General features: G+C 37.3%; 1 protein-coding gene across 2 annotated transcripts; it reads right to left on the bottom strand.

Moving 5' to 3' along the window:
• Window positions 1–32,398: 32,398 nt before the first annotated feature.
• On the bottom strand, window positions 32,399–123,712 carry ZBBX (zinc finger B-box domain containing). 2 transcript variants are annotated; one of them, XM_023753918.1, is made up of 19 exons: window positions 123,645–123,712; window positions 121,171–121,284; window positions 119,487–119,577; window positions 111,799–111,847; window positions 110,672–110,781; window positions 107,524–107,619; window positions 82,185–82,343; window positions 77,248–77,422; window positions 74,866–74,986; window positions 66,963–67,072; window positions 66,502–66,602; window positions 65,042–65,121; window positions 62,850–62,989; window positions 58,045–58,355; window positions 54,577–54,730; window positions 53,648–53,758; window positions 46,539–46,796; window positions 34,330–34,468; window positions 32,399–32,525 (listed from the first exon to the last, which is right to left on the bottom strand). In XM_023753918.1, the coding sequence occupies exons 1-19, from the start codon at window positions 123,710–123,712 to the stop codon at window positions 32,399–32,401; spliced, it is 2,514 nt and encodes an 837-aa protein (XP_023609686.1). The 2 variants fall into 2 exon arrangements, with proteins under 2 accessions (XP_023609686.1, XP_023609687.1); XM_023753919.1 differs by lacking the exon at window positions 53,648–53,758.
• Window positions 123,713–144,179: the final 20,467 nt, after the last annotated feature.

Genomic DNA, 144,179 nt, shown 5'->3' with positions numbered 1-144,179 from the left:
TGAGATATCCATGGCCCATCTGGAGGACTCAGAGCCAACTCTGCTAATTCAGGAGGATGGTGTACACATCCATGCAAAGCTGAGACAATCCTGGCAAAATGGGAACTGATAATTGATGCCTGACATTTCAGGTTTTCAAAGAGGCCAGAATCAAGCAACATCTCCCTTTTTACTATGAATGACAGAGCTATGTATTTCACTGACACTAAATCTCTCTGTGCAGTAGCTTAGCAAAATGAAATCAAACATTATTTGGAACATTTGCTATCAGTCATGCAAAATTCCACAGCTCTAATATGCATTTGAATAATAAATTGAAATGAGCCCAACAAAGACCAAGTCTGCAGCAGACTAATAGTGGAAATTATATACTCAAGGATATTACTATCCAAGGTGGCAAGGGATACAAATGAATGTTGGAATTCACCATAAAACTGTGCAGTAGTTCATTCAACAATATTTATGTACATCTACAACTGATTTATGGTTTCCTCTTCCTTCATTAAATCATACAACAGGAGCTTACCAGAGAAACCAATTAATATTGACAATATATTCCATTGTTATAAGAACCTTTAGCAAACTAGCCCCTAGAATCACAGAGATCTCCATAATGGCATACTTTTCAAGCTTCAAAGACAAAGAAAAACACAATCTGGGATTATAATAAAGAAATCCTAATAAATGAAAAAATTTGACTGAGATTAAAGAGAGTGTGGTTAAACTCTGTGGGATCATTGGAACTATCATAAAAGCAATTATTTAAAGGAGAAACCTTGGGGAAGAGACCAAGGGGTTTTTTGACACAGGAAAGTAGGGAGTATTGGAGAAGATTTAGGTTGTTCATTCATTCGCAGCTTCATTTATCAAAATGTTTACTGACTAGCTAATGCCTCAGAGCCATCTGGTAGGATCTTGCAATAAAAAGATAAATGTAATAAAAATGTATTTTTAAGAGATTTCACAAGTCAGTGGGGAAGATGACATGTAGCGAGATGGTGTAACACAGTGTGGAAGTCCTGTACTAGGATGATATGCAAGGAAAACTTTATAAGGCTTCAAGAGGAGCACTAAAACCCTTCCCAGTTGACTGCAATGTCGAAACTAAATTATAAAGGGTAAATAAATTATACACGTGATCAATTTGTTATCACCATAAGAAAAAAAAATGCACAATGTAACTTTGTGTGCTATTATGATATTGAGAGGCAAGCACACATCTAATATTTATAAGAGGCATGCAGAACACAAATCCTCCCTTGTTCTTCCTTTTGCTGACTCTGAAGACTTGATGACTTTGAGCTTTCATCTACATGATGGCTTTCCTTTGCTTAGCCCCTGTCCCCTATATCCTCAGATTACATTATCCCAAAAGACTGCAAGTCATCTAAAGAACTCATTTCAGAAGAGAAAACAGATTCCTGTGATCCGAACACAATCAGGCATCTAAAAACACTTCTCTCTCCATGTTGGCATCTAGAGATGCTTCCTTATGCTCACCCCAATTAATATGAAAATATGTGCCTTCCAAATTGAAGGATGACAGCAAGCCTGGGAGGATAATGTCATACTCTTCAAAGGTTTCAGAAACAACGCATTTAAAAAAATAAAAATGTCCCAATACTTCACAACAATTTTGAAGTGTGCTAATAAGTCAATGCCAAACACACACACACACACACACACACACACACACACACGCACACCAAATCCCTCTGAAGTCCACACCTCAAAGTAATAATTATAATACTTATGTGCAAATTTTTCTAGAATATTATCCACTTATATACACATACACTTTTTGAAAAATAGACTTTATATTTTAGAGCAGGTTCAGGTTCACAGAAATATTGAGCAAAAGAAATAGAAAGTCCCCATGTACCCTAAAGTCTATGGTTTATATTAGGGTTCACTGCTCGTGTTGCACATTCTATGTTTAAGTTTGGACAAATGTACAATGACATGTGTCCATTGTTATAGCAGACACACACTATTAACAGCTATTTTCTTATTTTAAATAGTATCTGTCTTTTTCACTAAGTATCTGTCTATTTGAGACCATATAGACTTACCTTTCTTTTTAGTAATGTTACAGGATCTCATAAACGTATACTTTAATTTATTTAGAAATTGCTTATTGATATACATTACATTTTTTAGTCTATATATCACAAACAAGACAACAATAAATATTATTGTTCATATATATTGCCATTTTATGTACAAAATTCTGGATATCACATGTAAAAAGTCTAGGTATATAGGTAAAAAGGTCATGATCTTTGGAACCATACAAATTTTTCTTTCAATTACAGTGATATCATTTGCAATTTTTAAGTCATTTTGACCAAGTGGAACCACAGTTCATCATCAATAAGTTGATGGTAATCATAATCTCTTCTAATGATTGTGAAGATGGAATAAAATATATAAAATCCATGTATAAAACTAAAAATAATGTACCTGGTTTTTCTGCCAGAGGTTTTGTGCACTTATGAGATTACCAGCTTGGTCAGTTATCATCACTTCTCTGAAGCAGAGCCATTCATTCAAATTCACCCCAAAAAGAGCACTAAAAAGAGGATGCCAGTGAGATGGACAGCCTTTGAACTGAACATCAGAACATGCTGCTGCAAACAGATGACTGGGGGATCCTAAATTAGTTACAGAGATGAGGGCCTATGCTTCTCTTCAGGCAGGCATGGCTCCATCTGAAAGCAGAGTAGGTACCAGGAAACACTAAACAGCTTTCAGCATTGCCCTGCAGGCAGTGGCTGCCAAGGTAAATGAAGTGCTTCCATTATGACAACCCCTGAAGGGGCAAGAGCCTTCCAGAGATCTGCTAATCTTTTCCTATTTCAACTACAAAGTAGAAAACCCATGCTGGCAATCTCGGAGTGACCTTCCTAAACATAAAGGTTAGGGAAAGTCAAACAGGTTTTGTCACACCCAGAGTTGAAGAATCAAGAGAGAAAGGCTGTCTTTACTGAAAATGCACACCCATACTAGTTCAGGCAAGGTATGTGTGGTTCATTGCCGAGGAGACAGAAAACTCATAAATTAGGACCTTCCATGGGGTAAGCCACCCTAGGGGAATCCTCTCCAACACCACACTCCTACGTTTTCCTTCATCTCAGAAGCATTTGAGAGGAACTTATGATCTTGTTGTGAAAGCCTTCACTTACCTCTCCTCAGGAGACAAATGACGTTCTCATTGATGAAACTGACACATGGAGCGCAGACCCATGAAAGCCCGTTTCTCATGTGCCAACCCTTGGATTCCCGTCTGTTTGTAGGACACATATATTGCTCACTCCTTTACAAAATGTGAATGAGATGCTGCTTGATCCCTGACAACCTCCTTCCTAAAGAATGACCCCAGATGTGGAGGTGATGGTGCTAAGAGATTTACCAGTGACAACAAGGACCTGGATGAGCTGGACCAGATGTAGCATCAGAGGTCATCCCAAGGAAGAGTAAAGGCCTGGAGTTCCCTGAGGGATTTCCCTGGACAAGAAACCTGAGAGCAACCAACCACAGAAGTGACAGGGGTTAACGATGAGAAGATCTGAAAATTGTAATAAACATGTTTTGATTAACCAAACTATTACACGTTTTCTTTTTCTCAATATTGAAAATAATATTTTTTAAATCATATGAAGAGGAAATCATAGAACATACCAAATGGTGTAAAAATGTCTTATAAAGGTGTACCAACTGGTTAATGAATATGTCATTTTACTGGATTTGTGGCACTTATGATATTTGTCAGCTTTTAAAAGTTTGTAATTTGCTTTGATTTTTTATTCTAAACAATAACAATTTTCTTTTACATTTCTGTGGATTTACTGTGCTCAACTGAGTGATTCTCCTGTGCTAAACATTTCTCTCTTGGGGACACTTTTGAGACGTTTGACACCACATTGCAGGAACTACGAACACATGGAGAACCCAAGTGGAAGTGTTCTGGTTGGTTGGCCGGATGGACTGCTCCTTGATGCCAGAGCCGTCAGACAGTTCAGTCATCGGAGGTGGCTCATCTCACAGGCTCTCCAGGTGCCCTGGGTTCTCACAGGGTGGTGTCCAAAGTCTCCGAAGTGTCCCAAGAGTGACAGTCCACGTTTAAGGAATCAGAGACCTCCATCTTCATAAAATCTAGGACTGGAACTGCCACACCACCATATTCTAAGAGGAAATCAAGTCAACCTCTCAATAAAAAGATTGACAAAAAAAATGTATACCCATTTTTAATCCACCATGCAAGAATATAAAGTAGTCAGATCCCCAAAATTTACCATTAAAGTGCCAGACAGTAGTTGTTATATAAACTTAATGACTCTTAGGTTAGTGCTATTTGTTCTCTTTTGTACATTTGTCTTTGAATTCTTCCTGAAATTGTATGAGCTTGGGATGAATGAAATCAGAGAATATTAGACAATTTGACAACTTCTTATCTTCCTAGCATATATTTCTCTGTCTAGCACAGCATTATTTTCATAATGAAAAAGGAAATATGTTAAGAATTTAGTTGATCAATATCATTGAATTTAAATTCATTATTAATTCTCAGTTAACCATTCAAATCGGCTTGGACCCTGGCAATGAGAGACTGATGTTAGTCAATCTGCTTTTGGATAACTATGATCTGAGAGACTTCCTTCCTATCTAGAATAAAATAATATAAATCATTTTCAAAGGAAACACGAATGTTCTTAGTAACATGGAAATAAAACTCATGCCAAACTAATTCTTTTCCAAATTATATTTTACATAGAGATTCAAGATGCATGGCTTTGTCAAAAATATACCTTTAATAAGAGTCAGTCTTAATCAGACTGAAATTTAATAAAACAAAATTTCTTCCTGGTGGATGCTGTCATTCTTATACTGCAGAGTCACACCATCTGTTGTGACAATAAAATGTTGGGATATCATTGAGAACATACTGTATTTACAAAGTGACTGTATATTCTATTAAAATGGAAGCCATAATAGTAATCTTTAAATGCATTAAATTGGATATTTATAATAGCCTAAAGAAAGCCTCAAGCCATCTCTACATGCCAAAGACTCTAGAGCAGTAGTTTCTTTTTTTTTAATTTTTATGGGGGTGTGGTGGGTGTGTGGGGGATGTGTGTGTGGGTGGCGGTGGTGGTGGGGGTGGGGTTCCTAGAGCAGTAGTTTCTAATATGAACTAGTTAAGGGCTGTCACACCGTTCAGCATCACATAAACGCAAGTCTTCACTTAACATTGAAGTTTAGGAGTTTTACCCTCTGTAGATTAACACATTTTGAGATTCTACAGTGGTATGTAAAAAACGATACATATACATTACGACACTTGTATGTCTGAAATCAGTGAGGCCATTCTCAAATATTTTATTACCCAATTGTCAAAGTTACTATGGCTGCTATAAGTCCTTCTGCATGACATTGTTCACATAGTGATGGCTCTAAAATCTGTCATGATGAGTATTGCCTTACCATAGGCAGTTTCTTTAGTCATTTCTGCTGCCCTTTTGTCTATGGTGTGACCGAAAGAACATTTCATTAGAGCAAACTGGGAACTAGTTCACTAAAGTTCTAGACAAGAAACAGGAAACTAACACATGGACTCAATTCTATTTTACACTGATTGTGAAAGTCATAAATGTAATTCCTAGAGCCAGCATAAAATGTAAAACAACTCTAATCATCTTGTAAAAAGTCTTTTTACTGCATAAATTGTTCAACATGTATCTGTTTGTTGGTATTAGAGAGATTACCTATATATGATTCTACCCTAGCTATATTTAAAATCATCTATAAAACTTGTAGTAAAATAGATGCTTGATATGTATATCACCTATGTTTATGATTTTAGCAGGAAATTTTAAGGTAGCTACATAACTCAAGTGGACCCTTATCCACAGCTCAGTCTTAATAATAGATAATCACTAAGGTAGAAATACCGAGGAAAGCAAAGTGACTCACATTCATGCAGTAATGATTCAATGTCAGCATCACCTATTTGCTAATGCAGTTAAGTATAAAAGTTCCTAGAAAATCAGGATTCCAAATATATGCTGGAATATTTTAATTACTAGCTTAAAAGAGAACAAACATTTCAAGATTATTTGAAAGCTTAATGAAGTTGTGATTGGGTACCTGAGTTTTAAAGAAATGGGAAATTGTGCCCTTCAGTATAACTTTCTGAGGCTAACATATCAAAGCCATTGGATTCACTGAAGGAAAAGACTTTTTGATGAAATAACTCCAAAATGAGAAAAGCCATTCCAAGGCTTTCTAAGGTTATGCAATTTCTATCATTATGTTCTTCCTTTGAAGACAACCATAGCAAAGCTATTTCATTGACTATTGACATTATAAGAAAATGCCAAAATGTCAAGCAGGTATGCACAGTGTAAGAGCAGAAACTGCTGGTATATTGAAGTGAATGTACTGGACTATTCCTTACCAGTGATGCTTTTCTTTTGGTGCAAGAAGAGCATTCAGCCAAGATTGTCCGATGGCACTACTTCTGTGGTACTCATGAAAAAGGTATCTTCAGAATAGAATTATACAGAAAATAGACAGCAGTTCTCCTTTGTTAAGGAGTTAAGAATTTCCATAGTCAGAACCACAATTCAACCTTTAAAACCAACATAGAATTCAAGCTTCTTTGTGATTTATTTTCTGAAAACTTAATTATGTCACCACCTACACACTGCAAAAAAATGTACTGTCCTCTATTGATGACCACATGCTTTCTCTTCCTCATACTTGAAAGAAAAGTCTCTAATGTTGAATCTTGATTCTTCTTACCATTTGGTTGTTTCCACATTGTGCCATGGCTACTTCCTTGAAAGTTCTAATTTATTGCTTTGAGTTTATTAAATTATACAGTTAACTGCATGGAAACCCAGATAGACAGGTAACTTTGAGATTATATACAATAGGGACATTTGTTTTTAAATGCTTTTGACAAGCAGTCAAAATAAATTGTATTAAAATATTTTATTTTAAAATTAAGCTGTTACTAAAGATAATGGTCATTGAATCTTCCTATACTATACGCATAACTCTCTAATATTGTCTGCATGGAAATAACAAGAAATAATACTGACATATAAGGACTAGAGTGCATGTCCAGATAACTGATACAACAAGTTATATAGTCCCTGTCTCTACATAGAAAATAAGTAAAAAGGACTCAGTTTAATATCCATATTGATTTTGGAGGACCATTATCAAAGAACATATTTTATGCCATTTTCTTTGACAGCCATATGTTGAACAAGGGAGTCAAGTAATATTAGAATTTTTACATATTTTAATATAAATTACTATTTTCCGTATCCTCTTAGCCCTATTAAATGTTTTTTAATGAATGTATACACAAATACATTTAATCAAAATTAATTTTATTTTCTTGGTTTTAGATCATTATTCCAGCTTAATTAAGTCTGTTTTTCATTTAAATTTTACTATCTTTTTAATTGTTTTAGTTTCATTGAGATATAATTGGCATACAATTGGTATAAAATTAATGACAGCATAATGGCTTACATATATTATGAAATTATTATCACAGTAAGTTTAGTTAACACTCATAATCTCCTAAAGATATGAAAAAAATACTTTTTTTTCTTTGTCATGAGAACTTTTAGGATCACTCTCTTAGCAATTTTCAAATATATCAAAGAGCAGTGTTAACTACACTCAGCATGTTGAGCATTACATCCCATTACAGATTTATATTATTACTGGAAATTTCTATATTTTTTACCACCTTCATGGAACTTCCCAATCCCAACTGCCACCTCTGGTAACCAAAAATCTGATCTCTTTAAGAAAAAAACTTCTTTAGTCTTGTAAATGTTTGATGGTTTTCTATACACCATTATTTCTAACATTGTTTCTACCACAATTAAAATAAGGGCATTTTTAATATAACAAATTTTACCTAGGCTATCATCATCAAGTCTCATTTACCTAAAGCTGTCTACAAAGGCAAGGCACGTTGTTGGCTTAAATAAATGCTTAGCATTATCATTTCTCCATCTCCAGCAGGTCATTCTTTGCTCAATTACCCTAATCAGTCTTACTTAATTACTAATCAAGTGATACCTCAATATTTGCCTCAGTCACCTTTACCCAGACTGTTTGCTTTAGAAGATATATATAAATACACACACCCACACCCACCCCCCCACCCCCCGCCACACACAATCCAAATGTTCCTCTGTCTCTACTTCCTTGTCATAATCATTTTTACCAAAAAAAGTTCATCTTTTCTGGATCTTTAAGACTGATGGAGCTGGACCAAGGTGTTTGTGTCCACGAGACAAGTCTTACAGCCGGATCTGTTGGCACCATGAAAGTACCAGTGTTCTTAGGGGCTATTTTAGAAAAATTTTGTAAATCAACCATAACGGAATTATTCCCAGGATCCATTCATTGCTTGATAAAAACATATCAATGTGAAGGCTCTTTTCTACACGATTGACCTTGATTTTTCTATAATATTATTTGAGAATTATTAAAGACCCAAAAGTAAGAAAACACAAAAACCCTTCTTCAGGCATTTCAGTTACTTGAGAAGGAATGTCCCGATAGTGTTAATATTTAGCATTATAAGAAATATTTCTCAGAATCCTCAGATTTGTCCCTATGCTTTCTCCTTTTGTCTTGCTGTATTTTTTTTCACATGTTTAAATGAATGTGGGTAACGTTGCTATAAAAGCTTTAACCATAAAGAGGCCTCCTGTTCCTTGTCTTATTGTCGCAGACACATGGATATCCTAATATGATCATATAAAATATGTATTTATAATATTATTGAAACATATTTAGGGGGTGAAGAAGAAAATCAAAAGTACTTTTATCTATTAGATTTAAAGATGGCATATCTCTTCTAACGGTGAATTAAAATTGTTAGCATAGATTCTGTGACTATTTCAAAAGAGGAACATTAAAAACATAAAAGTCATAAAATATAAAGGATATATATTAGGAATTGGAAGATTAAATTAAAAGGGTCTTATCTAAATGGTTCCATTGAAATTGTGCCGTATTTCTAGCCAAATTACAGAAGTAAAACACTTATTAGATCTGAATGAATCACAAAGCTTTAGAAACCACTGGGAAAAAGCATAACTACCTCTTGAGTTAGGAATTTTGAGCAATTCATTGAAACTTTAGCTGCTGAATTTGTTAATGACATAATATACCCTCCAAAGAGCTATATACCTGTCAGGAAGAGAGGGGTTATCTTTATCACACAGAAGTTTGGGCAAGTCTTTAATTCATTTTGAAAGAATGAAAGTAAAGGTCATGTAGTAGTAGTATGTGCAGATTTCATCTTTCTGGAAAGCAATTTAACAATTATATTTTGCATTTAAAGCTTTATAAATATGCATTCACTTTGTTTCTGTTTGAGTATTCCAAAAGCAGAGAGAGAAACAAACAAAAACAAACAAACAAATAACACTGAGATAAAATTTTAGACACAAATAGTTGGTTTATGTGTAATGTCAGGGAGTAGGGAAGTGGGAGTAGAAGCAGGAAAGCCAATGACCGGTGGGTTGATGAGCAGATGATCCCCATTGTGGACCACTGAGAGACTGTGAAAAGCATCCTCATGTTTGTACCACTGAGTTGGCAGATTTATCCAGCAACATTCATCTTTTGTTGATTGAGGGTAGCTCCAAGGGCATGAATTATCTGGTTTGTCTAGTTTAGTGATGCCAAGTAGGTTAGCTATAGCATCCAGACAATACACTCAAACAAATAACTTAGTAAACCATCAGGCTGCGTGGGAATTTTATGCAGGTGAAATTCCGAGTAAGCTAAGAGGACATAAATGGGTCCAAGGCCATCTGCTAGGCCCTTTGACGCAGGAAATGTAGACTTATTCTTTTATCTTGCCTCTCACAGTGAGTAGAGGAATGCTACCAACAGAATTTATGAAAGGTTCTGTGATATGCAAATAGTTATCTAAGATTTTTGTTTAATGTTAGATTTTATCAAAAAGCCATCTCTTCCTGCAATCAATTCAAAATTCTATTTAAATTACGGTCTATTGCATAATCTGTTTTATGATATGTAGCTATGATAACAACACATCTTGCTATCATGAGATGCCTGATAGTATGATCAAATAAAAATTAAAAATTGAATAGACCCAGAGGTTTGCCAGATTTGGCAAAACACACACACACACACACACACACACACACACACAAACACAAACACAAACACAAAACACAACAGGACACTCGGTGTACAGTACTCGTTTTCTGGGCTGCCATAGCAAAATGCCACACATTTGGTGCCTTTAAACAACAGAAATTTATTCTCTCACAGTTCTTAAGACTAAAAGTTTGAAATTAAGTTGTCAGCAAGGCCATACTCTCTCTGCCGGCTCTAGGAAAGGGTATTTCCTGATGTCTCTAGCTTGTGCTGGTTGCCTGCGGCGCTTGGTGTTACTTCGTTTGTAGATGCTTCACTCCAATGTCTGCCTCTATATTTACATGGTGCGTCCCCTTTGTGTCTGTGTGTCTGTGTCTACAAAGACCCAATTTCCAAATAAGGTCACATTCACAAATTCCAGGTAGCAAGAATTTTGGAGAGACACAATTTAATCCAGTATACCCCGCCAGTTAAGTTTGACCTTTAGAAAAACAATGTAGATTGCCCACAAATACTGCATGGGGCATACTTAGGATAAAAAGTAATTGTTGTTTACTTAAAATTGAAATCTAATGAGATGTTCTATCTTTTTATGTGGAAAATGTACTCCTATAGACTATTCAGATTCTTTAGCATCACCTCATTTCTACATACCTTTGAAGAGATTCAGTTCTGTAATTGGAACCTGAAGTTAAGGAAAAGTGTCAAAGATTCTCAGATTGTGATCAGGCTTATATTCTGATCCACTTTCTCTAAATAACTGCAAAAGTATAGAGAGCAATCTTTTTCCTCCTTTGCACGATTTTCTCTTGGAGTCTGAAGTCATAATTCCACTTAATAAATATTTACTGAGTTATTCACATATACAAGGATATATGGGAAGAATGAGTATGGGCACTCAGTCTGATGGTAAAGACATAGAAATAAAGTTCTCTGCCCCCAGAGAACCTACAAATTAGTTCTAGTGATGAAAAAGACATCTGCCAAATAACTCCTTCAAGATAGAGTCCATGCCACCAAAGAAGTAAGAGCAAAGTAGAAGGAAACATGAGTAGTTGCTATCTCACAAATTCTGGAAGGTTCAAGTCAGATCGCATAGAAAGGTCCCTTTGGAATTTGGCCTTAGAAGATTAACAGAATGACAATATGAAATTGGGTGGGAGATACTACCCTAGTAAAGAGAGTAACTTGACCAAAGGTAGGAGTCATTAGCCTGATTAAGGGTAAATGAGTCACGTAATTCCCTAGTTCCCAAACGTTGTTGTCTGTTAGAATCCCCTGTACTCTGAATTGCTTGTAGTTCATGCCAAAGGATGTTGATTCAGTCGGTCCAGGATGGTTCAATTTTTTAAAAAGCTTCCTAAGAATTGCAAAATACAATATGGACCCAAATGTGTAATAGCTCAAACACAACCAAAGTTTCTATTTGTAACACATAATAGTACAAGTTAAATGTGATGGGGTAGAGTTGGGTTTTGTAGAAGTGACTGCGGGGGGAAATCTATTTCATATTTCCATAGCACAAGTTATATTTCGGTCTACTTAGTAATCAGATAATTTTATACCCAAGAAGAATTTTCATTAATACAAACCCCTTCTTTCCTTTCGTTCACCAATACTAAAAAAGATTCCCTGTTACTCATTCTTTCTTAAAGTGTTAAAATGGCAAAATATAATTCCAATTCCAAATTAATTTATAAATGCCCATTACTAATGGTTTCCAATTAGCAACATAAAATAAAGACAACCAAATGTTCTTGATTCTAAAACATAAAAAGAAAAACACCTGTACCACCTGATTATTTATTTTAGGTTAATGATATAAATGAGTCAGGAGTATATGAAATAAATTGCACTAAAATAGAGGAACTGCCTTTTTCTTGTAAACCACCAAAAAGTATCTAAAAGTACCAGTTCAAATAACTGAAAATAACAGTGTGAGTCAAAACATAGACTGTTACTTGTTGTATTTCTGCATTTCAAATCATGCTTAGAAGAAAAAAAAAAGATATATATATATATATATATATATATATTTATATATATATATTATATATATATATTCCTCTATACAGACAAAATACGCAATTCTGCATGTAGGGTTATGAACTTTTAGGGAAATGTTTCTTGATGGTGTGGAAAATGCTTAATGTTTTTAGAGATTTTTCTGTTCTTTTTCTTTTAGGAAGGCTTTACTACATTTTCATGCCATGTATCACCTTCACATAAGTAGAGAACCAAGTATGCATTATTTGTTTAAAAGATCAACATAGTTCTCATCTACACACCAGGTAATAATGATAACTAACATTTGCGATTTATGAAGCATGTGTGCCTGCTCAGTCGCATGTGGTCCCTAAAGAGTTGTGGTGGGTGGGGAGGGATGGGGGGCTGCTGTTGCCATGACCTTAACCACACAGGTAATCAAGCTGAGGCTTAATAGTGTCACTGAAGGTCCAAGGGTCCAAGTGCCCAAGGTTACACAGCTTCTTAGTGAGGGAAGCAGGCCTTGAACCCGATTCACAATCCTGATTAACAGCCCAGTGGTCTTCCTATCACACAATGAAGCTCCAAATTGTTTCAGGAAAAGCTTGTCCTCATTAAAGAATGTGCCAAAGAATGCACAATTGTTCTCTTTGCCTCAGATTTCTGAGAAGTATTATCGGATCAAATAGCTGAGAAGCAGCTACTGGAGATATGCAAACTTCATTAGCATTTAATATCTCTGTGGTTTTGTCTTAAAATTACTTAGCAAGCTGAACTAATCAATATGATCAAGTAATGGTCTATGAACTTCTATTTTAAAGCAAAGCTGTTAGATTAAAGGATCCAAAGATAAAATCTGAAACTAGTAAACTCCTGCTAGTAATCTCCTTTATCCTTTTAATGAAATTCAAACCAAGTCACAATGAAAGTTCAGAAATGAAGAGCTTAAAAAAGAAAACATGAAAATTAATTCTGCAGAGTTTCATTTCAAATCAAGTCTTAATAGCCAAGTTCTAAAATCTTGAAAATGGAGGTTCATATGGCAGGCCTTTCACTGTCATTGTAATAATGAGGTACCACTCCTATCAAGCAACCTCATTTGTGGTGGAAAGTGTGATGCCTATTTACCAGTCTTATTTGAAATACACTGCCAGTGGTGTTTTACCTCAGATAACTAACCCCATAGCTTCCTATTCAGACCATCTGAAGGGAACAAGGGTTTCATTTATTCCCAATTTTGAAAGTTTTTAGCAAACAGGAACAAAAGCTAAGTATCTACCTATAGGGAACAGTCAATTTAATATGATATTTCTCTGCAGTGGTATATCATCTCATGAAGAATTTTTATATTGACATGGCAAAATGCCCATCCTATATAATAAAAGCCTACTATGCTAAGTGTCCAGTCATCGGTCGGCCATTCAGCCAATCAAAGTGTAATATGCTAATGATATGCTCAACCGCTCGCTATGACATGCACTGACCACCAGGGGGCAGACGCTCTGACTAGTAGGTTAGTTTGCTGCTGGGGTCCAGTCAATCAGGACTGAAAAAGACAGGCCAGACACTCTCTGGAACCCTCCCTCAGTCCCTCCCTAGCTGGCCAACCTCCCACATTCCTCCCCTGCCCTGATCATGCCCCTGTGGGGTCCCTCAGCCTAGCCTGCACCCTCTCGCAATCCGGGACCCCTTGGGGATGTCGGAGAGCTAGTTTTAGCCCGATCCTGCAGGCCAGGCTGAGGGACCCCACTGGTGCACTAATTCATGCACCAGGCCTCCAGTGACCTAATATTAATTGTTGGGGGGGGGGGGTGGAATACCAAGTGATTTGGTTTTTGAGTGGCTGAAACAACAGACATTAAATTTCTCATAGTTCTGGAGGCTATAAGTCTAATATCAAGATATTGAAAGGTTTAATTTCTTCTGAAGCCTCTCTCTGAGGCTAGTAGATAGCTACCTTCTTACTTTGTCTTCACATGGCCTTTCCCCTATGCTTTCTCACACCTGGTGTCTTTTTCTCAACTTCTAAGGATGCCAGTCATATTAGATTAGGGCTCCAACAGCATCATTTTAACTTAATCATCTCTTTAAGATTTTATCTCCAAATAAGGTTACATTCTGAGGTACTAGGAGTTGGGATTTCACCATATGAATTTTGAGGGGATGCAATTAAATTCATAACACAAATTATGTGTATAAAGATTTTTCTCTGGTTATAGGTGTGTGCATGTTATGACAAAAACTCAAAGGAAATCTAACAAGAAGTTAACAAAAATAAATGAGTAAGATAAAGTTAATTTTATTCTCATCTTTAAATTCTTCTTAATTTTTAAACTATGAACATTTATTGAAAGAGGAATTAATTAAATCACTAATCATGAACTATCAGGCCAGTTAAGGAATATTAAAATGGTGAAGCAAAGCACTTCTACACTAATCTATCTATAGCAATGATTATCTTTCTTATATTTCACTCCCTATCCTTTTCCATTTCTTAACTATAAACTATTTCTTCAGCAAAAGTCTTCAACCATAGCCCATGGTGTAGTATTGGCAAAAGCAGAACTTCTCTTGTTGATGCAAGGTCATTTTCTTTGCAACCTGTAAAATTTTGCTGCCCACAGTAAAAGTTTAGTATTTTGAGGGCATAGACTAAGTCTTATTCATCTTTGAAACTTTGAATCACTACAGTGCTTTCAATTGAACACACACTCAATAAATATGTCAAAAGACAAAACACTCAAGTATCTCTTAGCTATTCCTTAAATAAGAAGACAACAGAAAGTGTACTCAATTTGAGTGGAACAATTCGGTTCAAGTCCTTGTTCTGCGGAATATCACATGGATAATTGATGTCAGTTTACATGAATCTTCTATGCTCTGGTTTCCTCATGTGTTGGCAATGTAGAAGAAAAATGTATTTTCTTAACAGCTGGTCTAGGTACAGGGAGAGAATTGCCTTAGTTTAGAAAAGAACTGCAATAAAACACGTGGGATGGAAGATAAGATCCTTAGGACAGAAGCAGAAACCAAGGTGGGGGGAAAGTATGATTAGTTTCCTTGAACAAGAAAATGAGATAAATATGGTTCTTTCTCTTCAAGGGAGAATGAAAAAAGAAAGATAAATCAAAGAAGAAATAAGAGAGGAAAGAGATGACAGCAAGTTGGCAACAGGGTGGGGCACAGCATGCCATGTCACAGGAATTAGAAATCTCTGTGTCAGGAAAGGAAAAAGGCCTAATATACAATTTTAAATTGTTTCCTGTATAAGGCACAATTTTATCCCTCATCAAAATCCTCAAATTTTATAATATTTCTATTATACTAAAGAACATTGTATTGATGGTTGGTGGTAAATAGTGGGGGATGTGGAGAGAGGAGGGATGACTCAATGAGAAAGGGCAAGTCATTCTCAGGAGTAGAAAGAAGGAGCTAAGGCAGCCATGACAATGCAAGCCATGAAGAATTTGAAAAAAAAAATTAAGAAGGCCTTTGGATTTCCACAATCAATAATCCTATATAATAAAAGGGTAATATGCAAATCAACCAAATGGTGGCATGACCAGTTGCTATGATGCACACTGACCACCAGGGGGCAGATGTTCAACACAGGAGCTGTCCCCAGCCCACAGGCTCGAATCACTCGATCAGGGCCTGCTGGCCAATCTCTTGGTCCCTCCCCCTAGCCAGCAGGTTCTGATTGCCGATGGCAGATGGGGAACTGGGGGTGGGTGGGAGCGGGGGGCAGGGCCAACTGCCAGCTGCTGGGGAAGATGGCCCTGATTGCAGGCCAAGCCTGGGGACCATACCCACGCATGAATTTCATGTGCTGGCCCTCTAGTAAATATTATAAGTTCTTATATGGTTTTGAGATATAGGTGGGTCATATATTAAATGGAAAAATTATGTACCATACTGACATTATAGAATTACTATATCAATCAAATGAGATAATAAGAGCTAACATTTATATAAGACTTACTATATGCCAAACACTTTTTGGAAGCACTCTAAATATTTTTACTTTTTTAGCCCTCACAAGAATGTCATGAGGTTCCTACTGCATTTTTGTCTGCATTTTATAAGACAGGAAAATAACTTGCCCGAGTCCACGTTGCTAATAAGCAATTGGTGGAGCCAGGATTTAAACTTGTAATAACCACACTATTGTAGTCCAGAACAACAGAATCATTTATGCATATTAAAGTGTATTGTGAGCAATGTAAGGTGTCACTCTCTGGCATTTAGACAGATTGAGCAGTTATACACTTAGGAAGAAGAAGAGTGGGAGAAGTATATAAGAATTCTTCCATCTCTCTTAAATTAATAATGACCTCCCAGATGTAAGGTTATGTCGTTTTTCCTATTATGGTTCCTCAATTCAGAATTTCCTTCTGCTTATATTATAGAGCTTGTGCCTGACATAAGAATTCAGACACAGGGAGTGATTGGGGCTGAAATTCAGCCTATTAGTATATTTATTAGTCAAGCCATATGCCCATTAGACTACAGCCATTCAAAGGGAACATTTTTAAAACCCTACACAAGAATGCTTATGGTTCAGTGGGTCCTGTTTTCTCTCATTTTTTAAATAAATACATTTTTTATTGATTTCAGAGAGGAAGGGAGAGGGAGAGAGGGATAGAAACATCCATGAAGAGAGACAATCATTGACCGGAGCCCAGCCTGCATGGCTCAGTGGTTGCGTGTCAACCTATGAATCAGGAAGTCACAGTTTAATTCCCAGTCAGGGCATATGCCAGGGTTGGGGGCTGCCTCTGCACACTCTACACTGGGGATCGAGCCCACAATCTGGGCATATGCCCTGACCAGGAATCCAACCGTGACCTTCTGATTCATAGGTTGACGCTCAACCACTGAGCCACGCAGGCTGGACTCCTCTTCTTCGTGACTTAACAACCATCTACTCATCATTAGGGACTCCCTCTCCATTCCCAACATGGCTTTTCTCTCAGGCTCCTCACCCCATACCCATACCTGACATCCTGTTAGAATTAACCACTGTACTATCCTATCTCTCCTCCCCTTTTGTATATGAAGCCAAGAGCATATTAGTTCCTAACTCCAAAATGCTCAGCAAAGTGCTAAAACCATAGTAAGTTGAAAAAAAATTTTAATAAAAAAATAAAGAACCAAACAGATTTTTCCTGGGAGAGACATGCTAGGAAACCATAGACCACACATCCTGGAAGAGATCCTGCGTGAGAATCCTGAGTTGAAATTTAGTTTTAACTCTGATTCTAACTAGCTCCATGACTTTGGGCAATTCACTTAACCTTCTGGCTCCTTGAAGCCAAGAGCATATCCAGTTTTGTTTTTACAAAATAAAAAAGAGCCCTCAAGTTTTGTTTTGTTTTTTTAATAAATAATTGGTTTGGGTAAAATTGATCTTTTGGGTCTATTCTAGTTCTTAACTTCCTATTAACACTCTCCTTTGTCAGAAGTATGATTAATGAATAAATGCCCCTTATAACCCATTAGTCAACTTGAAATTCTGGCAAAATGGATCGCTTAAATCATTATTTTATGTTTTTCTTGGTCCAAGTTCAAATATTTACAGTCCTCAAGAATTTATAACTTCTGTTATTCTATTGCTAAATGTGTTCTTAACCAGCCCCATGATCCAACTTATCTGTCTTTATTCCTAATGGCTCCACATATAAACTATGGGGCATTAAAAGAGAATGATTTCTCTTTGATAGCTAATTGTCCCATTTTTTCTTTTTGAAATACTTTAAAAAATTAATAAAGCGGCAGATGAGAGTGAGATGGCTGGGGGTTTTAATGCCTTAAGCACTTTAACCTTATCCTACAGCTCAGGTGATCTGCTTGGCAGGCATACCAACGGGAGGGAGCATAGCAGGTGGAAAAGAAGATATTAACAGACTCAGAAGCATGGCAATTAGCAGTCCATTATCTCCACATCAGGACTAGATTGGTTTCCCAATAAGCCTCTGAATTAACCAGGCTTCACATTCCAAAGTAAATCAATTAAAGCACGTTGCTTTTTTTTCACACTTAGAGTAAACGGATATATATTTGCTTAATTCCATGTATTTTTTTATAAACTGTCATATGAAAAGTTTTTTTGTCCCGCAGATATGATTGATGTAATTTCTGGATAATATCCAACCACAGAAGAAAACAGTATGAAACTCAAATTAATATAAATTAATAAGTATAATAGCAAAAGTTTAAAATCATTATTAAATGGTGGGAAGTAGGTAGTTTTACCCTGACAAAAATATACGTGTGTGGGAAATATAGCATAAGCTTAATATGTAATCATATGAAATTTTCCTTTTAAGTTTTGTCACTTGTTATCCCTGTAAATGCCAGGACCTTCTCTCCATTTGATTTAAAGCTTGAAAGCCACCTCTCACTGCTCTTTCTCTTATTTGTGACACCCAAGCTCATTGGAAAGGAAGCACGCAGATCTCCCCTGATGAGGCTGGAATGGCACTTTTGTTAATTGGCATAACCCAGGCTAGAGAGAAGTTTTCAGTAAGGTCAGAATTAGTTACACTTTGCCTACTTTCCTCTACCTCTGCCCAAAGCAGGGCAAACTCTCTTGTTAGGCTTGTTCCTGCATTTATTCTGAGTCCCTTTCTGTCTTTTATTAGGAAGCAATTTGTTGTTCAGCTATCTCTCAGAATCAAGTTCACCTTGGCTTTTAGTCAAATCTAACCTCGGGTCTCATTCAGCAATCCTGAAACTTTTTATATGTAAATGCTTTTAAAACTCTGAAGAAAGCCATGGACTTGTACCGCTCTACAAAATCATGCAAGTTTACAATTTTATGGGACAGTTCTTCAGAGATCCTTTCCTCCGTATTCCAGAGACCCCAAGCTAACAAATGGACTTCAACCTAATTCTCTGACCAAGTTTCCATGTATACCATTGTTAATGTTTTGATGACTGTTCAATACCCACAATTTTATCTTGCTGTGATTCTGACTTTTATACCATTGTAAAAACCTTACTCTATTTACTAGGCAGAAGACAGGGTATCAGCTAATTGCTCCTCCCCTTTATCTGCAGTAAGTCCAGACCACTCTCCTTGCCTACAACTAGGTGATGGCCCCTTCTCTGAGCGCCGATCAAGGGACTATGTCTTCAGTTTAGGTCTATGACCCTCCTGATCTCCACAGGTCCATCCAAAAAATATTTACAAATATATCTACAAATTCTTTAAAACCAGGAAAAAATCCTCTAATATTGAAATAAAAAGACTTTAAAATCTTATTTGCTCAGCTTCTTACAACTATGAATGAATGAAAATAGGTTGTAGAGTCACTTTACACATTAAGAGGGTCTCGTATTACTTTCAGCAGAACTAGAGGCTACAGAGTTAAAATCCTTCTTAAATTGATAAAAGTGCATCATCAGAACAATGACTCAGCTTTTGGGTCAAGCTGAGTTTTTCAAAAACAAAGTGCTCTGTAATTGATCTTCTATGCTTTAGACTACGTTCTATGTATTTGTGCATTATGCTGCACTAACCATGTACACAGTAGCATTCCACTCAAAGCAACAGTCATAAGAAGGACTCATTTCTCATTAGAGTGCACTTAGAATGAGAACAATGCTATTTCAATGTTTAGATGAGAACTCTTTGTGGAGAAAAATCTTATACAAAGAGTAGTAGGGAAGAGAAAGAAGTAGTTTCTGTGACTGAAACTTGGGTAGGGGTCATAAGCTTGCTCCCTGATACCCTCCACCCCAAGGGTTCTTCTTGGAACCACCAATGCTCCACGGAACAGAGTCTAAAGCACATTGACAGAAAATATTTTTCTCTGTGTTGAATCAAATTTGCATATGACAATGCAAGAGATAAGTATCTGAAAGAACAGTGCTGATAATGCTTCCCATCTTACACAAAACCAAAAAGGAAGACAGTCCATGATCCCATCACTCAATTTGCCAGAGGTCCCTGGTGAGGACTGTTTTTCCAGGAACTCAAGAAGGCAAAGAAGCACGTTGCTGTTATACGGAGTGATATACCCCTGTCATGTATGGCTGGCTTCAGCTTGTCCGCACGCATCAGTGGAGGTCCCCCTTGTGCTCTTTCTATCTTGACATCACTACTTAATGCATAACTTGAAAAATAGACACTCTTGCTTCCTGTCCATTTAGGACAGATTGTCAGGTCCCTAGAGCTTAGAAGAATTTACTGATCTCTGATGTCAAACCTTAAGATAACCTTAGCACATAGAAATTCAGAATCTTCCATTTTCAGGCTATAAATTGCCTGAATACGAAACTGAATGATGATTGCTTAACTTATTAATGGGAAACCTCGAAAAACAATGGTTACCCTCTCCATGTGGGCTATTTCTGCCCCATAAGTTTTGCCAAGAATGCTTTTCAACCCTCACCTAACTATAGTAGTTGACATGGCAAGCCTAAATCATTCTCAAGACCCAAATTGAACATAACTTCTTCTGTGAAGCCTTCCTTAGCACACATCTCACAGAGGTGAGTTTGGTCTGCATTCATTAGTGCAATTATCTTGTGTCTATTTATGTGTCTATCAGACCATAAATTCCTTGAGGCAGGATTCATGCTTTATTTATTTATGCCTCGAAGTTTACTTAAAGGACTAGCACATAATGGAATGTCAAAAATGTTTATTAGGTGGTTGATACTGACTATTGATATCAGTGAGGTGTTTCACAGAATTGTTCTGTGGGCAGGCATACTATGAAATCTGATGATCCAAGTGGTACCTGAGCCTACAGCCAGGTGGAAATGGCATATTCCACCTTTGGAAGGAATATGATCACTGAGAAGCTAAGAGTATATATATTATCACATATCTAAATTTTGTTTTTGATATTTTATTCAATCATGACCTATTAAATGTCTACTAGATTTGAGGCAATGTAGCAGATGTTTTAAATTGTTTTCAAAGAAACACATTTTTAAGAATTAAACTGATTTACCTGTAACAAATTTTAACTATCTTTTAACAGTTCACTGTAGTGAGAAACAGCAGTAAGGAAATATTATACATATTGGCAAATGTAGACTCTGGAATCAGAGGCCTATACTTGCAATCCAGCATCCTCAATAACTAGCCCAGTAGCCATTTTTGTGCCTCCATTTTCTCACATGTAAAACAGGGATTAATAATAGTACTTACCATGTTCTGTTATTATGAAGTAATAAAAATACTTGCAATCTATTATAAGAACTCAACATATGCTATGAAGTTATTGTAGAATGTTTCTCCTATCAACTGCCCTCTCTACAGACCTTTGCAAAGAAAAAATATTCCTTATTTGATCAATATTTACTAACCATCTTCTCTGTACCAGACATGTTCATGACTAGTAGCATAGTCATGAACAAGACAGTGCATGCCTTCAGGATGCTTACATTCTAATGAAGACACTAGCTAAGAAGGTAAACAAGTGTTCTCTGCAGTAATATTGGGAGTAGTAATAATGTGCAAGGAGAGAGAGTGAAGAGGTATATGGCTCCTTTACAGTGGCCAGTGAAACTTCTCTGAGATATTTTTAAGTAAAACCTGATTCTGGAGGAGCCTTATGAGGATCTAGGGGGAAAGTGTTAAAGAAGGTAGAGTGGGTACAAAGATATAAAGTTAGAACTTTCTTGAGATCAAACAACAGCAAAAAGGCCAGTGTGCTCAGAGCAGGGTGAGCTTGAGGAAGAGGCGCAGGTGATGAGAGCCTAGAGCTAGGTAGGGCTCTATTCACAGGAGGCTTTGGTGGCCTTTGGGAAATTCTGGCTTTAGTTCTGACTGCAATGTGAGGACAGTGGAAGAGTTTGCACTGTGGAAGCATGTGACTGTTTCTGTGAAGTAGAGACACTGGGTCAAGTGTGAGAGGAGTGAATTTGATTAGGTGGAACTTGTGTAGGTAGTTAGGAGGAAGCAACTTTCAGGGTATATTTTATGATAGAATTAATATGACTTACTGCAGAATGTATATGACCCTGCAAGGAAAATAAGAATCAAAAATGACTATTAGTGTCTTTGGCCTGCACTATCATTTAAAAAATGGGAAGACCAAAAGAGGAGCCAATTTGCAAAAGAAGATCCACGGTTCTGTTTGGGGCATGTCGATATCCTAATCTGGAGTTAAGGGGGTGATGTTTAAAATGAAATTATGTATTTCAGATTGGCTAGGATCATTTAGACTGTAGATATATAAGAGGTTGCAAGAGTGTACCCTGAGCACATCAAAATTCAGAAGCTGGAAAAGGAGAAGAAATTTCAGACAATGCTGTGAAGTCCAGTCAGTAAGATAAAAAGGAAATCATGAGTGTGGTGTTCTCAAGGACATCTGAAGAACAACTTCAAGGACATCAACCACATCCAGTGATGCTGAGAGGCTAATCTGAGGTCTGGGAAATATGGAGATCACTATTGACAAGAGCATTATGGCCAAATGATGAGAACAAGAGCATAATTTCATGGGTCAAAAAAGATACAGGAGGTGAGGAAATGGAAGTGGTGTATAGACATGTTTTATTAGGAATTTTACTATGCAGGAAGCAAACATGATTGTGAATGGAATGGCTAAAGAAGAGGGTTCAAAAAAATCTGTTTTCAATTGAAGGTATAACAGTATGCTGTTCCCTCTCTAAAAGGAACCTTTTGGATTGAGCAACGGGTAAAATTTATATCTCCTTCATAAACAGATCTCCCACTAAATCGGTGGTGGGTATTCTAAAGGGTATTCATTCCAAGAAATTAGATGCTTGACCTGCATTTAAATTTTGTACACTTAGGATTCCATAAAGAAAATGCAAAAACACCTTCCTTTTCTTGAGGTAGCAATTATGTTGCCTGGGGTTGTAGAATCAAGTAAAATAATTTCTCTAAATTTATTTTTTAAATGGAAGCATTTTATTTCTACATTTTAGAACAGAAGTACCAAATAATGAAAAGTTGGCCATTTATGATAAGTACAGTCTATGATTCTTGTTCATAGAAAAAAATTTTTTTGAGCTATTCAGAGATGTCCCAGAAATCAGATACCTTAATTCATAAAAGGTAGAAAATATTTCTTTAGAAATATTGACAATTAAATCTTGACTAGCTTCATGTCAAAATTGTCTTTTCATAACAGTGCAATGAACTGTTTCATTTAATACCAACTAAATGTGTTTTTAATGATGTTATAATAAACCTAAAATCTTGAGAGTGATGCTGTCAAAGTATAATTGTTTCAAACTTGGAAAATAAGCCATTTATCCCCAGTGCAATGTTTATTTGCAAATAAATGGCTTGTTTTCACCTTGGCATTTTCTGATAGCAGGAGGAGACATATCCTTGGAAAAAGTTCTGTTATCTTTATTCCTTATTTTAATCACAAGCATCTGGATGAGGCTTAGTTCTCCCTCGATAAAGAAGAAAATGGAGCCATTTCAAGAACCAATAAAGGGGAATCTGTGTGCGACAAGCGTGAGTCCCCCTCAGAATCATCTGGTTCTGGATACCAGGGGAGCCAAGGGAAGCACATGCCACATTTGTAACATTGCTTTGAAAATCTTCCTGGACCTCTAGAGAATACTCTTCCCCGAGGGAAATTTGGTGTGAAATTTTGCCTCATTGTTGTCAAGTAGATCAGTCCTGGAAATAAAAAAGCGTCTATGATGAGGACATTAGAGAACAAAATGAGAATGGAGCTCCTGGTTACTCATTTCCAGCAATGGCTCTTTGAAAATAGAGTAAAATTTATACTCGAGTCACATGTGAGAAGATGGCCTTGGGGACAGCTAGTAGGAGCACCTGCACTTCAGGTTGATGTTGTTCGAGGCTGACGGCACCACCTACATTGTTCCTGTACAGTCAGGGTGGTCCTGACGTGCCACTAACCCTTAATACGCTTTCTATATTCTAGGAAATAGAATTCCTTTACTGTCCACATCCTCACCTCCCCCCCAACATTTACCACTCGATCCTACAAACCTTATCCCCACATTGAGTTCCTTACCTCATTGTCTTTCAGAGAAGTTGATGGTATAGCAAAACCACTTCACTTTTTAAAAATTGACTTAAATCATTGTCATGGGCTTGCTGAGATGCAGGAGCCACATTTTATAACACGTTGTTCTTTCCCTCGCTCCACACCATGGCCTGGCAATGTTGTTTGAATCTGATTCATCTCTGGGCCCTCCTTAGGCCACCATGGCTCCAGTTTATATTTTCAAGTCAGGCAGATGGTGGCCTAAGGAGAACCCAGAGATGAGTCAGACTCAAACAATGAGCCAAGATCTGAAACAGTCCAAGAAGTGCCCATCAGTAGATGAGTGGATAAAATGCTGTGGCACATTTACACAGTGGAATACTACATGGCTGTTAAAAAGAATGAACTCTTACCTTTTGCGACAGTATGGATGGACTGAAGGTTATAATGCTAAGGGAATTAAGCCAGTCAGAGAAAGACAAGTACCATATGATCTAACTTACATGTAGAATCTAATGAACAAAATAAACTCACAATGAAACCCAGTCATGGATACATGGTACAGACAAACAGATGTCAGAGGAGAAGTGGTGTTGGGGGTGTGGGGGCAGGATGAAAGAAGATGAAGAGAATAGTCAAAAATCATATATGCATACCCCATGGACACAGATAACAATGTGGTCACGGCAATGGGGGACATCTGTAATAATGTCAATAATAAAAATAAATTTAAAAAGAAAATATAAACTGGACCAATCCAACTTTTCTCTTGATATAGAATTGAAAAGCCAATCCAAGTGACTGAAATGTTTAGTGGAGAGGGATGCTATGAGGCAGAGTGAGAGGCCTGATTAAACCATAATAAATTAAATCATTGGCCATAGGCAGAGTGTATGAGTGAATATAACAAGCTATTAGTCAGGGAAGATAGAGCTAACATGCCCCCCCAAAAGCAGGGACCCATGGGTGTCCATACCATCTTGAGAGAGAAGTGCCTCAGGTCTAGGAATTCAAAATTCCTGTGAGGTCAACTCTTCCATAGTTCTTGTTCTTAGATTTCCATACAATTACACTTCTTACTAAAATAAACTCATTGTATTTCATATGTTGTGTGGGTTTCTATACTTGAAGAAAAAAATATCTAACTAAAGTGAGTTACCAATACAGATGGCTGAGTCAAGTTGGATGATTGTTGCTTAGCTTTCAATGAATTGAGAAAGAGAAACTATCTTCTTCCCATGGTTCTGTGGAGTCTGGCCTTACAACAAAGAGATGCATATTCAGTCACATAGCTTGACAACATAGAGCAATTCTGTGACATAAATCCCAGAACACTGGACTGAGATGGGGCCAAGAAATCTAGGACTCGAGGCTACAAATCTTTAACTTTTGTGGTAGATTGTTTTCTTTAATCTTAAAAAAACCCTTTATATAAAACATATCCAAGCATAGATGCTTTTGTTTAGCAACTCAGTCCCCTTTTATACTCCTCCCCTTAATCATGAAACCTTAAAAGTGCCCAGAACTCAATTTAAAGGCAATTGATCTCTTATTTTATATGTGGACTATGAAGTATTTGAGCACTACTATCAATCCTATATAATAAAGAGATAATATGCAAATTGGCCATCACATGTATGGGAACATAACCATGAGGCTTTACCTCTGAGATCATTTGTAATCTCTGGCTCTACCAAACTAATATTCAATATTCCTATAAGAAAGTATTTTATATTTGTTCTCTGTGTAATCTTGTAAAAATTTTCAACATCATCGGTTTCAAATTCCCTAGTATTTTAACATTCATTTGAGACAAATATTTCATATCGCAGTATTTTTAACAGAGCACATTGAACGCCTTTGCCAAAGCAGATTGGATTTGGGCATCAGCCCAAAGACTGAACTTTAAAGAGAAGTTGAATGTGTTTCAAGAAGTTCTAAGGTGAAAACTTGAAGCTGAATAATGATGAGGTCTCTGTTTGTGTAACTTAACTGTGTCTTTCAGACTGAAAAAGAGACATGGTTTGTATTTAGAATTGAGTGGTTTAAGTATAGTAGTGTCTCTTAAATTTGACTTACTTAAATTTCAAAAGGTTGGCTTTCTACCACATATTTCAAACCACATTTACTGCAAAATCTATATACTATATTCTGAAACCAAGCAGCTGTGGATCAGAAATTATAGCATTAGAGCCTGTGACAGAGGTTTCAGTGCCTTCAGGATCCACTCTGCCCATCTTCCCTGGTCACAGAACTGTGATTCTATTCTGAGCAGCCATGTGTTCATTATATTCCCCAATTCCCTTGGATCTAGACATGGCTAAATTTGGCCAGAAAGGCTATATGCAGAAGAGTTGTGTGATACTTCCAGGAAGACTGGTTTACAGGAAGCAACCTCACCTGGGAGGCACCTATCTTGCTCTCCTCACTTTCCTCACTCTGATGCTTCAAGGCGGATTGTGATGGCTAGAGATCTAGGACCATCTTGGATGACAAGGTGACCTCGAGGATGGCAATAACATAGTAGGATGTAGTGGCCCTACCAGCTCTTGAGACACCTGCTCTCAGAACTTCTGTCCACTGCTGTTATTTTGTTGCTGGTGTTTCCAGTAATATAAATTAAGCCAAATTCTAACTGACTCAATAGCCTAACTTCCAAGCTATTTTCCCAGAACTAGGCTATAAGGGGTCAGAGGAGAAAGTAAATGTGATGATTACTTTGAAAAATTAAAGATGCATCTGTTCACCTCCCACTTGTACTTGTAGGTCTCATTTTTAAGTACAAAAGTTAAGAACTGTGCCATGTTTGAAGAAGCAAAATGATCCTTCTATAAAAATATGACGATTACCTTAGAAATGTGAAATTATATTAAACTTTACCCTAAACATCTCTTTCATACTTAACTTCTGTTGAATATATAAGGTTTAGTTAATTTTAAAATAAGGGTGAAGTACATATTCCCCCCTGGGAAATCTTTCTAAGCATTTGTATCTAGAAAATTGTGTATTTGTTTTCTGTATAACTAAGTATATTTATGGCTTCCTTCTTTCAGAAATAAGAGCAAATAGAGAGACCTTTCAGAACTATGTTTCTGTATAGTTACTGTATATTATCTGTATTTGAAAAAAACACACAAGATAACTCCATCAATCAATTATTTTCACTGTAAATGTAACTGTCACTTCACAGAGAACATTAAGAATATCCACTCCTTTTCCTTAACTATGAAAGACATTTGCATTAAAAAAGGAACATCTTTATTTCCTTAGAGTTCATCTATGCATGCTGGTTATTTCCCAGCTAAAGTCATAATCTTGTTTGCAACATCATAATCATTTACCCAGCAAACAATCAGGATGTCACTAACAAAGAATTATGACTTTAGGTGGGGGATAAAATACAGGCAGAGATGAACTCTGAGGAAATAAAGATTGCTCTTATGAAAATGTGGCTAGCAATAAATAACCAGAGATGAAAATTATGCTGAAACAGAATATCCCATAAAAACAGATTTGGAGAGGTATAAATAGTATGTTTTTAAAATTTCTCCTCTCTGAAAAATACCATGCACAGAGTGTTTATAAAGCACAGGTAGAATTTTAACACTTAAAAACTCTGAATTTTTAAAACAGAAGAAATCTATAAACATAGTGAACAATGTTTCAGGAATATTTTTAATGAGATGAATTTAGATATTTAGCTTTAAACATAAGTGCCAGCTTTATACATCATTCAATCTAATCACCCTGCTCATTGAAAGCATTGTTTTCGATATTCAGTGATTTTTGTGAATCATTTATGTCAACTTGATTCTGAATTCAATAACTGACCCATCCATTAATTTGCCTCTTGATTCAACAACTCTACCCTAAATTCATAAAAAGTGATGATAAACATGGCAGAGCATGTTGCAGTGCCTAAAGTGTTTCACATTTTTCTGAGCTAAGTAATGTCAGTATCTTTTTCTCTAATGCATGAGGAAGAAACACTTTTAAATAAGTGATCTGCCAGTTAGTAAACAGTGTTAGCTGATCACCTCTGTTTCTTCCTCTACATACATCATGTTGCCTTCCCCTGGGAAAAGTTAGGGACTGAGATGACTTATCAGTTAGATCCTGATCATTCATTCATTCATTTATCATTGATCACCACCCAGTCTAAATTAGGATTATGCTAAGAGGTTAAGTGTATAATAGTGAACAAAAGAGACATAGCAATGAAATGTGTAGTCTAATGGGAGACATACATTCAATAAATAGACAAATTAATAATTATAGGTACCATGAAGGGAAAATTAGGATGCCATTTAAAAATAACAGAAAAGTACAAAAGAATTTAGATAGAAAGTAGAGAAAGTCTCTATATTTTGAAAGTTTAGAGAAATATATAGCACGTGGCCAAAAACAAGATGAGATAAACATAGCTCAAGATCTTTCCAACAATTGAATCATAGGGACAAAGAGAAGTGTGTTTGTTTTCTTGTTATTGTTTTTTTATGAATCAAGATGTTAGTCAAAGTATCAGAATCATTTTGTAACATTCATTTGTTCAAAAACACTTTTCTGTCTGCCACACAGATAAGGCACAGCATTAAGTGGTATTAAGGGTAGTGTACCCTTGGCCTGTGTTAGGTGACACACCAGATGTGAAGGACTAGATGTGAAGGACTTCAACAAATATCGAACAGATTAAAATTATATATATATATATATATATATATATATATATATATATATATATATCCCTAATATGCAAATAGACTAAACGGCAGGACAACCAAACACCACCAGGAGGTGTGCACTGAACATGGCGTGCGTCGGCCACAGCGGGATGGTGGAGCAGGTGAGTGGGGGCGCCAGACCAAAGTGGGGTGTCAGTCTCTGTCATTGGGGCGAGCCTCTGGTGGTTACTGAAAATTATTTGCTCCTATGCATGGCGGTCCAGCCTGGTGCTCGCACCTGCTGCTGGCGCCCACATCTGCTGCCAGCGTCAGCCCCACTTGCACTTTTTGCCGCACTGGAGCCGCTGCTCGCACCTGCTGCCAGCGCCCGGTGCTGTCAGTGGGTGGGAGTGGTGGCTGCCGTCCCCACTCGCACCTGCTGCTGGCACCAGCCCCAATTGCTCCGCGCCATCAGTGGGTGGGAGCAGGGCTAGCATGTGGGAGTGGTGGCAGTGGGAGCGGGGCTGCCTGTAGACACGGGACCAGGGGCCATGGCAGGAGGGGCCAAGGAGGGGCACGGAGGGTGGGCCGAGACCTGCCCCTGTGCCCACCACAGCCTCGCGACCCACAGTTCCTTTCAAGGTGCACAAATTTGTGCACAGGGCCCCTAGTCAAATATAATTTAATGTCAATTTGTTTCCACCATGTGTATGTCCAGAACTGTAAAATTACAAAATTTAATAAGCCTATTATACCACCAGGCAAATCTGAACATAAACTACTAAATGCCAACATGCATGTAATATCATGTGGTTGTTTGTCTAATAGTTGTGACAGGCACACCCTACTAACTCTAGTAGCAGGAACATGGCTATGATGTACCTGGAATGTCTGTAACTCAATCCCACAGTCAGAACTGGATGCATGCCTTATAAGCAATTTTAAACTTGAGCTTCAAAATGAGAGAACACATCACAGCCGCTTCAGGCACAGGCTCTAATCTTATTTAGTTTTTATTTCCTCATTAGGCTAATGGCAAAGGAATTAAGGAACTTTTCTAAATGTGTGGTTATGGGAAGCAAATAAAGACAGAAGGGAGTCTGATCTGCTCTGCACAGAGGACCCTCATGTTTCACTTCAATGCCATATTGCAAAATAAATGACAAAGGCAATGGTCCACTCTTCATCTCAAATTCTGGCCAGAAATGCACTGATGACAACTAATTATCAGCTTAATTTCTTATTTTAAAATTCTTATGTTGTAAAAGGCAATGTCATCTTATAAAACGTCTTTCTGAGCTAGTTTATAAATGACTCAAGCTATGAGTGAAAACACAGAAAGAATACTGGTGGTCCTCTTCCCTAATGAGAATAGGAAAACATCTTCCACTTTGTCTGAGAAAAACATGAGTTTTATAAATTGCATCCAGAGGAACAATTTTCTTCATCAGAACTATAAGGATGATGTTGTCTCAGAGCACAGGAGTGTAGGGAGAGTCAAGAAACGTTAAACCTGAGCAAGCATGCTAAAAAGAAAAATAATGTATTTGAACAAACAATCCCCATTTTAGCTACAGATAATTCAGAAAGCTAGCAGCCTCAGGACAAGATGCCAGGAGGTTTCTGAGACAAATGATGAAGATTCAAGGGTGACTCACTGTTGTCTCTACAGGATTATGACAGAGGAAGTGCCCAGAAGACAGTAAAAATACTGGAGAGTCACACGCTTATTTTTAAGATATTTCTTTTGTGAAATTTTTTATTCTGATAGTATAATTAACTTTGCTGAGTTCTTATTGTTCATTTATGTTAATCACTTTTAATAAAGGGCATTTTTAGATTTAAAGACACACCAATGGCTATAGGTTTCTTCATCATTTTCTATCCTTTCAGTAAATGATGTGTGTGAATGTCAGTACAATTTATCGATGCCGTGGAAAGAGGATCAAAGATGAATTTACACTCAACAGCCATCTGTCTTGTGTAAGGGTTTACTATCCAGAATCACAAAGAAGACAAAATGATGGCACAACCAACCTGCAGGGATATTTTTCTGATAAATCCACAAACTCCTTAAAGGGAAGCCATCCTAAAAAGTCCGAAAAGTCTCTCTCCACGTATTCTTCTGCTCTTGAGAACCTGAATTCTGTTCCTATAAAACGTTGAACACCCACCAACCCAAGTAACTGCTATTTTCATTGGCTATCATAGCAGTCATTTAAAGTGATTGTAGTAATTAGGGTTCTCCAGAGAAAAAGAATCAATTGTGGAGTCTGGCAAATCCAAAATCTACGTGGCAGCCTGGCAGTCTGGAGACTCAAGAAGAGGTGATGCTGCAACCTGCGTCTGGAGGAAGTCTGAAGGCAAAATTCCCTCTTCCTTGAAGGATCTGAGTCTTTCTTCTCTTAAGGCTTTTAAACTGATTGCATGAGACTGGACAGTAATCTGTTTTATTCAAAAATCTACTGTTTTAATTGGTAATCTCATCTAAAAATACCTTTGCAGAAACAGCTAGAATAATGTTTGACCAAATATCTGGGTACCATTGCCTAGCCAAGATGACACATAAAATTAACCATCACACTGGCCCTCCTAAAATAAGATGCTTTGGGGACCTTTTGTGTGTGTGTGTTTTACTAGAACAGAGAACAAAGTATTATTTCCTCCTTATTTGGGGTCCCTTTTTTGTTTTGTTTTTTTCTAGCAGCAACTTTTGAAGCTATCATAACTTCTATAAATGCCAAAACACTAACAGAAAAAAACAAAAAATACCTATAATTATCAAAGTAAAAAAAGGATTCCAGACACACTTAATGATACTGCCAAGTATTACTTGGCCCTCAAATGTGTACTCTTACTGATGACATAACTACTTAAAATATAATTTGACAATTAAGTATTACTTTAAATGTAATTATGTTGTAGTCTATGGTAAGTTCTATAAACACAGATTTAGCTGTTATCTATAATAATAAAAGCATAATATGCTAATTAGCCCAGGCATCCTTCTAGATGACCTTCTGGATGAAGCCTGGGCTTTGAGGGAAGCCCGGGTCCCAGGTGCCAAAGGGAAGCTGGTGCCAGTAGCCGGGGGTTAAGGAAGGCCTGCTCTTGCATGAATTTCATGCATGGGGCCACTAGTTTATTATACTATGTATTTTATTGATTTCAGAAAGAAAGGGAAAGGGAGAGATAGAAACATCAATGATGAGAGAGAATCATTGATCAGTTGCCTCTTGCATGCCCCTCACTGGGGATCAAGCCCAAAACCCAGGCATGTGCCCTGACCGGGAATCGACCACAACCTCCTGGTTCATAGGTCACGCTCAACCAGAGTCACACCTGCAGGCAACTGTTACTTTTCTAAACTCACCAAATTTTACTAATAGGATCTGCAATATAGATTATTGTTTGACACACAATATATTATTTGGAAGAAAAAGTCCTTAAACTTTTAATTTTATTAACTTTTATTAGTCTGAAAATCTTGAAATACCAGAAACATTAATGAAAATCTCCAGCACTAGAGAAGTAATTGCTTGGTTACTTTTATTAGTTGTTAACTTTTTTTCCAATTACTTTGGGTACAAAAAGTAAAAAGTGATGAAAAAATGACCTTTAGGTGCTCTTCGGCCATGGTAGTATGATGACATGTTGCTTGTCAAGGAAGTCCTTTTCCTCCTCGTCCTTGCTGCTTTCAGAAAGTGTCAGGAAAGACTGAATCTCAGTATCTTTTTCAGAAAAGCTGGAAATACATTAAAAGATCAATACACAATATACAGAACTAGGTTTGAACTCTTCATTTATCTTCTGATCAATATTACATACGTAGAAGTCACTGGAGGCAGGCAGATGGGAGGGGGCCGCCTCAGACAGGGGCCATAATTTTCAACATGCCCAATATACCAAGCCTCCTTTTAATGAGAAATTCTCGTCATTTTCCCTCTCCCAAGAAATAAAGCCACAGTGGTACCAAGGAGAGAAGGTTTTACAGTCTCTGACTGTGTCTTTCACCGATGATTCAGAGGGCACTTTGGAAACTTGCTGAGCCTCGGGGTCAACATTAAGGACATTCATCATTACATTGGCTGTTTAATAGGATCCCAATGAATGTAGACTGCCAGATAAATCAACTCTTTTGTGTACAGTAAATTAGGACTATGTGGATAGCCAGTCAAGATATGCCAAAACCAGAATGAATGACAATAATTATTGAGTTATTTTATTTTTTGTGTTTTATTGTGGAGAGGAAGCTCTGTTGGAGGCTCCAGCGTGTAAGATTCCAGAGTGGGAGAAGAGGTAGAGTGGGGAACAGTGGGGGGCCTGCACCACTCAGATGTTTTGGTTTAAATGATCTCAATTGTCAGTCCATGTATGGCACTAAATATAAAATACTTGCCTAACATTCCATGATGGATATAACTGTTCTTTGGATTTTTTTTTATGTCCAACACTGGCTAAATAGCAGAGCCTACACTCTCGTCTGTGAACCAGTGCAGATCTAACTGTGAATAAAAATGTTCACTGGTAATGACATTTTCATGACATTCTTAGTTTTAAAGCACAGTGTTTTATTCTGTTAATGTGTTCCCCTTACGTGTTTGTACTAATTGTTCTTTATTTTATGAAACGGTGGTGACAGTAAGTGGTAGGTTTCTTTTATCTTTAATTACTTTGGTGGGGGGTTGGGGGAATGGCAACTCTAGATTTACCCCTTTTAAAAATAAACTTTTAGTGTTAGAAATGCAAAAAGCCAAGAACCACAGCTAAATTATCCCCTCCTTCAAAAAACAAACAAACAAACAAACAAACAAAAACTCTTGCTTTCCTTTTACTGCAATATCAGACTTCAAACCAATCAAAGAAATTTACAATAAAGGGGCTTTTATTTACATTTATCACAAACCTATGTGAAACCCTCCTCTTTTTACAAGGAGTTCCAGTATGTCAATAGTAGAGTGACATGGTAAACTACATTTCTTAAGCATTTATTAGTATATTAGTATGTTCCCTATAAACTGGTCACCATTCCTAAAAGCTCTTACCTTATGTGAGGAACGAGTAAAATGGTAACAAACTGAATTATGCTATCATCAACAGCATGGACTTGATTTCAAGAAAGAAACCTCTCAATATTGTATTCTGAAAACTTTATTCACATTGAGTAAGATTCTACTAATGCAAAGTATTAAAATTTATTTAAAATTAAAAGTATTAGGTTAACTAATGAAAGTAAGGCAACTGCTTTTCAATTTAAAAAGTAATGCCGGGTGGTTATTGAATTCCATTTTTTACAGTTTTCTGACATGTTTTATAGCAGAGAATTATATACTTATGTATTATAAGTAATTGTTATACTTCATAATAAAGCAACACCTCCATAAGCCTTTTACTAAATCCCTACAATAGGTCAGCAAAGGACACAAACATTTTACACGAATAGCCATATAAAGTACACACATGGGGACAATCTTTCTTCACATAGCAAAGAGAATTAGTTGGGGCTTGTCCAAATTTGTTACTATGCATTATGTTTACATATAACCTACCTCAGTTCCTTAATTCCACAAGGGTCCCTGGAATGTGAGGTCTTAAAGAAATCTAGGGTAGCCTGACTTATGTTCAGCGAATCATTGTTGAAGGCTGGTGACTCTTCTGAGGTTAGGCTGTAACTTTTTTCCGAAGGATCTGAAATATTTCATTTCATGAATTGTCAACACATAAATTCAAGAAACAAATGCACAGCATATGGCTCTGACATTGTATCCAGAGTAAACTATAAGTAGTATAAAGAGGATCATAGATGTTGTATCATCTCTAAAGTTTCTAATGTTTGTAGGATGGTCACAGAATGAGGTAAATTTGTTTTGAGATTCCAGATTAGGGCATCGGTATCAAGTCACTTTAACCATATTGGTTTTTTGTTTAGCAAATCCCCTGATCTTACTTTTTAGCTTAATTGGGATATATTTGACATGAAACATTTTTTTAAGTTTAAAGTGTACAATGTGTTGATTTGAAACATATATTGTGGAATGATAACCACCATAGTGTCAGCTAAAACCTCAATCACATCACATAAGTGCCATTTCTTTTTTGTGGTGAGAACATTTAAAATCTACTCTCTTAGTAACTTTCAAATATGTAATACAGTAATATTAATTACAATCCCCACCTGTATGTCAGATACTCAGAACTCCTCATCTTGTACTTTTTGATCAACATCTCCCAGTTTTTCCCACCCCGAAGCCCCTGGCAACCACCATTCTAGTCTGTTTCTATGAGTTTGGCTGTTTTAGACCCCCATGTAAGTGATATTACATAGCATTTGTCTTTCTCTGTCTGACTTATTTCCAACAGCGATATTAATTTTACAATATACATTATACCTAAGAAAAGTGTCCAATGCCCTGAGAACTCATAAAATTACAAAGAAAACCAAGTGATCCTCTTAAAGCTAGAATATTGTCAACTCCTCAACTTATCTGAATGTTAAACACTTTATTATCCCTTTTTGTCTTCTAAGAAATAAAAGCTTTACCTCCATAGAGTGGGAGGCAAATGTTAGTCTTGGCAAAGTTGCCCTTTTGTGTTTGTTTTTGCTTCCTGGCTTTGTTTGGGTAGAAAATAACCATTTGTATGTGGAAGGGGAGAAGTCTTAAATCTTCTCCTTTTCTGTAAAGCTAGCCTATGGTTCAGCCTAGGTAAGAAAAAATAGTGCAAGTTATGTGAGCAAAAATATAAGCAAACATATTTATACTAATAAAAGGATAATATGCTAATTAGACCAGATAGACTGGATGTCTTCCGGATGTCCTTCCAGACAAAGCCATGGTGGCGGGGACCAAGGCAGAGGCAGTTAGGGGTGATCAAGCCAGCAGGCAGAGGGGTAAGGGGTGATCAGGCAGGCAGGCAGAGGTGGTTAGGGGCAATCAGGCAGGCAGGCAGTTGAGCCATTAGGAGCCAGCAGTCCTGGATTGTGAGAGGGATATCTGAGAGGGGTCTCAGATTGGAGAGGGTGCAGACCAGGCTGAGGGACCCTCCCCGCCCGCCCCCCGCCAATGCATGAATTTCATGCACTGGGACTCTAGTCTTTATATAAACTACCAAGAAGTAAAGTATAAAAAGAAATGATTACTATGTTATAAAGGCCATAATGCCTTCTCTCTGTCATTGATACAATTCTAAGAGTCATCTAACTTGTACATAAGGTTATGCTGACTTTTAAAATTGTTAAAATTCCTGGGTGCTCCTCTTCCCTTCATTCTGATGACAGTGCCAAGTAAACACCCTCCTGATCAGAATGACCAGACACCAAACTGAAAGGAGTTTTAGGGATAAAATAGGCCGGTTTAGGGAGATTTAGAAATAAAGAGGGTCTATGGGGAGGAAGGCATAGGTGAGGGCTTGGAGCTGCCAAAAGGCAAACATTCACAGAGAGAGAAAAAAAGGTGCCACAGGATAAGGGGAGAGGAAGACATCCTTTCACAGAAGATAAGGAAAAGCCACAGGGTATGGGGAGAAAAAGAAACAAACTTTCACAGAGGATAGAGAAATTCCAACAAATTGGAAAAAGAGGAAAACAGATTTTCACAGGAGATAGAGAATTCTACCACTGAAGCGGGAGAGAAAGGAAGGGGGGTACCATGTGGGGTTTGGGCTTTGAAGCTGATATTCTGCAAAAGAGTGACCAATGAGAAGAGAGTATCAAGAGACAAAGAACTGCAGCCTTTATAAACCTTAGAAAAAAGGAGCTTAGTGGGTCACCCCCTTGGAACCTCCTCCCTAGTGGGAGTCTGTACTTGCTTCCAATAAAATTCCACCCTTTTCATCTACCACCTTTTGTCCATGGCTTCATTCTTTGAATCCATCTGGACAAGGACCTGGGAGAGAAATCACCCTTGCATCCTGCTCCGGAAAAACAACCGGAATCAAAACCACAATGTATCATATACTTGACTGAAGAGATTTTTTTTGGTTTTTTTGGTCATTAGTATTAATTTGAAGTTACTTAGATTATTTCTTCTAAGGTAAGATAGACCTCCAGGCATGTATAACTGGAAGTGCCCTAAAAATTATTTAGCCCACTGACTTTCATATTCTGATACATGGAGAAATTCAGTAGGCTTAAGGATGAAGCTACTGCTAAAGCAATCAGGAGGGCTTTTCTTGGTCTTATTTACATTTGAATAATTTGAATTAATTAAGATTAATTTGGAGGAAAAACAAAAGATTTCTCAGCTAAAATTTTTGTCTCATCCCCACTTGCTGGTAATTAGGAAATTAAGGGCCCATGGAGAATTGGCAACTTGTTGAAATTCTCACAGACACATAGTCGAAGAACTAGAACTAGACCTGAGCTCCTTTAGCTCACCTATGTCATAAAATACAGTGGGGCCTTGACTTACAAGTTTAATTCGTTCAGAGACCGAGCTCATTAAGGAGCTCGTTAAGGAGCTTGTTAACTCAAATTACTCTATCAACTCAATGCAAAAAATCAGCTGAGAGACAGCTGGTATCTCAAAAAACTCGTTAGTCGGGACACTCGTAAGTCAAGGCCCCACTGTACTTTATGTCCCAGAATCTAATTCTCTAGCTTTATGCCACTATCTACTCTCCCAATTTTCCACTAAGTAAAAGAATATGGGTATGCCACGCCCCTTTACATGACCCAATGATAGGCAATATTACTTGTGGGAAAATAGTCAATTCAGGATTTGAATTGGTAGGGTTAGGGTACTAAAACTCAATAATGATGCTTAGAACTGAAGAATACCACCAGGAAGGTATTCAATCTCTGTTATGTATTTGAGTTTTAATTAAATGAACACAGAACTAATTTAAATTGTGCAAATAAAATGGGCCTGGTTTTTTGTATAATTATTAATTCTCAGAATTCTATTTCAGAACATCTTGTCAAGGTAACAGGTGCAAAGGTGACATCACTTGACTTTTCAAGACAGAAAAAATATAAAACTGCTTATAAAGTCCTGTTGCAGGTTAGTTTGTGCTAAACCTAAAAGGTCAATTGTACAAAAACCCAAGTCTCCTGACCTTTTAATAGAGAGCGAGGAAAACTGCATTGATATTTATATTGAAAATTTTACTTTATAACTGTCAGGTCAGCTGATAGTTGAAAAATGGATGTTTTATCCCTAGAGTAAGGGAATATTCTCTGATCATTGAAATATCTCTGAAATACAATAATACGGAGAAGGGAGCATGGACTGCTAGGGTGGAGGTGGAAGAGGTATAGGGGAGATAAATGGTGATGGAAAAAGAATAAATTTAATTTTAAAAAAGAATTAGACAAAAATATTGGTTAAATGTAAACTTCTAGGGTGCATTTCTAAAACTCATGTAATTTAAAACATATTCATATAACTTTATTCCACACAAAAATAATCAAATATGAGTAAAGAAATAAAGGAAAGAATAAAGGAAGGACCACAGAAACATTAAAAGTTTAAAAACATTAAAAAGTTAAAAACTTCAAAGAATGGAAAAATAGCAGATGGTTATTTACATAAAGAACCAAAAACAACAAGCATTTCTAAAGGACTGTGCAGCATAGCTACGAATGACCAGTGTTTAGGAGGATGTGACAACCAGGACATGCGCTCTGCGTCCTGTGAGCCCCTCCCCAGCTCTTCAGCCTCCTGCTCTCCTGTCCCTCCGTTTCCCTTCTGCTCTGCCACTGGATCTCGCCTGTTTATCCCCCTAAACCTTCTTCCCTTTACCTTCATTCTGCCCACACCCTCTCCCACTCTAGTGGTCACAATATTGATTTGAAGTAAGGATTTCAAATCATTTGAGTGGCATTCTGATATGGTGGTAAGACAAAGGCATATAGGACAGACCTACCTGGGTTTGTGCCTGGGCGCTTATGTACAAAGGGGAGACCATGGCAGTTACCATGCCCAGAGCCAGTACCCACAAAGGGGAAATAAAAAATAGCACCTGTCCAATCCCAAAGTAGCTATGAAGAGCAAATGAAGCAATCTATACTAATAAAAGTGTAATATGCTAATTAGACTAGACGTCTTCCAGATGTCCTTCCTGGCAAAGCCGGGCCCGGGCGAAGCTGCCCTCCCACAGTCCTGGGTGCCAGCGCCTGCAGCTGTGGCCTGGGAGAAGAGAAGCCGAAGCAGGCCGCCTGCCCAATATCCTGGGCACCAGCACCTGTGGCTGCGGCCCGGGCGAAGCCGCCCTCCCCTGGTCCTGGGCGCCTGCGGGTGGCCAGAGGGAGGGAAGCCCAGGTGACTGTGGCCAGCCAGGGGAGGGAAGCCTGGGTTCTGGGTGGGGGGCCGAGGCAGAGGTGGTTAGGAGTGATCAGGCCAGCAGGGGAGCAGTTAGGAGTGATCAGGCAGGCAGGCAGAGGTGGTTAGGGGCGATCAGGCAGGCAGGCAGGCAGGCAGGCTAGCAGTTAGGAGCTAGCAGTCCCGGATTGCGAGAGCCATGTCCGACTGCCGGTTTAGGCCCCTGTGGGATCGGGCCTAAACCGGCAGTTGGACATTCCCCAAGGGGTCCCAGATTGGAGAAGGTGCAGGACAGGCTGAGGGACCCCACCCTCCCCAGTGCATGAATTTCGTGCACCGGGCCTCTAGTATTATATAGAAAAACAAATAATGAATATTATTACTCATTGAATGGGTTCATATTCCTTATATCAGAAAATGTTTAATATGTTGACTTTCACTTATATGGAGCATTCCATTTATTCCCTGAAATTCAAAGTTGCTCCAAAGCAAAAAGATTTCCATTCTAGCCCATCATTACTTGGCTGTCTTATCTAGTGAATTTGCTAACTATAAACCCCAAGTAGGCCTTCTACAAGTTAATATCATGCTTGATGGTCAACCAATGAACAGAGGCTCCAATTACATAGGAAGTCACTGACTCACTATTTTACATCACAGACAGCTGGCCACATCTGATAATATCAGGTAGATGTTTAGTCTTTCTTGTTTAAAAGAAGGTGCTTTCCTCTCTTTAATTGCTTGGTTCAGTTAACTATCTATAAACTCACACAACGATTGCATGGGAATTGAAGGACCAACAAGGCTGTTAAACTAAGGCGGTTAAACCACAAGTCAGAATGAGTTTGAAGCAAACAAATCATTTTTAATTATTGAAAAGCACATGCCTTAAAGCACTTCATTACTGCTACTTTCTCATAATGCACCTTTTCTGATACTTTCCAAATTTCTTTAGGTCATAACATCTGAAACCTGTCAAGGTGCCTTAATAAGTAGGTTATACTGATATGTTGAGCTTATTAAGGAAATTACTGTAGTATTATTTACAAAAATATGTGTGGAGAGAAGGCATGAGCTACAGCTAACTATAATCCTCAAAGCAGCCTAGAAGAAAACATAGTTATAGAATAAAAATAGCTTTTAGATATTTTCCCCTGAAATTTAGACTTACCAAGAGTACCTTACCTTACTGTATGTAGAAAGCACCACCCACTGATTCTTTATACAATTGAACATTTTTTTTTCCCCAGGACTTACTACGTAGGCACTGCTGAGTTAGCTTGTGTGTGTTTATGTGTGTGTGTGTCCCTACTTCAAACCCCCAGTGGCTTGGCAAGACTCTTAGAATGACATCCAAACTCCTTATTGTAGACAGAAATAAATGTTTGTAAACATAATATTTAATACACATTTGAATTCAAATCCAATCACTGGACAATTTTATGATAGGGCCTATTACTAAACCCAGCTTTCATACATAGAAACTGATGCAAAGTGAGATTAAGAAAATAATTTGCCCAGTGTCACAAAGCTAGTAAGGGAGTGTTTTATCTCAGAACCAGCTCCCCCCTCTGGTCCCCGCATGCCAACCCCCCCCCAGAGCCTGGAAGCTTTCAACCCCCCTGCTTTGCTGCCCCTTTTCTCCTGATTCAGCAGGAAGCTGTGTCTGAACACAGGCATACCCTGCTGTGCCCACCTCGCCTACTTCTGAAATGGCTCTGATATCAGCCGCAGCAATCTGAATCAGAGGAGAAACACTTTACTTAATATAGTTATTTTCTGTCTTTTCTTCTCCCCGCTCCTTGGCCAAGCTGTTTGCCACTGAACTTAGGGAAGTGGATGCATCCTAGAGCTAACAGGAAATGGGTCAAGGTTAGCTGCTCACAAACACAGCTTTCACAGGGAGGTGAGCACATTTACATTTGTATAAGCATCAAATTGTGTAGCTGTGTCTGCATGAGACCAAATCGCAGAAGTTTTACCAGATTGAATCATAAGTGGCAAAATGTGGGTGGAATTTTTCTGCCCATTGATGCTAAACAGAATACAAAAACCTTGTGCAGAATCAGTGAATTTTCTAGAATAGGGCCTGATTTCACTCCAGCATCTGTCACCTCACTGACTGTGGGGTTGATTCCGCTGATGTGCCATCTTCTTCCATCCTCAGCTCCAGGAGAGTGCCTCAAAGCTGTGAACTCATCCAAAGCTAATCTCCCCAAATGAAAAGAGAGCTGTGCCGGGGTCAAGTGTGTGTAAGCTATGGCCGGCCTCCTGCTCCTGGGCCATAGGCTTGCTTTCATATGTGAAAAGTTATGTATTCCAGTGAAAATGCGGGGGTTGGTGTATGAGAAGATGAGAGACACAGGGCAAAAGGGAAGCATGTAAGAATGAGAGTGATAAAGGCAAATAAAAAGCTCAGTGGGCCCTGACCGGTTTGGCTCAGTGGATAGAGTGTCGGCCTGCGGACTGAAGGGTCCCAGGTTCGATTCCGGTCAAGGGCATGTACCTTGGCTGTGGGCACATCCCCAGTAGGGAGTGTGCAGGAGGCAGCTGATTGATGTTTCTCTCTCATCGATGTTTCTAACTCTCTATCCCTCTCCCTTCTTCTCTGTGAAAAAATCAATAAAATATATTTTAAAAATTTAAAAAAAAATCTCAGTGGTTAGAAAAACACATACAATAAGACTATTGTTTGTAAGTACTGGATTTCATTTGTAAATAATGGAACTTATCAATCTATCAAAAGAAGAAACCCTTTATTTTCTGATTAAAAACTTAACCCTTTAGACCCAGGTCAGACCAGACATGCTTTATATTACAATTTGCCTTCAGTGTATTACCTCCCAGAAGATTTACATTTGATTTTTAGAAATTTAGAGTAAAGCAAATGAAGGACAGATGGGTAAAGATGAATCATAAACTCTCCTCCCTCAACTTATAAGGAAATAGATAGAAAAAGCAGAAAAATTAAAATAAAATCAGAACAGCCCGGCTGGTGTGGTTCAATGGTTGAACACAGAACCATAAACCAGGAGGTTCCAGGTTCCTGTGGTCAGGGCACATGCTGGGGTTTGGGGCTAGATCCCTAGTAAGGGACACGCAGGAGACAGCCGATCAATGTTTCTCTCTCATTGATACTCCATCTCTTTCTCTAAAATCAATAAAAACATATTTTAAAAAACTGTAAGAGGAACCACACAAAGAAAGGGCTACAAGTTGACATAATAAATTTTGACAAGGGGCAAGCAAAGACATAAACAGAAGATTAATTGAGATGTAGCTGAGTGTTACTGCTGTTCACCCCAACCCCCTTCCCACCCAATATGCTAATAATAGGAACATGAGAATATCAAAAGTACTGACAAGTAGAGGCAAGTAAATTGTAAACCTATAGGTGTCCCCACAGGGACAGAATGAACTTGAAACCAGGTTCAATGAAATTTGCCATTTAATACAATTTTTAAAAAAGATAAGAGAACCTAGATCCTCCAACAAAGGCAGCTGAGCTCCCCACCCCTTCATCTATCCTCTCCGGGACTTTGAGCTAGCAGGATACAGAAGACTGCAATAGTCAACCCACAAGTATAGCTCCAAAGAGAAAACTGACAGATCTCAGTGCAGGTATAAAGCACTTTAAGAAAAATGGATTCTCACTATATCAGAAAAGACAGAGGATATGAGCAAAGCTACCCACAATAAGTATGAGCAAGTAAGATACAAAGAAATGATAGCAACTAGCTATGCAAACAAACAAACCAGAATCTACAAATCCATAGCATGCAAAGAATCATTATAATAAAAGGGTACGTGACTGTTACAATAGAACAACCAGAAAGACTGGTCGCTACGATGTGCACTGACCATCAGGGGGCAGACGCTCAATGCAGGAGCTGTCCCCTGGTGGTCAGTGTGCTCCCACAGGGGGAACACTGCTCAGCCAGAAGCCAGGCTCATGGCTGGCGAGCCAGAAGCCAGGCTCATGGCTGGCGAGCACAGTGGCAGTGACGGGAGCCTCTCCCACCTCCGTCACAGTGCTAAGGAGCAGTGAGCAGGCGGGCGGTAAGGAGCGATAGGTCCTGGACTGTGAGAGGGATGTCCACCTGCTGGCTTAGGCCTGATCCCTGGGGGTCCCAGACTGCGAGAGAGCGCAGGCCAGGCTAAGGGACCCCCCGCCCCCCAGTGCATGAATATTGTACACTGTGGTAGAAAACAGATAAAGACCATAAGAAAATTCTCATCAGTCTTTTGGCTACAAAAAGTAAAAATAACACTATTTTTTAAAAATACGTTTTTACTAGTATTGATTTTAGAGAGAGAGAAAGGTAGAGGGATAGAGAGATAGAAAGGAAACATCCATGAGAAAGAAACATCAATTGGCTGCCTCTTGCATGTCCCCTACTGGGAATCGAGCCCAAAACCTGGGCATGTGCCCTGACCTGGAATCTAACCTGGGACCCCTTGGTTCATGGTTTGACATTCAACCATTGAGCAATACCAGCTTGGCAAAAACAATATTTTTAAAAAGAGCAAAACTAGTATCAAAGATCGAACATGGTAGATAGCAAAAAAGGAAAAAATCAAATGATGATCTGTTTCTGGATTAAATTTTGTACCAGGTAAAAAGAAGCTATAAAGAACATCATGACAATTTTTAAAAATTAAATATGCACTATGTATTAGAGACTCTATTACATAAATGTTAAATTTCCGAATTTTTATTATTTTACTATGGCTGTGTAAGAGAATGTCCTTGTTCATGGGAAATGTACCCCCAATTTTTTTTTGTAAAAGGATCATGATGTTTATAACTTCCTCTTTAATGGTTCAGGAAAAAAAAGAGGTGTGTGTGTGTGTGTGTGTGTGTGTGTGTGTGTACCTATGTGCAATGGGGGCAAAAGCCAAACAGGTGGTGACTGGATAAAGTATATACAGAAGTTCCTTGTATGATTTTTGCATTCTTGTAAGTTTTCTGTAAGTTTGAAATTATACCAATGTAAAAAATTACTAAAGCAATTCCTTTAGAGAGCTAATTTATTATGTTGATCAATAAGGAATAGCCAGCCTATAGCGCACTGAAAACTGTAACTCTGACATAGAAGCTACCCTTGAGAGAATCACAGTAAATTCAAAGAAAGTTTAAAAAAATGAATTAAATAGTTGAAGAAAACATAAGTAAATGCATTGTACAAAGAGGATCCAACATAAACAAAATAGGTTTCTCAGCAGGAGAAAACCAAATGGAACAGAAAAGCAATTTAAATATACAATAGCAGAAAATTTCTCTGAAAATAAAGAGGAACTTATTTTGCAGACAGAAAGAGAACCCTCTATTTTAAGAAAGGCTGGATTATTAAAACTAAACAATCCTCGTTCAGTTACTGAGTTTCAAAGATATGATTTTTTTTCAAATATCCAGTGAGAAAATAAGAGAGAGGGTGAAGTAAAGAATCAAGGTGACCTCAAACTACTTCAGAGGGGAATTCAGGCCCAGAAAATGATGAGTCAGTATGTACAAGGTTTAAGATAAAAGTGATTCAGGGAAATTACCCTCAGCCAATTTGCCATTCAAATATAAAGGTAGCAGGCATTCTGAAGCATGAAAAAACTCAAGAAATTGAGCTACCATGAGCCCTACTTAGGGGAAAAGCTACTTGACAATCACATTCAAGCAAACAAAATTTAAAAGGAAAACTGTGCTAAAGGATGAACTAGCACATATTCAGAGACAGAAGACTAGAGAAATGTCCAAGTGCAAGGGGAAAAATTGTGATCCACTAATTTCATACTTTAAACAGGCTGCAGGTTCAATTCCAGGTCAGGGCACATACCTAAATTGCAGGTTCAATCCCTGGTCTGGGCATGTATAGGAGGCAGCCAATCATGTTTTTCACTTTCTCTCTCTCTCTCTCTCTCTCTCTCTTCCTTCCTCTTTCTCCAAAATCAATAAACATTTCCTCAGATGAGGATTAAAAAAGGCACAAAATTGGGAAGTCACAGCAAAAATGCTGGTACTGATCATTTAATCCATAAGAATTTTCATTAAGAAAGAAGAAATAAAAGGATACCTTGAAAAAATGAAAAGTTATAATATCACTATAACAGAGATGTATTCAATGCTATCTATAATCACATGTGGTTAAAAATAAGAAATAAATGAGTTCTTATATTTTATTACTGTCTAAAATAAATCATAAAGAAAAAATGGTCTCAATTGCTTACTGTTTATTTTTACCTTTTTCCTTAATTTTTAAATTTACTGGTTGGACCATAAAAATTGCCAATATTCCAAAATGTTAATTCGAACTACATGAAATTGCCTTTTGTGATTAAACATTTTTGTGATTTAAAAAACTTATTTGAAATGTACAATTTATTTTAGTTTCAGTTCAATTATTTTTATTACTTTGGGTAAATAAATTTATAACTTTAAAAACAATTATGTAGAATATAAGTTTATTTTTATAAAATTATTATTATATTTCCTATAATCTATCCTCCTAACTATAAGTTCTTATATGTATGTTTATGATATAAGCAGAGAAGTTTAAAATGAAGCTCATTAAATATTAATAATAGTTGTTTTCAGAATAGTAAAATTTTGTGGGGATTTAGGCTTTCTTTTGTATTTCTTTGTATTGCTTGAATTTTTCAAAACCAAGATGTATCCTCTTTTAAGAAAACAGCTAAGTCATTATTCTAAGGTAAATATCACTAAAACAACCAAGGGAGGAGCCATGGGTGAAATCCACAGGCCCTGAGAAGTTTCTGGCCTGCCTCTTAGATTTGCAGCGGCTTCCATCAAACTGAGTGAACAACTTTCTGGCGAATATTAAGATTTCCTCCCCTGATGTTTTGTTCCTGAACCAGACCTTTGTGAATTCAAGAATGTGGCTATGACTTACTATTCTCCATCCACGGAGGTTTAGGAAGTAGAATGCACAGACATAATTTCTCTTCAAACTGGTCAGCCAACTACTAGCATCGGTCTCAACTGGGTACTTGTTAGACGTGCAGAATCTCGGGACTGTCCCCAGATAATACAGAGACCCAACCTGCATTTTAACAAGATCCCCGGAGGCTCTCTGTATAAGGTGAAGCTTAAGAAATACTGCTTTAAAACATCTAACAGCTTAATTCTCCAACAGGGATGTTGGACAGCAGCTTTCATACAGCTTACAGAGATTAGCCATTCAGTGGGTTTGCAGAAAGAAGAACAATTTTTTCCCCTGTCCACATGAAGGTTCTTATGCAAGACAATGGAACTAGGTATCATGTGACCTATGGGGACCATCTCTTGTGTGGCTGGCATCCACACACAACATTTTCAGAGTGACCTCAAGTGATATTCAGGAAAACAGACACAGAACTTGGATGGTTAAAGGAGGTAAAGGAAAAGACATTTTGTTTGTTAGCTTGTTTTCTTGGAGCAGGATGTGAAGAATCAGGCAGAGGGCAGAGTTAACATTGTCTACAGTGGGAAAAAAAAAACCCAGCATTACCTGCAAGATTTCTCAGCCCATTCAATTCCTTTTCCAGGCTGTCGAAGGCTTGTTGGTCAGCAGTGTTGTCTGAAAAAGGCTCATCGTGGTCAGTAATATCAATGTGCTCAATTTCTGAAATTTCAAAAGCAGCTCTAGACAATGATTGAGCCGGGGCACTTCTTGGTGGAGGATGGAAGGAGGAATTACAGTTGGAACTGCTTTGAACAGAGGTGGAAAGTGGTAAATTTGCTGTTGAAGGTCTCTGTGACGTCTTGCCTAAAATGAAAAAAAAAAATTTAAATCAACTTCTTTTTAAATTCTGAATGAGTGCTTAAAGATACAAAATACCAGCCCCCTAAACTTAGAGCAGTTCAGTTCATGCAAGAGAGTGTGTGAAAAATTAAATTTTAGATTATCATCCATACTTTGCTAATCCCAAATTACTTTTCCCATGTTATAAAAAATACTTCTCGGTAAATTTTTCATAATTTTTCTATATTGAGAAAAAGATTAAATAATTTTAATATTAACTAAAGCAAAAAATCTGCAAACTAAGTCAATTGCAGACCAGTACAGCACTCAATCTTATATCATCTATCTCCTAGGCAACTGCTGTGCATGTTTCTTAAATTCTAGGACAATACCACACTGTGCCTTGTCAGAGGAAAACAACCCAAGGATAATCATGGTACCACTTCCTAGTGAACCAATTTTACTTGGTGGCATGTAATTTATTTTTATATTAGAACAAACATGGAGCCCGGCCCTAGTGGCTCATTGATTGAGTGTCAACCTATGAACCAGGAGCTCACAGTTCAATTCCTGGTCAGGGCACATGCTGGGGTTGCGGGCTCGATCCCCAGTGGGTTACATGCAGGAGGCAGCCGATCAATGGTTCTCTCTCATCATTGATGTTTCTATTTCTCTCTCCCTCTCCCTTCCTCTCTTAAAACAATAAAGATACATTTTAAAAAAATAGCAAAGATGAAGACAAAATAGATTAGTGTAAATTATTTTAAAAAATGAAAAGTATAGGCTTTAAAGAAAGTGAGAACACATCTCTAATTTCCTAAACACGAGTTCACTCTCTGCTGCCTTACGGGGCACTCAGTGGAAAAGTCCCGGAAGCACAGATCTAAGTCAGGTTATCACTGTGTTCTACCAGGGAAGTCAGGGCTTGATTTATTTCAAAGGTTGGTTCCGTTGGTTTCTTCAACAAGTGTGTCTCTTTCATAGTATGAAGAAAATAATCCCTTCAAATTTTATACTAATACAACATAATTAATTTGTACTTTGGCACCGTTCCAAGATTCTTTAATAAAGGGAATTTTCAAGGTACAAATTTAGAAATGCATAGAACTGGTAAAGTTTTAACCGTACTGAATCACTGTTCTGATTTAGATAAATATATTTATATTAAGTATAAATGATTTATATTAGAAGATAAGCTTGCATTCCCTTAACACAAATTGCCATTGTGTAAAATATTAAAATCTTTAGTGAAGTGCTATTGTCATTATCATAAAAATTATGATTTGACTGAACATATGCCATATAGCATTATGCCCAATCTATTGACTCAAAGGAAAATGTAAAATTCAGAAGAGAGGCTACAGACAGTTGGCATGTATTAAATATTTATGACTATTGAGTTATTTTTTTAAATTTACAGATCTACTCTGAATGTAGCTAGTACCCTAAGAAGAATCTTAATGCAGTGGGTAATTATTTAAGCAATTAAAACTGACTAAGGTAAGTCCCAAAGGGCATCAATTTTAATAAACACTTCAGAAATCAATTTTGAAAACACTTTTTGTTGGAATAAAATTATGAATAAATTAAAATAAGATCTTGACCTTTTGTGTCTATTTGTGTTTGGAGACTATTCTGGAAAAAAAATATCTGACAAAAATTTGCCTATGTTTTAAGAAAAATAAATGTACATATCCCTAAGAATTATTTTAATGGCAAGAATTTAAAAATGATTTACCCTTTTACCTATAATATGTAACCAATCAATATTTTATCCATAGCCATTTATAAAAGCAAATTTGCCATTCATTCCTGCATAATGAAGCAGTGATAGGAACAACAATAGAAGCACAGGTCAGTGCATGTAACAACAATTCACCTACATAAATCAAAAGTTCTAGGTCTATTGGTGCTCTTGTTCCAGCATCAAGAAGGGTTCAGCAATCTGGAGAAGGGGGCCGTGTATAACTTAAAGAGTCCAGAAACGAAATATAATTTTGAAAGTCATTTGGGGGTCAGAGGAGCTTAGCTAAAAGGAATTGTCTCAGGACCCCATGCTTTTTATTAACACAAATTGTCCTGAGGCGAGGCAGAGATATACACTTCAAAGGGTCAGGGTTTTGTATACAGTGGCCATTGTCAGATGGGAGGAATTAGCCTAGGGCTGTTCAGGTGTTTGGCCAGTAGGAGGCAATAACATGTAGATTAAGATGCCCTGAGCTGTCTGGTAGCAAGCAATCATCACTTTTCAGGTTTGGGGAAATGCCATCAGCCATTCCCAACAGGTGACAACATATGTGACTCAGCCCTTGTTGAGTCCCCCAGTTCCATCAGCCTTTCAATGAAACTCTTGCCATTATGACATGCTGGAATTGGCTTCCGGCATAGGTCTATGGAGAAAACCACACCCATCTATCTGTATTGTGCTAGGTTTCAGTCAAATAAAATTTAAAGGGGTTTAGAATGCTTATGAAAATAAAACAAACAAAAGATTTATTAGCAAGAACTGGACTTCTGCCAACACAGATAGATACGAGGTGAAAACATTTTGACATAATGTTGATGTCCTTCAGAAAATTCAGGAGAGTACAAATACTTTCCGAACTCTTATAACAACATCTGGCTGCCACAATACTTGAGGGTAATTGAACCCAATTGAGAAAAAAATAAAAGTATACCAGAAATGAATCAGACTTATGCTTAGCACACAGCAAGGAGACAGACCGTCTTTCTTAATGAAAATACATTCAAAATGCAATTTAGAGTAACCAACATGCAGACACAGAAGATGCTCTAATTTGGTCCTTGACTTTAGTCATTTATTTTATTCATGTAGGTGGGTATGTCATTCTCTTTCATGTTTATTGTATAAGCTTATTAATGTTATTGGTAGGGTTAAGATTTGAGACACAGTTAAGGCTGGCATTAATGAAAAATGCCACTATTGCAGGGATCATTCCATACTTTTTTACCGTCCAGTTGGTAGATTATAAATATAAGAAATTACTTTAGGAGTAATTTGTGCCATCACTGGCAATGTAATCTTGGGAAATTATAGATTAACACTGATCACAGTTAGACTCTAAATATAACACATGAAATCGCCCTTGGTATTAGCTGAAGAATATATGCTCTATGATTACTAATGAGACCATGCCAAATATTGGAAAGATAAAATTGAAGGATGCCTTTGGGTTATATTAATGGGCACATAGGAATATGAAAATATGAATCACTCACTGAATATTTTCATAGGAATATGAAAATATGAATCACTCACTGAATAACAACAATAGTCATGGTTGCTATTCTAATTACAAATTAAAATTGATGAAGCATCATCAGGGCAACATGGTTTTTGCACAGTGTTTCAGTAACAATTTTTATTCTGGTCATAAGACCCAATATTTCATTCTTGAACAAAGGTTGCAAAACATTATTGTCTATTGATATTCTTGCTCAACTGTGTAAATTACTGAGAATTTGTACATAAAACATAGAAATGTGTTTTCCAGCAGTTCTTGAAACACATATGGATATTTTATTCAGCAGCATGGTTTAGTGGAAAAATGCTAAACTGGGAAGCAAGAACCTGTCTCGTCTCCCAGAATTAGAAATCAGCTTCTGACCTGAGACATGAAAATTCATATCTTGCCAGTAAAATTAAGGAGTTGGACAGAATAATGTCTTAAATCCCTTCCAACTCTGAGAACTTATAAAATTCACACCCCTATCCCATTCAATTACAAAATCATGTGTCAAAATCCTAAAACTGCTAGGTACTGTGTCAGGATCCAGGTTATTCATAAGTGAATCAGACATTGCCCCACCCTCGAGTTGCCCTCCAGACTAACACACAGTCCTACGCTCCAGCTTCCCTCAGTCAGAAGCACTGCCTACGTGCTTACAATGACCCAGGGCCTGTTCCATCACTAAAGATGCACCAATGAACGGGACAGGCTAGGTTCTTGCTTTTTTTCCAACTATGGGTGGGATCAGCAGAAAATATACAAGTAAATGAAAATAATTTCATTTAGTGATAGGTTCTATGAGGAAGGTAAATGTGATTAAGGGACTCAAGTGACCAGGATGAAATAGATGGGGTGGTCTGAGAAGGCCTCTCTCTAAGGAGGCAGCCCCTGGGCTGAGACTGAATAATGGAAAAGAATCAATCATATGAATGAGGATATGAAGATGGAGATGAAGGCTTCAGAGCATCCTGGGTCAGAGGGAAGAGCACCGTTTAAAGCTAAGACATAAGGTAAAAGTGTGGCTTGTCTAAGAAAAGAAAGGAAGCCAGTGGGGCTGCAATGGGGGAAAAGCTGCAGTTAGAAAAGACGGGCAGGGCCAACACAGCTGCTGCTGTGTGAGGCACAGTAAGGAATATGATTTTTCTCAATCTTCTCTAAGAGGATATGGGATGCTTTTAAGCAGAAAGATTGACATGATACAATCCAAGGCTTAAATTTATGGGAAATACGATCCACTCCCTATAAATTATAAATAATTTTATGACAACAAATATGAATAATTCATTCACTGACTATAAGTAGTAGAATTTGATGGAAATTAATCATAGCTTTATGAAGAGGCAAAAGTGAATTTGGGGGAGACAAGTAAGAGGTGATGAACAACTGGCTTGGGTTCATCTTGAGCAGATAGAAGTGGTTAGATTTGAGCTGAAAACAGCAGAATCTACAGATAAATAGGATGTGATGAGAAAGAGAGTCAAGATGATTCTCTGGGCTCAGACTTAGCAATGTTTGGAAGGCGGTGCCATTTACAGAGACGGACAGATGGGTTGGGGGAGGACTAGGAGTAGGTTTTAGGAGGAGGTGGGTAGAATCAATGGACTTGCTGGTAAATACACATATCTCTCATAACTATCGTGTTTTACATTCACAAATCTAAAAAATCTTACAGAAATAGGAATTCCTTTATATACTGGCATCAGTTCAGAATGTAAGACTTCCACAAGTTATGGCACAGCCAGGAAAATTTTGTTTTACCTAAGGCCATTGATAAAGCCATTTTTGTCCCTATAAAGCCATTTCTCTATGCTCCTAACTGGTGAATCTTATGAATTCTTCAAGCTTTGGCTGAAATGTCATTTAGTCTCGAATACTTTGTATATCTACACTTTTCAGTGGCAAAACAATTATTTTACCATCGCCACGCCTAAAAGACTGCACAGGTACCTACCTCTATTATAACTATTATTAATTACACTTCAATCCCCAAAAGTATGTCTCTCACAGTCTTTTTATAAAACTTAGAGATGATGTAATTGATGCTTATATATCTATATAGCAGTTTTCTCAATATATGATTTTGGACAACTATATTAGTATAACTTGGAGTTGTCGATAAAATAAATGCGAATTCCTGGAGCTTATTTAAACCAAAATGAATCGGAATCACTAGGAGTGAGGTGAGGACAGTCATATTACAATAGGTCTCCTCCATGATTCTGCTCCCACTGACATCTGAGAACCTCTGTGCTAGACTCAGCTCTGGGCCACCGGAAGGAGGGCTACTTCACATCACCTGTGCCTGGTAGTGCCTGGCCTGAAGTCGGTGCTCTCACAGATGTTTTAATAGTAAATTATTGATTTCAACTGACAATTCCAAATGGATATTTAAAGGCATTTGGGTAATTATGTATGAAGATTTGTCTTAGTAACAAGTTTCTCAGAGCATGCTGCATGTGAATTTGTATTCATTAATATACCGTGACTTAAAACATTTCCTTTGACTCAGAAGGAAGCAACCAGAATTTTTGAAGATGATCTAGATTCTGATATGAGTATGGGTACCTAACAATAGAGCCAAAAAACATTTGTCATAAATGGATGATTTTTGCACTCAAAATAGTTCATGTCTGACGGTTTCATAACGTAAATGCATATGGAAAATATCTAATCTAGCCAAGGAGCTTTCATCATAGGATTAGGGTAAGGGAGACATGTAAGGCTTACATATCTGTACAAATTATATGTAATTAAATTTCTGGTTTTAAGATGGCTTTCAGACAAAGGCAAAAGGCCCCTTTTTCAAGTGACCCTCCTAAATTGTTCAGGGAACCTTACTGATGCATCCTTTATCCCCTAGTCCAGCCCAGTGCTAACATAGTCAACACGTCTGTGTTGAATTGCCTTAATTCATCAGTTATCTACTGCAAATTCACATAAAATTCGGCATAAATCAAACTTATTTTAGCAGGTATTATTGGATAACAAAAATGAACTAATAATACTATTGATTGGAATAATGTCAAAATTCTCTGCATATACTCACTACGAAAATATTGCAACACACATTCAACATGTCAAAAGAAAATCTTGCAATTATTTAGGGTAGAGAATAGAGTAAGTGAACTAAATCAAGAGCCCCAGGTTAACACCCTCAACATTAGGTTTAGAATCGAGGTATCTCAGCAGTAATCTTAGCCTAAGCCTTTCATTACGTAAATGGCTATATCTGACCATCATATAAAGCAAGTGGAGAAGTACACAAAACCCAGTATGAATACAGTTTTCCTCAGAGCGTAATGAAACTGAGTAGGTAAGGATTGCTCAAAGTATACACCATATCCTGAGCTATATTTTTAGAACATTATGCTCCAATACATTGCTACAGCAAATAACTAAGGTTGCAACTCAGTTTGTTTGTGTGTGTATGTGTTTGACAGGAATAATGACAACTCTAGGTTTTTTTGGTTTGGGGAGAAAAGTATAGGACAGTTAGTTAAAATGACTAAGTTTAAATTATAACACTGCAAAAATTAATTTTCAGGTGGCTGGTAAACTGCTAAAGACAAACTAATAGTGTGAATCACCAACATGTCACTGTCCAGTATGTACAGTCCATCTCACCCATCTTTTGCTGTGTTCTACTTGGTGATGGGTTCTGGTCACTTGGTGCAGCACCCGAAGCAACTGCACTGTTAGGACTTATGCTCTGGTCTGGGATCCAGTCTCTGTCTCCTTAAATAGAAAAATGGTACAATTATATACATTGTAAAGGAGAAAAATTCATTGTCGCTTTATTTATTTTTCTTTGTTATTAGGATTGAATTTATTGGGGTGACATTGGTTAATAAAACTATATTATCTTACTGGTTAATATTTAGCTAAAGAAGGAACATTTATAACAGTTTAGTATATATTATGAAAGACAAAATCTCATAATTACACAATAAAAACCATTAGGTTCACATAGCTTAATAAGGAGAAAAAAATAAACTCTAAATTGCAAAGATATTATACATGTTTGAAGAGAAACAAATATTTTAAGTATTTAACAATATTACATAAAGCATAATTGTTTGTATGTGAAAAAACACATTTGAATACAGAGGAATCTTAAGAACTCACGTGAAACCAAAATCTAGTTTTAAAAGAAAATTATAGATATGTCTCAGAAATCTCACAGATCCTGAGATTTTGGGATTTTTCTTTAAGCTGACATTTAAGAATCATCATATAATGCTCGCTAGTTAATAAATTGATTCAAAAGATTTATATTTCATAGTTTATTAAGGGACACATTTCTAAATTCTAAAAATAATCTCTCCCCAGTCTCATAATAGTCGTGTTATCTCTCATTCTGATAGCTGTCTTCAATATAAATATGTGGCAACTCACACGGGACTAATAATTTCAGCTAGAGAAGAATATAATGATTGTATTCGCTGAACAGAATTGTCCAATATTTCCTAAGATGAGGATGGACTGCTTTAAAAAATGTGTCAGAAAATTGTTAGGTTGGTCAACAGGCCAACTGATCTCATGTCTGAATTTACCTGCAATTGTTACCTTAGTACCGGAAGATCTGCGTTCTAAACTATGAGAAGGCAGCAAGTTGAGTCTTTTGTTTTTATCAGGAACAAAGAATCTTTCAAGTCCTTGATATTTTTCAGTAATAGGCTTATTTCTGAGGGCTATTTCTTGTAGCAACTAGGAAAAAAATATTCAACAAAATTAAGTTTATTTATCTCATCAACACAAAGCAGCATATTCATTCATTGAGTACCTACTATGTTCTTGGGATGGATTCTGCCCACCTCAAGTTTAATTTCTAGTAAAGGAGACATAAATAATAGCATTTATATATAATAAGTTTTGAGAAATGTATAAACCACAATTACAGTAATTATCTGAAAGTTGCCATCCAACCAAGGAGTACAGAAGTTCATGAAACAAAATTTTCCTTTCTCCTTTCTTTCCTTTATTTTTTCCCCTCAATGTCATTGCACACACATTATATGGAAAACAGGATCTCTCTCATATGCTGTGCTTTTTGAACTAGTGTCTTTTTCTATACATAATATTATCTCAAAGATGAAATGTCAAAGGGAATAAATCTGATCAGACTATGGTCATAGACAAAGTCCAAGTTAACAAAATATTCATCATGAAGCAATTAGGAAACTGAGGCAGGAACAAGCTATGTAATTTGAGTTTATATAGCTTGAAAGTAGCACACCTAGGTTTTGAATATAAGTCTATCTCATTTGATGCCTAGACTTACTCTATCACTCTATGAACTCATTTTTTATATGCTTTCATCCTAAGGAAGAGTACAAAAGAGATTAAACAGTACATGAGCCCTAACCAGTTTGGCTCCGTGGATAGAGTGTCGGCCTGCAGACTGAAGGGTCCCAGGTTTGATTCTGGTCAAGGGCATGTACCTTGGTTGCGGGCATATCTCCAGCCGGGGTTGTGCAGGAGGCAGCTGATCGATGTTGCTCTCTCATCGATGTTTCTAACTATCTATCCCTCTCTCTTCCTCTCTGTAAAAAAAAATCAATAAAATATATATATTTTTTAAAAAGTACATGAGTCTAGTAGGAAACAGATTAGAGATTTGAAGTGAGAGCTCCAGATGGGCTTACAATATATCAGAGTAGCTATCAGTATTTTAAAAGTTCCCTAATGGATCTAATGAATGCCCTAATGTGGTCTGTTCAAGCTGGTAACCAACACAAAAGAAATTATTATAACTTGTTTCAAATTTATAAATCATATAAATGCTAAAATGTACAAAACCAAGTAGTTACCAATAAATCATCTCATTCAAAGATAAGTCCAAGTCCACTCTACTCATATCTTCACTGGTTCCCCCAGACACTGAAACCAGTTTACAGAACCCCTTCAGCCGTAGTGGAGTTCATGTTTGGATTAGACAATTACAAATCTGGAAAGTTTTTAAAAGCCTTGGTCGGCAGAACAATGAAAGTGAGTTTGTTCTTCCCAAACTCACAAAGTTAACTTGGTTGTTTCAGAACCAGACCAAGAGCCCCTGACTAGACCACGTTCTTCCCGGCACCTGACTTTATCTCACTGCTGCTGCTCTACAACTTAGTACTTAATCTCATAGGTGGTCCCAGCTTTATGAAGAACTCAATTTCTGAAAACTGAAGTGCAAAATGAACTGCCATAGAGTCAATTTCAAAGTCCAGTAATGCCACTACTAAAAATTGTCACAATTGCTCACGCTTGAATTTTGGTCAGCAGAACAATGTCTGTGTCTATGGGTTATGTCTGTATGTTCTTTGGATAATCCCCTTCACCTTCTTTCATCCAGTCCCTTTATTCTCCCTCCCTCTGACAGCTGTCAGTCTGTTCCATGTATTCATGCCTCTGTTTCTATTTTGTCCATCAGTTTATTTTATTCACTTGATTCCACCTCTAAGAAATTTCTATACCACAATATATATTAATCTTTATAAATTAATTGTATTATTTCATTGAAGTTGACATTCTTTTCTAATTATATTTTAATATTATTAGATTTGAGTGTATCCATAAAAAGTTACATATTGTAAATGTTTCCAAAAGTGCTATCAAACTCTATGTACCTTTTTACATTTCAACTTTTACATCATATTCTTGAGATGTATCCATGTTAATAAAAATAGTTCTATTTTATTTATTTTAACAGAAGACCATGTCTCCTGCTAGGGCAAAGGTCAGCCGGGCCTATGCCCAGTGTAAGAGAACTGGGTGTCTTTGCTCAGGACTCCTCTCCTCTAACACAGCACACTGCATGTGCAGGTGCCACCAGCCCTCTTCATGATGCCCTGTGGAAACTGGCCAGTTAGAGTTCTTGTTTGTTCTGTTTGCACAAATTCAATCTATGATCAATTGTTTTCTTCATTGGAAGAAGGGAGAGTCTCCTGGCAAAGCCCTTCAGAGACTGAGCAGACTTTTAGGGATCTAAGGCTTTGCAGAGGTCTCAGTTCCAATTTGCCACATTAAAAAGGAACAAAGTGGGCACAGAAATCCAATCTCCAAACAGAAATAGCAGCAGCTCAATATTCAGTCCGAATTTTTGGTACCACCTTCAGTTTAGGCACCAGCCAATTACTTTAAAGCAGGGGTCCTCAAACTACAGCCCACGGGCCACATGCAAATACAAATATTGTATTTGTTCCCGTTTTGTTTTTTTTACTTCAAAATAAGATATGTGCAGTATGCATAGGAATTTGTTCATAGTTGTTTTTTTTTTAAACTATAGTCCGGCCCTCCAACGGTCTGAGGGACAGTGAACTGGCCCCCTGTTTAAAAAGTTTGAGGACCCCTGCAGTTTAAAGGGTTGTTAAAATGCTGGACTTGCCCATTTCCAAAGAATTTAACATTTGTCTTGCTCAATTTTCCAAGAGTTTATCATTAATAATCACTATTACCTAACATTTTTAGTATGTAGAACAGAGATTTAAATATAGTTTTAAAATTTGGTAGTAATGCAATAATTATTGCCAATAGCTACTTTACCATTTTTCCTAAGAAGAAACACAAACTTCACCCCTATTTCTTTATTAACCATGTTCCTGACAGATACCTTTAACTCCTATACTTACATTAAGCCACAAAAACTGACTTTATCTACATATATGCCTTTATTTCATTTTAGCCAGTGACTATACAGTAAAAATCTAGAAAGGATTTATTATACTAAAATATTCATAACAAAAAATTTCATTTAGAAAGGTAACAGCACTATAAATACGGTGCATGAGATAGGCCTTAAAGTTTTATTTGTTATAGAAGCCATTTATTATTATGGCATTTACCATATTAGAGATGTCCTGTAAGTCATTAACATTCTTTCCCATATAACTCAATCTTCAACTACCTTGTGATAATATACGGTAGTACATTTTAACTTCAATTGGAGGAAACATTTAAGAATGTATTGTGTGAGTATAAAATTTTCTTATGATGTTTCTTATAAAAATTTTAATATAACAAACATAATAGAAATTTACCAGTGGTGACTCTGTAGTTTTTGAATCTTCCAAGTTTGGCCTCTCCAGAAAGTTGCTAAATTCCAAGGATTCTTTGATGTCTTGAGACAATTTCTCCTTAATGGAAGGTGTTTCTAAATCTACCGTTGGAAAAGAATCCTTGTTCGCAAATGATATGCAGGAATTATTCAGAGTTTGATTACATTCCATATCAATTATACTTTTCTCTTTGAAATGTCTTTCAGAAAAGCTGCTTTCCCCTAATTTTTCAACAGCAGAAGAATATACATCAGGATCCACATTGTTGCCAAATTTTTTATTTGAAGTTCCTGCTGTTGAAAACACACATTTATAAAAGTTAAATAAATAAATTTAAACAAATACATTGATTAATCTGTTCATAAACCAAATGTTCTGTGATGTAAACCTGTATCAATAAACCCTATTTTATCAATGTTTCTTTACTGAGTTCTCAGTGTTAAGATACTATTATGCTGTTTTTGTTCCTAAATGATAATCATGATTTACTTAGACATTCAAACCTTAATGAGCTAGAGACTAATGGAGTGAGGCAAGATTTTATTTTGTAATGAAATCTTGAAATTGATGCAAATTTTTATTCAGCCTTTGGTTCAATTCCCACTTGCCTACCTCCTCTCCCACTCGACTTTTACAACAGCAATTTATGAGAAATAATGCGGAGGGAATCTTATTTCCACATTTCACCTCTTTTCCACAGCATGCTAGTGATGAGGAGAAGGCAAAAAGAAATCTGCCAGATGAATGAGCAGCAGTTAGAGGCATAGAAAATGTTTAATCTGGGACACCTGCTTCTGGAAAGCTACAAAATGAGCAAGATTTTATGAGTCACCACCTCATCATGTCTGCTTTTACCATATCACTTGGTTTAGATCATTGGTTTCAACCTGGTCGCACAATGGATTCGTCTGAAGGTGCTCTTTAAAATTGTTAGTGTGGGGGCCTGACCCCAAACCAACTGAATCAAACACTGGGAGTGGGACCCGAGCACTGCACTGTCTTTGTTGGTTTATTTTCCTCCACAAGTTCTCCAGGTGATTATAATGTGCAACTCGGGTTGTGAACATTGGTCTTAGATTTTCTAAGGAATTAAAATCATTTAACAATTTTTGCACCACATTGCTTTCATTTTACATATATTTTCCAGAATGAATACAGCTTCATCTGATTATCCCTTATTAGCTTTCTAATGTAAATAGCTTATCTCTATAAATATACCGTGTAAAACAGTAGAGGCTATGACTAAAATAATCTCCAGTGATGTAAATTCTGTCTTGCTGCCCAAAGGAATTGTTGCAATCAAATGTTGCTATAGCTCAGCTATTACATGTAGTATTTACTTAGAACTTTCACATCCAACAATTATCACCTCAAATTGCACAAATACTATCAGAAATCCAATAATGTGTATGTCATAGAAATGCTTTACTAAGAAAAACTTTATAAAGGCTATTCAATTTAATGAAACTTCCACAATAATGCTCTATTTTCCTTCTACACTTAAATAGAAGTTATCTGATTTTTTCCAGTAGAAACACATGCAATTTGTTATATGGAAATGTCTGCAATTAATCTCTATGATATTCACTTAAGGTGGCAAAATTTCATTATTAGGATCTTCTGTTGTTGAAAATGAGACAAAACATCCATTTATTAATGTTTAAAATGTGATACAGAATGTACAGGTATGGTTTAATTTACTCTATTCATTGGAAGCCCTGTTAAGTCATAAAAATTAGATATCTTGGTTCAATATTCATAAATCAATTTAATTAATCACATCAATAGGTTAAAGAAGAAAAATCAAAGGATCATGTCAATAGATGCAGAAAACATGACAAAATCCAACACCCACTTATGATAAAAACACTCAGCAAACTTGGAATAAAGGGAAATTCTCAATCTGATAAAGACTACAGAAAAAAACCACAAATGCACACACACACACATACACACACACACAAAACTATAGTTCACATCATACTTAATGATGAGAAACTAAAAGCTTTACTCATAAGATGAGAAATAAGGCTAGGTTTTACCCTCTTACCACTCCTTTTTCAACATTGAGCTGCAAAACCTAGCTACCCAGTAAAACAAGGAAAGGGAATAAAAGAAATGCAGATTCAGAAGAAATGAATTTGATATTGTTCACAGATAATATGATTGTCTACGTACAAATTCCAAAAGAATTTTAAAAAACCCCTCCTATAACTAGTTATTGAAAGATTGCAGGATGCAAACTAAACATACAAGTCAATCACTTTTCTATATACCAATATAAACAAGTAAAATTTGAAATTAACATAATAGCATTTACATTAGAAAACAAAAATGAAATACTTAGGTATAAATCTAACAAACTATGTACAGATCTATATGAGTAACACTAGAAATACCTGATTAAATAACTCAAAGACTAAATAAATATATAGTCCGTGTTCATGGATAGGAAGCTTCAATATCATCAAGATGTCAGGTTTTCCCAACTTGATCCATAGACACCATGAAATCTCAATCAAAATATCAGCAAATTATTTTGTGGCTATAGATAAATTGATTCTAAAATTTATATTAAGAGGCAAAAGACCCAGAATAAGCAACACAATATTGATGGAGTAGAAAAAGTCAGAAAACTGACACTATCCAACTTCAATAATTATGGTACAACTATGCAATAAAGACAACGTGGTATTAGCAAAAGTATAAAAAAAATTGATCAATGGAGCAGAATAGAGAATCCATAAATAGACCCACATAAATATAGTCAGATGATATTTGACAAAAGAGCAAAGACAATACAATGGAGAAAAGACTGTCTTTTCAACAAACAGGGCTGGAACAACTAGACCTCTGCATGCCCCCAAAGTCAATCTGAACATAGATCTTACACCCTTCACAAAAGTTTACTCAGAATAAGTGATAGACCTAAATGTAAAATGCAAAATTATAAAACTCCTAGACCACTGGAGAAAATGTAGGTTATATTGGGTATCACGATGACTTCTTCAAACACAATACCAAGCAGATTCCCTGAAAGAAATCATTGATAAGCTGGACTTTATTAAAATTAAAAATGTCTGTTGTGTGAAAGACACTACCAGGAGAGTAAGAAGACTTGGAGAAAATATGTATCTATTAAAGTACTGTTATCCAAAATAACAAAAGAAATCTTAAGAAAATATGAAACCCAACTAAAAAAATGGGTTAACACCTTAGCAGACACTTCATCAAAGAAGATATATTGATGGAAAATAAGTATTGATGAAAAGATGTTCAACATCATAAGCCATTAGAAAATTGAAAATACAAACAATAATGAAATACCACTACACAATTATTAGAATGGCAAAAATTTGAAACACTGGCAACACCAAATGCTGATGAGGATGTGGAGAACAGGAACTGGCATTCATTGCAGGTGGGAATGCAAAATGGTACAGCCACTTTGGAAGACAGTTTGGTGATTTCTTACAAAACAAAATATACACTTAACATGTGATTCAACAATCAAACCCCTTGAGTATTACCCAAATGAGCTGAAAATGTAGGTCCAAACAAAAACCCACACATAGATATATATAACAACTTTACTCATAATTGCCAAAACATGGAAGTGATCAAGCTATTTTTCAATAAGTGAATGTATAAATAAATTGTGGTACATTCAGACAATGGAACTTCAGCACTAAAAAGAAATGAGCTATCAAGGCATGTAAAAACATAGAGGCACCTTTAAATGCATAATACTAAGTGAAAGAAGCCAATTTGAAAAGACTGCATATGATATGATTCCAGCTCTATGACATTCTAGAAAAGGCAAAACTATGGAGACAGTAAAAAGATTAGTGGTACCCAAGGGTTAGGAAGAAGGGAGATATAAGAAATCAGAGCACAGAGGATTTTCAGAGCAGGAAAACTATTTTGAATGAAATATAATACTGGACACATGTCATTATACATTTGTCCAAACCCATAGAATGTACAACCAAGAGTGAACCCTAACATAAACAATGAATTTGGGGTGGTAACAATGTGTCCATCTATGGTTGTTGACTGACAATGTACTATTCTGGTTTGAGATGTTAATAGTGGGAGAAGTTATGAGTTTGTGGTGACAGAGGGTACATGGAAACTCTGTACTTCCTGTTCAGTTTTGCTGCAAACCTAAAACTGCTCTAAAAAATAAAGCCTAGCTCCGGCCGGTTTGGCTCAGTGGATAGAGCGTTGGCCTGTGGACTGAGGGGTCCCAGGTTCGATTCCAGCCAAGGGCACATGCCTGGGTTGCAGGCTCAATCCCCAGTAGGGGGCATGAAAAAGGCAGCTGATTAATGATTCTCTCTGATCATTGATGTTTCTCTCTCTCTCTTTCTCTCTCTCTCTCTCTCTCTCTCTCTCTCTCTCTCTCTCCTCTCCCTTCCTCTCTGAAATCAATAAAGAAATATATATATTTTTAAAAATAAAAAATAAAGCCTATTTAAATAAATTAAGTATCTTTAAAGTAACACTTAATGAACATTTATATTCAGCATTTTCACTCAGGTAACTGGAACACTATGCTACAGTTAAGTCAAAAAATACCCTCTGGACTAGATCTGGAGCTCTGTAAAAGTCCTAAGCCCCCATGTGGATATACTTTCAACCAATTTTCTTCTGAGAACTAAAATTTCTGGGGTTAAAATAAACAGCAAAATAGTCAAAGCTTGTGTATACTGTACTACCAGTTGGTTCTATTTAATTACCAACATTTATTGTTAATAATAGTAATCAACAAGGAAAAAAGTTACCTTTCGAGTTATCTTCACAATAAGAAGGGCTGTTGCTTAGATGAAGATGTAAGAGGTCTATTTTTCCCTTGGTGAAAACATGATGCTGATGGATATCATTTTTATACGGAAAAGTATTCTGATAATCATAAAATGCGCAACTTCCATGTTTATGGAAAAGCAAAAGAATAGCATTGAAAGAAATAATATTAAAAAGTAAAAAGTCCCAACTTATTAAAAGAAATATAATAAAACCTTAAAGAAATAGGGGTATTCACATTGATTTAATGTTTATTTCAGCCTTGCTGTGGACACATTCTAAGCTACAAGTAACTAAGTAGTATTATGGAATTAAAAGAAATAGGCAATTGGGCCAACACTGGTTTTACTACAAAATTTTAATTGAAAGTTGTTTTTCTTTTTAAATTCTCAAATAAATGTGGTTCCTTATATTCTTTCTTCAAAAGATCAAGTGTTAATCTTTTAAGCTCATTAAAATGTGATGAAATCAAAGGTGTTTTCTTTAAATTAATTGAATTTATTAAGATGGCATTGGTTAATAAAATTATATAGGTTTCAGATATACAATTCTATAATACATCATCTGTATATTATATGATGTGTTCACCACCCCAGGTCATTCTCCTCCCATCAAATCAAGGTTTTATACTTAAATAAACTTTTAGTTGTTCATAAATGAACTATTTTAGTTAAAATACCATATGTGGTATTTGTTTCATTTTTAATTATGCTTACCATATATATAAGCATAGTTATAATTTAAATAACATTTCAATGTATTGAATAATATATTTAATAACACCTAAAATTTATGTAAACTCTATATAGTACCATTGTAAAAACATATGCATTATGCTTCATCAAAAAGATCCTCTTGAATCACCTTGATTCTTTATGATTTTTCAAAGAAAATAGGAAGCTCGATGGGCACTTCAAAACCCAAGATGCAAAACTGTTGGTAAACAATGATCAGTAACTTTTTCTGCCTTCTCTAATACCATACAGGGAGGTCAAAGCAAAGATTTGTGATAACATATATAAAATAATCAAATTAAAGGGCAGAAATAGCATTCATTTCCCTGGGGATATATTAGTGGATATAAACCTCTTATCTACTGACCAGAGGTTGTCTACTGCCTTCTGTCAAAATGTCAAATGGCAAAAGCACATTTGCTACTAGAGATCTGGGTCTCTGTGTCAAAACATGGGGCTTTTCACATCTGAGTGCATCACATAGGCCCATTGCTATTCCTAAATGCTGACAAGGGCCTAAGTTTATCTGAACATATAAACAAAGAATTGGCCGAAGGGTTACTTGATGGAAACTTCATTCTGCTGTTTAACCAATTTAATACTTTGTAGTCAAAACACCTTGAAATCCTAGTTAAAGTGAAGGGGAATTGGAGTAAAATTTATTAACAAATAGAGCTAGAGCCCTAGCCAATTTGGCTCAGTGGATAGAGCATCAGCCTGCAGACTGAAGAGTCCTGGGTTCAATTCCAGTGAAGGGCATGTATCTGGGTTTCAGGCTTAAACCCTGGCCCTGGTTGGGCAACCAATCAGCAACCAATCAATGTGTCTCTCTCACATTAATGTTTCTCTCTCTCTTTGTATACCTTCCACTCTTTCTAAAAATCAATGGAAAAATATCCTAGGGTAAGGATTAACAATAACAAAAAATACTGCTAGATATTATTTTTCATTTGAAATGACAAAATTCTACCAAAAGAAAGTTGCAAAGTGAACCATTATACTTAATTTATCACACAATAAAATCTATCTAGGATGTAATCCATAGTTTGGGAGTTCTTTTTGTCTCTCAAACTAATTATTCATATACCTGTTTTTATTAATGGTTCATAGCAAACTGAAGTGAGAAAAATCCAGAGTTATCTTTGGAGAAAAGAACAAGGCTCAGATAAAATATATTGGCCTTGGTCAGTCATTTCAAATAATAGTAATTCCTAAATTCAGAGGCATCTATTAAGTAATCCACATATTAGATAAGAGTATAAATATATAATTATGGATACTTTTCTAATTATTGATTGTTGACTAATATTAGCAATATTGTACACAAATTTAAACATGGATTTACTTGGTTTTTTACATTATGTATGTCTCATTTAAATAAAGAGTTGATTTTTGGTGGGTTTTTTAATAGCATCAAAAGTGAATTAGAAAGACCTTACCTTTGTTGACTAACTGCTTCAGCTAATTCGACTTTGTAAGGCACGATCTTTCCTTGTTCTTCACATTCTTCTTCATAATTCTTATTAAATGCATGTTGTATAATATTAGTATATTTAATAAATGGGTCATTATATGTTAACCAGCTAACTTGTAGGTGATATTTAGAGAATTTTCTTTCACTAATAATGTCATGAATTCTCTGACTATATGTCATAGAACATGAGTTTCTAGAAGAACCCAACAAATTCAAAATATATTTGCTGAGCTGAGGGCACTTGCTTTGTCAGTCATTTTATCATTACTGTCACGCCCAGAAACAATAATACCAACTCATGTTTTATACTGTAACTACTAAGTGCCAAGTAGGTTAGTTCTCTGGCATAAGCTTACTGTATACATCAAGAATTTAGTAACATGTGTGTGTATGTGTGTGTGTGTATTTATTTGTTCAATAGCTTAAATTTATCCAGAGGAGAAATAAAAATGTTGCTAGGTGCATGTGCATGCATGTGCGCACACACACGCGCACACACACACACACACACACACAAACCAGGGGCTATTAAACTAAAGAAAAAAGTAGTATTTAAAGGAGTACTTCCTACATTCTAGTATTTTTCGTTCACAATCACAGTAATATAAATATCAAGGATATGTGCTATCTTCAGCTACTTGATTAGAAAGTCAGAAAGATACGGTTTGCCACAATTTAGACTCTCAGCCCAGAACTCTAGCTCTGACTAGCTCTAGCTTTAGCTGGTTCTACGTGTTGTCTTCTAGAGGTCTGTATTCAAGTTATGATACACTAAACCCCTTAAATCTTCACAATATTTTTCCCTTAAATAGAAAGAAATATTAAATGACATTAATAAAAACTAACTGTACAGATTTTATTAAAGAAATACCACACTAATCTTTGTTTAAAAGCCTGATAACATAAAGAACTAAATAAAGCCCTAACCGCTTTGGCTCAGTGGATAGAGCGTTGGCCTGTGGACTAAAGGGTCCCAGGTTCGATTTCGGTCAAGGGCATGTAACCTTGGTCGTGGGCACATCCCCAGTAGGGGGTGTGCAGGAAGCAGCTGATTGATGTTTCTCTTTCACCAATGTTTCTTATTCTCTATCTTTCTCCCTTCCTCTCTGTAAGAAAACCAATAAAATATAATTTTTTTAAAAAAAGAACAGTAAACTACATGTCTATAAGTTAAAAAATAAAATGTCTTTTTATCTTCCATACCATATGCTTCCAAAAAAATGACACTTTATCAATTCAGAAATTTACTGTCAACACTAAAATAATACAGTTTTATTACTAAAAGCATGTTTAAATTCAAACACTTATAAATTTCATATTAAACTATGTTGAATTATAAAAGATTCTTGTTGAAAATAATATGTAGTTGTAACTATATATTATGAATTTCCTGTTTGTTAAATAAACTGGTCATTAAGCACTCACATCATCCAGTTCAACTATTTCTACAGATGTTTCAGGTCTCTCTGTTCTTAATTCTTCCACTGGCAGAAAAAGAGCTGGGCATTGTACTTCAGTCTCCTCAACTAGGGAATAAAATTGGAAAATAATATCATCAAAGCATATACTTTCCCTGATAATTTCCTATCTTTAAATAACATAGCCAAAAATAAAAGGATAATGTTCTCCTGTATGTCCACACAAATATATAAATGTTGTCAATTTTCCTAGTTCAAGTAAAATATACATTTCCTTAATATTCAATTTTTAAATGAAAGTGAATCTAAAAAATGGAAGAAAGTATGCATTTTGATCAGGAGATAAAGGGTACATGGTCCAGTTGAGAATCATACAGTAAAGAAAAACAAAAGCAGATGCTGATTAATGCTTAGGGTATATAATTTGAAATAATAAATTTGAAAATGTCTAATCAAGACTAAACTAACCATCATTATCTTCATCACTTTCACTTTGAGAACACTGTGCCTCATTAATGGTTGTACACTGAGGTATGAACATATCTGGTGGCATATTTTGAAGTTGCTCCCGTGGAGTTCTACAAAACAAGAAGGAAGCAATTAAAAGACTAAACTACATTATCTAAAACTTCCCTGACAAGATCTTGATTTATTTCACAGAGGAGTGAGTCTACAAAATTAATAATGAAATCATAGCTGTACCTCTAATTCATGGAAGAAAAATATGATTGCATAACAGAATCTTAATTCACTAAAATAATTTTGTAAATCAAATTAACAGCACATAAGATTTTTAAATTGCATATCCCACTGTTTTTTGTTTAGAGTGAAAAGTAAAGTTATGATAGAAGTCAGTGTTCTTGCAGAAGCCACATGAAGCCCATTAAACATACCACCCTATTTAAAAAGCTAATTTATGAATGTGTGTTGTTTCCCACAGCTTTGTGCATTATGTTGATACATTCTAAGAGAACCTGAAGACATTCTTTTAAGCTTCCACCAAGCCAGGAGGGTGAGAACATAGGGCCCCACTATATGAATATGAAGTGTTCTGGCTATGGCATATGTCACCCAATTAACAATGAGGTTTGGTGTGGCCAACCCCATCTCATAAGGAAGGCAATGAAGCACAGGGATTCTCAGAGGTCAAGAGTGCCCCAGAGGTCATTCCCAACTTATTGGGGAGCTGGTCACTTTTTAACAAAGAATAAAAGTAACTATAGCCCTTGAAAACCATACAGGCTCATGAAGTCTACATAGAAAAAGTCAAAGCATTTTTAGTGATATTAATAGGTAACATTAATGCATAACTTAAAATGTACCAGGCTCTTTTCCAACTAATTTGGGGGTATTAAATCTTAATAGATGCATTAAATGGGCACTAGTATTATTTTAATTTTACAGATGAAGATATTGAGGCACAAAGAAGTAAACCAACTTGTTCAAAGTCATTCAGGTAATAAATGCAGAAAAGGAATTTGAACCCAAGGCTTCTGCTTCCCCAAGCCCATGTTCATAGCAATTACTCTATATTGCCTTTCTTTCAATTTGCAAAGGCACTAAAAATTTTATAATTTCATGGAAATCTATGGCTATGTGTATTTTCTGAATACAGGTAATCAATATATAAGAATATTTCAAAATATTTATATTATTCAGCTTTTTGTCAAAAAAAATAATGAACGTGTCATTTTATATCCATAATTGAACTAAGTGATAGAAATATTAAAGAGTAAATGTCAAAGACAAATTGGCATTTGGCAACCAGAAATCTCTTTCCAGTTTGACATGGATATGCTATATTAAAATTCAATCACAGATACACATAAATGTACTATTATCCAGATACTTCTTCATGAAGTAAAAACATCTAATTTTATGAATAAAGCCCTGAACCAAAGACTGACAGAGTCTATATAGTAAAGCGTTGGAGCTAAGGAGCCCTACGAATGTTTATTATAAACTCAATATTTTCCAGATGGAAAAGCGTGGGCCAAGAGAATTTGTGATTTGCCCATAAACAAGCAACCATTTAGTCAATAAACAAGTCTGCATTCTGGATATTGAAACCCTGGCACCCATGCTTTATTAAAGATCATGCTATATAAATAAAGGATAAAATATATTTTAGAATAGAATTACCTCAAAATTTAAATAAATATGTATTGAACATTGACCAATTCATTTGAGGAAACTTTTGATGAGCAGTTCTAAATGTATTCTGTCAATCTGTCAGGCTTTTTGCATCGGAATCACCAAGGAAGATATTTTTTAAATGTAGTCTCATATTCATCCTTAAAAACACTGATTTTTAGATGTGCCTGAGGTTAGGTAGATAAATCAATATTCTAAAACTTGCCCCAGTACTTCTGATGATTAAACTTGACACTTAAATGTAATGAAAAGAGTAGGGGAATTTGAGTGGGAAAACCAGCTAATTCCTAATATCCACCTTTAAAATACTCTAAATCCAAATCTCATGCTCTATTTCATGAAACTCTCCTAGCATTTAATAGATCTACTAGAGATATTAAAATAGTTCTTAAAACACATGTATTGGTTGCACATAAAATACAAATGTTATTATCCAATTTAAAATAGAAAAACAAAACAAAATGCAATGGAACCTCTCTATATATAAAAAGCCAGCGACTGGAACGCCATAATGACCGGAATGACAGGTCACTATGATGCCCACTGTGGCCAGAGAATAGGCCTGATCGAGGTGCCACCGGCTGGCCAACCTCCCGTGGTCCCTCCCTCTGTCTGTCCCCGCCTTTGATCGGCCCACCCCACCCCAATCAGCCCACAGCCCTTCTCCCCAGCCAGCCTTGCCCCTGATCGCACCCCCTACCCAAATAGGGAGTGGGGCCGGCCAGCCAACCTCCTGCAGCCCCTCCCCCCGGCCGGCCTTACCTCTGATGGGCCCCCATCACCCCTATTGGCCCACAGCCCCTCCCTCTGGCCGGCCCTGCCCCTAATTGACCCCCCTACTCCAATAGAGGGTGGGGACAGCTGGCCAACCTGCTGCAGTCCTCTCTTCTATTACAGTACCGCCCCAGATTTGCCCCCCGACCTCATCAGGGGCAGGGCTGGCCGGCCAATCACCACAGCCCTTCCCAAGTCTTCCCCACCCGATCATCCCTACAGCCCTATCGGCCCACATACCCTCCCCCAGCCACCTCCGCCCCCAATTGCCCCCCACTCCGATCAGGGGCAAGGCCGGTGATTGGCCCCCCAACACCACCCACAGTTTTGCCTCCAGTTAGCGCCCCAACACCAATCGGGGGCAGGGCCGGCCAGCCCACCACCCACAGACTCTCCCCACTGCTGGCCCTGCCCCCAATTAGCCGCTCCAGCCCAATCAGGATCAAGGCCCACTGGCCAATCGCCCACAGCCTCTCCCCCTAGCCAGCCTGGCCCTGATCACCTCAATCGGGGTGGGCCGGTTAGCCAAACTCCCACCGGCTCCTCCTCCCCACAGACCTGGCCCTGATCCACCCTGATTGTGGCCAAGCTGGCTGGACCCCACCCATGCACGAATTTGTGCACTTAGCCTCTAGTATATTTATAAAAACCTATTATAAAACATGACAAATATAGGCAAAGATAAAGTCTTAACCATGATCATCATTATCAACAAGGGAAACTTTTCAGAAGTACAGCATCAGAAATGTTGTAATCAATTTACAATCACAAACTTGTAAATTGCAAATAGATTGCCCCACACTAGCATCTATAATTAAAACATAAATCAATAACTAAAAAAAATCACTGTTAAAAAAATAACTGTAAATAAGACCCTAGTGAATATATTCACTAATCATTATTTTCTAACAAGGAAATTTGCCAACATTTAGTAGTCAGCATAGCTCAGGATTTGATGTGCCCATGATTAAAGCTTTTTGTATGTATCCAAGCAAATGATGGCACTCATTTAATAACAAAATTGTACTTTTATTGGATAACAAACTGAATGTGAAAGGCATCAAAAGGCAACCACAATAAAAGATAAGTGAATTTGATATTACTATTATGTACTAATTCTTAAATTAGAATTTTTGAGTTTCACAGGTGAAGAATTGTTAAGGCATCACACTTTAAAGGAGACATAGAAAACTTAAACAATAGTTACATAGGAATAACCAGAATTTGATATGAAGAACTTAAAACCCTGCCACATAAACCACAGTGGGATACACTACACACCTATTAAAGTGACCACCAAAAGAAAAGAATCTGAAAATACCAGGCACTGGCAAGAGTGGAGAGCAATTAGAACTCCCACAGATTGAAGGAAGGTATGCAAAACTATTCAGTCTTATAGAAAAGTTTTTAATCCTATATATTAAAAGCCTAATATGCTAAGTGTCTGGTCGTCTGGTCAACCATTCAACCAATCAAAGCATAATATGCTAATAATATGCTAAGGCAGCTCAACTGTTCTCTATGACATGCACTGACCACCAGGGTTCAGACAGTCAACTGGTTGACCAGTCACTATGACATGCACTGACCACCAGGGGGCAGATGCTCCAACCAGTAGGTAAGCTTGCTGCTGGGGTCCAGCTGAATGGGACTAAGCGAGACTGGCTAGACACGCCCGGGAGCCCTCCCATGGTCCCTCCTGGGCCCCAATCATGCACCAGTGGGGTCTCTTGGCCTGGCCTGTGCCCTCTCATAATCCGAGACTCCTCAGGGATGTTGGAGAGCCAGTTTCGACCTGATCCTGCAGGCCACTCCCCTCAGGAAGCTGCCAGATGCAGGGCTCATGGCTGGCAAGCACTGCTGCAGCAGCGCGAGCCTCTCCGGATAGGGACTGATTGGCCGCATGCCCACAGCTGGCACAGTGGGGCTGGGATGAGTGGGAGCTGCAGGTAGGAGCTGCAGGTGGTGTTGGACTGCGGGTTTCAGCCAGATCCCCACAGGCCACCCTGAGATACCCCTTCCATGCACTGGGCCTCTAGTTTTCTCATAAAGATAAACATACACTTCAACCATACAATTTAGCCATCCTAGTCCCAGGTATTTACCCAGAAAATTTAAAACCTATATTCAAACAAAAACATATATATAAATATTTATAACAGCTTTACCCATAATTACAAAAATACTAGAAATCAGCACCCTATTTTTCAACAGTTGAATAGATGAACTATACACCACAATGATGAACTAATACTCCACAATAAAAACAAATGGATTTTGATTCACTCAAGAATATAGATGAATCTCAAATGTATTTTGCTAAATGAAGGACACAAGGTCTACATATTATATGACTTCATTTACATGACATTCAGAAAAAGTAAATGTATAAAGAGGGAAATAGACCAACGGTTGCCACAGGTCAGGGAAGAAGACCTGACTATAAAGGGGAAGCATGAAGGAATGTTGAAGTGAACAAACTGTGCTATTTGGTACAATGGCAAACACATGACTTGAGGTATTAATAAAAATTCATAGAACTGTACAGGAGTTTATGCTAGTCAAATTTTAAAAAGTAATCAAGGAATGGTAAAGCCATTCCAACGAAGGTGGGAAAGAAATGGGTGTCATGTCCTGAGCAACTTTGGAAAACAAGGTTTAGACTAGACACTGTGGGCTAACGATAAAAGCACTATACACATGTACTTCAGTTGAGGAATCTGTTTCTCACAGTGATTTAAGTCATGTGATACTACTTTATACATATCCTGAAGTTGATAAATTAGTAAATATATCACAGACCATGAGAGCCAGTATTCTCACTGTAGGCAAAAGAAACTACAAATAAGCTACATTGCTATGAATGGACCTTTAAAGACAATTCTGGTGATCTATATCAGTAGAAATAAGGGTGGTAAATGCCATTCTGATCAGGTATTGAAACAGGAATTTGGGGAGTTGAAAAAGGCAGGTTTACATTTTAGAAATTAAGGGGACTATGGAGGAAGCACAGGGCTGCAGCGCAGCAGAAGGTATATTTCCATAGAATAACGGAGCTGAAAAGCTGCAACAGGTACATTTCCATAGAATGAGGGAGCTGGGAACAGCAAAAGGTCTATCTTTACAAAAGAGAAGGAAGCCCTTTATCCAGAAGGAGAAGAAGAAAACCCAAAGGGAATAGGAAAACAATAAGGAAGGGGGTGGGGGGGAACATTACATGTCCCATGTGAGGTTGGACCTTTGAGCTCAGGAGCTACTAAAGTAACCAGTCTAAGGGAATAGTGACCAATCAGAGGGGATATCAAGGCACCAGAATCTGTAGCCTTTATAAGCCATAGGGAAAAGGAACTCAGTGGGACCCTTTCCCCCTCCCACATGGGAATCCATTCTGTGGGACTCTTCCGCCTCCCTACTTGGGGGTCTGTACTTATTCTTCAATAAATTTCCACCTTTGCTATACCATCTTCTGTCTGTGGATTCATTCTTCAACTCTGGTGGATGAAGAATCCGGGTTCCAGTCCAGGGGAACACCACATGTTCCAGTCCAAAAATTCTGTTTCAGTATCAGATGGAAGTAAGAAACATGCTACTACACAATGGAGAAAAGGCAATCTATATTCATAAACCAGCACAGAACTTTCCTGACTTTCCTGACTTTTGTTTCTGTCATAGGGTTTTATGAAAGGTAGAACTTGCGAGTTTATATGGCTGAGGCAATTTCTAAGCAGTGTTGGAGAGACCTGGTTCTCATGGCTGCTCATAATAAAGTGCAAGAAGAGAGAAATGACTTAAAGACAGAATTATTAATCAAAAGAGAAGCAAAACTCAGTAATTTGGAACATTCTCAGACTATCCATACTGAAAATAATGAAAGCCTATTCAGGAGAAAACAGGAAGTAAATGGCCAAAGGATCATCTGATAGGGAGATTAGCCATCAGTCTAAACAGAAGCCAGGGCCTATTATCCAAGACAAAGGAATGACGACCCTGAAGGCGATTCAGAAATCGATCCCTCCCATCACAGAACAAGAAAGGCCCAGGCTACTGCAGAGAGCAATGCCCAGAGAAACTGTAGGGATAAGGCCACCTGTGTGACCCTAGACTACAAGTGCCACCAGATTCCATGCTGGAGAGTCATTGGGATGCAATACCGCATTCAGCCACCATAGAAATGAGACTGCCCAAAGCCATGGGGGCAGAGCCAACCAGAAACTTGGAAGCCCAACCTCTGTCCAGCAAAGCTATAGGGAAGGTCTGCTGTCTCAGTGTGTTCAGAAGGCTGGAGCCCTACTCTAGTGTATCGAGAAGGCGGGACCTCCATCCCAGTGGGCCTGGAGGGCAGAGCATCAACAAAGGGGATGTGGGAATATCTACTGTATGCCCGTCCCACCTTTGTATTTGGAAGCATATATCATGTTTGATTTCACAGGTTCACAGTTAGAAAGCAATTTGCCTCCAAATGAATCATACACTGAATCTCACCCATATCTGAATTAGATAATATTTATATAACAATGTGAACTTTAGACTACTGAATTGGTGTTGGAATGAGTTAAGAATTTTAGGGCAATTGAAATGGAATGAATATATTTTGCATGAAAGTAGGACATGACCTTGGAGGGATCAGGAGCAGAAAGCTCCGTTCTGAATGTCTGTGTTCCCACAAAATTCATATGATGAAATCCCAGCTCCCAAGGTAATAGTATTAGGAGATGAGGCCTTTGGGAGGAGAGTAGATCATGAGGGTAGAGACTTCATAAATGGAATTAGCGCCCTTATAAAAGAGACCAAAGACCCCTCCCATCTGTATGTGAGGACACAATGAGAAGATGGGCATCTCTGAACCAGGAAGCAGGCTCTATCCAGACACTGAATCTGTTGGCACCTTTATCTTGGACTTCCCAGCCTTAAGAACTGTGAAAAATAAATGCTGTTTATTAATATTTAATGTTAAATTTTAAACAATTTATGAAATGGTGAATGTACTGTAATAGTCTTTGTATAAAATATATTTGAATACTCTTGATAAAATTATAAAATTAAAGGTCTAAGTAAACTTAAAAGTAGATTCTGAAAAATATAGCCTCAAAAGTTTATGCTAATTTCAAATGTCTGAGAGCAATATCTTCTCAAAGTAGTCTTTCATTAATCACATTATTTTGCTATTATTCTAAAAATTGTATATTGTTTTATGCCTTTTCCCCACCTTTACATTTACATTTCTCAAGGGAAACCCTAAATGAATGATGCATCATATATATAAATAGAATTAAAATTCTTATTAGAACAGTAGAAGCTTTGTGTGGATTTAATATTGCTTTAAAATTATTTATGCAAATATAAAGCAGACATATAAAATTGCTACAAAAAAGCATGCCACACAAGCAAAAATATAAATAGCATTTTATATTACTTATTAATAATACAAAAATTTAGAAAATACCTTCTGTGTTTTTTAAGCCATAATTTTTCCATATAGGATATACTGTCTTCTTTAAATTCAATATGAAGTGGTTCTCTCCAAATTTTCAGATTGGTTTGTACCTCACATTCTTCCAATGAGTCTATAACAATAAATATAACATACATAGTTAATATAACCTAGCCTATAAATTGTAACTTCTCCCAAGATACAGAACTTGTCAAATATGCTTTGATATTCATCTATAATCAATAGTTCTGGGCTTAAATAATGCAAAAGTTTTAAATATTGATGATTTATCAAATAACTGTGTAGACAGTTTTCTTCCATAATCACTTGAAATGAAAGAATCTTATGATTGCCCGGCCAGAGTGCCTCAGTTGTTGAACATCGACATATGAACCAGGAGGTCACAGTTTGATTCCCAGTCAGGGCACATGCCTACCCAGGTTGCAGGCTTGATCCCCAGTGTGGGGCATGCAGGAGGCAGCCTATCAATGATTCTCTCTCATCTTTGATGTTTCTATCTCTCTCTCCTCTCCCTTCCTCTCTAAAATCAATAAAAATATATTTTTTAAAAATCTTATGATTCACACGGTTTTTAAAAGCAACTAATTCTTTTAAATGCTAACAGATAAAAACAAATAGATTCATTATATATTCCATAAACACACACAAACATAAAGGTATGTATTATAGTCACTGACAATAATATTTACAGAAGATGGGAAACAGAAAGGAAATAACTCAGAAGGTAGAACCTGGAGGAGACAACTTCTTCATGAATTGATGTCGACATGGCAATTTATTTCCAGATGCTTCAGACGTTTCTGAAGTACTACCAAATTAAAACCACTATTCAGAGATATTTAAAACTGATGGAGATTTCTGGGAAATAAAAAACTAGAAAACTTGGAAATTCAAAGCACATTACTAAACGAAATGGGACCAAAAAACATTTGGAAAGATACTCATGTCATTTGAAATGAGATGCAAAATTAGATATACCATTTTATCTCTATCAGTCCAGCAAAACTTTAAAAATCTGATTATTTAAGTGTTGGTCATGGGAAGCAACCCAACCTTTCACACTCTGCAGGTGAGAATGTAAACTGATACAAACACTTAGGTAAATAATTCAGCTTTATCTAGTGTAGTTGAGTACATGCACAGCCATATGACCTAGCTCTTCCACTCCCAGGAATAGACACCCTAGAAATGTGTGCACATGTGTTCCAGGAGACCTGTACAAGAATATTCACAACAGCATCATCCATTTGTATAGCAAAAATGAGAATCAATCCAAATAACCATCTACATTCAAATAGGCAGATTGTACTATCCTATATAATAAAGGGGTAATATGCAAATTAACCCTCACACCCTCACAAGATGGTTGCCTACGACCAGGCCGGCAGGGAGGGTAGTGAGGGACAACCAAACGACTGAAAAAGCAGGCTGTGTGGGGCGACCAGGCCAGCAGGGGGGTTAGTAAGGGACGACCAAAAGACTGAACAGCAGGCTGCATGCAGTGACCAGTCCAGTGGGGGGGGGGCGTGAGGGGTGACCAGGCTGGAGGGGGACGGGGGGAGTTGGGGGCGACCAGGCCAGCAGTGTGGGGGGGGGAAGTTGGGGGTATCCAGGCTGGCATGGGGGCAGTGAGGGGCAACTAGGCCAGCAAGGGGGGCAGTCGGGGGTGACCAGGCCAGCAGAGGGGGGCAGGTGGGGGCAACCAGGCTGGCAGAGGGGGACAGTGAGGGGCGACTAGGCCAGCAGGGGGGGAAGTTGGGGTGACCAAGCCAGCAGAGGGGGGCAACAGGGGTGACCAGGCCGCCGGGTGAGGGCAGTTAGGAGCAACCAGGACAGCAGGGATGGAGGGGTTGGGGGAGACCTGGGCGGCAGCAGGAGGTAGTTAGGGGCAACCAGGCCAGCAGGGGGGGAAGTTAGGGGTTACCAGGCAGGCAGGCAGGTGAGTGATTAGGAGCCAGCAGTCCAGGATTGTGAGAGGGATGTCCGACTGCTGGTTTAGGCCCGATCCTCAGAAACCGGCATGGGAAGCAGTTGGACATCCCCCAAAGGGTCCCGGATTGGAGAGGGTGCAGGCTGGGCTGAGGGGAACCCCCATCCATGCACAAATTTTGTGCACCAGGCCTCTAGTATTCATATAACAGAAGACTCTTAAGCAGTGAAAATGAATGAAATACAGCTATGCACATCTTCATGGATAAATATCATGGGTTCTCTAAACATTAAACCACTAATCATACAGTGAATATTTTTTTGAGGAGTTATATCAAACTGCTATCCCAATGTTAATAGTTTTGAATATTGCATTTATATTCACAGATAAAAAAGTTAAGTTCAGCTTTATTTACAGCATTCATTTTATAAAAATAGCTATACCTGGCTTTGCTGCAGGCAAGTTCTGCTCCCCATTGTCATTCTGATGTCCAGTTCTCCATTCATTTAAAACTTCCTGAAAGGACTGGGCAGAAGCTTCTTCATCGAATGACCCTTCACACAAGAGCCTATCTCTCGGGTTTATACACTCTCCTTTTTGTGTGGTTGAAACTTCCATCTAAACCAATTAAAAAATGTATCTAAGTATGCTTTTCTAAATTTTCCGGATCATAAAATGAAGATAGCATTAATTGTTAGGCATTAAAAGTCACACGTTTTTTAAACTTACAAGTAGAATGTTTTAAAGGTTTACTTATGTATATGCTCTACTGGTTTCTTTCAAACTGTGTCCACAATTATAAATGGTCTCTTTAGAAATTATTAAAACTGGAGCCTACAAGACTGACGATTTATCATTATTATGCACCAGTGTTCTCCCTGGAAAGTGACAACAGTCTTGTATGTGTTGTCACTTCTACTTCTCCAATCTCCTGCTCCTGCCATCTCCCCACAGCAGAAAGAGCAGTTTCATAACTTGCAAATTTGATCAAGGCAGGCCTCTGCTCAAAACCCTGCAATGACTCTGTATGAAGCCCCCAGACCCTACTAGCATTTACCAGTGCCTACACAACCTTGTACTCCCTGCCTTTCAGTCAATTTCCTTCAATTTCCCCCTTCTCTTACCTTGCTCCAGACAAACCTATATTCTTAGTTCTGGGAACTCACCCAGCACCTTCCCACTTAAGGGCTTTGCACTATCTTTACCCAATGCCTGGAGTGAGCCTTCTCCACACTCCACACAGTCATTCCACTCATTTCAGTCAGTCTCTGCTCAAACGTCACCTACTCAGAGAGGAGATAATGAACCTGCTGATGACCTAAAAATATAGACCCCCCAAACACTTTCTAATTCCTTATCAGCTTTACTTTTCGCAAAATAACGTATCTGTGTGAATTTACTCTACATGTTTAATTGTTTATTGTCTCTCTTCCCCCATTAGAATTCAATGAATCAGGGGATATTTTCCTGCCTCAGTGCCAAGATCCAGGCTCAAAGTGATGCTCATTAAAAGTTGGTTGAATGAATGAAGAAATAAATGCATGTGAAACATTGCATGGTGCTTAGCGTAAAGATGGGAGAAACGATGAATTCAGTATAAAATATAAATCCACTGTGAACACACTGAAAAAATAAAGGTTGGCATTGGCAGTTATCCATTGAATCAGAGAAATCCAAATTATGAAGCCAAAGCAAAATAAATTCCACACCAATGTTAAATCACCAAGTGTGGATTACCTATACTAATATCAAATTGCTAAGTCGGCATTGTGTATCTCCTAGATACACAAGTAGGATCTTCTATGTTCAGTCCTTAATTGCAAAATAAACAGGCAGATTGTTAGAGTACAATTGCGAGAAGATGATTAAATAGTGCATAAAAAATTTAAATATAAAGAAAAACCACCTGGGAGCCTGCCAGACACTGTGCTAGCTGCTGGCCATAGAACACAGGTTAATAAGTCCCCAACAGAGACAGGTGCAAGAGCAGGTATTTAACTCAGATAAACAAGAATTCCGTGGGCAAGAAGTGGCACGGGCAGGATTCCAGAGAGAGGGAATGATACATAGACGGAGACATGGAGCCAAACAGCAGTATGGCATGAAACTGGAAGTAGTTTATATTGTGATAGCACAGAGTGGGATATGAAAAAATATAAAGGGTGGAAAGACAAAGAGGGGGCAGATCATGAAGAATCCTGCCTGCCACACAGAAAATTAGACAAACTTATTGAAAACACAAAGCCACTGAAGAGTCACACACAGAAAGAGAGAAATGGGGGGTGGGATGAGATAGTGAGCTTGAATGCAAGGAAAATGTTATGGCCATTTGACAATATCATTACAAATGCATAACCCTCTGCAGTTAGGAATGTCAGGAATTTATTATGTAAATATACATATGTATGCAAAACAACATTTTTCAAAAACATTCTTTATACTATAGTTTGTATTGGCAAAAGACTGAAACAGGTTAAATGTTGATCAGTGGAAAATAGATCTTAAAAAGTCTAATAAATGGAGTACTTTTTACCCATTATATAGAATGAAAAGGTTCTAGAATGCACTTAAATTGATATGGAAATATTTTGTTAAGTGTAAAAAGCATGTTTTCAGAGCAGTTTGCAAAGTATACTAATATTGGTTTCAAAAAATACCTACATACAAAATTGGAAATATTATTGATTCCTAGAAGGAGAGAGAATAAAATGAAATTTACAGCCTATAAACATTTTTCACTTTAAGAAAGAGCTAATTTCAGGATTAAGAATAACAATAAGAATAGAAATGACCCAACAGTCAAGAGAGGCTTTAGATGGTCAACTGCATGGGACATGGTAGCTGATTGGATGTGCAGAGGCAGGAGAGACAGGACTATTGAAAATAACTGTTCTTGCCAGCTTGGGAAGCTGGGAAGCTGGGAGATGGGCTGACACCAATAGTAACATCTATTGGAAGAGAAATAATGAATTTGATTGGAAAATATTGAGTTCCAGAAATATGTGGGAAGGTAATTACAGGCATCCAGTACGCAATGTGTGTGTGTGTGTGTGTGTGTGTGTGTGTGTTGCACTAATGAAGAAGCATTGAAAACTCAGTGCAATGGTTTCAGTGTGTGGTGATTGCAGCAACTCCCCAGGGAGGCTCCTTTCCAAGCAACAAATCAGACATTTGTATTTTATAGCTATGCCTTTGGAACACTTGGCTTCCACATAGTAGTGACAGAATAGGAAAAAGCCAGCAGATTGTACATTGGTTCTTAAATGTTTCAGCCCAGACTGACTTCCACTCAGAGCCCATGACCCTGCCCATTGCTAAAAGGGCTAGAAAGTTTGATGAATCGGTGCTGTACGCTCATTACCCCCCTGGGCCGCGTGATATCCCTGCAAGACATGTTTATTCCCGTTTTCATATATACGTGCCACTTTCCAGAAGAAGAAACAGAGCATCAAAAAGGCTAAGTAAAATGCTGGATGTTATAAAAGCTCTAAGAAAATCCAGGTTTCAGTCTCTAAAATGAAAGCTCTTCCATGAACTATATCCCTTTCCAAGGATATCCGGTGCCCTGAATCCATAAGAAAAGCCCTAAGACAGATATTAGGCATTAGCACCATTTTGACTCTTCCAGGCTTTGGAATTGCTTGGTATGGTAATTAAAAATCAGATTCCTGTACTCTAACCCAGATGTGAAAAAAATATATCAAAATTTGAGTGACAGACCAGGAATGCACATCCCATACTTCTGATGCTTATCACAGTTGGAGAACCACTGCTCTTCAGAACAGAAGACTACCAAGCATGCACTACAGACCGGTGCACACCTGAGGGTCCATAGCAGTGACTCCCAACCAGGAATACTCACCAGAATCACTGAGCAGTTGCTAAGTGGACCCCACACATAGAGATGCTGAACTCAGTGCTGTGTGTTTCTCTAAGGTTTCTCCAGTTGAAGAAATGTATATACTCCTGGATGAAACCACTGAATTAAAGGTTCTTAAGTTGCCGAAACCGGTTTGGCTCAGTGGATAGAGCGTCGGCCTGCGGACTGGAAGGTCCCAGGTTTGATTCCGGTCAAGGGCATGTACCTGGGTTGCGGGCACATCCCCAGTGGGAGATGTGCAGGAGGCGGCTGATCGATGTTTCTCTCTCATCGATGTTTCTGACTCTCTATCTCTATCCCTTCCTCTCTGTAAAAAATCAATAAAAAATATATATATATAAAAAAAGGTTCTTAAGTTAAGGCAAGAGGTGAGGGTCTATACAGCAGTTACCTATGTGGATAAGAGACAGCACTAATTCTAGGGATTAGAAGCGCAGGCAAAGAAATAAGCTCTATAGCTTTTTCATAGGTTACTTACTTAGGCCCCCATTGTCCTCATCTGTTAAATGGGGTAATAATAATGCAAAACTCATATGTTACTATGATTCTTGAATAAGATAAGGCAGGTAAGTAACTAAGCACAATGCCTAGCATCAAGTGTTTAATAAATGTTGGTTGTTGACATATCATTATTATTGATAGGGTAAATTAGATAAAATGGCTGGCATGAAGGAAAAACCTTAAAATCATAGTGTCTGGGTAGTGGTTAAAAGCAAGTAATTTGGAATCAAAAGGTCTGGGTTCATATATAAGTTCCACTATCAATAATACCTAATAATAATACCTAATAGTATCTCGGGCAATATAAAAAACTGTTTTTTGCCACTATTTTCTTATTTGGAAAGAAAAAGAAGTAATTAATAAAGGACAATACTCTTTGTAATACTTTAAGCAATAAAACAAAATTTAAAAAAGGACAAAAATGGATGTTACAGGTAAAATATTTAAGACAGTATCTGGCACACAGATTATATTAAAATCTGAGGAAGTTTGTCTTTTGTTAAAAAGTCAATACAGCAATTCTATTATAAAAATATGGACATGAGCTGATGAAACTTATCTAGCACATCATGGGATCAGTAATCAATCTCAATAACTACCAGCATTTGGTATAAATCCGATTATAAAAAGCTGTGAGAGTCACTGTCACCTAAAACACTTGGCAAGGTTTTGTACTCAGCCTCTGAAGTCCTGATTCGTATAAAGTCATTATATTGCGTTGTGTTATCTATTTTTATGTTCCTCCCAAATACTCATTCATTTCCTGAAATGGTGGAAATGCCCAGAAAGCCAGAGTCAAAGGATCATTCATTAAGAAATCAGCACCCAGTGCAATCAAAGCAATCTCCTTATAGTCAAGATGTTTTTTGATTAATAAAAAAATTCATATTAAATAACAATGTGATAAAATAATCTGCAAAACTCTACCGCTCTCGCTAAGTATATGCATGACCACGACTGTATATGACAGAAATGTCTCCTACATTTCCCACAGCTTACCTGAGAGCTGCTCCCCTGCAGCGGAGGAGGTTTGGGTAGATGCTGACTCTTACTAATTTCTTTTGGAGAGCGATTCTCCCCTTTGGGTTTATCTGGATTAACTTCCTTTATAAACCCATGGGCAACATCCAATACACTGGATAATATTTGAGATTTTGCCTGTTAATAAAGGAACAAAATATGATTAAAAAGCCAAATACATAAGCCTCAGTAATTTAGATACATCAAATTATATTTTCATTATTCCATTCCTACTAAATTCAATGTATTTTACTTAATATTTAAAAATACAAATTGACATTTATATCAACCCATATAATAGTGACAGCTACCAATGTTTAGAGGGGCTAGTTTGGGCTCATTATGCCTAAACATCTTAAAAACATGTTATTTAATCCTAAGGTCAACTCTGAAGCATACCTAATTTTATCTGTTTCAGGGATAAAGAAACAAAAGCTCTGAGTGTTTAACTAACTTGCCCTTGGTCACATGGTGAGTGGGTGGCAGAGCTGGGAAGTGACCCAGGTGTATATAATTCTAATGACTCATAGCCTTTCCAACCCCAAATAACTAGATGGGCAATTTTATGCACACCAGGGCTAAAGAACTAAATATAGCTTATATGGTAGGAGCCCGGATAAGCAGTAATAAGTATTCCTTGGTGATAAAACATCTTTAGAAACTATTAACTGTTTAAAAGTGGAAACACAGGAAGTGCGTCTACCTGTAGTTCCTGAGTGCACTTCAAGTTTCTCCGCATGTTGCACCTTCACTCATGAGTTTCAGTTACCAGGAAGGCCCTCCATCCTCTACTATTTTCTTTGCCTGTCAGACTTCTCCTTCTCCTGGATTTGTCCCCAGTTATTCTCACATCAGGAACCTTTCCTGGCCTTCCTTCTCCAGCTGTGTGCAGTGCCCATTCTCTGTACCCTCTTCCTACCAACAACTACAATAGTAATTTTACATCATCTTTTGGTGTCTATCTATCCCATGATACCATACAAGCTCCATGAGGTCCGAGAGTTGGCAACCGCTGATCTGGAGAGTATTATGCTGAGCAAAATAAGCCAGTCAGAGAAAGACAAGTACCACATGATCTCACTCACATGTGGAATCTAATGAACAAAATAAACTGTTGAACAAAATGGATCCAGAGACATAGAAGCATGGAACAGACTGTTAATCTCAGAGGGAAGGGGGTGTGGGTGAGTGGGTGGGCAGGAAGAGATCAACCAAAGAACTTGTATGCATACATGCATAACCCACGGACACAGACAATAGAGTGGTGGAGGCCTGGGGTGGAGGAAAGGGGTGGGCCTGAAGGGGCCAATGGGAGAAAAATGGGACATATGTTATACTTTCAACAATAAAGATTAATAAAAGTAAATGATTGAGAAAAATAATTCAAAAAAAGCTTTCCAAGAGCCTTCTTCAGAGTGAAAAGGAACAGGCAAATCTCGGGAAGGCCCTATTCTGAGGAGTCTCCTATCAGAACTCCCTGGGTTTGCCCAGGACACTGCAGAATGCTGAATGCCCTCTGAGCTTAAACCCAACAAACTCCAGGGGCAGACTCAGGCCTTTCCGAGGCTCTCTGACAGCCTGGCATTGGGAGCAAAAGCAACAGGTCTTACTTCTTAGCAAATGTCCTCAAGACAGGGGAAAACTCTGGCAGGGATCAGAAATAATTCATTCGGACTCTCCCATGGAAATATTCCTATTTTTAAATTTTCAACTACTTACCTATTTAAATAGCTAAAATTACATGGAAACTTTCCAGTATGACCTTTTGAAAATTTGTTAAGATTCTATCTGATTCTTGAATAAATCAGTGAACATCAAATTAACTGGTGTTATTTCACACTGAATTAATGTTATATATGAAAAAATGACTAAGGAGATCTATGCACGCAATTGCTATGCTTATACAGGTCTATAGTATCTAGTCCAAATTTCACAACGATCATTCAAAAGCCCATTTACACCCATGCAGCCCTTTTTAAAAAAAAATACATTCATAAATATAGTACAATATTATTGTGCATATTCATTATACTGTGCACCAGATCTCTATGGCTTATTTACTACTCATTGCACTTAACACTGCTGAACTGTACACTTAAAAATGTTTAAGATGAAAACATTTATGTTATTTGTTTTTTACCACAAATTTTAAGCAATGAGTGCATGTTATTGTTTACATGAGAAATGTTGAGTGCATGTTATTGTTTATAAATTGAAGCTGAATACAGTTGATTTAACAAGGAAAAACATGAAAGGAAGACAAAAGAAAATATTCAAGCCAATGATACTACTTTATTCTTCCAGAAATAACTGCATTTTAGCAAATATTTTCTAAACATAATCCTATCTAAGCCTGATTTTATATTTCCTAGAATAAAGGTCTGTTGATTTCAAAAGTGGTTAAAATATCTAGTTTTCATCTTATCAAATATCAAAATAAAAAACAATGGTATTAATTTTATATAAAAGTATCACAATAGAATCATCATTCAAGTATATATGTTTATTTAAATAGCACAAAAGAAAGATTATTCCTGTCCTAAAATGAAGCTTGCTATCAATGTTACAATAATTTTTGTAACATTTTTAGGGAGCATTTTAAAAGACTATGAAATAGCCAAAAAATGATTTTATTCCTGTATTAAATTTACTATTAAAAATATGATAAACATCGTGGATAACTGATCAAATGGAATGTTGTTTATCTGGATGTCTAAAAGTTCTGTTAATCCAGGATAAATAAAATGCCAATAAACTAGAATTTTCTTTCTCAGAAAATTGAATATTTAAATATTATTTTCCTCAGTTCTAAAAGTGTACATGTATACTCTATTTTTCTTATTCTTAAAGTAATCATTCCAATACAGGAACAGATATTTTGAGCCCCATTACCTGGACAAGGAAACCCAAGCTCATAAAGCTTAGGTCAAAGCCAATGGGTACAAAATGATTTAGGGCCAAGGTTTTTCTCCTCTAGCCTAACCCTGTTTCCTACTGAATTAACACAGAAAATATGCTTTACTTATGCTTTCTTGAAAATAAAATTACTTTTTGTTTGTTTTTAATTTATTTGCTTGTTTATTTCAGGTTTGAGCAAGCACCAGCAAATTGGAGGGATGACCCAGGATTCTCCTTTTACTCATCGTCTCTGTTATCCACGTGTATGGGGAGGGTTGGGGGCAACATACACTTTGAAAAGAGTAGGATTGTAGGACAAACTTAAACCATCTACCTCTGAACTAAGAGGTGTATATTTAACAGGATCAGTAAGCCTAGAAATTCACCATAGTACAGTAACATACTATTTTACAATACTTAAAAGTTCCCAGATATGTGAAAAATATATCACAGATATTAATAACTTACAGCTTTCTGTTCTCCAGACCCAATCACCATACTCAGTCCAGAGAAGAATTGACAACTAGTTGCTGGACACTTTTACCTCCCCACCTAGGGAAGTTCTCTCTTTGAATCTAATGGAGCTCTGTGATAGTTACTGAATGTGAGAAACAGTAATACGTTTCCAATAGCAAGGTGATAAGAAAGGAATGTGCCTTCTCTCTCCTTGTCACTGCATGGTGTATAGTGACTTTGGAAGTAACATTGAATACGGTGAATGTTACAGGTAAAAGTCACCAAATCATTGCTTAAGAGGGAAGATGTCTTAGGAACATGCATGTTAAACTCTTAGGTGAGTGAAAAAATAACTTTTACTATAGCAAGCATATTTGGAAACTACCCCTAACTGGGTATTGTTTGAGCTAACAAAAAGAAAATGTTTTAAAAAGGTGTTTCCCTTTAATAATGTACGTAAATACGCTACTTCCATGCCTTGCCGAAGTTTTCCTCCCTACTTGGAAACGTGAGTGCTCCTATTATAATTCTCTTTATCACTTTAGGCCCAGATCAAATGTTATCCAGTTCCAATGTATATCCATTGGCATTATTAAAAGTCAATTAAAAGGGCAACTGTTTAATCTCTCTGAGACAAAGTTTTCTTCCTCAACTAATTGGAGCAAAATGGACATATTTTCTGTGTGCTCTTATACGCCTTGCTTACATCCACAGAGCTTTCCAGCTCAATGTGTGACCCATACATCAGCAGCATCTCCATCCCTGGAAACTTTCTGAAAACACAAACTGTCAGGTCCCATTCAGACTCACTGACTCAGAATCTGCAGTTTCACAGGTAACTTGAATGCACATTCAGTTTTGAGCATCTCTGTGTCAAAACACTTATCAGTCAGTGGTGTTACAATTGGTTGAATACAGCTGTCTTCCCTTTTGTGAATTCTTGAGAGAGGGAACCATGTCTCATTCTGCCTGATACACAATGTTTTACATCGCCTTCTTTCAATTCTCCTCCCGGAAGCCCTGTCCTTCACACTTTGCAACTAGAACATTGCTGGTTGAATCAAATTTAACTAATTTACTGAGATAAAAATGACTGAAAATTCCATTTGAATATTTGTCGCTTATACTCAAGCTAAGTCAATGTTGACACAGATAAAATAAATAGCACTATCAATAAGAGTACAAAAGGGGAAATTATGTACCTCACTAAGCCTAAGTGTTTGTACCCGTAAAATGAAGACAATAGTTACCTTGAGGAGCTGTTGTGAAGAATATACATTCTGAATGAAAAACACCTTGCAGAGTGATATAGGGCATTTGAACGATTGCTACCATTTTATTTAGATCACTATATACTACTTCTCTGTAAAATAAATTGTTAAAATACCCAGAAAAAAGAATTTCTCCCTAATTATTAGACAGAAGTGGGATTTCAGACTAGGGTATAATAGAGAGGTCAGTAAATAATTGTACCTTCATAAAACAAATATTATATTGGGTACATTTGTTAAAAGCTATTTCAGGAAATCAACCAAAAGCAAACAACAAGAAGTAGTCAGTCAAGAAAAACACTGTGCCATTAGTGAAGTGTCCAGCTGCCTTGCATGGGGCTGCTCCTATTTTATATTTCCCTTCCCAACTCTATCAGTGTAACTAGGGCAAGACTGGCCTTGCTCAATAGGGAGTGTGCTTGATTCTCAGCAGAAAGCAGAATCTTGAAGTTTCTGTGGCATTAACAACAATCTAGTGAATTTGGTTACAAGTGAATGGGAAAAACCTATAGCTCTGAAAGCCTGAGGTTTTGGTCCCAGTTGGGGTAAGCAGTAGGCCAGCCAAACATTTAATGGGTTGATCCTGAAAATGAGAGTGCTATAGAAAGGCTGATTAAGAAATGAAAATCATCAAGGAGAACAAAATGAAAGTTATTGAGTATGACTTACATAGGTTAAGAAGAGATATAAAATGGAAGAAGGATTGCCAGGACTGACCAGCAGACCCTGAAAGTCGGATGAGTGGATTACTCTGACACACATTTCTGTGAAAGAGAGGGCTAAGGGGCTGCTTGGTAGGAGGCACCAAAACAGCCCCAATTGCCTGCCTCCTTCGGCTTTTATTGTAACAACAGCTTGAACAAAAATTAACCTCCAGATACAATCAGCAGGGTAAGTATCCTTAAGACATTACATGCTTCTACAAGGTCAGGTCTAAAGACTAAACATAGAGATTCCAGCAAAACACACGGGGGCTCAGACTTGTTTGGAAAAAACAAGGCAGGGGTTGCTGCCTTTGGCAAGGTCCCCATAGAAGTCCTGACCTTTTGGAGATTCCTCCTTACAGACTTTCCAACCAAGTACCGTGCTTCCCACAAAGGATGACTTAGTGAACTTGATGATAGATCGAGATACATTATCCAATTTGAAAACCAAAGAGGAAAAGATTGAAGAAAATGAATATAGTCTTAGAGACCTAGGGAACAGCATCAAGCATCCAACATACATTTAGTGGGAGTATCAGAGGAGAGAAAAGAACAAAAAATATATGAAGAAATGAATGTCTCCAAATTCTCATATTTGATGAAAAGTATTACTTTAAAAATCTAAGAAACTCACCAAACCTGAAGATAAACATAAGGAGATTCATACCAAGACATATTATAAACAAACTACTGAAAGCCAAAGACAACCAGAAAAACTTGAAAGCAACAAAAGAAAAATGACTCATCAGATATAAGCATGAATTAATATGAGTAACAGCTGATTTTGCATCTGAAAAAAATAAAGACCAGGCAGCAGTGGAATGATACCAAGTGCTGAAAGAAAAAAAAATGCCAAAAATAATTGTATATTCAGCAAACCATTCTTCTAAAATAAAGGCAAAAATTAAGACATTCCCAAGTAGACAAGTAAGATATAATTCATTATTAGCATTATTATTTCTGCCTTAAAAGAAATACTAAAAAAAAAGATTTTAAGGCTAAAAGGTATTAAATTGACCAGAAGAAAAGTAGAACTCCAGGAATATTAATATATGGATAAATGTAAAACATGCTTAAATATTTAGTTTATCTTTTCTTCTCTTAATTTCTTTTAAAGGCACAAAATTATATATAGCATTAACACTGCTGTGGGTTTACAACATTGATATAAATCAGTATTGTGTATAACAATATCACAAAGAACTGGAGAAAAATAGAACTAAGTTATGCCATTTACACAATATTTTACCACAATAAGTCAGTGTTAATGTGAAGTAAATTGTTACAAGATGTATATTATAATACTAGTACAACCACTGAATAAATATATGTATATCCATTCATGCACACACCCTTACACACATCAAAAGGTAATTTCAAAAGTACAATAAAAAATTTGCTTAATACAAAATAAAGCATTAAGGAGGAACAAAATAACAAAAACACATAGACATATGAAAAACATATAGCAACACAGAAGATGTAAACCCAAATACATCAATAATTACATTAAGTGTAAATGAACTAAATACTACCATTAAGAGTCAGACTTGATTTTTTTAAAAAAAGCAAGACCCAACTATGTGCCATTTATGAACTAACTTTAAATTCAAAGACAAATAGTTTAAAGCAAAAGGATGAAAATATATATACCTTGAAAGTAATAACAATAAAAAAACTGGAGTGGTTATATTAGTAAAAAATATAACAAGACAAGGAGGGATATTTTATAGTAATAACAGTCAATGAAACAGGAAGTTCTAACAATTACATATGCAATTAACAACAGAGCCCTAAAGTACATAAAGCAACAGACATGCTAGTAACTAAAAAGATAGTAAGTCCATTAAAAAATTACAGTTAGAAATTTTAAAACCCCCTATCAGAAATTAATAAAATAGCTAGGCAGAAAATCAGTAAGGATATAGAAAACTTGAACACCACCATCAAGTAAATTAACCTAAATCACATTTAAAGAACCCTCAACCTCACATCAGAATATAAATTATTTACAAGCGCACATGACACATTCTTCAAGACAGACCATATTTTCCACATAAAATAAGTGGTAATAAATTCATAAGAATTGAAATCATAGAAAGCATGATCTCTGACCTCCATAAAAAATTAAAATTAAAAATCAGCAACAAATTATTTTGTAAAACAAAATATTTAGAAGTTGAACAAACTACTTCTAAATAACCTTTGGATTAAAAAAAATAAACCACACAACAAAAATTAGAAAACATCTTCAATTGACTGATCATGAAAACATAATATATGTGATGTCAATGAATAGAAAAAAATGAATAAATCAATGAAATAAAAAATGGTTTTGTTAAGTACACTTGAAAAATTATAAAGCTGTGGCTAGACTGACTGAGAAAAATAAAGAGTAAAATACAAGTTAACAAAAATAAATAATGAAATAAGGAACATCACTATTCTGTAGAAATTAAAAAAATTATAGAAGAATAAAAAAAATGATGCCAACATTTTGACAACATCCAGTGAAAGACACAAGTTACCAAAACTGACTCTAGAAAATTGGAATAGAATAAGGAAATTTTTTGAATTAGTAATTCAAAATCTTCCTATGAGAAACAAAAATCCCAGACTCATACTGTTTCACTAAAAAATTATAACCAATATTTAAGAAAAAAATTATACCAATCCAACACAAACACATTCAGAAAACAGAAGAAAAATATTTCTAAACTCATTTTATGAGGCTAATACAACCCTGATAGCAAAGTAGATAACCACATTACAAAAAAATAAAACTACATAAAAATAAACTCAAAATGGATAAAGGACTTAAACGTAAGACGAGAAATCATAAAAATCTTAGAAGAAGCTATAGGCAGCAAAATAGCAGACATTTGTCGTAGCAAAATCTTTACCGATACAGCTCCTGGGGCAATGGAAACTAAGGAGAAAATAAACAAATGGGACTTCATCAAAATAAAAAGCTTCTGCACAGCAAAAGAAACGATCAACAAAACAAGAAAGCCACTACATGGGAGAACATACTTGCCAGTGTGATCTCTGATAAGGGTTTATTTAATCTCCAAAATTTATAGGGAACTCACACAACTTAACAAAGGGAAGATAAACAATCCAATTTAAAAAATGAGCAAATGCCCTAACCAGTTTGGCTCAGTGGATAGAGTGTCAGCCTGCGGACTCAAGGGTCCCAGGTTCAATTCTGGTCAAGGGCATGTACCTTGGTTGCGGGCACATCCCCAGTAGGGAGTGTGCAGGAGGCAGCTGATGGATGTTTCTCTCTCATCAATGTTTCTGACTCTCTATCCCTCTCCCTTCCTCTCTGTAAAAAATCAATAAAAATATATTTTTTAAAAAATGAGGACATAAATAGATACTTTTTGAAAGAGGACATACAGAAGTCCAAGAAACATGAAAACATGCTCAAACTCACTAATTATCTGAGAGATGCAAGTCAACACAACAATGAGGTACCATCTCACACCTGTCAGAATGGCTATCATCAACAAATCAACAAACGACAAGTGCTGGAGAGGATGTGGAGAAAAAGGAATCCTTGTGCACTGCTGGTGGGAATGCAGACTGGTGCAGCCACTATGGAAGGCAGTATGGAATTTCCTCAAAAAATTAAAAAGGGAACTCCCATTTGACCGAGTGATCTCACTTCTAAGACTATATCCCAAGAAAACAGAAATACCAATCAGAAAGGCTATATGCACCCCTATGTTCATAGCAGCACAATTTACAATAGCTAAGATTTGGAAACAGCCTAAGTGCCCATCAGCAGATGAGTGGATTAGAAAACTGTGGTGCATCTACACAACGGAATACTATGTTGCTGTAAAAAAGAAGGAATTCTTACCATTTGCAGCAGCATGGATGGAACTGAAGAGCATTATGCTAAGCAAAATATGTCAGTCAGAGAAAGATAGATACCACATGATCTCACTCATTTGTAAAATATAATGAGCAACATAAACTGACAAACAAAAATAGAACCAGAGTCATAGAAGTCATAGAAGCATTGAACAGACTGTCCAACCTATGGAGGAAGTGGGGGAGGGGGGGCGGGGATAAGAGATCAGCCAAAGGACTTGTATGCATGCATATGAGCATAACCAATGGACACAGACAGGTGGGGGATAAGGGCATGTGCTGAGGGGTGGGGGCGATCAGGGAGAGGTCAATGGGGGGAAAAGGAAGACTTATGTAATATTTTAAACAATAAAGAATTTAAATTAAAAATAAATAAATAAATAATCAAACTACAGTCCAATATGCCATATGAAAATAAATGCAAAGTCACTCCACCAAATATTAGCAAATCAAGCATCCACATGTCAAGTATCCATCATGAGCAAGTAAAATTGTATCACAGTAATGCAATGTTAACTGAACATCTCAACATCAAATATTGTAATAAGTCATTTTAATAAAAGACAAAACAACATAATCATCCCAATAAGAGCAGGCAAAAAATCACAATAGGGAATCCGAAGGGACTTCCTCCCTTGGTATTCTGATAAGAGCACCTACCAAAAAACTATGACTAATATCACAATTAATGATGAAAGACTAAGCGGTTAGCAATGAACAACCCAAAAATAAAATTAAGAAAATAATTATATCCACAGTAACATTAGCAAGAATAAAATACTTAGAAAAACATTTAACAAAAACTTGTAAGAGCTTACCACTAAAAACTAAAAATGATAAGAGAAATTAAATAAGTACGAAATAAATGGAATTAAAATCATGTTTATAGAATGAAATACTCAATATTTTTATGATGGACTCCACAAAATTTTTAGATAGCTATTATCAAGGAAACAGAAGCTAACAAGTGTTGGTGAGGATGTGGAGTAATTGGAACCCTTGCACACCATTAATGGGAATTTAAAATGGTTCAGCTGCTGTAAAAAAATCTTGAAGGCTCCTCAAAAAATTAAAGATTAAATTACCATTCTGGTAATTCCACTTCTGACTGTATGGTAAAAACAATTGAGATATTTGCACACCCATGTTCATAGTGGCATTATTATAATAGCTAAGAGGAAAAAGCAACCCAAGTGTCATCAATGGGTGAATAGATAAACAAAATGTGCTATACAGATACAATGAAATATTATTCAACCTTAAAAAAACTGACATATGCCACAATATAAATGAACCATGAGGAAATTATGCCAAATACAATAAGCCAGTTGCCAAAGACAAAGACTGTATAATTCCACTTGTATTAGGCATATACTCAATTCGTAGAAACAAAGTAGAATGCTATTTATTAGGTATAGAGTTTCAGTTTTGCAAGATAAAATTCTGGAGATAAATTGGAAAGAGTGTGAACATACTCAACTATACACTTTAAAATTCTTGTTGCAAACATTTGTAAATTTACTTTTAAAAATGTCTGCCTTCACAGGCATGGTTCACTGGACAGAAAGTGAGCATCTAGTCCAGGTTGATTTTATGAGAATTTAGATGTGGAATCAAGAAGGTGACATTTGGTCTGTCTGTTAGGTAAATTCATAATTTGTTCATTATAAGAAAAGAATAAAGTAGATACATACACACACATACAAAGTTCAAAGAGAAGGAGTCTCCCTGGGCTCTCAACAGCTTTCCAATCTCCAGTCCTGGTTCTTACCATGACTCGGCCACATCCTCCATACTCCCTCACAAGACATCTGTGAGGCCATCCGCAACAAGAAAAAAATTATTCTTTTTGATCAAGCTAGTGTAAGAGATCTGATTAATACAAAGATTGCTACTTCCCAACTAGAGCAAGAAGATTTGAAAATGTGGGGAGGTGTTTTTGGTTTTCACAATCATTGGAGAGCACTACTGACATTTAATGGGTGATAACCAGCAAGTTTAATAAATATTCTGAAATGTGAGGGATGGAGAGTTTAAGAATAAAAGTTCCTGCCCAAAATACTCAAGAGCATTCCTGCAGAGAAATACATAGATGTAGCCTTATATTAGCAACATCTTTAAAATGATAGAAACACATGAAAATAAATCATAACACCACCATATTAAAAAGTAAGAAATCGAGGTCTCTTCTAATTCATGAGTGGCACTTTCCAAAGGTAACCATTATTAACAGTTTGGTTTATATCTCTGCAGCCTTTTCTCTCTGCTTAGAAGGACTCATCTGGATTTGTAACACAAAACAAATTATCTTTTACTTGATAATACAAAAACTATCGTTTTAAGTAATAAGTAGTCTGTGAACAAGAATGTGAAGGTTATTGTTATGAAATATTTAAAATAGATAACTATGCATATTAAGTACCATAACACTGTAGCACATCTATTAAAAAGATATTTTCCAATTTTAAAACTCAAAGATATTCGTATTTCCATCTTCTAAACATGAAAGTTTATATATAGCAGTACTAAAAGGTATTTACAGGAGGCAGAGGGGACTGCAAAGGATTGAAATTACCTGTGCAACTTCTCCACATGCTAAAAATGCTTACAAACAAAAACAAAACAGCCTCCGGGGCACACCGTACATGGTGCTGCAGAACAGAAGCTCAAACTGAAGCCCCAGGATGGGATTTACTGCCAGCATCCCCAGGTCCCCCCACATCCTTCACTACACCGAGTGCTGGTAGGATTTCATCCGGTCACTGTTCTAAATTCTCACCTGAACTTTCTTTTTTTTCTCCCTGGAATGATATTATCTCTCAAATTACACTCTAGAAGAATTCATCACTCTGACAATGGATCATTAATCAAAGTAAAGAGAGTTGATATTTTATAGCATTTTGGAATGGATGGCACTTTGCAGAAGTTAAGGTCCAAGAGCAAAAGTTTTAGTTTAGTTAGGAAAAGGATAGACTTTATGACGGTGTCGGTGCTTCAGAACACAACTACCGTCATCACCCCACACCATGGCTGCCCGGCCATGAACATTAATGCCCACATTGACAAAGCCGTACCTCCTCATGTGATCCAGAAGTTCCGGCTCACAGAGTTCCCCACATAATTTAGACCTGTGTTACTTCCTAATTGTGAACAAAGAAAATGCTGCAATGTCTCTTTTCATGGTGTTAACTTTCATTGATTTTCCAATTACAGAGTTTTAGAAGAGATTTATTGCAACCATAGCCTTGCATTAGAAACTAAAAACTAATTTCTGTGGGAGAGTTCTGCTATCTCATTTGTATATGCTAAGCAAAAAGGTAGAGAGGGAGGAAAAGAGATACATATACACACAGAAAAAGAAATGGTGTTACAGCAGAAGAAACGTTACGAATTCATCAGTTGCAGTGAGTGGTAGGGTTGAATATGGGCAGACTCGGATAACTTTAATAGATAAAGTCATTTCAGGAATAGCAAATGCACTAATGGAATTTTTAAATTATATATATATATATATATATATATATATTCATTATTTATTTATTTTGGCCTTCTTTTTGAGCCTTCTTTTTGAGAAAAACACTTCCCCTCACATATCATTTGGGAACATTTTCCCAAGAACAGTTTGTTCTGTTTTCTTTGCTAAGCAATGGGTAAACAGAAGTATGATAACAGAAAAACTGTGGAGTTTATTGATTCTTAGGTTGTTGTTGTTTTTTCTCTCTCCAGCACATTACTGTAAGAAGGCAATTAAGGGCAGGCTGTCTCACAATTAAAGCCAAAACCTTAGCAATGTATGAAGACCTTAAAAAAAAAAAAAGTTGAGCCCTAGCAGTTTGGCTCAGTGGTTAGAGTGTCAGCCTGCAGACTGAAGGATCTGGGGTTCAACTCCAGTCAAGGATACATATCTCAGTTGCAGGTTCTTGATCCCTGGCCCAGAGACATGGATGTTTGTCTCTCCCGCTCCCCCTCCATTCTCTCTAAAAAATGAATGGGAAAAATATCCTTGGGTGGGAAGAAAAAGAAAGAAAGAAAGAAAGAAAGAAAGAAAGAAAGAAAGAAAGAAAGAAAGAAAGAAAGAAAGAAAGAAGGAAGGAAGGAAGGAAGGAAGGAAGGAAGGAAGGAAGGAAGGAAGGAAGGAAGGAAGGAAGGAAGGAAGGAAGGAAGGAAAGGAAAGGAGGGACGGAGGGAGGGAGGGAGGGAGGGAGGGAGGGAAGGAAGGGAAAGAACAAAAGGAGAGAGGGGAGAGGGAGGGAGGGAAGGGAAGGGAAGGGAAGGGAAGGGAAGGGAAGGGAAGGGAAGGGCAAACCAGCTGGCCCCCACCCGTGCACCAGGCCTCTATTCTATATAATAAAAGGGTAATATGCAAATTGACCCTAACAGCAGAACGACAGGGAATGACTGGTCACTATGACACACACTGACCACCAGGGGGCAGACGCTCAATGCAGGAGCTGCCCCCTGGTGCTCAGTGCGCTCCCACAGGGGGAGCTCTGCTCAGCCACAAGCCAGTGGTGGTGGCGGGAGCCTTTCCCACCTCCTCAGCAGCACTAAGGATGTCCAACTGCAGCTTAGGCCTGCTCCCCGCTGGCAAGTGGACATCCCCCAGGGCTCCCGGGTTGCCAGAGGGATGTCTGACTGCCAGCTTAGGTCTGATTCCCTGAGGAGCGGGCCTAAGCCAGCAGGTGGACATCCCCCAAGGGGTCCCAGACTGCAAGAGGGCACAGGCAGGGCTGAGGGACCCCCCCTCCCCTGAGTGCACAAATTTTTGTGCACCGGGCCTCTAGTTTAATTATAAAATACATAATTTTAAACATCTTAATTCATTAAACAAGAATGAAAATGAGCTTTATCTTTTAATTATTTTATAGTATTAAACTATATCTTCTATTCTTAGACCATATTATCATTTGCTTTTCTGATGAATCCATCTTTAAAGATAATCTTAGTATAAATTTGTTCCCTATGATTTACCACAGAGTCAAATCTGCACTTTCCATGAAAGTTAAAGAAAAAGATATTTATAAATTATTTGACCAAAGGCTGCATCTACTGTTAGGATCAAAAGAAAATGAGAAAGAAAAAGTTAAGTTCAGGCCAGCTGGAAAGGTAGAGAAAAAGAGGACAGGAATTTCCACATGGCAGAAACTAAAAAAGAAAAACAGAATTTGAGTAAATTCCTCATACAAATAAATGAATAACAGAAGCAAACAATATTTATGGGATGAAAGAAAATTGCAACAAGTGCCAACTGAAGCTTCATAGATATCACAGACCGTAAGGTAATTTGGGAAACAGAACACTCTGTCCCCAATGGCAGAGCAACCTGAACCCCTTGGAGCTCTATGCTCACCCTAGACTGGCTGCTCCTAGGCTTTGATTTGAGAAATTCATGTGTGTCACTGCTATTGAGCACTGAGGTCACATGTACTGACCTTAAATCTAATTAATACACACTGAGCTATTCTGAAGCCATCTATATATATAAAAGCCTAAGCGACCGGCCAACCAGCCAACCAGCTGACCGGCCTACCAGCTGACCAGCTGACCGGCTGACCAGTCGGTAGCTATGATGTGCACTGACCACCAGGGGCAGACGCTCAACACAGGAGCTGCCGAGCGACAGCAACTTTGCAAAGTGCCCTCTTCCACTCTGGGACCCCACAGGGGATGTTGGACTGCTGGTTTCGGCCCGATCCCCACAGGCAAGGCCGAGGGACCCCACCTGCTGGAGGGACCCTGCTCACACTGCAGGCGCCCTTCAAGCCCCAGCCCTGCCCCAGGTGAGGCTGGCCGGGGAGGGACCACTGGAGTTTGGCTCCAGGGAGTGTCCGGCCCATCTCACCCAGTCCTGCCCTGCTGGCCACCTTCTAATTGATTTACTTGCAGTGTGCACGAATCCATGCAGTGAGCCTCTAGTATATATATATTAAACTTTATATATAATGTATAAAAAACAAAATTGCAACAGGAGAACTCACAACAAAACTGTATTTTACATCCACTTCTGCTCATCAAAGTTCTGAAAAAAGATATGGAATGTGCATGAGGAGTTCAAAAATATCAATGGTATAAGAAACTTCTTATTGCAAGCCAGACAAGAATGTGTGAAATTCATATGGCTGGTTTATTGCTTACTCCAGTATCATTTAAGTATAACTTTAAGTAGAACTTAAAGGACCCTCAGATTTACCTTTCTTATAAAGGTCTAATGGAAACCACAGGACTTATGTATTATTATTCCCCCTTGACACATAAAGAGATAATAAAAATAAACAGGGACCTGGACACATGTCCCTGATATAAATGCAGCTTGATATTCAACAGATAGTAAATGCCAAGTGAAACTAACCTGGACTCGATATTTAGTATTATCTTAAAGTAGCATGTAAAAATAATGAAATAAAACACTGTAGTTAAAATATTTTATATGAGGCAATATAGCATAAAATGTAATAGCTCAAAAGGTAATATTTGTCAAAAAAAATTTAAATCTCTTGGTATCAAGAAAAAAACAGAATGCAATCTCAGTATAAATAATTGTGTCTTCAACTTTTATTACAACATTAAAAATTTCTATTTAGAGAGCAATCATAAAAGTGAGCCAGAATAGCAACAAGAAAATAATGCAGGAAACTCACGCCTGCAACCTGCTTTCTATTTGCACTTTTGATGCCATGTAATTATGCACAATATTTTTGCAAGTATTCACTATTGTTTTAAACAAATATAACATGTAAAATGCATCCAGATAAGTTAGCTACTGTCAACAATTACTCATAGTTGAGCTACATGAGGAACAAGAGATTTTATATGCAATTCTTTGAATGATAGATTTTTAGGCAGAGCAGAATAAACTAACAATAAATAATTTGTCATATTTGATTTTTATATTTAGCAATGCTGTTACATCATAATTAGATGGTTTTTATCCCATAGAGTCCAATGAACATAAAATAGAGTCAATAAAACTACTCTAAAATTTGTCAGATTCCATGATAAATCTATAAGAAAACATAAGTAGCACCTGAAAATTATAAAGTTTCCATCGATGATGGATATTTGCAATATTATTGATGAAAGGTTCAGACATGTGATTAATCTAATGATCTGAATGGTCCCCTCCAAAATTGAGATTCTATTTTTCTCAATTTGGACAAGGAGAAAATCTGTATTTTTAAATATACTCTGACAGACTGAGCTCTAATACCTTACTTCACTGTTGTTTTTTAACAAAGCATTTCCATATATATATATAAAATTTGGAAAACAGCCCTAAAACCAAAAGTAACCATTGCATTAATATTTTAGACTCATTATTATTAATATTACATTATTTTCTAATTTCTAAATTTAGATGGTGTAAGACTTGACTGAATTTCTGCTAGCAATGCATCCTAATAAAACCTAATGTACGGAGCACCTGCTATGAGTAAAATACTTTTACACTTGCTGTCATTGAATCTGACCCACACAAGCACCCTGGGAGTTTCTGAGCTTGCATATATGAGCTTTATCTTAAAGATGCCCTCAGCATAAATTTCACAGAAGCACCTTCTTTTCCCTTTGACATTGATTCGGGCCCTCTCTGCACTAAACCCTTGCACTGCCGCTACCCTCTCCACTGTACCTGTCACTTGCTTCTGTAATATGCTCCCTAAACCACTATGTTCTTCCAACTATCCACTGATGGTAACAGACAACACCTACTCTCCCTTTCCCATACCCCTGTCAAAGGTGGTCTTTTCCCTTCCCCTAGCTTTTCTTAGTATTCACATCTAAAAGATCATCACACACATGGAGTTTCACTGAAGTGCAGGCTAATAAACAGCCCCATACTTAAGTCTTATCAAAAATTCTTGCCACCATTTCTCCAAGAAAGATACACAAATGGCCAATAAGCAATGAAAAGCTGTGTGGCATCATTAGTCATTGGAGAAAGGCAAATCAAAACTACCAGGAGATACTACTTTTTGCCCACAAAGGTGCCAGAATCAAAAAGACAGAGAACACGTGTTCGCTAGGACACAGAGAAAGCAGAAATCTCGCACACTGCTGGTGGAAGTGCAAAATGGAGCAGTCATTCTGGAAAACAGTGGGCAGTTCCTCCAACAAGTAAAGACAGTCACCATAGGACCCACTGCTAGAGATACAGCTAAGAGAAAAAAGACACATGTCCCCACAAAACCCTGTACACAGATGTTCATAGCAACATTATCATAATAGTCAAACGGTGGGAACCCAAATGTCCATCCAACAATGAGTGCATAAACAAAATGTGGTATAACCATACAATGAAATAAAGTACTGATACATGCTACAATATAGATGAACCTTGAAAATATTACACTTAGTAAAAAAAAAAGCCAGACATGAAAGACCACATGTTATATGATCCAATTTACATTAAATGTCCAGATAAGCTCACCTACAATGGCAAAAATAGATTAGTGGTTGCCAGGGAATTAGGAAAGAGGGATATAGGGGATGGAAGTAGTAGCAAAAGGTTTCTTTTTGAGGGGACGAAAATGTTCTAAACAATTAATTGTGCTGGGAGTTGCACATATCTGTGAATATACTAAAACCCATTGAATTGTGCAACTTGAATGAATGAATTGCATGGTATATAAATTATATATCAAGAAAGTTGTTTTTTTTTTAAATTCTTGTCAGTGATGCCTATACAAGTGTTCTTCACTTACCTTTCGGGTATCCTATCATTCTGGTTTTTGACATTCTGGTTAATGAAAGACTTAACTGCAATGTCCACCAACGAGTCCTCCTGGATTAACTAAACTTTCAGACTACCAGGGCTGCCCGCAAAGCAGTCTTGGCATCAGTGTACTCAGAACGATAAGAAGAGGAATTCGATTGCCACCAGGACAGTATCTTTTTGGGTTGGATTCTGGCAGCAGTTCATGAGGAAGCACAGCTCTGATAGCTGAGGGATACACCTCGCTTAGAAACCCCATTCTCCATGGAGTTAACCTTCTGCACATCTTCCAGAACCTCACAGCAGACAGGCCAGTTGTACAGCTCACCACACTCAGGTGTCTCACTCCAAGTATTTATGGTTCTCCCAGTTAGAGGCAACTGACCAATCAGGAGTCATATTTACCATAAGTCTAGGAAAACAGTAGACATCACTACCTTTATCTGTATCCTGGGGAAAGAGCTAGAAAGTTAAGGGTCAAATTCTCATACTAAAGAGAAAAGGCTTTTGCTAACCCTCCTCTAACATAGCACCTTAACATATCATAATTCTTTTAATTATCCAATCTTTGGTTTTCAAAATTCAGAGAAAAAATTGACTTCACTACTTAAAATATAGTTTTAAATTATTTTGGGAGTTTGAACATCTCATTAGGGATTCATTCACGTTTTCATTTGTTCAAAAATTGATTTATATGTGCCAGGTACAATATTAAGCACTGAAAATACTGTAATGAACAAGACAGAAATAGTACCTATCCTCACAGAATTTAAAATTTATCAGAAAAGCCTGGTCATACTGGCTCAGTGGTTGAGCATTAACCTATGAGCCAGGAGGTCATGGTTTGATTCCCAGTCAGGGCACTTGCCCAGGTTTTGGGCTTGATCCCCAGTAGGGGGCATGCAGGAGGCAGCCAGTCAAAGATTCTCTCTCATCATTGATGTTTTTATCTCTCTCTCCCTCTCCCTTCTTCTCTGGAAAAAAAAATTTCAGAAGATATCAAAGAGGGACTAGTTAATAACTATATAATTTTTTTTAAAAACCTGATAAAGTGCAAAGTAATAATCATATTGAAGGACAATGAACACAGACTTGTGGCACAAGAAATAAGCATGATTCCCATTGAAAAAATAGGTAAAACATGCCGGTACTCAGTGGTTTATATGTATTTTAAATGATTTATTTTTTTCTTAAGTGTAATATGAACTAGTAGTTATAAATAGCAAATGTAAGCATTTTAGTATATTTACATCACCTGGATTCTAAAATCATGTGAATTATAATAATTTCTTTTGAAGGAACATTTACTTCCCATCCTTCTATTTCTATAGTGAGACTTTGGGAGAAGAAAGTGAGCCTTCTGCCCTTCTAGGTTCTCTCGAGAACTGCCATCCCATAGAGGGATGGTTCCAATCTAGACCCCCATTAAGGAGTTTTACCGGTTAGGCTCTGCTCTGCCAAAGGTACACAAATGTCTACAATTTGGTGAAGCGGATGGGAAAAAAAAAGAAGCAGAAGTTTCAATTTAAGGAAGCACCAGGAAGTTGATTTGTCTGCACAGTCATGCTACAACCACCGATTTTGATTATATCAATAATAAAATTGATATTTTGATTTCTACCTTCTGGATCTAATATCTATTTCTCAATTCAGAATTTGGAAAGTAAAGAAAAAGATGTTATATATTAACCTTCAAAATAGCAGCACTAAATTACTCTAAATTTAGGGCAACAATTATCTGTAATTTCACTCTGAATAGCATAATGTCATGTTTGTTCCCCAGAAAACAAATGCTGAGCTTTGCCTGCATGGCTTTTCCTGCTCTGAGAACAACACCTGGACAAGTGAAGGGAGGAGAATTGGGTAGAGAGAACAGCTGACTTCAATGCAACTGCCAATCCCAAGGCGGGGAGCTTTGAAAGCCCATCAGAGTTGACAATGGAGGTAAGTGGGCTGCTGGCAATGTACCCTCACATAGACCAGAAATTGGACCAGAAAACAGGCTGCCTCCAGAGATGGAGTTTAAGCTTGGAAATAGCCATTCCCTTTGAGCAAAATAATTTATGAGAGAGGCTCAACTATGGCTCATCCACAGGCAACACTCTAGTAAGTTAGGGAATGAGTGTCTCAGTCCTAAAGAGGAGGATCTGGGGGTACACCACAGCATCAACAATATGTGTATGCACAACATTTACAATGGGCCGCCAGCCCTGGCCAGAGTGGCTCAGTTGGTTGGAGCGTCGTTTCCTACACTATAAGGTTACAGGTTTGATCCTGGTCAGGGTGCATACCCAGGTTGCAGGTTCGTGCATGAGGCAACCAATCAATGTTTCTCTCTCTCTCTCTCTCTCTCTCTCTCTCTCTCTCTCTCTCTCTCTTTCTCTCCCTCTCTCTTTCTCTATAATGAATTTTTAAAAATTAAAAATCTATATATATAAAGAGCCAGGGACCATCGCAACTGAACGGAAGACCAAACAGGCTGAGTGGGGCGACAAGGCTAGCAGGGGGGTTAGTGAGGGATGACCAAACAACTGAGCAGGAAGCTGGGGGGCGACCGGGCCAGCATGGGGTTGTGGGGGGGAGGGGCGGGGGGGCAGTGAGGGGCAACCAAACAACTGACCAGCAGGCTGCATGGGGCAACCAGGCCAGCAGTGGGGTTAGTGAGGGATGACCAAACGACTGAACAGCAGGCTGTGAGGGGTAACCAGGCCAGCGGAGAGGGGGCAGTTGGAGGTGACCAGGTTGGCAGGGGGTTGCAGTTAAGGACAACCATGTTGACAGGGGAGCAGTTTGGGGTGACCAGGCCTGCAGGGGGGAAGTTAGGGGCGACCAGGCCAGCAGAGGGGGGCTGTTGGGGGCAACCAGGCCAGATTGGCGGGGGGGGAGGGCAGTTGGGGGTGACTAGGCTGGCAGGCAGAGGCAGTTAGGGGTGATCAGGCTGGCAGGGGTCCAGTAGGGGCGATCAGGCAGGCAGGCAGGTGAGCAGTTAGAAGCCAGCAGTCCCAAATTGTGAGAGGGATGTCAGGCCTGAACCAGCAGTCAGACATCCCCTGAGGGGTCTTGGATTGGAGAGGGTGCAGGCTGGGCTGAGGGCCCCCACCCCCATGCATAAATTTCGTGCACCAGGCCTCTTGTAAATAAGTAGTAAAATGGGCTACTATAAGGTCATCCAATTAAGTAACCATATTATCCAAAATGACTAGCTATGATTCGAAAATATAACAAATAAGTCATGGCAATATAATGCACAGCGTGGTGACTATAGTTAATAGTACTGTATTGTCTATTTGAAAGTTGCTAAGAGAGTAGATCGTAAAAGTCCTCATCGCAACAGAAATATTTTTTGGAATTGTATAATGACAAATGTTAACTAGATAGTCATTTGCAATAGATACAAATATTAAATTATTATGCTGTACAGCTCAAACTAATATATTATGTAAATTATACCTAAATAAAAATAAATAAAATGAAAATATAGTATTATTCTAAACGGTAACAGAATAATGATAATAATGTGAGTCCATAAGCTAATATTGGTTATTGTCAACTAAAAGAAAAAACTCTACCATAAAGTCAGTAAGCATAAATTGTACTGTAATAACTGAGGTTCTTCCTGATAATTACTTTCCTGTAGGTATGTTCAAGCAAGCAGATATTCCCACTGATAGCCATATTTACATAGGCATACCTTTATTTGAAAATAAAAACGTAAAGAGGCTGAATATAAATGTTTCACAGCAGGAAAACATAGAAGTTCTACCTCAGTTATTTATTCTTATTCACCTCTCCACTTCCCAAGATCGCTCCTTTCCATTTAAGGAAATCTCCATTCCAATTAAGAAAATATACATACCAGAATATATTAATGATTTGTTTAATCCAACCTCCCTTTGTATATGTCATACTTCACATCAAAATGCCTTTTGTTTTTCTCCTATCTTCCATTATCTCTGATTAACCTTGTTTCTTCTGTTTGATTATATATTGTTTAAAGAAAATAGACATTCCTGTTATATTAAGAACTATTTTCTATCAATAATAGGCTCACCCACTACAATCATCTTTTTTAAACCATTAGTGTTGAAAATCATTCTAAATATAGAAGTAGAATTTTCATCCTTAGTAATTCCCATTGCACATTTACACTTTATATTTCAGATAAGTAATTATTTAACAGTCTGAGAGGTAAAAATAAACTTGTGTCAAGCTCACTGCCAAGTCTAAATCAATCATAAGTCAAAAGAAAGGCCCTGTGAAATTATCATGTTAGTCAATATGGAAATGGTAATAGTTTGCTTTCAGTTTTTCAGAGATTTTTCTTGTAAGTAAAACAAGATATGACAGAACAAAATGGTACTTATTGACGGTGAACTTCATACAGACTCACTGGGCTAGAAGATGGAGGTCAAATGATTTACAATACTCAAATTTGGCTATGCTTTATAATAACTAGGTTCAAAAGATAAAGTATAGCAGCCATTAGCCTAGAATGCTTGCTTTTTATATAGTAATGCTTTTTTTCCCCTCATATAGTAATTTTATTTTTATTTTTTTGGGAACTGCTATATTGTTTTCCATAATGGCTACACCGTGTTTTCTTTCTTTTATTTTAATTTTCAATGCCAGTTTACATCCTATTTTGTATTAGTTTCAGGTGTGCAGCATATTTGTTAGACAATCAAATACTTTCCCACCAAATGTATTCACATCCTCACCAACACTTGTTACTTTGTTTTTGTTTCTACTCTTTAAAAAAATTGAATTTATTGGGGTGACAATTGTTAATAAAATTATACAGGTTTCAGGTATACAGTTTTACAATACACCATCAGTATCTTGTAGGGTGTGTTTACCACCTCAGTTCAAGTATTCTTCCATCACCATTTTCCCCCCTTTACCTTTTTGTGCTTTCCCCCATCCCCCTCCCCTCTGGCAATCACCATACTGTTGTCTGTGTCTGAGTTTTTCTTTTTTTTCTTTGCTTAATCCCTTAAAATGTCCACCCTAAAGTCTCAGATTAGGTATGAATTCAGCACTCAATAAAAAATCTCTTATGGCTTTGATGGTACCAAAAGGGCGAAAACCAAAAACACTCTATGACTGGTTAATAATAACTGATAGACAGAAAGAGATATCCGCTCATCGCTGAGCCATGGTCATCAGGCCAAGGCACAAGAGCATCCTGACGCTGAACGCATAGAGAAAGACAGGGGAGAGGATGGAAACAAGGAGAGAAAGCAGGATAATTTAGTAATTTCACTCGTGCATTTTACTTGGCAGAAAATTATTTAACAAAGGTTAAAATCTATTCAAATGTATATTCCCTCTCCTTCCTCCTCCCTCTCCCCATGTGTGTATGTGTGTGTGTGCATGGGGGGGGGGGGAAGAGGGAGAGAGAGAGAGAGAGAGAGAGAGAGAGAGAGAGAGAGAGAGAGAGGAGAGAAGGGAAGGGAGGGAGGGAGGGAGAGAAAAGAGAGAAGAGAATCAGATTTAAATTGGGAGGGCCAGTTCCTGAAGTTGAGGGGGAAACCATGTCTCATTGCTCTCTGTATCTTCCATACCAAGTACTGAATAAATCATTGAATGGAAAGTTCCTAACATAAACGCATAGTGGGGTAATTATACTTTTTCCCCTTAAAGTGGAGTGTCTTTAGTTAAATTCTATACTACTTCCATGTTAGCGATTACACTCACTTTTATATATATCAACCTTTATTTCTTATGACAGTTCAATTGCACCAACCTGAGGGGTGAGAATAACAGGGAGTTGGGTGGGTTTGTTTTTTGTTTCTTTGTCCTGTTCCCTCCATCATTTCTGCATTTCTACCTGGATGACCCAAACATGGAGTAGCCATTTGAAAGTAATTGACATTGACAAATATTAATATGAGTAATATGAGTAAGATCAATTTTAGGTTTTGCAGTTATCATGACTTGGGTTTTTAGAGCTACCGATATTTATATTCAAGAAACATGTAAAGCCCAGCTGGCGTGGCTCAGTGGTTGGGCGTCGACCTATGAACCTGGAGGTCACGGTTTGAGTCCCAGTCAGGGCACATACCCGGGTTGTGGGCTCCATTCCCAGTAGGGGTCATGCAGGAGGCATCTGATCAATGATTCTCATCATTGATGTTTCTATCTCTCTCTCCCTCTCTCTTCCTCTCTGAAATCAATAAAAATATATATTTCTTAAATGTAAAGATTTAAATCTACCAGTGATCTTTCAAAATATGAATCCAATCATCCCCATCCCTTTGCCTCTAAGAAATAATAAAATCCTTAACCCAGTGGTTCTCAACCTTCCTAATGCCGCAACCCTTTAATACAGTTCCTCATGTTGTGGTGACCCCCAACCATAAAATTATTTTTGTTGCTACTTCATAACTGTAATTTTGCTACGGTTATGAATCATAATGTAAATATCTGATATGCAGGATGTATTTAGGCGACCCCTGTGAAAGGGTTGTTTGACCCCCAAAGGTGTCGAGACCCACAGGTTGAGAACCACTGCAAGTTCCTTGATTCTCAGTTTTATCTCCAGGTCCAAGAGCAGGATCCTAGTGATATTCATCTGTGCAAGGTCACTGCCTACCACAGACACTGCTTCCTAAAGGTACTCAATGAATATTTGTTGTCAAAGGAATGAAATTTATGGCAAATCAAGGCATCATTAAATATCTATAATAATAAAAGCATAATATGCTAATTAGACCAGACAGCCGAACAAACTTCAGGACGTCCTTCCAGACGACCTTCTGGACGAAGCCAGGGCTGCAAGGGCCGAGCTCCTTGCATGAATTTCATGCACTGGGCCTCTAGTAAATCATATAATGTCATATCTACATTTAACCATATTTGTTGCTTAATTATGAGAATTTTAAGACCAGCTCACATGGTTTGAATTTAGGCATTTCAAAAAACAATGACTATATGAAAATAAATAAGAGCTTCTAATATATAGGGGGAAACCTGAGGGATAAGCTTATTTACATAATAATGAGGACAAATAAAAGAATAATTTTTAAACTAAACATAAAAAGTTAAACATAAATTAGATAGAAATAATACTTAAATCATGTGTTCAATTAAAACAATATTTAAAAATATGGTCTAATTTTTAAATGTCAAATTCACAGATAGAATGCATAATATAAAAATTCTAATCAAGGTAAGTGTTTTAGGAACTATATTAAAACACAGTTTAAATAGCAAAATAGAATTCAGATTAGTGTTCAGTAAAATAATTTCAAGTATGTAAAGACTGTCTGTTCATAATATAATTTTAGAAATTAGTGTAAATCATCCTAAATTCTCGATAATTAAGCATGTTTTAAATGTCTTTGTGTAGAAATGTTCTATAAATACACTACCAGTAAAGCATTTTAAAGTCATACCTGCAAAAGAGTTGTTCTATGGAACTTCAGTGCCCCCTTCTGGTGAATTTTAGCGAAGCATCCTGAACAGTAATCTTCTCCACACTCAAGACATACCTTAAAGATATTTAATTAGAAAAAAACAAAACAAACAAAAACACAATCTTATAATATGACTTTGTTAAAATGTTTGTGTAAAGATGTTATTGTTATTATATTTATTTCTTCCATTATATACCTATAGTGAAGTCCAAGGAAACTGGGAAAACCATTTGTCCCAGTTAAGATTTAACTCAGAAAAACTAATTTGTAAACAAATTACTCTCATATCAAAATAACTATACTAGCTAGAATGTTTTATATGTGTGTTAGATGAATGTATGTATGTAACATTTTTTTAATAAATCATAAAACAGTAGGCAGCATCAGGTCAAACTTCTTAACCTGGTAAAAACTACACAGCACTATCTCTGGGTGAAGACTACTCCAATGTTAGTTCTTTTATTTTTCTCTATGGATTAACAGGGTACACTTAGTTTCAAACGGTATGCATACAATTTGCCTCTAAAAGGCCCCATGCACTTCCTTGAATGTACTCTTTCACTGATGCTTCTCCAAATATGGTTTTAAAAGTATTTTTAGAAGATTCCCCAAACAAAATTATTTTTAAAAATATGGATAGAACTGCCTCAAAATGTCAGCAACGTGTATGATTGGTGAAATGATTATGGACAAGTATACATTTATCTTTCAAATTCTTTATGTGTTAAAATGTAATTTTTAAGTTTAGGGATAAACTGTAAAATGTGAGGTACTTGTATCTATAATGGTACCAAGCAAGACTGAAAGTGAAGAGAAAAGAAAATGGAATTTTTACTGCAATTGAAAGTACTACCATGCAGTTGTACAGTCATTTCAACACTCTTACCACTATGACAAAAGCAGTGAAAATGGCTAGAATCCCTCATGTCCTTGAGTCGGCCCACTTTAAGAACTACTCGTTGTGCAAATAAGAAATCATGACAAGATGGTTCCAGAAATTATGTCAAGGAGCTCACTGTCCCTTTGACTCTCTTTCATTTCCTCCCTTTATGGTGCCCTCCACCATTCTCCCCCTCCTTGCTCTTTCCCTTATCAGGGAACTGTAAGCCTAAAGCATTTGGGGCAGATTGGGGAGAGGTGGACCAATCTCTTCTGCCTTGTACTGGCCGATGGTGGGCTGAAATGTGCAATATAGTGATGCTTCTCAAACTGTAACGGGCACATGGATGACCTGGGAATTTGTTGCAATGCAGACTCTGGTTCAAGAATTCTGAAATGCCACCTGAGATGCTGTATTCTAACAGGCTCCCAGGTGATACCAAGCTCTCCGCTGCATGCACTGAGTAATAAGGCACTAGAATGTATAAAACATAGGAAAGTAGACTAAGCTCTTATTAAAAATTCAATAGACATTTTATGTCCATTTTTTAAAAATTGTATTATAAGTCCCCATATGATGACATAGTTACCTACAATAATGTAGACAGATTTATCAGATATAAAATGACTAGGCCAACACTACAAAAAGGTTGAGAGAGTAAGAAATATGTAACTATAATGAAACTAAAAAGAAAGGCTAGAATCAAGAACAATATTCACAATGTTTAGTGAGCATTTGCCCACTGTTCTAAGGGCTTTACATGTTTCATCTCATTTAATCCTCACAACAACTCTCTAATGTGACAATGACCATTGTATCTCCAATGTGAAGGTGATTAAGAACACAACGATTAAGAATTTGTCAAGTAACATAATTAATAGAGCCAGAATTTCAACCCCACATTCTGGCTCAAAGCTTAAGCTTTTAAGCACAGCCCACCTTACTAATCATTAAGTCAATTATTATCATTGATTGCAATACTACTCATTTATTTAAAAAATGATAAAACCTGCAATCAAATAAAAGCCAATATTTTTAAATGTCTGCATGTTCAGACAATGTGAATACTTAATGCCACAGATCTGAGCATTTAAAATAGCTAAGATGGGAACTTTTAAATTATGATAATTTTTTTAAAGTTCATGAAATTGACACCAATGAAAAGTTAGAGAGCTGTCAGAAAGCATTATTTGGGGGGCTTTTTTAAAGTTTGCTTTAGAACTTTTAAGGAAAGAAAGAATAAATATCATCGGGGGGAGGAAGGAAGACTTGCACATAAATGTACACAGCAGCCATAGACGTAATGGGGGAAAAAACAGAAACAACCGAAATGTCATTCAACACGGGAACAAACAAATAAATCTTGGTATCTCTATACTATGGAATACTAGTCAGCAATACAAATGAACAAACTACTGATAAATGTAACATGAATGAATCTCCACATGGAGCAAAACTTACACACACAAAAAATATTTATATACACAGGGGTAAGCAAAAGTAGGTTAATAATAAATAAATATATAATAATACAAGAATAAACTCTGTGTGTTGTTTACTCACACCTGTAAACCTCCTTAGCCCACCCCTGTGTATATACCTTCTAATTCCATTTACATGAAGTTCAAGAACAGGCACTACTAAGTATAAGGTGCTAAAAATCACAACAGTGGTTGCCTTTGCGGTGGGGATGAGTTGGAAAAGGCAAAGGAAACCTGCGAGGGCATTCTGTTATCTTGCTGGGATTGCAGGCCTTTATCGGAAGGTATCTAGTTACACATTTAAGATCTTTCCACTTCACAGTAAGTAAAATATGCCTCAATTAAAAGAGAGGAAGAGAAGAGAGAACGAGAGGAGAGAGTATGATGACAGCAAGTTAACAAACTCTTCAAGTGTTACCAAAAGGGGCACAGGGGGAGATGTGGGGGTCAAAGGAGGATGTCTGCTGCAGTTTTGGTTTGGGTTGTAAGTGGAAGATGTTGTTGTGTGTGTGTGTGTGTGTGTGTGTGTGTGTGTGTGTGCACCAAGGCAGAGAGGGCAGGTTCAAGTAGTGCCTCACCCGGAGTGAGAGGCGTCGTCTCAGTGCCCTGTGGGCCTTCCCCGGCAGCAGGCACACTCATCCTAAGGTGCACAGCGTGCACACTTACAGTAAGAGTCACAGAGGAAAAGTACGTCGCTACCAAAGCAGGGCAAGTATCTGAGACCACGTGTAAGTTCTATTCCCGTATCTCAGTAGAGTGTACGTACCAGCAGAGCGGCTTTGTTCTCACACTGCCCACAAACCTTCCCTCTTATCTTGGGCTTCTCTCTTTCAGAAAAATTTGCCATTTGATAATTAAGAGCTTGTCTCACTGGCTCTGGAAGGGGAAAAAAAGTCAGACTAATCACTCCCAGTAGGCTGAGGAGCCCACAGTCCCCTTCCTGTGACCATAGGGCCACACATATTCACCCATATCCACTCTGCTTAAAATTCACTTAAACTGGGCATGTACAATTATAGAATGTAGTAAGTGTTAAAAACTATGTTCTTGCCTGACCGGTGTGGCTCAGTGGTTGAGCATAGACCTATGAACCAGGAGGGCACGGTTCAATTCCAGGTCAGGGCACATGCCTGGGTTGCAGGCTTGATCCCCGTGTGGGGCGTGCAGGAGGCAGCCAATCAATGATTTTCTCTCATCATTGATTGTTTCTCTCTCTCTCTCCCTCTCCTTTCCTCTCTGAAATCAATAAAAATATATATATTTTAAAAACACACACTAAAAAACTATGCTCTTGATAGAATACCTGTGGCATTCTGTCACAGCTCCAGATCAAACTGAAGCCCACACAGAACATCTTCTATACTAAACGTTATACATTTCTAGAACTTGTTCTGCCAAATCATCTTAGCCATTCAAATCAAATGTGTTTGTCCTCTATTAAAAAGTCTTATTTTATTTGGAATTATTATATATTCAATATTGATTTAGGTTTTTGTTGTCAAAATATATTAAAATATAAATGAATTTTTCAATATTACCTTAATTTCCTAGAGTAAATTTTAATTTATAATTTATACTGCCAAATTATTATCCTAGTTAAAAGATTACATTAATAAACTTTAAGGACCAGTGCTATGAAAGTCCTCACTATGAAAAATACTATATTATAATCATATTCTAAGTTGCTATTCTTTATAGATAAACTAATCCCCCCTCCACTACAAACAAGCATATGTAAAATTTATTTTGAGTATCAAAGATAGAGAGTCATCATTTGAGGGTTTTGAATCTTTATATTGCATAAACAATTCTAGCACTTTTATTTTCTATGTAATTCAAATGTAAAAGAAATTATATCTGTAGCAACTAATAATACAATGGTAAACTATTTACCTTGAAACTTCTCCTTCAGTAATTTTAATCTCACTTTTCCAGGAGAAAGCTATATCAATGAAATAGATACTATTTGTTAGGTATACATTCTCTTATTCAAAGAAAGTTTAAGTCATTACCAAAAATACCAGAAAGTTATAAAATTTTGGTGCATCTTGAACAAAACAGATGTTTTGAAAGAATAATATAAAATTAATAGACCCTCATTATAGCATAAGTAGACCTTGTAATTAAGTTGATACAAATTTATAAAAAAGAAAATAAATTTTGGAAATACATAAAAACAGTCTTTTAAAACACCATATATTATTAATGAGACTAAATTATCTTATGTTAGACAAATATCATTATATATCATCAAATGATTTTAGGAAAGCACTGCTATTCAAATATTATAAAAGCTTTTCTAGCTCTGATCTTTCTAAAAGACACAAAGTCTAATATTTGCATAGACTGGATCTAAGTTGAATTATGACTGAGCTACTCTGCTTATATACTGTAGGAGCCAATATTATTATCTTATTTGACCAATTTAGAGAACCACATATTTAAGCATCATAGACTTAACCTCCAAATGTATTATTTGTGATCCTTGACTTTCCCAATTGTAGGGGGGAAAAAAGGGTAAATAAGACTAACTGCTAGGTATTTCAGATGAATATTCTCTTAAAATCCTGGGATCTTATGACTTAACTATATAACACAGACTGGCCAATTGCACATACTTGCCTTGGTCATTAAAACAAACATTGGCAGTACACAGGAAAACATGGAGGAGCGTGCACAGCTACACAGACAGTGTCAGTTCATGCCTACTCTTCAATTTGCAATTTGCAAACTCAATTGCCCAATTTGTACATGAGAACATGGGAACAATGGTTGCCTCTATGTCGATGGCTGTACCAACCAACCACAGTCATGTGAAAATTTAGGCCTAATTATTCTCAATGAAGCTAGTGGTTTTGCTTCAAAAGGGCATTTGTTATTCACGTTCTTTAAGTAGCTACTCAGATGCTATGTACCAACACAGCAAAAAAGAAAATGGGATTGAAATAATCAATTCTTAGTGAATACAACTTTTATTTTTAAACTTGTAATATTGTAAAAGTTACAGATAAATTAATCTCATGTTTATAACCAAAGTATCCAATATTTCTACCTTAATGATATGTCTGAATTGTAACATGATAAATGTGGTTACAGGCTACCTGGGCAGAGGATTTGCTAAAGCAAACCGAAGCTATTATTAGGGATATTTTATCCTTTGTTTTTAGTATGGTAAAGAATATTTTTCTGCTCTATAATATGGTCATACTAATTTCAAATGACTCAAACTGAATAAAAAATATTTCAATGAAATATTTTTCTAGCTGCTATTTTCAGGCAAATAGAATTTCCTCCTAAGATTGATTTTTTAAAATATATTTTTATTGATTTTAGAGAGAGAGGGAGAGAAACATTGATGTGGGAGAGAAATGTCAATCGTTTGCCTCCTGTATGCACCCCAACTGGGGATGGAACCCACAACCTGGGCATTTCCCCTGACTGGGAATCAAATTGGTGACCTTTTTGTGCATGGGGTGATGCTCTACCAACTGAGCCACATTGGCCAGGGCTTCCTAAGTCTGGTTTTTATCTGTTTGAGGAAGCATTGAGGGTGGAGTAGGGCTGGACTAGCGATACCCCCCCCCCCACACACACACACATGCATATATGCACATGCATGTACAAATATATAACTATATGTATATGCATATATATATGTATATCTAAATAACTGAAATTCAATACAATAAAGCCTATGCCTTATTAACCCACTTACCTTCCACCAGCAGATGTTGAAGAGGTGCCGTCAGGGATCAGGGCAGTTTAGTGGCTCTACCACACAGACATGCCAGGTGGACAACTGGGGTCAGACTGTGCTGTCATCAATGGCCTCCCTGGCATTCGCAGATTCCTCCAAACTCCCTTCAATGCCCTCATCTGCCATGCTGGGCCCACAATCCTCCCACGAGCCACCTTTACACATATTCTTAATCCAATTAGCTATTTGACCTTTGCCATTCTCTACTGTTTGTCCTTCTAGGCTCCTCTGCTATTCCATGGAGCCCTTATGAGAGAGTCACTTAACTATCTTATGCTTTAAATCTTTCAAAAAATCTCTCTTCCAAAAGTTCACATTATCTGGACTCACCTTTCCTCTGACACAACCTCCTCCACAGAACTTTCCGGAGGAACTAGGTACATTTCTACTCCCTTTCACTCACCAGAAGAAAAGTGTTTTTTTCCCTGTTTGCTCCTTAGTGCTGTCATCATTCTGCCTCTACTAAAAGTTCTCCCCACCCACTTACTGCCTTTATTAATATCTAGGATCTCTGTCCACCAGAATATCAGCAATCTACCCAGTATTTCTCTCCATCATATTTCTGGGTAATGATCGAGGAGACTACAATATCCATGTTCAACTGACATCCTAAAGCTGAAACCCTCCAACATACTGACAAGTATGAGCATCTAAATGTCTCTTTGACCATTATGACCAAACCTTGAACTTAAGTGGCAATCCATATGGCTGATCCTTCAAACTCAGAGTTCCGCAGTGCTAACCACGATCACCTTACTTCCTTCCTCTTAACCCCCATACCTGCCTACCTCTGTGATGACATAATACTAATCAGGTCCCTTATAAATCCATGCTGAACAACCCCAGTGAGCTCTTACGGCTCTTCAGCAATCCATGTATTCATTTGCTGCTAACCCTCAATCAAGATTCCCACAGTGGATACGCCAAACCTTCTCCATTCCAAAAAATTAAATTCACCCCATTTCCCTTCCTTAATCTGGGCAGATGACTTTACCTTCAAAGTTACTAAGAATGCTGAGGTCTTCCCAGGCAGTGTTCCACAGCTTCCTCTGCCTCACCCCCTTGTCAAACAAAACCTCTAAAATGTTACCTTTACCTCCACCTGTTTGCCCTTCCATCTTTCTGGTCTCAGAAAAAATGCATTCTTCTTCCCTTACTGCGCTGCCTCTTCAAAGATGACACCCCCCAGAAACTGGCACTTTCCTCATTTGCATCTTTAATCTTTACTCCATTTTGCGAATTTATCTCTCAACTACAAACTGACTCATCTCTACATCTAATAATGACCCAATCATCAAACCAAATTCAGTGTTTCTAGAAATTTTCATTCCCCATAAATAGACATTTCAATGTGATTTTCAGTCGATGTTACAATTGGTTTCACACCTAGTATCTCACACATTGCTAAAGACTCTGCGAAGTAATTAACAAGTATCATTATGCATGTTTACAAACATAGTGACAAAAACTCAGAAAGGTCAAATGACTTGCCGGAAAATCACAAAGCTAATGAAATGAGTGAGGAATTGAGTCTAAACAGGGTTTCTTGATGTTGGCCAAAATAATTCTTTGCTAAGAGAGCTGTCCTATTCTGTAGTATGTATAACAGCATTCCTGGCCTGTAGCCATTACATACCATTAGCAAAACAAACAAATAAACAAACAAACCAAGAACTCTCATTGGCGAATGAGAGTTCAAATGTCTCCAAACATTGTGTCTTTTGGGTGAGGGGGAGAAACACTGGTCTAAAAGTAGACTCAAAACTTTTCCATTACACAATGTATCAGACAAGGTGGATTTCTCCATATTTTCTAAAACCACCCTCCTTCACTTTCCCCTTCTATGAAATTACATTACTTTGATTCTACTCCCAATGTTCTTTCTCTTCTCAGGCTCCCTTCACTGCAGAGCTGGCGAATTATCTTAGAGCCAGCCTGCAAGCCTGCCTTTCAAATCCTGGCCCTGATGCTTGACCTTGAGCAAGTTACTCATTTGATGTTAAATTACTTCATCTGTGGAACTAGAAAAATAACCAGTGCCTTTTAAGAGTGATATAAGCACTTAATGAGATAAAACAGACAAAGCAACTGTTGACTGGTGTAAAACAGATAGCGAGTAAATATTAAAGTTCCCTTTGCCTCCATATACCTGGAGCTTTACCCTTCACACCTGCCCCTCCTGAGCTTTATCCTTTATACCTTTGTTCTGCTTTTTATAGATTCTTAGGAACCACATTTACTCTCTCAGCTCAGCTTCTACGAACACATGAGAATTCAAATAAAAACTCTAAATCTTGCCCTAGCCGGTTTTGCTCAGTGTTTAGAGCATCAGCCCATGGACTGAAGGGTCAAGGGTTTGATTCTGGTCAAGCCCCAGTTGGGGCGGGAAGCAACCAATCAGTGTGTCTCTCTCACATCAATGTTTCCCTCTCTCTCTGTGTCTTTCCCCCTCCCTTCCACTCTCTCTAAAAATCAATGGAAAAAATATCCTAAATCAAATAAAAACTCTAAATCTCTGAAATTTGTTAAAAGAGTTGAACTTAAATGTTCTGACCAAAAAGAAAAAGAGAGAGAGAAATATGTGAGGTGATAGATTATTAATTAATTCAGCATGGCAGGGGGTACTTTTACAACATATATGTATATTGAATAATCATATTGTACACTTAAAATATGTTACAATTTTGTTATTATACCTAAATAAAGCTGGGCGAAAGGAAGGAAGGGGGAGAGAGAGGGAGAGAAGAAGTTCTAAGTCAATACCCCAGAACTCTTTTTCTAACTCCTTTCTTTATTCTATCTCCTAAGGCTGCAATATCAATTATATATTTGATTTATTCCTTTCCTTTCTCACTGCTTTTTTAGTTCCATATATCCTTTGTAATTTTTCTGCTACATTTTAAGTTAGACTCTTCTCATTAGAATCTCTAGATTCTTTTAAAGATTTCTCTGCCTCTATACCATTGGCTTCCAAAGTAGCATGTATGCACATCTGAGGGAGCTCAGGAAGAGAGCAGAGAAAACCAAAGAAACATCTATTTATGTTCATATTATCCTTGATTAATATCCATATTTTTCTTTATAATATACATGATATATTAATAAACAAATATATATATACATATATGCACATATATACATATATGCAATTGAATTCTATTTATAAATAAAGAGTTCATGGGCACAAAGCTGTGCTCAAAATATATTCTTTATTAATGTAATGCATGATCAAAACAGTTTGGATATCATTCGCTCTATATTTATAAACTTAAAATGCACTGGATATCTGAACAAAATCAACCATCAGAAAGCATCACCTTAATCTTGCTATCCTCCTGCTCCAAAGCTGTCAGGGAATTCCATTCATCCAATGAAAAAAATCAAGAAGCCTGAGTCTGTTATTTAAGACTTTACCTCCTGTCCTAGCTCACCTGATATACCCACCTTCTACAGCACCCAACCCCCCAGGCTTTCATCCTTCGACTCAATTATGAAGATTATGGGGACTAGCATTATGATTTATTCATCACTGTTTTCTTACAAACACATCTAGTAGACTTTCAAATATTTGCAGAACTAAACTATTATTTCTCAAGCACAGATGGCTATACACTAAATAGTTATGGCAAAAATTACATACTGATGTTTTCTATAAATATTTTATATGTCATTATCTTCCACATTAGATGAGGATCTCCTGGAGAACAAGGATAATTCACTACATGACAAAGAAGGCACTTAATAAATACTAAAGAATAGCCTGGCTGGTGTGACTCCGTGGTTGAGCATTGACCTATGAACCAGGAGGTAACAGTTCGATTCCTGGCCAGGGCACATGCCTGGTTTCAGGCTCGATCCCAGTAGGGGGCATGCAAGAGGCAACCAATCAATGAATCTCTCTCATCATTGATGTTTCTATCTCTCTCTCCCTCTCCCTTCCTCTCTGAAATCAATAAAATATATTTTAAGAATAAAAATAAATACTAAAGAATGAATTAGATAAGAATCACAGAGTCAGCATTTTTAATACATTATATTTGCAATAGCATCCAAAACATGGAACACTATATCTCAGAAAGATAATAAAAAATAGAAGGTGGGTTATTAACTATTAATCCAAAAATTAAAGATACATATTTCAGTAATATAAAATGCTTTTTCAAAGCCAAAAAGTTTAGAAGCACCAAGCAACATGTTTGTAGATGCCAACAGCCCAATGAAAGTTTAATAACAAGTATATCAAAATAAAAGCTATATAAGTTAAAACTCACAAAGTCATGGATCTTGTACTAAAGAATTCAGAAGCAAAACAGTTTTCTTTATAGAAAGGCACTCATCTGGCTTTAATCATACATCTAATGCAATGTTATATTATAATACACTAGAGGCCCAGTGCATGAAATCCATGTGTAGGTACGGTCCCTAGGCCTGGCCTGCGATCAAGAACATCTTCCCTGGCTGCCGGCAGCTGGCCCGCCACCTGCCACCACCCACCTCCAGTTCCACATTCACCATCTTGTACCTGAGGTGGGCCCGGCCTAGGATATACTTCGAGCCCGTGTAGGAGGCTGTGATCCCCCCAGTGGAGACCTGTTCACAGGAGGTGCTTTTGTGTGGAATTTCTTTCATGATAAGGGATGGGGTGTGGGCCCCATGCCCGAGAGAGTTCTAGGGGACCAATGGCACTATCAGCGTCATTCTGGTCACACCTGAAGGTTCACTGCATTTATTCGCTGGAGGATTCTACTTGCAGGGTCCTGGGGTATGACAACCTATCCCACAAAAAGGTCCCATTAGCTTTCAGGTTGCATCACCACTGAGGAGGGTAAGATCAGGTGCTTTAAGCAGAGAACATGGTATTAGAATTGGGGTTAGAATTCAGCAGCATCAGGAGACAGGTTCCTCAACAACCCACCTAACCAACGCCTGCTACCTTGCTGAAGGCTTCTCCCTCCCCTTCAGGGAACAGGTGGGGAGGAGTGAGGAGCAACTGTCTGCAGCTGTGGGCAAACCTATGTCTCGGCTGCAGGAAAGAATACCAGCTGGCCAGGGAAAGAATGCCAGCTGGCCGTGGGGAGGGACCAAGAGGTTGGCCAGTCCCACCAGCTTGCTGGTCCTGCCCCCACGCCACCACCCATTCCCGGGCGATTGGAGCCTGCCAGCCAGGGGAAGGGACTGAGGTTGGCCAGCAGACCCAGATAGGACAATTGAGGCCTGCAGGCTGGGGGGCAGCTCCTGCGTTGAGCGTCTGCCCCCTGGTGGTCAGTGTGCATCATAGCGACTGGTCATACCACTGTTCAGTAGATTTGCATATTACCTTTTTATTATATAGGATAGTAAAGATCAAGTAATTCTATAGCTGGGAAACCTGTAAGTAGTTTTCCCTTGGGTATCTTCACATATACAATCAACAGGATATGGATAATTATTATTTAAGCAGAACATCAACATATTAAGCAAATGCAATATAATGAAAAGGCAGAAAAAAACTGTCCCTTTGTTACATCAAATAACCTGCATATAGAACCACATTGTTCTATTTCACATACTTGAAACCAGAACTGAACTGAATGAGAAAAATTAGTTTAAAAAAATTGAACTCAAAGTGACTTTCTAAAAATCAACTTGCAGATGGAAAACAAAAACATATCTGAATATGAAAGTTCTATGTAACCTATAAAAAATTAATCAAAATCCAATAACATGCAGTTGTTAAAACAAGAACAGTAAGTTCTTAAGTATGGAGAGGAATGCAAAACCCGAAAACATAATTTATATATTATTGCTTAGCAAACTGCTTGAGAATCAAATAGTATTTTCTTACCTTAATAACATTTCTTCTATTTTGTGACAGTATATGTGACTGATTACCCAATTTTCCCACTTTTCCAGATTTCCAGTGATAGTCACTTGACCTTCAATACATATAAAGAGAAAATAAAATGTAATAACCAAACACATTTCTCCTTTTAATGAAAACAAATATATTTGTCCTATTTCAGGAAATGGAAATTCAGTTTTTAGCATGTAACAGACCACCACAAAATGAAAATGAAATATCAATAATGCCACAGCATCCTCGGTAATTCTGAAATATAGCTCTACCATATTTGGAACTTTTGAGATAAAATGAATAAAAGTGAAATGTCCAGAGAGATGAAGTATTCCATTTTTTTGGACATTATAATGACTATAGATAGCTTGACTGATTTATAGGAAGTTTTACAGATTGTCATGCAATTTTAAAAGCTAAGGGTTCACACATGTAAAGAGGAAAAGGAAGTAAAACAATAATAAAAAATATTCAGCAGATCTACTAAGTGATTAATTCCTTATTAAAACTTAAAATTAGCTCCCACAGTGAAAGGTAACAGATAGTACAAAGAAGGCAAACTGTTTGCTCTACAGTTTAGTTTTCAAAGTACCTTTGAGACTCACATTTTTTTTAAGTCAACAGAGCAGGGAGTTCAATTCCCACTTAAAAAGTAATGAGACAAAAGCTTGTGCAAGGTCACAGATAATGAATAAGAAAGCCAAGATGAGAACACTGGGCTTCTAACTTCCTAACCAGTAAGTGGCACATTCTCATTCTGGTGACAACATTTACTATCCATGTAACCTCAGTAAGGCATTTAACTCTTCTGAAAACTCGGTCAAGCTTCAGAACAATTTTAAAAATATCTAAAAAAGGTTCCTCGGCTAAATAAAACTGACTCTTGGGGGCTGATTACAGAAGCTTTCATTCACAGACACATTTGTGAACCACTGAGAAGTCCAAAGCAGTGAAGTGTCAAAAAATAAAACTGGTAATTGGATCATTAAGAGAAGAGCAGCAAGATACACAATAAACTTTGTCAGCTGGGGTGACATACACTATTGAGATGCCTTGTTTAAACCAATGTTCTGGTCATTAGAAAGGGTGTGTGCAGGTGTCATCAATATTTTTCAAAGAGATAGACATAAAGATAAATTCTACTGAAACTATAATAAACATTTGAATTTTCTTTTAATAAAATTTCAGCTAAAGCATACTGGTTTAAAATATTTCAAACATACTCATGGTCTTGAATAATTCTTATATGTGTATGTACATGTAAACACCTGCCCCCTAAAGTTTTTTAATAAATAATAATGACTCTAAACATAAACTAGCAATCTCCTATTGATGGCAATTTTAGGGGAGCAAAGGGAAAGTTCTGTATTAATGTCCTGAAAATTCTAGACTATAAATGATTCAGAAGAAAAATAGAAGAAGAGAAATAAGAACATGTGAGAGTAAATAAGGTCCAGAAGATACAAAAGTAATGGTGATTTCAAAAAGCAACATGTCTTATATAAGAAACACAAATAGAAAAAAAAACAGGGGAAATTCAATATTGTTTGATCATCAGGAAAAGCCAGAAATTATTCATTCAGGACAGATCTTTATTGGAATGACAAAAGTACATAAAATAGTTCTTCACATAATTCAGTTTATTCCTCTGAAATTATCTAAAAACGTCACCTACTCTCTTTCTTCTCTGTCTTTGCTCCTTGTTGATTGGAACTCTTGTAGTTTCTTTTCCATCTCATGGTTCTCCAACTCTAACTGTACTTTCTCCATCTTCAGTTCTCGGAAATTTCTGAATAAGATTTAAAGGCAGAATGTTCATTTGGGATAAACCAACAAAATCAAAGCTAAGTAATTTTATATCAACTTTTCCTTTTAAGCAAAATTATGAGTAATAAATAGTGACAAAGCATGTTAACTACTTTCTTTGTTCTTTAAAATATGGTTTCTAAAGTTAGCATTTACTTTCTATTTAAGCAGGTATCTCTGCAAATCTTAGACTTTTATGTTTCCCATTGCATTGCTTGAGGTTTTAAATCATAATTCACTTTATATGTGAGCTATGCCTTTATATATGAACAAATATCTATGGCACACAATAGAAAACAAAGGAAAATTATTTTTAAATTTTATACTCTCTTTTCTCTAAGGATTCAAGTGTTTTTGAATCACAGTGTTTAAAATAACCACTTTTTCTATGTAAGCAGAATACATACTTTTGCTAAATCTTCAGTAAATTTCTATCTTTATGTCATATATATCTAATAAAAAAATTAAATATGAAAAAAAAAAGAACAGAGCCTGCTTGGAGAAAGCACCTATTAGGGTTTTGGTACAGGACCCATCGAAAAGGTTAAATGGGAACTGAGACAAGCACCACCAATTGTTTCCTCTGAAGAAAAACAAAAAGAAGATAACTTTTTAAACAAGAGCCCCCTTATAGATTTGATAATGATATCTGAAGCCCACCAAGCTTTTGACATAGCTATTTCCTTCATTTTACATTCTATTCTCTAGTCAGCATATCATTGACTCTTCCATGGGTGCTAACCTTGTTGTCTATCTTTTATTACCTATGATGAGTTTAAATCTCTACTTTCTGTATTACATGAGTGGTTTACTATAATCATGTAGCATGGGCACCCACACATGCTATCACAAGAAACCAAAATAAGAATAATGAAAATCAGAAAGAGAACTAATTTATAGAGATGGTGAGGAGTCACCAAGGAGCAAGGGAGCCAAAGGTGTGTCCCCAAATGAACACAATCCAGGGAGATATATAAAAAGTGACAAGAGGAAAAGGCTGTCCAGAGGGTTTAGGGAAGCTGGCAAGGATACTGAGGGAAAGGCTTGTTTTCATTATATCTGCTCTACAAGCGTAATTCAGCCCCTACTACATACCATACACTCACTAAATTAGGTAATAGAATATGAGACCCAATGGAGCTTCTAGTATAGAGAGGAACACAGACAAGCATGAGTGTAGTTGAGATACAGTATGATGGTGAGCTCACTGGAGGTGTACAGGGAGGTACCTGAGCATACCAAAAGGGCACATATCCAACCCCTGGAACTGTAGGAACAATTTTGTTTACTAACATCCTCTACAAGGTACCTGAGGACAGATTATGACTTCCTACTTTTGTTTCCACCATTCCTAGAACTCTGAATAAATGTTTGTTGGATGAATGTTTATAGGTATGTACACACAGACTTGGAACATATCACTAAAATCAAATGCATATCCCCTTTTCTTTTAGCAGAATAAAGGGAAACTGGTAATACCAGCAATTGCATATCTCCCCTCCCCCCAAAAAACAATGTGAATCCTTATCATGATAACGCCATAAATTTGTATCACATTTTCTAGTTACACAATGCTTTTACAGTAAAGGGAGAATTAGGAAAGCTCTGAAGACATTGAATACCATAGGACCATTGATCTGGATTAGGGAACTCAGAAATTAAAATTAAAAACCCACAGTCTGTTCCCAACCTATGCTAGCTGGCTCTTAGTGAAATTGTAGAGGAAGATTTTGGGAATTTTCAGGGACTCTACATGCTCTCAAAGGCAAACAGGATACTGAACTTCTAGCATCCCCGCCATGTCATGAAATTCCCAGGATACCCAGAGCTGCTTGGCTCTGGCTGAATGCATCTACCAGGCAATCTAGGACAGAAGGTATTCTTTCTGAGAAAGGTGAATTCAACATAGCATCTTTTAACCATACAAAGTGCTCAATTAGTGAGGACTTCCTTTTTCCTGTTAAAAGGTCACTCACCCTAATAGTCTCCTTAATTTTTAGTTTCTTTCAGTTTTCTCAGAGAAATATCTTTTTTATTTTACTTTATATAAGTGTCACAAAAATATTTGTAACTTTCTGCTATAGTTTTAATAGTTAGTAAGCACAACCTTCATTTATAACGTTTCCCTTCTATTCCTGGGGCATAAATATTTTATTCATTACTTTTTAAACTATTATCAGGCCAACTCTCTTATAGATGAACATACAAGCTGTGAAAAAAATAGAGATAAGAATTCACAAATTTAGAGTTCAACTCTAAACAGCCTTATGTAAAAATGTTTTCAGTTACAATATACAAAAACTTTAGAATTATTTCTCCCTAAGTAAATATGTATGCACTTACTTATATTTTAGCTTCACAGAATGTCCAGGTTTTCCCCATGGAAGAACTACAAAGTCTTTGCTGTTCATGATTATTGTCTTAATATTTTCTAGAAAGTATTGTTATTTGTGGAAACTTCTGAAAAAGCAACAAAGACAAAAGCATTATGTCAGCGGTAAAGAGGTTAACTTACAAATTTGAAACTACATATAACTCAGAAACTGTTAGGAGGGAAAAGGCTAAATCAAAGGTTAAACAACAAAAAAATATTATATGTGGTAAATTATTATAATTTATATACATTTACATACCAATAAAGTTATAAATACAACATTTCTGATGGAAATAAAATTTTACCAATAATTATGTAGCAAAAGATTATGCCAATATTCAACTGAAAGTGACGAAAGCATTCATAAACACAAGTAGAGTACATATTCTGGCTCTTTCTATGTTAAGGTTATAAAAATATATATCATGTATTTGTTCTCATCCAAAAATAACATCCAAGGCTAAATATAGTGAAAAGAGATACAATCCAAACTTAAAACTTCTTTTTTTTTGCATATATGGTCATGTAAGATGAGAATTAAGGTATATAATGATTACCCAAAGGCATTTTAATATTCTAATTTATCAAAGAAAATTTTAATGATGCTCTTAGCCTAAGGTCATAAATTAGCATATTTAGAAAGAATTTTCAACAAGAAATGAAACAAAATAGATTTTCTGCCTAACTCTAAGTTAACCAGAAAATTAAATTATTCAGAACACCCTATTTCCTGAGTATCCCAATTATTCATGGTCCTATAATAATTTACTCTGCAATGCTGAATTACTGAATCACATGCAAAACTATTAGATTTTTATATGAATAAAAATTTCCAAATTCCAATACCCTTTAGAAATATGAGGCAATATCATAAAGTCCTTACTCTTAAGTGCTCAAACCATTTGGTACTATCAGTTTATATATGTGTTCTTATATGCTCATACCCCTATAAATATTTGTTAAGGCTGTGCTATATGCAAAGCACTGGGCTGAAAGGCATGAAGGAGTCAAGGCCCAAGAATATTTGTTGTTTGGGCTCAAATGGCATAGAGTCAAATACGGTATTTAATATGTAAAAGCTATAAAACAAGGTGGAAATGATAAGGGCCATAAAACTTATACATTTAATAATATAAGTGAGAGAAAAGAGAGAATTCTAGCTGGCAAAGTATAGCTTTAAGTAGAAACAGGGCTTATATATGATGATATGGATTGAATGATCATTCTACACTGTAAGAAAGTACAGCTCTTAAATGGGGACTGACTGCTTCCATTTGATTGATGTATAGGTTACATGAAGGGGGAAAAGTAGGCATAAGTTTGGAAATATAGACTGAGGCCAAATAATGGGTGGCTTTATATGCCAACATAAAGCTTTTGGAATTTATTCTGTAGCTAAGGAGAGTCACTGAAAGTTTTAGAGAAAAGAATAGAAAATAACACTAGAAGCTTTGCACAGACTTAAGAGTAGGCATCAGAATATGAATGACCAAATGGAAGGTTATTGTGACTTCAAAGCCTACACAACCAATTTTAAGCAATAAAACAAAATTTAAAAAAAAAAGTCTACACAACCAAATGACTATTCATTGTTGTTCTTTAGGGAAACATAATTTCAATGATGCAACCACTGATCAAAACATTTTTGGAATGTCTCTTTTGAAACCGTTTTCAGAATCCATCATACCCTCAAAAAGACACACAAATCTATTTTGTTGTGCTTCATTTAAAATAAAAATGCCCAGCAGAAGCAACTACTTTGTTCACTCAAATCTAGTTTCAAATAACCCTACCTCCAAAAATCAAATCTACCATGAAAGGGTAGACTTCTACAACCTTGGAGGAAAGTCTGAAGGAATTTATTCTTTGAAGATAATTACAAAATGGAATTTCACAAAATAATTTTAAATTGTAAGCAATGTAGTGAGTGGTTGCATCATAGCAGTATGTATATTTCTGCCTTTGATCAACATTTATGTAGCTGCTCCTTTGTGATCCCAGTTACTGGTACTGAAGTCACAATGGTAAATAACGTGGTATCTTCCCTCAAAGAACTCACAATCAAAGAGAAGGCCACACAAGCAATAGCAATACCATGGGACTTTCCAACAGAAGGACTTAGGAGGAACACCCAACTCAGATTCGTTTCTCAACCACCACCTCCTGTATCTCAAAGCTAAAATCAGTGTCAAAAAGAACTAAAGCTACCACAGGAACAGAAACCTAGGATTTTGTTTGCTTTTGGGGAGGATGCATCTTCTTTGTAGGAAAAATCTATCCTTTTTATCAAACAGAGGCTACAAAAGCTACCTTTAATAAAACCTCCAGGAATAATCCTGCTTCTATATCCCTTTTTTTATTATAATCAAGAAATCCAACTATTGGACCCTAGTCTACTGTTGGTAAGTTTTGCAAGAAAAGTAATACTTCATCATTATCATTAAAAAAATAAAAGAATCCACAGTTAATGTGTCTAATTAATTAAAATAATTTACAGTGCCCTGACTTTATTTATGCATTGAGTTATACAATTTTTTGTGTATGTACATATGCATAAAGCTGATCTGATACGGAAAGACTGAAAAGAATGAAAGAAAAGTCAGTGAATTACATTAACACGAGATGATTCAGATTTATATCTCTGCTGATAATGTGATTTAACCAATAAATGGTCTTATTCAGAGGGCATTTCACTTCGCTGAATGCAATTAGTAAGGTTTCTTCTCAATTGAATGTTTTATCGAGTCACACACATAAGCCAATTTTCTTGTCTGAAAAAAAAGAAAGACTGTAATTGTGAGTCATTCTGTTCTGCATGTTTCCTTTCGTAAAACCAACAGAGAATTAGTCACCTTTCTTGGGAGAGCAAGGATATAACAATGTCATCAAGAAGAATCGCAAAGCACAAAACTTCAGTTGCCTAATCAGGGGGATACAGATAAAATCCCTGTGATGCAAACCTCCGCCTGTCCTCTGGTCACTCATTTTTTGTCTTATCATTAAATCCAAAAAGTTTAGTAGTTATTTGGAACATTTCCTAGTAACCCGATTGATTAGGCTGCATCATTTTTCTGTCCCCAACCTTGTTCTTGCCCACACATTTACAAACAATATGACCCAAAATTGTCCATGATGGTTTGATGATCCTTCTACCTAGTTCTCATTCTGAATGCAACCCAAGCACCAAGGCCTGCTGCCACCAGATGGAAACAAGGAAATTAGGATGAGCTATACATCTAAAAACTCAGAGCATTCATCAAGAGTTGCCCTAGTGGCCCAACAGGCATGGCTCAGTGGTTGAGAATAAGGCCTATGAACCAGAGGTCACGATTTGATTCTGGTCAGGGCACATGTCCAGGTTGAGGACTCGATTCCCAGTGTGGGTCGTGCAGGAGGCAGCCAATCAAAGATTATCTCATTGCTGCTGTTTCTCTCTCTCTCCCTCCTTCTCTGAAATCAACAAAAATACATTTCACTAGGGGGGTGAGGGCATGTGCTGGGGGGGTGGGAGTGGCCAGGAAGAGGTCAATAGGGGAAAAAGGAGACATATGTAATACTTTAATCAATAAAGAATAATAATAATAATAATAATAATAATAATAATAGAGTTGCCCTAGTCTCCAAGAATTTACCATCAGGACACTGGTAGAATGGGAGGTTTAGGAAAACATTGTTTTCAAGGTGGGCCATTTTGCATAACTGAAAACTTATATAAGATTAGTTGCTTTTTCTAAAGATTCAGATAATCTTAAACCTGACAAGTTAAAAGCCAATAAATCAGGATTTTTTAATATTAGCACATATTCTAAAAGGGTCTAATAAGCAAGCTCTTTTGGATGGATTAACATGTTTAGCATGTACTTAGAAATCAGAGACCTAAGCAAGAAATGTTAAATGAAAATACATATTAAAAATAGTAGCTTTAAACTCTTAAAAGAGTTGAAATTTTAATATTTTCTCTGATACCATTATTCCAAATATATATATTTGTAAATATTTTCTTAAAAATCTAAAGAAAAAGCTGATAATATGTAATCCCTAGCATAATAACTTGTGCTTGCGTGAACTGCTAAATGAATGCATGGCACTTCCTTCTAGCACAGGCCCTGAAAGCAAATCAGACCTTGACTTTCACGCTGCACTCACTCCTTCCGCCAACCCACCCAGCTGAGCATTAAGCTTGGCTCAGGGCTTCATGTTACCCAGGTCACCCATGGTTCACATTCTATGTGCAGGCTCCCTTGAGAACAACTAAGAAAGTTTCTTTAGATAGCAAGGGGCAAGATATCATTTTAAAATACTTTCCAACTAAAAATGAAAATATTAAAAGATACTGTGCTTAAGTTCAGAAGACTTTGTGTCAGAGTGATCTCTGAGCTTTGCTTTATCCACATGATGAAAATGGTGAGGATCCCACCCTCAGCCCCCAATTTTCAGGATATCTGTGGCCTGTAAAACAGTGGGCTCCTAAAGAACCTCCAGGGAGCTTGGGGTACAGAGAGGGGTAACCTCAGAAACTACCTTGCAAAGGGAATGGGGGGATCACTAAAGGCTCTGCTTTACCCACAACTTCTTTGATTTTATCTATGTTACATAATGAACCTCTGGGTCAGATTTAATATAAAGAAACTCTTTTATAGCTTAAAAACATTTTGAAAGGCATGACAGTAAAGTAATATACAATTATTATTAATCCTGTATTAACTAGAAATATCTGATTATAAATAGCAATAAAAATATTAAATTTATAAACCATAACTTTCAGAAAAAAAAGCTTTCATATATAGAGTATCCCAGAAATATATATACACATGTTGAATGATTATAAAGTCAGTGTACATTAACATATAGTTCATCTTCAAAATTTAAAAAAATCTACAGAAATGATTTTTTATTTTTGCCAACGCCTTTTTTTCAAACTGATGACCATTCTGGTCAGGCATTGCTGATAACATGAAGTAATAGAATCACAAACATCAAGAATCATTTCATTAGGTTTTTGTGCCCCTCGATTCATTAACTGATGATGGTTTTGTGCTGTAAACTTTATCTTTTATGTTTCCCCTTAAAAAAAGTGTAGTGTCTAGTATGTCTTCACTCATTATTTCAAATCAGTTAAACCTGAAAAGAGTGAAAATTAAATGAGTTATCAGCTGTTAAAATGTGTGTACTTTTTTTTCTTTGGAGGGAACACTGTAAGTAATTATAAAGGCAGTGTTTGTACTTTGGCTGCGTTTTCAAACTTCCAGTAGCATTTTAGGATCAATTTCCTTTGTTCAAAGCTTAGTCTGGCTGAAGAGAAAGAAACATCAGCTGTTAAAGTGTGTATACATGTTTTTGGGACACCCTGTATTTATATTTTATATCTCCTACTCATACTCTTACAATCCACTGATACTCTAGGTGCTCTCCAAATATTTTAGGAATGAGCAAGTTATGGCATCTGTCCAAGGTTGGTAATAAAGCCAGGAATTACAATTTTATTCCCAGTCCTACTGGCTCCTCTTAAGACTCAAAATCAAAATATGGTTCTATTTACTTAAAATGATTCATTCATATCGTTCAGATTCTTGCCCTTTTCATACTCTCAATCTGCCATAAAAAGAACATTTAGAAAAAGAACTGTTTGACATCAAATATTTTACAGCAATATATTCAAACAGCATTGAAAATGTATTGAGTGTCAGGTTGCTCCCATGTAGTCTGGGGTCCCAAATGTTTGCCTCTAAACAGTTCTCAATCGCCCTAGGAAAACAACAAATACCCAGTTTCTCCTCTTGGAATTTACTAGTAAGATCCTCCATTATGCATCCCAATCTTCCTAACCCTTATGCTTAATTTTCCACTACTCTGTTCTCCAAGTTTTATTCTATTCAATGCCCAGTTCGGAGGCCACCTCTACCATGAAGATTTCTTCCATCAAAAATGAGATTCTCAAACTGTGAGGATATCGTGTTATTACATTCATTTGCTATTATACACTGTCTCCTGTTATTTGTTTGCTGCTTCCCTTATATAGGTGTTGTTTCCCAAGTATCTCAAATATTTAGTCTTTGAATCCCCAGCAATTAGTAGAAGGCTTGCATAGAGTGTACTGCCAATAATAATGTGCTACGTTTTAATTTTTCTCTACTGCTTTGAATTTATTGCACAATCAGCCTGATAGGAAAAAAAATTAAATGAACACACCACCCTCTTTCCCACTTCAACAAATATTTGGGTTTTCTCCCCCAGTATCCTACCAGACTGTGATAAGCTTTCAGCAAATACACATTAAACACCTCTTCTGTGCCAGGTATCAGGTTCAACACTGTTGAACAAGGTGGACCAGACAGGTATGGTACCCAATCCTCATTAGACTTACACTCTGCGGAAGGAATTAAGAAAAATTTAAAAACAAATAAAATAATTGTGGAAAGTATTGGGTTTTGAAGGAAATAAACCAAGGACCGAGGTACTTTCAAATAATTAATTTGTGATACAACTGGCATATTTTATGGTAGGTCAGGGTGGACCTCTATGTAACCTCTAAGAGAAGATGCCAGAGGGAGCTGGAGTCTTCCGTTTTGTTTTTGTTGTGTGTGGGTTTTTTGTGGGTTTTTTTTTAATTTCCCATTAGCATACAGTTTGCATATTTTTATCCTGTGAAGTTTCAACTCTATATGACTTTCTTTTTTGAGACTTGCTCTCTCTGGATTTTAAATATCAGGATATAAAAAAAAATACATAACTAGACCGATATATTGAGCCCCTCAAATGCTGGTTTGGGGAAGGAGGGGGAAAGTTCCACAGCTTCAGATTCATCAGGAATCTGGCATCCCTCTCTGTGGCCTCTACTTGGGAGGAATGAAGTGGGCGCATGAGGCCGCCCAGGCAGAAAGAAGACTAAGAGAGGGAAGGTGATCGTTTCTCAGGCACCAGATTTTTCCTAAGGCGCCAATAACTTCAAACGATGAAAGATGCTGGCACTTCAAAAGGTCCGGCTGTGGAAGGGGTACCATAGCTGAAGGCCCGGTTTCCTGCCTGGGGCTCTCCAGGGTTCAGGTCTCCATGAACATCCTGAGCTGAGAAGTCGTTTGCCTGCAGAAAAGAGGACTTTCCACTCCTGAGGTCAAGGCCTCCTCGCGCAGCCTGCGGGGCTGACACAGGGTCCGGTACTCGGCAGGGGCTCAGCAAATACCTTCTGGCCCAGCACCACTCTCCTTGCCCGCCGTCCCACCCCGCTCCCCTCACCGCCCAGACCCGCCGCGCTCCCTCGCTCCCCAGACCCCCAGCCCCGGCCGCCGCCGGCCCACCCACCTGCAGACCCCAGCCTTACGCGTCACAGCCGCCGGCCCAAGCTAGCCGCCCACAGCTTCCGCCTTGGTCTCCTTGGTTACCGCGTTGCCTCCGTACCCATAGCAACCGGAATGCTGGGTCCTGCCGCTGTCGGCCGGCAGAGGGAGCTAAGGAGCCATGCCGGCTGGGGACAGGGGAGGGGATATGTGAAGGCGAAAAGGGAGAAGAGGAAGGAAAGGAGAGGGAGGGGATAAAGGGCTGGGAAACTCTGCAGGTCAGGAGACTTTCGGCTGGAGTGAGTAACCCTTGGCTAACCCTGAGCCCCCACCGTATTCCAAGCACTATTTTAAGAGTTTTATTTGTGATATTTAATTTACCCTCACAGCAGCCTAAGGTATAGCTAAGAAAATTAAGGCACAGAGAGTTTGAATAACAACCCAAAATTACAAAGCCAGCAAAGGGCAGACCCTAGAGGAATTAATCCAAACAAGTTCAGAACTCCCACATATATGCCCTGTTCAGTTGCTTATCCATGGTCACAATAGGCAAAGTCAAGACTAGAACCCAGGTCTCTTGGCAAACTCAGAACTCTCTTTTCTTTACACCAAATATATGGGGGGGGGGATAGGTATAATGAGAGAGAAAAAGAGAGAATATAAACCCACACTTCCCAGAATCACCTGAGGTGAACTTACTTTTTGGCTTCCGAAATATGCTGTAGTTTTTCATCGCTGTTTTTATATTCTGCAAGTAGGATGCATGGCTGATTCTGCAGGCAGTTGTCAAAAAATCTTTTATGCTTATCCACACAAATCCTCCTTTATTTCTGGACTAATAATCTCAATGTCTGTGGTTACAATGCTACCCCCCTTCCACATTAATGCGCCTGCCAATACTCATTTAAGAACACAATGCTTTGCCTTGGCAGATTCAATTGTATAAGATTATAACCAGAATAGATAAGAAAGAACAATAATAGCCTGTGGTCATGACTCTGGGCTTTGAAATTAAGGCAGACCTGAGTTTGACTTCTAGTGCTGCCACAATTCACCTGCTGTGTGACCTTGAACATGCTACAAAACCCAGTTTAATCCATAACGTTACACTTAGTTCATACATGATCTGCATGGAAGAGTAAATGAAATAATCCCCATGAAGTCTTTAAGCACTAAGCCAGCCCCATAGTAGGTACTTAATAAATGCTTAAAAATGATGGTGGTGGTATGGCTGTGGCTTTTGTTATCTTAGTGCTCAAAGTATAAATTCGCCGAGTCTTTCCTTTAAATCTTATACAGTGACAAGTTTTAAATGGATATGACACTCGTAGAAGTTTCTTGTTCGGGGCTGCATTTCCCTGATAGCTGTGCCCTTCAAATTACCAGGAAAGGTTTTCATCATGATCCATCCACTCATTCATTCAACAAATTTTTATTAGGGGTCCACCATTCTAGGTTCTAAAACAATGATGGCGAACCTTTTGAGCTCGGCGTGTCAGCATTTTGAAAAACCCTAACTTAACTCTGGTGCCGTGTCACATATAGAAATTTTTTGATATTTGCAACCATAGTAAAACAAAGACTTATATTTTTATATTTATTTTATATATTTCAATGCCATTTAACAAAGAAAAATCAAACAAAAAATGAGTTCGCGTGTCATAGGTTCGCCATCACTGTTCTAAAATATGGCAGTGGGGAAAAAACATAGCCCCTCCTGTGGTCAAATTTATATTTTAATGGAGGCAGAAAGTCAGTAAATAAACATATAAATATGCCAGGTGTTTTAAAGACAGAGCAGAATAAAGAAACAAAATATCCTGGCCGGCATGGCTCAGTGGTTGAGTGTTGACCTATAAACCAGGAGGTCATGGTTCAATTCCCAGTCAGGGCACTATGCCTTGGTTGTGGGCTTGATCCCCAGTGTGGGCATGCAGGAGGCAGCTAATTAACGATTGATGGGAAGCCTCTGAATTCGGGGAGAGAGTAAGACATGGGGTAATCAGGACAAGGAATATTCCACACAGGGAACAGTAAACTCACTTCATTTCTGACCTCATCAAGAGCAGAATTTTACATAAAACCTCCGATCACTTCTGTACAGCACTTTTTTTTACTGCAGAGAAGAATTGTTAAAAGCATTTACTGGTAAAATTAAACTCATAAAAATAATCAATAAAATACTCTGGCACTTTTCAAAAACATTAAAAGAACATTATCTTATATTTTGGAAAATACTTTAATTCATGCACAGCTATGCAAAACAAAGCAGAGAAAAAAAAAAAAGCAACTAAGCCCATGCCACATTATGCAATAAAATGAAAAAATATGAAGTGTTTGCCTTTCAGAACCATGATTAGTGACAACATGAAATGAAACATCTAAAACCAGAGACACCTCTAGAGAGCCAATATCCTGAAGCAGAGTGCATTTAACTGACACACCAGCGATTCTGCAAATAGTTTACCACATCTGTACCAGGGGCACAATATTCCTGAGGGTTTTTGCAAAGTCATGCTTTATTGTGCCAGGGTGAAGACGAGATTTGAACACAAGTTTTCTGAACTAGGGATATTCCATTTAAAGACATAAAACTTATCCACAAGGAAGAAATTGAGAGCACAGACATTGAATGTAAAGGGTAACTGCAAGGTCATGCTTAAATCTCTCTCTCTTGCTCTCTCTCTCTCTCTCTCTCTCTCTCTCTCTCTCACACACACACACACACACACACACCCATTAAGCCAGCCAACTCATTAAATAACCTTATTTTGTACTTGGTTGGCTGCTGCCCAGAGGACAATTGTGGCAGGCCTCAAGACTTTTTCTGGTCACTCACAGGTAATAAAAGTAGATGGATAAGAAAAATGTCCAGTCCCACACAATTGTCAAAACCTTGCAAATGAGTTAGCTTTAAGGTTTTCTTCCTTCCACGGTTATCAGGCCTGCTGATGACAGGCAAGCATGAAAAGGACCTGTTAAGAAAGACTTAGGGTTCTTGACTTTTTCTGACTTATTTCACTCAGCATGATATTCTCCAGATCCATCCATGTTGTCACAAACAGCAGTACATTATCTTTTCTCATGGCTGAGTAGTATTCATATGTGTATATATGCATATATATATTCCAAAAGTGTATATACTTTGAATAATTATAAAGGCAGTATTTATTAAAATACATTTCACTTTCAAAATTGAGCTATCAGTTGACACCCAGTATACATACCACATCCTCTTTATCCAAACATCTACCGAAGGACATTTTACTTGTTTCCATGTCTTGGCCACCATGAATAATGCTGCAATGAACATAGGGGTGCATATATCTTTGTGAATACAGTTTTTGGGTAAGTACCCAGAAAAGGTCATATGGTAGCTCTATTCTTAATTTTTTGAGGAACCTCCATATATGATATCACTCACATATGAGATATAAAACTGAAAGCAACAAGTGAACAAAAAGGAAAACAAACAAAAATTCATAAATATGGACAATAATATGGTGGTGGTTACCATTGGGAAGGGCTTAGGGGTAGTAAAGGATAAAGGGGTTCAACTATGTGGTGACAGAAGATTTGACTTTGGGTGGTTAACACACAATGCAATGTACAGATGATGTATCATAGAATTGGACATTGACACCCATACAATTTTATTAACCAATGTCACTCGAATAAATTTAATTTTAAAAAAGGCTTATGTTACTATTCTGCATTATGCATTCTGGCTTCTGTCTTATTTATTGCCTATATTAAGATCACGGGAAAGGATACGGCTTAAAGCAGAAAAGTCCTATCTTGGCTGGTACTGTGCCTGATAGGTGTTTAAAGCTGTGAATGAAAGGCGGTTCTATGGAAAACAACCTCACAGGGTGATATGATCATAAATTCCTAACTGGGCAGATCTTATAGTAAACTAAAGGCCCAGCACATGAAATTTGTGCGCGGGTACGGTCCCTAGGCCTGGCATCTTCCCTGGCATCTTCCCTGGCTGCCCACAGCCGGCCCTGGCCCCCACCGCCACCCACCTCTAGGTCACCCTCTGTGTGTGGGGCAACTGGCTGGGCGGGGGCCTTGGCCTGGCGCTGCCCGCTTCCCCCACCACCCACCCTCGGTTCCTCATTTGCCATCAGGCAATAGGAGCCTGCCAGCTGGGAAAAGGGAATGAGAGGAGGTCAGTGCACCTCATAGTGACTGGTCAAGCAGTGGTTCTGGTAGTTCCTCCATTAGGGTCAATTTGCATATTAACCATTTTATTAGTGTAGATAATCATGCTCTAGGCATGTAACTTTTTAGTTAAAGACTCATCCTTGCCTTAAGCAAGCCCTGTTCATTGTTTCTGTGCATCTAGGTTAACACACCTTTGAAATACCCTCTTTTAGACTCCTCAAGAGACCTCATGATCTTCACTATCCTGTAATCCCATCCCTGCCTTGCTTTCTCCCACCTTCCAGTTCCTCCTTAATTCAAATGCATAGAAGAAGCTGCAAACTGACGTTTTAGGAAGCATTTTTTCTCAGTCTGTTAAGATCTTCATTCCAGGCATATCCTCTGTTTGAATCAATAAGTTTTTATAAAGCCTCTCTATAGGGTCAGGCTTTCTTATGTCAATGAAGCTATCTATTACCTAGAGATCACCCATCCCATCCACAGTGGACCTCTTCCCTAAATCCCTTTAGATGAGATGATGTCTCCGACATCAAGTGATTATTCTCACTTCTCTCTGCAGGGTCTCATTGGTCCTCCTGGACAGAATTTTAAATAACCCACTTTCTCTTACATGTTTGCATGTTCCATGTGTGACATATAGGAAATGCTCTTGCGTACTTTGCCCTGCCATGCTGTGGGAGTGCGGGACAGCCAACACAGTTGCCTCTCTTTAGCTCAGAGATTGGCAACAAGTCAGCCTACCAATTGCACTTCTGATTCCCCAGAAGGGAGTCAAAAGCTAGCCCACGGTGTCCCCAATTACAGGGGACCCACTGATGTATGTCCTACCAGGCTTCAAATGACAGTCAGGGGGGACTGTTAACTGACATTGTTCAAAGCATGAACATAAGATAACTTAAGTTATTTAGTAACTAAATAACTTTTCAATGCCTACTCTCAGATTCCACTCAAAGTTTACCTTATTCTCTAGAAAAATGTGCAGTTTTGTGATGATATTTACTATTCATAAGTCTCTGAAATTTTATATGTAACTGTCCTTTAGAGAAAATAATCCCAGATCTTAGAGTTTTACTGCCCTATAGCACATTTACTAGTTTTGTATCTAACTGGAAGTCATATACCAATATTTTTTGTACATGTCCCTATGTAATCAGCCTATAAATGTTTTTGAACCAGAATGACCATTCTGATAGTTCCTTCCTTAATGAACTAAATGAACTCTGGAACAAGTACATTCTCCATGTATAAACATCCATGTTCTTAACTACTGACATTATTTTGATGGTACCAAGCCTTACTCTTTTGAAGGGAGATGGGACACATAGTACTCCAGCAGCTTCCCAAAAGGACTCTTTTAATATCCACTTCATTTCTTGGCTCCTCAAATTCTCTTATAGGCAGAAGTTGGTGGTCAGTTCAGGATTGTAAAACAAGTTCACTAGCAACTCCTTTTTACAAGCCCTGGAATGTACCCTCACTTTGAAACAGGGCCTCTACTTCTTTCATGCCTTGGCAGGTACTGAATATAACATCCTATTACATATGTATGGGATTTTTCCAATTACCAAGGATAGTTGAGCTTTAGCGGCAACATAAAATTACAAAAAGATTTCATAAAAACCTAAATTAGTATGATATAAATATATCTAAATGTGTCTGAAGGGCTCAACTTGAAGGAAAAAGGAGAAACTTGTAGTTAGGAGGTGACAGTGTCCTTTTGGAATATTTTTCAGCACTGTAATTTCTGGCTGTCATCCATGACACAGAATTCTTCAGTAAGTAAATTTCCATAACATAAGGCAATTATTACTGATGTTTCACAAGTGTAGGAAAATCGTCACAATGTATGATAAATTTCTGCTTCCTATAATGTGTAATTCTTTCTCAGCAGAAAAATAAATGTATAGGCTTATTGGATTGGTGTAGCTTCATTGAACCAGAATCCATCCAACACCTGTTCCATCACAGGCTCTGCCCTAAGATGGATACAAAGAGGAACAAAGATTGCATATCTGCCCTTGAGAAACCCACTGTTTATTGAGGGAAGGGAGGATTTACAAAAAAAAATAATATTTAATGTAGCAAGTACTATATATTCACAGTGTATAGGAGCATGACATGTTTGTGGCACGGTCAGAATTCTATACAGTTCAAACATGTTATATGTGACATGAAGATAAGGATGAAAAGTTATATGAAGGACAAATTTAAAGACACCCTAGACATTAGACTGTTCACAATGAAAACTCCAAAATTGTCTTTAAAACAGAAAATCATCACCTCAGTACACTTTTAGCAGCATCATTTAAAGTTAATTCTGGGGCAATATGAAAATGAACAAAAGGAGAAGGTGGAGACAAAGGAACAAAATTAAAATATGGTTATCTTGCCCTAGCTGATTTGGCTCACTGGATATAGCATCGGCCTGGGGACTGAAGGGTCCCAGGTTCAATTCCCGTCAAGGGCATGTACCTTGGTTGCAGGCACATCCCCAGTAGGGGGTGTGCAGGAGGTAGCTGATGGATGCTTCTCTTTCATCAATGTTTCTAACTCTCTAGCCTCTCCCTTCCTCACTGTAAAAAATAAATAAAATATATATTAAAAAAAAATAAAAAATATATGGTTATCTTGGTCCAAGATATAAATGATGAGTCTGGAATAAATCAAGTCAGAGGGCAAGTGAAATAGATTCAAGAAGATTTCTTAACCTCCACCAGGACTTGAAGACTGAAAAAATGTGGTTGTCAAGGAATATGGAACCGTTCACAGAGAGTGGAGACAAGGAGGTGACCCAGAAATGAGCTCAGTTTTGAAGTTTTTACTTTTGAGACAGCAATAGGAAATGATAGAAATAAAATATAGGCCTACTTATTGAGAAAATGATGAAGGCCAGGCATATACTAGTATATTAGGGTGTCATCAGCATGTAGAGAGTAACCAAAGCTAAAGGAGGAATTGAAAATATCCCAGGAGAATTCAAAAACTATGGAGGAGATGGTTTTGAGAGACATTCACCCAGAATTCCTAATGTAGACCAATATGAAACCCCTACTCGGCCTATTTCATTCAGCAGTATTTATTGCAGGATCCTAACAAATGAGCTTGATGATATGAATTAATTAATTAATGTGGTCCTCAATTATTCTGTCATTCACTCATTTACAGCCAGGAAGCAGGTGCCACATGCAGTGATAAAAAATGAACTGGCATTGGTCCCCAAAAATAGTTGTTGCCAATATCCATTCACCTACGTACAACTCATGTAAACAGGTCTAGAGGTGAAGGTAGAACTCATTTGATTGGGTCTTTAGAAAAACACTTTATTCAAACATAACCCTGTGAGTGTGTGTGTGTGTGTGTGTGTGTGTGTGTGTGTGTGTGTTTGCTACACTCTCTAACTTAATGTGAGACTAGTATTTCTTGGCATCATCCACAAATTGATAACCAACTATAATGGTCTCTGGTAACCAGGCCCTTATATCCCTCCCTTCTCCTGGAAGCAATCTGTGTGTCTTGACAGAAATGTTTTCCTGTATGACTCAGCCCATTCGTGCAATGGTTTATTGGACAGGTGTCCAAACTGGACCAGTTAGATTCTCTTGTGAGAGTGCAGAATTGAAACTGAAAGGTTCTTGGTTTAACAATATTCTGCCCTGTGGACCACAGAAAGAAATGATGAAAAGAAGAATAAAAAGGAGGAAGGAAGGGAATTTTATGAAAGTTTCCATTTCTTGAGGTCTAACTACATGCTAGCCCTTGGGTTCCAGGATATACCCCTGTATACTTAAAATAAATTTGTCTTTGTTTCTTTCTTTATTTTTAAAAAATATGTTTTTTATGACCTGAAAGAGAGAGAGAGAGAGAGAGAGAGAGAGAGAGAGAAACATTGATTGGCTGCTTCTGGCATACCTCCTCACTGGGGATCAAGCATGTGCTCAGGCATGTGCTCTTACCAGGAATGGAACCTTTGATCTCAGTGCATGGGATGATGCTCAATCAATTAAGCCACATGGGCCAGGACTACCTTTGTTTCTTAAACTAGCATGACTTAGTTTCAGTTGTGCAGAACAAAGAATCTTGACTAAGATGACTGCCAAAAGGATTGTAATATAAAGCAACTTTCTTTATAAGGCAAGTCAAAAGTACAGATTCATGGGGAATTCTTTTAAACAACAGCAGAACATTAGTATGCATCTGGTCACTTAACTTAATGTTCCTACATATACAAAGACAAGAAAGTCATCTGATATTCTTTTGAAGTCATCCCCCCCTCCAAAAAAAGCTAAAACGTCTTGTTTATTTTTTTTAAATCAGTTTAATTCCTTAGTTTAAGTTTAGCTGTACCAATTTTGCTAGTAGACAATTATTTATAATTGATGCAGCTTTAGAAAAAAGATCATCTTAAAAAGAAAAAAAGCTGGCACTTCAGAAAGAAAGTCATTCATCTCTGATCCTTGCCAAATTTTAATAAGTGTGTCCTACTGTCTTCTTGAGATTTATGCACTGTTAGAGCTGTAGTTCAATTGGAAAATTTGCATTTTTCTCTTATGCACTCAAGCTGGGATGCACAAAACAAGAGTTGCAAGGTTTGTTTGACATGAAATGTCTAACAGTAATTTTCTTTCATCAACTTTATTCTCCTACAGTTCTGATCCCAAGGGCAGATTTCTTCACCAGATTTTGTGCAGCATTGTATAATAACAGCCTTACCTTTGCAGAAGTTGCTCCCAAAACATCTGAAAAGAGCTGTCACAACTCTCTCCATTACAGAACAAACTATATTTACCATCATTATGCCTACGGAGAGTTAACATGCTCCATCTTTACATTACTTCAGAAAACCAAATGCATCTAATGTAGCTAGCTTTCATGAGGGTGTGGACATTCACCAAACACTTACTGAGGACCTACTATGTCCCAGGTACTTTGATAGATAATGGCTACAACCAGAAACAAAACAGTTTTGTATTCTGTAATCCCTGGAAAAAAACAGTCTAGATTTGGAGATGCAGACAGGAATTCAGAACAATAATTGCCGAAACGATGTGAGAATGATACAGAAGGAGCACAGACAAAGAACACTAACTCAACCCAACAGTTGAGGCCTAAGAAAGGCTTCTCAGCATAAGCGATGCCCTCTCTAGAGTTGGCCCTGATGGTTGAGTAGGAGCTCCAGACTGGTTTGGGGGTGGGTGAAATCAGGGAGTGTTCTGCATTGGGGAAAAAAGAGCATATGCAGACTTCCCCATAGTGAGTTAGAATATGGCAAGTTTAGAAAATCTAAAAATGCCCAGCATTACCGAAACATGAAAGATGCTCAGATGTGGGAAACTGGGAAGAAAAAACTACAACTCTGGCAAAGAGGAGACTAATTAAGAGGATATTGCTATAATGTGGTAGGTACTAGTGGCCTAGGCAAAGATAGAGGAAGCAAGATTAATGGCAAGTAAAAGGATCCAATATTTACATTGAAAAATTCATCAGTGGATGTGGAATTGATTCGATGAAAGGCTGAGGAATGAAGGATGTTCCCTATCATTTATGGGGCTGACGATAAGATATTTGCATCTATGTAGAGGAGAGATGTTGGTCTATAGTTTTCTTATAATGTCTTTGTCTGGTTTTGATATTAAGGCAATGTGGCCTCACAGAATTAATTAGGAAGTATTCCCTCTGCTTCTATCTTCTGAAAGAAATTGTAGATAATTTGTATAATTTCTTCCTTAAATTTTTGGTGGAATTCACCCTGTGGGCCTGTTGCCTTTTTTTGGGAAAGTTATTAATTATTAATTCAATATATTTAATATACATAGGCCTATTAAGATAGTCTATTTCTTCTTGTGTGTTTTGGCAGATTGTGTCTTTCAAGAAATTGTTCATATCATCCAGGTTATCAGATTTCAATATGGCAGGGATGGAATTATCAGCCTGGTAATTTAAAACAACTATGACTAATATGCTAAGGGCTTTAATAGATGAAATAGACATAATACAAGAACGGGATGGCAACATAAACAGGACGTAGTCATGTGACCTCACCTGACTGCCATGGAGGCCGGAAATATAGTCTGTAGCTGGGATGCTAGGTGCCCATGTAAAACTTAGCGTTTCTATTACAGATGGAAGAAAGACAAAATGGGGATGTCAAGAATTGGCTTCATGTAAAGGGGAGAAATCAAACATGGTTTCTAGATTTAGGGTGGATGTTGGTGCCAATGAGTCATTTGACACGATACATTTGAGATGCTATACAACCAAGTGGATGGGTGAGTAAACTGTTCACTATGCCATTCTGGTATATTTCCAGCAGGGATCAAAGCTGGAAATATACATTTAGGAATATTCAATATATGGATGGAATTTAAAACAATGGTATGAAATGAGATCAACTAGGGAGTAAATGTAGGCTATGATTTCTTCATGATGATACAATGATTTTACAAACTATTTTGAGAAACTAAGCTGAGAATAACTAACTCACAGAATGCTAGGTAGCCTAAAACAAAAGCCTTTTCTCCCTTTTCTCTTGTAATACAGTAAGCCACTTAAGAATTACATTTCTGCCCAGCAGCTGTGGCTCAGTGGTTGAGAATCGACCTATTAGCCAGGAGGTCATACTTCAATTCCTGGTCAGGGTACATGCCCAGGTTGCAGGCTCAGTTCCCAGTAGGGCATGTGCAGGAGGCAGCCTATCAGTGTTCCCTCTCATCATGGATGTTTCTATATCTCTCTCTCTCCCTTAATCTCGGAAATCAATATATACCCTTACTAATAAAAGCCATGATGCCGTGATGCCCTCACACCATCACAAGATGGCTGCACGCACAGTGGGCACGCGCAGGTGGGCGGGGCTGGGCTTGATGCTGCGTGTGTGGCACAGAGCCTGCCTGGAAGTCCCGCCTCCTCCCGGCTCTGCGCATGGAGCCAGGAGGAGGCGGGTCTCCCGGCTCCATGAAGTGAGTCCTGCCTGAGGGTCTGGTGAGGTCTGCCTAGGGATCCCAAATCCTCCAGGCTCCACACAGCAAGGCCTGCCTGAGGGTCTGGTGAGGTCTGCCTTGGGGTCCCAACTCCTCCTGGCTCCACACAGCAAGGCCTGCCTGGGGGTCCTGGGGATCCCGCCTCCCGGCTCCACGCAGCATGGAGGTGGGACTCCCAACTCCGGCCTACCTCTTTGGGGCAATCCATTGAGGAGCCCTGGATGGGTGGTGGGGCCTACCTCCTTGGGGCCATCGATCACGGGGCTCCCGCACTGTGACAGTGTACAGGCCAGGCTGGGGGACCCCGCACCGAGTACATGAATTTCATGCACCGGGCCTCTAGTATATATATATAAAGAATTACATTTCCCAGCCTCTCTAAATGCTAGGTGTGACTATGTGACCAAATTCTCACCAATGGAATGTGAGTGATACAGTCTCCCTATGAGACTGGATGCCCATCTCTTTTATATTAAAGAAAGAATTAACTTCTATCTTATTTAAGCCACTATGTTTGAATTTTTTAGCAGCTTAAGCCTTACTTTGCCATTCATGAAGCATATTTAATTCTTTCTTATGCTCAACTAAACTAATCTACATTGCCACTTACTGTATTCATTTTTATTGGTTTTATTAGCATCTCATTGATTTTTTAGCATTACTTATGTGGGTATAGTTTTCAAAAAATATTAGGTTACTAGTGTTCTGAACTGTTCCAAGAAATAAAGTAATGATGTTATCTTGCAGAATATTAATGAACATTTTCTTCATGTGCTTGTGATTCTTTCCAGTCCTTCCCTCAATTAATTCTTGATGCTAACGTTTAAGAAAAAGCTAATGTGGTTGTCCTCATTTCACTGAAGAGGAAACCGAAGTAGAGATATTAAATTATTCGCCTATAGTACCAAACCAAGTTAATGGAAAAGGTGGAAGTAAAATCTAATTATCTCACTTCTGTTTTTATTGAACTATTGGATTATAAGTCCCAACCAATTAAATACATGACAGAAGAGCTAAGAAGCATAACCTTTTTATCATGTAGATGGCCTCAAAAACTGCCATCAGCACTTTGTAAGATGTTTCTTAACATTTAAAAAATAAATTTTATTGACATTATTTACTAAGTTTACATATATAGAGACATAGACAGATAAATGAAAATATGGAATATATTTTTAAAGTAGAAAGTTTTATATATATATATATATATATATATATATATATATATATATATATAAATGTTTGTATATGGATATATTTTCTACCAGCCCTTTCTCTATCCACATCACTAATCATTTAATTTTCACATATTCATGATCAAATATAAATTCAGACGGCATCTAGTATATATAGTGTTTCTTAGCACAAGTGAAATTCAAAAGAAATCCATTGGGTGGAGTTGTACTATAACTTAACATTTCAAAATATTTCTCTCTTTAACATTTCCCCAGGCTTTATATAGCTTATGGCTAAACAATATCTGCTATTTGAATATTTTATTCCTGCCTTAAACTGGAGATTTTGGCTTAGACATTATTTTCTTTTCTGATTGCATCAGGTACAAGCCACATGCACATGAACACAATTTCATATTTAATAATCCTGTCAAAAATATAGCTGCTTATTATTCAAAAAACATGAACATTAATAAGACTAAATAGAAAATAACAATTGATGTAGGAAAAATGCTGTACTGTCCTTTTATCTCTCCAATTTAAATTTTCGCTGCCATCAAAAAGAGAGGTAAGCATCTGATATTTCAATTCCTGTGAGACAAAATGCTGCGTGCCCAAAATAAGCAAGTATTTATTAATGTTGATTCATTCTAAAAGGTGGTACAGAAAGCTGCCAAAAGGTTGACATATACTTGGGGAAGTAGCTTCCCAGGAAAAGGTTTGTACTTGCATACACAATCAGGTAATCTGTCTCTGGCAGAATTTCTGACTTAAGTGTCCATAAATATCTAAGGCTCTATCCTAGAAAATCTGATTTTCTCAATCTGAGATAGACCCCAAGAATCTGTACATTTTACAAGCATTTGCAGTGGTTCAAGGATCATATATGGAAGCACCAACCTGAGCAA

Source organism: Myotis lucifugus, unplaced genomic scaffold (genome assembly GCF_000147115.1).
Source record: "Myotis lucifugus unplaced genomic scaffold, Myoluc2.0 scaffold_53, whole genome shotgun sequence".
Taxonomy (NCBI): domain Eukaryota; kingdom Metazoa; phylum Chordata; class Mammalia; order Chiroptera; family Vespertilionidae; genus Myotis; species Myotis lucifugus.
The sequence above is the reverse complement of the archived record's forward strand: the minus strand, read 5'-3'. Positions and strand labels throughout refer to the sequence as shown.

Bases quoted from the DNA above. Each gene is read 5' to 3' on its own strand.
- ZBBX (XM_023753918.1), bottom strand. From the start codon at position 123,712: ATGAACAGCAAAGACTTTGTAGTTCTTCCATGGGGAAAACCTGGACAT. The intron at 111,848-119,486 runs GTAAGAAAATAC...TCATTGATATAG, and splicing joins ATAGAAGAAATGTTATTAAG to CTTTCTCCTGGAAAAGTGAG. The intron at 62,990-65,041 runs GTAAGGTCTTTC...TAAACATGGAAG, and splicing joins GAAGCAGTTAGTCAACAAAG to TTGCGCATTTTATGATTATC.